The 144,179-nt window shown below is 37.9% G+C and overlaps 6 protein-coding genes across 13 annotated transcripts in view; 1 reads left to right on the top strand and 5 right to left on the bottom strand.

The window, feature by feature from the left end:
• KLRF2 (killer cell lectin like receptor F2) overlaps positions 1-21,970 on the top strand; it is a 22,832-nt gene extending 862 nt beyond the window's left edge. Inside the window, exons 2-6 of one of the 2 annotated variants that reach the window (XM_070790149.1) lie at positions 2,917-3,015; positions 4,896-4,943; positions 9,426-9,574; positions 10,423-10,538; positions 14,939-21,970. In XM_070790149.1, coding sequence (XP_070646250.1) covers positions 2,917-3,015; positions 4,896-4,943; positions 9,426-9,574; positions 10,423-10,538; positions 14,939-15,056 — 530 coding nt within the window. In that variant the 3' untranslated portion in view covers positions 15,057-21,970. The remainder of the gene's footprint in view (positions 1-2,916; positions 3,016-4,895; positions 4,944-9,425; positions 9,575-10,422; positions 10,539-14,938) is intronic. The other variant, XM_070790150.1, reaches the window with a different exon arrangement.
• LOC109558581 (C-type lectin domain family 2 member A) lies at positions 17,717-28,268 on the bottom strand. The gene is made up of 5 exons (XM_070788780.1): positions 28,130-28,268; positions 24,546-24,632; positions 22,293-22,468; positions 19,733-19,836; positions 17,717-17,831 (listed from the first exon to the last, which is right to left on the bottom strand). The coding sequence occupies exons 1-5, from the start codon at positions 28,266-28,268 to the stop codon at positions 17,717-17,719; spliced, it is 621 nt and encodes a 206-aa protein (XP_070644881.1).
• Positions 28,269-46,696: 18,428 nt separating this feature from the next.
• Positions 46,697-57,287, bottom strand: LOC109558826 (C-type lectin domain family 2 member F-like). 2 transcript variants are annotated; one of them, XM_019960143.2, is made up of 5 exons: positions 56,750-57,281; positions 56,161-56,253; positions 50,758-50,942; positions 49,891-49,997; positions 46,697-46,851 (listed from the first exon to the last, which is right to left on the bottom strand). In XM_019960143.2, the coding sequence occupies exons 1-5, from the start codon at positions 56,841-56,843 to the stop codon at positions 46,737-46,739; spliced, it is 594 nt and encodes a 197-aa protein (XP_019815702.2). In that variant the 5' UTR covers positions 56,844-57,281; the 3' UTR covers positions 46,697-46,736. The 2 variants fall into 2 exon arrangements, with proteins under 2 accessions (XP_019815702.2, XP_070646249.1); XM_070790148.1 differs by lacking the exon at positions 56,161-56,253 and having other exon boundaries at positions 56,750-57,287.
• Positions 57,288-63,710: 6,423 nt separating this feature from the next.
• LOC109559677 (C-type lectin domain family 12 member B-like) lies at positions 63,711-99,272 on the bottom strand. Of its 4 annotated transcripts, none has more exons than XM_070790147.1 (9): positions 99,145-99,272; positions 85,131-94,313; positions 83,297-83,552; positions 74,893-74,991; positions 73,380-73,490; positions 71,970-72,047; positions 70,297-70,472; positions 66,706-66,814; positions 63,712-65,321 (listed from the first exon to the last, which is right to left on the bottom strand). In XM_070790147.1, the coding sequence occupies exons 3-9, from the start codon at positions 83,301-83,303 to the stop codon at positions 65,305-65,307; spliced, it is 597 nt and encodes a 198-aa protein (XP_070646248.1). In that variant the 5' UTR covers positions 83,304-83,552; positions 85,131-94,313; positions 99,145-99,272; the 3' UTR covers positions 63,712-65,304. The 4 variants fall into 4 exon arrangements, with proteins under 4 accessions (XP_070646247.1, XP_070646248.1, XP_070646245.1 ...); XM_070790144.1 differs by having other exon boundaries at positions 83,297-83,398; XM_070790146.1 differs by lacking the exon at positions 83,297-83,552 and having other exon boundaries at positions 63,711-65,321.
• A 194-nt stretch (positions 99,273-99,466) lies between these two features.
• LOC109559676 (C-type lectin domain family 12 member A) lies at positions 99,467-111,993 on the bottom strand. Of its 2 annotated transcripts, none has more exons than XM_019961578.2 (6): positions 111,775-111,993; positions 106,737-106,835; positions 105,870-106,037; positions 104,307-104,464; positions 102,144-102,247; positions 99,467-99,748 (listed from the first exon to the last, which is right to left on the bottom strand). In XM_019961578.2, exons 1-6 carry the CDS (start codon positions 111,863-111,865, stop codon positions 99,574-99,576), a joined length of 795 nt encoding a protein of 264 aa, XP_019817137.2. In that variant the 5' UTR covers positions 111,866-111,993; the 3' UTR covers positions 99,467-99,573. The 2 variants fall into 2 exon arrangements, with proteins under 2 accessions (XP_019817137.2, XP_070646244.1); XM_070790143.1 differs by lacking the exon at positions 111,775-111,993 and adding an exon at positions 107,715-108,172.
• A 14,634-nt stretch (positions 111,994-126,627) lies between these two features.
• CLEC12B (C-type lectin domain family 12 member B) lies at positions 126,628-133,047 on the bottom strand. Of its 2 annotated transcripts, none has more exons than XM_070790142.1 (6): positions 132,830-133,047; positions 130,950-131,048; positions 129,072-129,290; positions 128,409-128,497; positions 127,891-128,006; positions 126,628-126,877 (listed from the first exon to the last, which is right to left on the bottom strand). In XM_070790142.1, the coding sequence occupies exons 1-6, from the start codon at positions 133,038-133,040 to the stop codon at positions 126,727-126,729; spliced, it is 885 nt and encodes a 294-aa protein (XP_070646243.1). In that variant the 5' UTR covers positions 133,041-133,047; the 3' UTR covers positions 126,628-126,726. The 2 variants fall into 2 exon arrangements, with proteins under 2 accessions (XP_070646243.1, XP_019815701.2); XM_019960142.2 differs by having other exon boundaries at positions 128,409-128,563; positions 132,830-133,042.
• Between the last annotated feature and the right edge of the window lie 11,132 nt (positions 133,048-144,179).

Here is a 144,179-nt window from a genome sequence, read left to right as displayed (position 1 = left end):
CCCTAAGCCCCACAAAGTGACTGACCTTTGACAATTTCTTTTTTATTTTAAATCTCAATTCTTTTATTTATAATAAAGCAAATATATATACTGATTTTTTTCTCTCTCTTCTTAATGTTTATTTAAATATCTACTTTCATTTTATGCTCCCTTATTTTTTATGGACATTTCTTCTTGTTATTTTATTTTATTTTTAGTTTATTTTTTAGGCTGTGCCATCTTCACTTTCACTTTTCACTTTCGTGCATTGGAGGAGGAAATGGCAACCCACTCCAGTATTCTTGCCTGGAGAATCCCAGGGACAGAGGACCCTGGTGGGCTACCGTGTGACGTCTATGGGGTCACATAGAGTCGGACACGAATGAGGCGACTTAGCAGCAGCAGCATGCAGCACGCAGGATTTTAGTTCCCCGACCAGGAATCAAACCTGTGCCCCCTGAATTGGGAGTGTGAAGTCTTAACCTCTGAACTGCCAGGGATGTCCCTATATTGTGATTTTTTTAATGTAGACATTACAGTAAATGAAACTAAATTATTGGCTATTTCTTCTTTAATGTATAAACCATCTTGTAATAGACAAGGGAGTAGAGACATATGAAATCTTAGTATAGATACATAGAATATAAGATAATATCCATTTAAATTATGAGTGAAAGATGAAAAGTACTGGCAACATATATTATGCTTATGCTGCTGCTGCGTCGCTTCAGTCATGTCCGACTCTGTGCGACCCCATGGACTGCAGCCTACCAGGCTCCTCCATCCATAGGATTTTCCAGGCAACAGTACTGGAGTGGGGTGCCATTGCCTTCTCCCATATTAAGTTTGTAATTCAGCAGAAATTACATATTAAACATGTTTGTGTTTGATAAATTGGATTCTAAGCTTGCTTATTATTGATGAGTGAAAAGAAAATCTGCCCAGTTATTTGACTCATACTGTAAAATAAAGTTACACTTATTGCATAAGTAAGTAAGTAAGCTAGTAAGTGTTAACTGCTCAGTTGTGACCGACTCTTTGCGACCCCATGGACTGTAGTCCACCAGGCAAGGAAAATTTCCCAACATAAAGCAGATATGAATAACACCACTAATAATCTTGCAGGAGTGATTATAATGGAATTCAAAGAGCAGTTTCTTAATATTGAACCATTTAGGCTAATGGCAAACAGTTAAGTGGGTATAGAATGGACCAGTACAATGCACTTCAGGTATCTGGCTTGATACATATAAGTTGTGGCTTATGTAAAAGAACATTGGCTTTTAATTTATACCTATAATAGTATTTGGCATTAAGCTTAAAATTTCCCTCTCTGGCAAGTATGGAATCTATTAACTGCAGATCTATGTGGTCATAAACTTGAGAAAATGTATTATGAGGATTTTTGGTGAAGTAGAGAAAGAAATGGCAACCCACTCCAGTGTTCTTGCCTGGAGAATCCCAGGGACGGGGGAGCCTGGTGGGCTGCCGTATGGGGTCGCACAGAGTCGGACACGACTGAAGTCAGACACGACTGAAGTGACTTAGCAGCAGCAGAGATCTTTGGTGCTTCCCTGGTAGTTCAGCTGGTAAAGAATCTGCCTGTAATGCAGGAGACCCCGGTTCAACTCCCAGGTCAGGAAGATCCCCTGGAGAAGGGAGAGGCTACCCACTTCAGTATTCTTGGGCTTCCCTGGTGGGTCAGCTGGTAAAGAATCCACCTGCAATGCAGGAGACCTGGTTTCAATCCCCGGGTTGGGAAGATCCCCTGGAGAAGGGAAAGACTATCCACCCACTCCTGTACTCTGGCCTGGAGAATTCCATGGACTGTATAGTCCATGGGGTTGCAAAGAGTCAGATACAACTTCACTTTCACTTTTTCAGAGGTTTTTCTACTTTTGTATGTAACCAAAAATAGATTAAAATTAAAAGAGGATCTTAACATAGTATCCCTATTTAAGATATTTGGAAGTTCCCTGTTTTCTCCTCTGTAAAGGGACCATTCCTGCCAAATCTGAGCCAGAGGAGTACTAGGGCATAAATTCTAGACAAGCTTCACTAATCAGAGATCTATGCTGTTTAGTCTGATGTTGATTTCTGTCCAAAATATCAAAGCCAGGAAAATACAGTATAGCATATGTAAAAGTGGAATAACATGGAAATATTTCCAGCACAGTGGCTGGTACATTAATAGAACTTCAATAAATGTTCTTTTATTTATTATAGTGAGTTATTAAAATAAATAATATACATGACAATAGCTGATATATATATATTATTCTACATATAGAATATAAATTATATATTTTGTTTTTTATACACTAATGCTTCATGTCTTTAATATATTACTTTTGCATCTCCTCTTATTTTATATTTTTAAATTTTTTTAATTTTTTAAACTTTTTATTTTGTATTGGGGTATAGCTTATTAATAATGCTGTGATAGTTTCAGGTGAACAGCAAAGGGACTCAGCCGTACATAAATCTGAATCCATTCTCTCTCAAACTCCTTAATATGTTACTGCACATTATATACATGATATATTATTCATATATATATATACATTATATTTATTCATGCAGAGATAATTTAATGTCATTGTAAGTCATCAAAAGTCACCAAACAATCAAAGCAAGACAATTTCAGCATAATCCAACACATTCAATAACCATAGCATCTCTTTGTTTTTGTATTGTAGTTTAAATTTTCAATTAATCATACTTTTTGTCATAATTTGGGTATAAATTAAAATTATAAACTAAAGATTAAATAAAAATAAATTAAAGTGAAAAGCTTATACATAAATTAATCATAGATTCTAATGCTGTATCTAAAATGAACAGATTTTCTCTGTAATAAAAACAAAACAGAAAAATGTATACAAAGTAAATAGTCACAGACTGCTAAAACTTTTTTTTTTAATTTCAATATTTCAGATTTCGCCCTGTATCTACAGTGTTACTGTCTCATGCTAGTACTTGGATGCATTGGCATCCTTATTTTCATGATGGCAGTAATTGGCTTGAACTTTTGGAGTGAGTATGGAATTATAATTTATATTTTCACTTTCAAAAATAATAGTTGATCTTTAATTCCTTTTACTATCAAGATAACCTCCACACTGTAGCTCAATATTGGTAAGCTGACCAGCTATATATTTCATATAACAAAATTATTTTTAAATTAAGAAAAATTAGGAAACACTCAAGTATAAAATTAACACTTACTCCATATCTCTTCTTATGAAGAACCTCCAGTAAAAGATTGGCACCATTTTATTAAAGAATTAGTACTGTATTTTTATTAAAAGTATGTGCTCATTGGCATCACCTTGAGAGACAGGACAGTGATTTAAAAGTATCTACACACTTTTTTTTTTCTGAAGTAGTAGTTAATGTGCATATTCTGTAGTTGTTCTTTTTGAAGTAACAAGACTAATTCATGGTTTCTATAACTTTTTCTTGAAACTGTAGTTCTTGAAAATATAGGGCTCAAGGAAACCGATAAAATTTAATACATTAATTAAAATATTAGTGGGGATAATATTCTTTACTATTTATATATATTTTTTTAATAAATTAGTGACAATTTTAATATTGATATTTCTTTTAGATGTGTGCTTATACTTTGACCAGTTTAAAAATACTTTCCATGCTTCTAGTTCAAAACAAAGTGTTGACCATAAATATTTACTTACACTCTTTCCCAAGATTTTATATTAGAATAGTAAAAAAAAAAAAAAGTAGAATAATGAATAGAAACACAAAAGGGTAAATGAAGAAAATTTTAAAGAAAATGAAAAGTGGATGGGTTAATATTATTTGATAAATCAAGGGAGGGAACCACAGTATGGGGAGGGAGGAGGGAGGAGGGTTCAGGATGGAGAACACATGTATACCTGTGGCGGATTCATTTCGATATTTGGCAAAACTAATACAATATTTTAAAGTTTAAAAATAAAATAAAATTAATTAAAAAAAAAAAAAAAGAAAACCGTTAATAGATGGCTTCAATCTAGATGAAGCGGTTCCTCACAGCGAAACCTGAAGAGGAGCCCAATTTCAGAGATAAGAGTGCAGAAGCAAAGTTATTAATGGGAAGACTTTACGGAATGCTCTTTAGACTGGTGTCTTGACAGCCTCTTACTCTGCTTATAGTGGCATTTCCCATCATATCATATCAAAAACAAATGAAAATGCTCCTAAAGCAATTAGATAGACAGACAGAATAGATTCATTTGTATTTCAGAACACCATAGACAAAGACACAATCCTAAATGTTTACATGAAGAATTCATTTCCTCTCAAAGGCAAATTGGCCTTGCATTTTCAAATGTACATAAAATTATACCACTGTAGCAATGTTCTAAAAATTATGAACAACTTGATTTTAATGTAAGTTTTTATGCATTCTTTTGGAACAAATAAGGGGGTGAGGCTAATTTTAGATAGAGTGAAACTAGCCTGGGAATGTAATCTAAAGACCTTTCAGATTATCAGCTGTTCTGTGTTCTGGAAAGCAATTAATTCACTCTGTGTTAAAAAAATCTATGGATAATGCAAATAAGAAGCTGAAGGAACTTAATAAGATTCTTGAGTGTATGCCTGCAACAAGATGAAATAATATCAATTAAAAAGTTCAGTGAAGAACATAATACACAAAAAAGTAAAAGAAATGAATTTTAAGAATGCACAGAATATTTGGAATTTTGATTAGTACTTAGAGCAGTAAAAGTAGATATGGTAAAAAGTAGTTAACTCTCAGGACAGAGAGGAATAGAGGCATAGCAGAAAAGAGAGATTTTGAATTTTTATTTGTATGTTTTTATTTTGTGCTAGCATACTTATTTTCATATACCTAGACTTCTATCCATTTTAAGTTTCTCTTTATATCTTCCCCTTTGCATTGAATGCAGATAGAGAAATGGATTTCCTTCAGAAAGCTAATATCACCAGCCTCGCAGGTAATCATCTGTCTGTAATGTGCTGTTCTGTTTGAATCAAAGATTTCAATCAACTGGTCACATGAATTTAGGAAAATTAAACATTAGTTTTGAAAACTTGCAAAGGAAGAATGTAGTAACTAACATCATAGAACTTTTAGTGTAGATTGAACCAATTATAACTGTTCAAATTATATGTGTGGACTTGATTAGGTAGTGCACAATACCCAGATATTTGATCAAACACTTGTTTAAATGTTGCTGTGAAAGTACTTTTTAGGTTATGTTAATATGTAAGTCAATAGATTTTGAGTAAAGCAAATCACCTTCCAGAATGTGGGTGGGCTTCACCCAATCAGTTGAGAGCCCTAAGAGACAAACACTGACGTTTTCAAGGGAAGAGGAAATTGAGACTCTAGAATACCTTCAGATTTGGGCTGCAACACCAACTTTTCCCTGGGTCTCCAACCTGCTAGCCTGAACATTTTAGACTTGCTAGCCTTAATGATCACATGAGCCAGGTCCTTAAAATCTCTCTCCTTTCATTCTGATTCTTTCTTTCTCTCTCTTTAAACATGCACACACAGACACAAAATTCTGTTAGTTCTATTTCTCTGAAGAACCCTAACATACCAATTAGCATTGGGCAGGATGGCATGATTCAGTGATTAGTAACGTGGGTTATGGAACCAAAGTAACTGGGTTGAAACTTCAGCTTTAATATTTATCTGCTGTATGACTTTGGGAAAGTGATAATGTCTGTGTGACTCACTTTCTCATCTGTAAATTGAGCATAATAATATCTACTTCATAAGGTTTTGTTTTATTATATTCTTGTATTTCTATTACGTTTCCCTGGTGGTTCAGTGGTAAGAAACCACCTGCCAATGCTGGAGACATGGGTTCAATCCCTGGGTGGGGAAGATCCCCTAGAGGAGGAAATGGCAACCCACTCCAGTATTCTTGGCTGGGAAATCCCATGGACAGAGGAGCCTGGTGGGCTACAGTCCAAGGGGTCACAAATGAATTGGACACAACTTAGCACTAAACAACAGATTTGTATTATGCAAAATATAACTAAAAGTGGAAAGGATTATATAATAAATCTCCATGTGCCTTTCATTTGGTATCAACACTTATTAATATGTAATGAAGATTATCTCATCTATATCTCCGCCTCCATCACACTCTCATACTAGGTTTTATTAAAGCAATTACCAGCTATCATGCCATTTAATATTTAAATATTTTAGTATGTGATTCTGACAGTTAAGGGTTTAACATAATCACAATGTCACTATAAGTCCTGTGTTTGTTTACAGTGTACAATGGGCTGATTTAATATACATATATTGCAAGATGATTTCTATCTCCATCACATCACATAGTTACCATTTCTTTCTTGACGTGAGTGTGGGTGTGTTTTCATTTCATATATGGTAATGCCTAGGAGTAGAATTATTGAGTTACATAGCAATTCTTTGCTTGAATATTTGGAGGAACTGCCACTGTTTTCCAAACAACTGCACGATTTGCTGTCTCCTTGGGCCCATTTTAGAATTCTACCACAATTCCTAAAACCAAGTTGACAATAACCTCCTAATATCATCTACTATTCCATCAGCATTAGATTTTTGTTTCCATTTTATTTGTTAGAATCAGAGCAAAGACCAGTTACATCAGCTAAAATGTCTCTTGAGTCTCTAAATCTGTGCATTTTCCTTACTTCCTTTTGTTTCCTTCTTAGACATTTATTTAATGTTAAAAAAATGGATTATGGTTGTGTCTAATTTCTCATGTTCTGGATTTTACTGTGTCTATCTCTATTGCTTCATTGAATGTATCTATTTTATAAAGTTGTTTTTAAAAATAAATATATGTTAAGTGCTTAGAAACCTGCTTGGCCCACAGTAATGACATTTTGTGTTAGTTATTATTATGCAAACCATCTGAGATAGGAATTGATACAAAGTGTTGCTCAATAAGTATTTTTCTCCATCCTCATCCTCATGATATTTCTCCTTATTGTAGAACGTGGTACTTGAAACTGAATTAACTCTTATAACTCTTCTGGACAATAAGTGTCCACATTTTGCATTTTTTTGTCGTTTTAACATATTACATTGATCATTTGGAGTACTTTCAGTGTGTTTTGCAGCTCTAGACCTGTACTTTACTGACTAGTCTATCAGAATCCATGTAATAGAATTAGTTTGTCCAAATGACTCCTTTTCACTAGTGAATAAATAGCATCTCTCCAATCATATATTGAGACGTGTATTTAAGGTCATTTTAGCACATGACTATGTACTTGTACAGGCTTCCCAGGTGGCCTCAGTGGTAAAGAACCCGCCTGCCAATGCAGGAGACATAAGAGACGTGAGTTCAATCCCTGGGTCAGGAAAGTCCCCTGGAGAAGGGAATGGCAACCCATTCCAGTATTCTTGCCTGGAGAATCCCATGGACAGAGGAACCAGGCAGGCTATATAGTCCATGGGGTCGCACAGACTCAGACACGACTGAAGTGACTTCACACACAGGCATGTATATACTTCTATAGCTGAGATTAGAATCCAATTACCCTGAGTCATCACATACTTTTTTTGTTGTTGTTGTTTTCGTTTTTGCTTTTTTTAAAATTTTTTTAAAATATAAATTTATTTATTTTAATTGGAGGTTAATTACTTTACAATATTGTATTGGTTTTGCCATACATCATATAATTTTGGAAGATTAAAATTATTCAGAATTGTCAACTCTTGCCCTAGTAGAAAGTAGTTAAAGATATATTTGATGTTTTATATATTGAAAATTAGTCCATGATAGTCTTCTTCAAGTCATGTCTGCTGATGTAACTTTGTTTTCCCATCATAGCTAGATATCTTTAATTCAATTTCCTAAAATGAATTTTTTAAAAATTTAGGCTTATAGATGACAGACTAAAATATTAGCCATGAAAAGTGTGACATGCTGTAACTTATGGATATTTAATTCAATCATTCAACAATCAACCTTCAGGCACTATAATTAAAGTGATGTATGATAGGAGATTCAATGATGAGTATGTCAGTTACCTGAAGAACCTTCCAATCAGATAAAAGTTATGGAGTCATTCACAGGTGACAATGACATGGACAATTCATCCCTAGTTAAGTGGCACCTGGGTGTTCTGATTCTTAGAGGTGGCAGAAATTATGACTGTTTGAAAACTTTGTTCCTGACGTGAAAAATGATCGCTGAGAGATAGCAGTGAGCAGTCCTAAAGAGCGATCTTATTCCCCTCCTCAAAAACTGAACCTAGGTAGCCTCGATGATAATCAGGAATCCTAGCCCCTAGTCCACCAGGGGTTACAAACTCCAAGAAAAGCAGCCCTGGCTCTTTCCCTCATTTGAAAGCAAGAATGTTTCAAGGAAGCAAAAACTGTAAACACATGCACAAAGTTTATTATTAGAAACAGTGTAAAAAGTGGGAAAGCACCCAGAGAAGCAGTTTGTTTATTTAAGACCCAATCAAGGCAGAGATACGCACCCATAGAGGAAGAGAGTGGGCGTCCTTGCTAATGAGGCAGAGCACAGTAAAGAGGCAATTTACATCACTGGTATAGGACAGTTCTTCTGGGTCTTTGTTTACCTTTGGCCAATTATCTCAGTTCTTTTCCCACACTTGACTAGTCCTGGACCCTCCCCAACGTGGGTGCACAAAAACATTTTGCTGAGATGGATCGCACAGCAGAGGCCTGTGGGTACACGTCCACACTTATTATGGGATGGTGCACCCTCCATTTTGACCCCCAAAGAGTCTTCCTGTATACATGCAGACAGGGGAGTTTTCCTTGACCTCAGAAGTGGTCATCTTATCTCTTTACTTTAGTAGTGCTCAGCTTCTGCCACTAGCTTTGTCCTTGGAGGGTCTGGGTGAGAAGGAAACTTCAATTTTAGTACACTTAACAAACAGCAGCTGTTTGGCTCAGGGACCTATCTCGTACCTCAGAAATGCAGTTGATCATTAAAAGATACACATAATTTAGAGGATGAAGAGGAAGGGAAGGCTATTCAAGACTACGGAAACAGTGTGATTGAAAAGCAATCAACACAATAAGGTAAGAAACTATGATGAAAGTAATCTCACAGGAAGGAAGTGCAGGTTATAAGGACAATCTCAAGGAAAAGAAATTAGAAACAGGGGAAAGAATCAAACAACAGGTTTTTAATTTTTGATTAGTTATAAACACTTAAAAATATTATATATTTGTCTCTCCTAATTATGAGGTCAGAATTCATAAGCTTTGCTCTCTGCAACCCATAGCCTCGAACAATGCCTCCCTTCCAGGAAATATACAGATTCTGAATTAATTTCATTCTCCTTCTGCTAATGAGGTACTTTTTAATTACAAAAAGTGAGTTGGCAAAAATCTATTTTCCACTCAATCCTGTTTGATACTATTCACACTTTCTCTAATGACTGTAGTTTAACTGATTTCTTTCCCCTGTATTTTCCTTCAGGAAATAATTATGTGTGCCCAAGTGACTGGCTACTAAATCAAGGAAAATGTTACAGGTTTTCAACTTTTTCTAAAACTTGGAATGAAAGTCAACGTGATTGTTTAAAGCTACAGGCACATTTACCTGTGATTCAAAATTCAAAAGAGCTGGTGAGGAGTCAAAAACAGTTTTTAAGTGTTCAAGGGTGAATCACTAGGTACAATTCTAAGTGTGGGTGGTTCATAGTTATTGCTTTTGAACATTCCTTAACCAGCATACCATTCATGAGGTTCTCAAGGCAAGAATACTAAAGTGGTTTGCCACTTCCTTCTCCAGGGAACCACATTTTGTCCGGCCCTAACTAGCAGGGACATGCCCTTCAGCTGCTCCACGTAGTTGGATGACATGCCTGGTGTCCTGGCTGTCCCACTGCTGGTCCTCTTTTGAGCCTTGTAAAACCTTCACTGGCCACTGGGTGTTGGTCAACAAGCAGCCTGGGGTCAGACAAAGGCCCTGCTGGAGTGACTGGGAAGGGTTGTGGGAGAGGCTGGAGCCAAATTTGGAGGACATGGAGGAGTAAAGGGCACCCTGGTCTCTGTGCTCCCTCTGGCCCCCCCGGGGGGCCTACAATTACTATTGTTTATTTTTTAAAACCCTATTATTCTGAAAGAAATGGTTATTTATCATTTCATTAATGCCTGGCTCAGTGCCTTACTGTATAAAAGGCATCAAAAAAATTTTTGAGAGCTTGTTTGGAGGTTCTAGCAGGGGAGTACATTTACTTGTATACTCTTGACAGCAGACAAGTCCTCCTCTATTGCGATGATCATCTTCTTTGATGGAACTCGCAACTTCTGGAGGGACACACACGGAGTGGCAAGGGAGGAAGGGACACCCATCTAGCCAGCCAGATCAGCTGAATCAACCCTGGTGATCAATGTGATGACAGATGTCACAACCCTATTGCCCTCACATCCCCATTTTTTTTGAACGAATGAATATACTATTTTTCCTATAGAAGTTCATACAGAAGAGTTTGAAATCTGGACAACCTAGTTGGCTTGGACTATGTATTACATCCCCAGGAAAACAATGGGTATGGATAAATGAACACCTTTTTGTGGAACAAGAAATGTAAGTACTTATTTGCGGGGCAGAGATGGTAGAGGTATTGATGTTTTATTTATAGAAAAGTATTTGTATTTAAGCTTCTTTGCTTTCTGGTCTTTTTCTTCTTTCTTTTATCATTTCTTTTGAAAAACATTTTCTTTCCTTTTTTTTTTTACTTTCTTTCTTTTTTCTTTCTTCCTTTACTCTCTTTTCTTTCCTTCCTCTCCTTCTCCTTTTAACATTTACTGAAGAGAATAGAGGGGGTCTCCAGGTGCTCAGTGGTAAAGAATCAGCTTGCCAATGCAGGAGACACAGGTTTGATCCCTGGGTTGGGAAGACTCCCTTGAGGAGGAGGTGGCAGTCTGCTCCAGTATTCTTGCTGGTAAAATCTGATGGACAGAGGAGCTTGGTGGGCTAGTCTGTGGGACTGCAAGGATTCAGAGATGACTGAGTGACTGAGCATGCAAAGGGAATAGAAGGTATTCATTATGGAACATGTAAATTATTAATTGCAAAAAATGATAGTTACTTTTAAATTGTTAAACTGATTTAAATCTCCTTTAAAATATTACCAAGCAAATATTTTCCATATACAAAATGCAAAGGTAAATTTTACTTATAAATGAAAAACACCTGAAATATATACAAACATCTCTTGAACTGATATCAGAAAGTGAGAATTTGCAATCTTGCCCTTAGAAAATTATTTCAATCTCATTGAATAATTTTTTTTGCATGTAGGAAAAAAATATATTTTTTGTATGTATGAAAAGAAAATGAAGCTTTTCTCACAATATTCTTGTGTGAACACTATAACGTAATACGTTACGTTATGTAAGAGGCTTTAGGATTCTTAGGTGTCACAGATGTTTGCATATTCTCTGTGCTTTGATTTTCTTAACATTCTAACATGCTAGAGCACCTGAGATTTGGCAAGTTTGGGACAAAGACCATGAAATGTCAGTTCATTTCAATCTGTTTATTTAGTCCTAGATATTGCCGAATTCAGACTTAAATTGAAGAAAGTAGGGAAAACCACTAGACCATTCAGGTATGACCTAAATCAAATCTCTTATGATTATACAGTGGAAGTGAGAAATAGATTTAAAGGCCTAGATCTGATAGATAGAGTGCCTGATGAGCTATGGAATGAGGTTCGTGACACTGTACAGGAGACAGGGATCAAGACCATCCCCATGGAAAAGAAATGCAAAAAAGCAAAATGGCTGTCTGGGGAGGCCTTACAAATAGCTGTGAAAAGAAGACAAGCAAAAAGCAAAGGAGAAAAGGAAAGATATAAACATCTGAATGCAGAGTTCCAAAGAATAGCAAGAAGAGATAAGAAAGCCTTCTTCAGCGATCAGTGCAAAGAAATAGAGGAAAACAACAGAATGGGAAAGACTAGAGGTCTATTCAAGAAAATCAGAGATACCAAAGGAACATTTCATGCAAAGATGGGCTCGATAAAGGACAGAAATGGACCTAGCAGAAGCAGAAGAAATTAAGAAGAGATGGCAAGAATACACAGAAGAACTGTACAAAAAAGATCTTCACGACCCAGATAATCACGATGGTGTGATCACTGACCTAGAGCCAGACATCCTGGAATGTGAAGTCAAGTGGGCCTTAGAAAGCATCGCTATGAACAAAGCTAGTGGAGGTGATAGAATTCCAGTTGAGCTATTCCAAATCCTGAAAGATGATGCTGTGAAAGTGCTTCACTCAAATATGCCAGCAAATTTGGAAAACTCAGCAGTGGCCACAGGACTGGAAAAGGTCCGTTTTCATTCCAATCCCAAAGAAAGGCAATGCCAAAGAATGCTCAAACTACTGCACAATTGTACTCATCTCACACACTAGTAAAGTAATGCTCAAAATTCTCCAAGCCAGGCTCCAGCAATATGTGAACCGTGAACTTCCTGATGTGCAAGCTGGTTTTTGAAAAGGCAGAGGAACCAGAGATCAAATTGCCAACATCCACTGGATCATGGAAAAAGCAAGAGAGTTCCAGAAAAACATCTATTTCTGCTTTATCGACTATGCCAAAGCCTTTGACTATGTGGATCACAATAAACTGTGGAAAATTCTGAAAGAGATGGAATACCAGACCACCTGACCTGCCTCTTGAGAAATCTGTATGCAGGGCAGCAAGCAACAGTTAGAACTGGACATGGAACAACAGACTGGTTCCAAATAGGAAAAGGAGTATGTCAAGGCTGTATATTGTCACCTTGATTATTTGCCTTATATGCAGAGTACATCATGAGAGACACTGGACTGGAAGAAACACAAGCTAGAATCAAGATTGCCAGGAGAAATATCAATAACCTCAGATATGCAGATGACACCACCCTTATGGCAGAAAGTGAAGAGGAACTCAAAAGCCTCTTGATGAAGGTGAAAGTGGAGAGTGAAAAAGTTGGCTTAAAGCTCAACATTCAGAAAACGAGGATCATGGCATCTGGTCCCATCACTTCATGGCAAATAGATGGGAAAACAGTGGAAACAGTGTCAGACTTTATTTTTTGGGGCTCCCAAATCACTGCAGATGGTGACTGCAGCCATGAAATTAAAAGACTCTTACCCCTCGGAAGGAAAGTTATGACCAACCTAGATAGCATATTCAAAAGCAGAGACATTACTTTGCCAACAAAGGTTCGTCTAGTCAAGGCTATGGTTTTTCCTGTGGTCATGTATGGATGTGAGAGTTGGACTGTGAAGAAGGCTGAGTGCCGAAGAATTGATGCTTTTGAACTGTGGTGTTGGAGAAGACTCTTGAGAGTCCCTTGGACTGCAAGGAGATCAGCCCAGGGATTTCTTTGGAAGGAATGATGCTAAAGCTAAAACTCCGGTACTTTGGCCACCTCATGCAGAGTTGACTCATTGGAAAAGACTCTGATGCTGGGAGGGATTGAGGGCAAGAGGAGAAGGGGACGATAGAGGATGAGATGGCTGGATGGCATCACTGACTCCATGGACGTGAGTCTGAGTGAACTCCGGGAGTTGGTGATGGACGGGAGGCCTGGCGTGCTGTGATTCATGGGTCGCAAATAGTCGGACACGACTGAGCCACTGATCTGATCTGATTGCTATTCGCCACTCATTCTTGTCTTTCACAAACATTAAACTAAAATATGAAGTAGTATTCATTCTTTGGACCTGCTTTGATTGCAAACTTGACAAAATTTAGTTAGAAATAACTAGGCTCTTTTTTTATTCTTTTATTTGGAAAGCAGAATATTGTTACGGCAGCATCTCTCTCTCTCTCTCTCTTTTAATCCTGTAGCCAAAAGAGAAATTTATTGTAGAAGGAGAGTAGATAACTGAGTAACATATTTCATTTTAAAAGCTTTCATTTAATTATTTAAGGAAAAATGGTATGCAGATGGGGCTTCTCAGATGTCTCAGTGGTAAAGAATCCACTTGCCAATGCAGGAGTTGCAGGAGATGCCAGATAAATCCCTGAGTCAGAAAGATCCTCTGGAGAAGGGAATAGCAACCCATTCTAGTATTCTTGCCTGGAGAATACCACTGACAGAGGAGCCTGGCAGGCTACAGTCCATGGGGTTGCAAAGAGTTGGACATGACTGAGTGACTAACAAACATGCAATCAATGACTAGAAAAAATAGTTAAGGAAATAGCTCTCTCAAAAATTATTCTATTCACACCTATTCCTAACCCTATCATACCACTGAAGAATTAGCAGTTATTTAAACAGTTTTAACTTGAAAATATCCCTAGTTTCCAACTTCAAAACTCCTGAAACTCCCACTGGTATGTAGAATATCTGTCACCACATAACCTTTATCAAAAACTTTCATTTTAGCATTTAGCTGTCTCGAAAGGACATTATTTATGATGCTATGTGAAAAATGAGTAGATGGAAAGTGACATGGAAATGGACTTTCAATCACAAGGCTATGACCAGGGAGAAAGAGAGGTAATGGTAGCTTGGGAGAGAAGTAAATGGATGTCAGGACTAATTTTGAGATGGGATGCCCAGGACTTGCTGATGCATGTAATTCGAGGGTTAAGAGGGCAGGAACAGTCAGGAATGCGCCTAGTCTTCAGACTTGCACTCCCATAGTATTGATACTCAAATAAGAGCCATCCCAGAAGGGAGAGGGTGTAGGATAAGCAAATCAAGAGTGCCTCACTGGCAACAAAGGAAGAGTCTATTCTAAAATCTTTTGTTGTTGTTGTTGTTATAACAATATAACAGATTTATTATAACAAATCTGTTGTTGTTCTAAATCTTTTGTTGTTGTCCCTGGCAACAAAAGAAGAGTCTTTTCTAAAATCTCTGCAACATTTTGACTGCTGGAAAAAAAAAATTACCTGCACAACTTGGCTGGGGGAAACTTTAAGAAGTATAACCATTATTTTAAGATAAATGCTCTAAAGTCTGCCTTGTGTCTTCTAGTTTCTCGGTGATTGGACCCATTGATAACATGAGCTGTGCTGTCATAACAAGAAATCAGGTGTATTCCGAAGACTGTGACTCCAAATTTAATGGCATTTGCCAGAGAGATGCTGTCTGAACAACAAAAGCAAACCTGTGCATTTAAATAATTGGAAGAGAAATATATGGATGTTAACAGTGCCTATCTTTTTTTGGAATACAAACTTATTTTTTAATACAAACAAAAAATTTTCATGTATTCTGTACAGATACAACACTCCAAAATTAGAAAATGGAATAACTTATTTTTAAACTAGAAAACATAATTCCCTATTTTTTTTTATAATGCTATTAGAGATTATTATAAATTACTTTTAAATGTGGTAATTGTATTGTGGTTATGTTGTACGGACAGATAGGAAAACATTCACGATATTATGTCTAGAATTTGCTTAATTTATAAATGATACAAGATTGTTGTTGTTGTTGTTCAGTCACCCAGTCGTGTCTGACTCTTCTTGACCCCGTGGACAGCAGCATGCCAGGCCTCCCTGTCCCTCACTATCTCCTGGAGTTTCCCCAAGTTCATGTCCATTGCATCAGTGATGCCATCCAGCCATCACATCCTCTGACACACTCTTCTCCTTTTGCCTTCAATCTTTCCTGGAATCAGGGTCTTTTTCAATGAGTCAGCTGTTCACATCAGGTAACCAAAGTATTGGAGCTTCAGCTTCAGCATTAGTTCTTCCAATGAGTATTCAGGGTTGATTTCCTTTAAGACTGACTGGTTACAAGATTGACAATGAGTTAATAACTTAAAACTGAATAATGAGTATATGCGACTTACCGTATTATTTTCTCTACTTTTAAATATGTTTGACAATTTCCTAACACAAAACAAAACATGTTTTGGTTGGGGAAGAATGTTGATTTCTGACTTCAGTCTTTGACATTCTTATTTATCCCTGTTGCTGCAGTGTCTAAAAAATATGAAATTTAATTTTCTAATCCTGCTTATTCTCTATTTCTTAGGTTCTAACTCTTCCTGTGCATTTGATGAAATAATAGACCAGTGCATAGATGTGGTTATACAACATTTTTTTTTCTTCATGGTGGGCTTTGTCCTTAATTATTTTCAGTTTTTATCAAAAAGAAATCAAACTTTCAACTGGTAATAAAGTACTCAGCCATTGTAATTATGAGTGGCTTTCTGAAGTAATATACAATCTTGTATTTAATGTGATTTTACAATTCATTTCCCTTTAATCAAATTTGGATTTAAACATTGTTATATTGAGAATTGTCTCACTCCCTTAGTTTTCTAACTGAAATTTTATACAAAGTACCTTATTTTTTCTTTCATTTATCCAAAATGCACTCATATTTCAAAGTAAATTCAACAGTTTGTGTGCCCTAAGTAGGTGAGGAGGTATGACATAACATCATCAGAAAGTTCTCTGTAGTTCATGCTGAGCCATCAGGAATTGATTCACCCTGATAGGTATGACTTAAAGGAAAACAAGGAGTGAATTACTTTAAACCATTAAGCAGTTAAAATTAATTTGTAATCATGAACCAACAGCAAAAATAAAACACATTATAAATCAAGCAAAATTTGAACTTAATCTGTGCCAAAATGTAATTTTGGCTAAATTTCATATTTTCAAGTTTTCTTGGTGACAAATGATGAATAGATACAATATGCCTGTGCTTGCTTACATGCTGATATTTTCCAAGTATTTGCATTCACATATAGTGCCAGGAACAACATTTATGGGTGGGACTCACAAGAATCTCCTTTTCATTTATCAGAAAGTTTCATCTGAAACTAATTTAGGAGTGAGCCTCCATTGGCGGATTCATTTTGATTTGGCAAAGGTAATACAATTATGTAAAGTTTAAAAAAAAAAAAAAGATATGGAAGAAAGAGTAGTCTGTGTGTTTCTGTATGTTTATCCTGTAACCTAGACTCTTTCTTTTTCTCCAGCTTCTCCATCCTAAGTGTCTATGTATTCTCCTACACTCTCCTTCCTTCTTGTACTGAGAGGTTACAGTTACCTAGGCAGGAAGTTAACTCAAACAAATGTAACAAAGAAGGGCTTAATATAATTTTCCCCACACCCTACAGAGTTTGAATTTTATGACACATCTAGGGTTGCATCCTATCATATTTCCTTGTTCTTACTTGGAAAAGGGAAATATTTTTCAATAATCTATTCTCTATTAACTTTTAATGTTATTTTTCTAGTTTATCTTCTGTAATCTAAGCTTTGTAATTTTAATATAGAACTCTGATAATGTATCTGTGTCATACTTATAGAGTTAGGGTCCTTCCTTTCCCTTATTTGTAAGATATTATTTAAGTACATGTTTGTTCATAGATGACTCTCTTGTAACATTTATTTAAACCAAAGTTGCTATGGTTAGTGGTTTGTAATATTTACACATATTAAGCACATATATTTCTCTAACTTTTAAGCAGTAGGTCTTGGCTGACCTATCAATATAAATCCCTTTAAATTTATCGTAACTACTAATGCAGTAAATGTCATCTAATTGTATACTGTAACTTTGGTCCTATTTCACAGAAGTTTCCTGACTTGTGCTCATGATGGGCAATTATGTGCCTTGAATTAATAAGATTCTATATATAATCATTCATTCATTCAATAACTTTAAGTTCCTTTAATTCTTGAAAAATTTTATTGTATGCCAGAAACTAACATTTGTAAACCAACTACACTTCGATTAAAAAAAAAAAAAAACTTACAAAATTCTTTATTGATTTCTCAATTTATTCTATGTTTTAGATATTGGTTTGCTGCAAATCCACTTGATATCAACAAATCCCCTGGAACTGTGGACTCCATCAGAACTCAAAAAAGCAAAGGGTCCATTCCCACTGATTTCAAACCTGAAAAGAAACAATAAAAATCAGTTTGGGACCATTTTCAGCTATAATCAAAAATATAATTAAGAATAGAGCAATTTGAAGCATTTTATACAAAACACTGAGCTTTACTCACCTATCACAATACCCTACTCCCCAAATATCTGTTTTTTTAAAGCAATGTAGGTATTTAATATTACTATTATTATTAGCATAATCTGTCAACTTATTTAGGGCAATAGGTAGAAAGACAGAGATACAAATAGACAAAGAGAAATAATAGATATAAATAAAAGCTTATATCTATCTCCATTTATCTAACTTTATCTAACTATATTTATTTCTTTCGAGAGAGAGAAAGTGTTTCTAAATCAAGTGATATATGGAATTTTTTAAAAGCAGTTCCCTAGCATATTACCTGGTATATTTTTAGCCAATGTTCAGTTTTGAAAGTAAACAAGATTTATATTCATTTGGCACTTTTGAAATATACTGATATGGAAACCAAGGAGACTAATTATAATAATTTTTATCAATTTGCATCACCAATTCAATGGACATGAACTTAGGCGAACTCCAGGAGATGGTGAAGGACGGAGAAGCCTGGCATGCTGCAGTCTATGGAGTCAAGAAGAGTCAGACATGACTTGGCAACTGAACAACAACAAAAGCAATATTATTTATTTATATAACTATTTCTTGAGGGAATGTTGTTTCCTGACTTTGTATCCATGTCTTCCTGCCTTAATATTATTAATTGATAGATAGAAAAATGGAAACCAATTTAGAACTATGGAAAGATGAAAGATTATACTCATTGCATAAAAAGAAAAAGATTGATTATCAACTAAGCAAATTGATAAAATTTATTTACAGTGAGTTGGCTGTTCATATCAGGTGGTCAAACTACTGGAGCTTCAGCTCCAGCATCAGGCTTTCCAATGAGTATTCATGGTTGATTTCTTTTAAGACTGACTGGTTTGATGTCCTTGTTGTCCAAGGGACTCCCAAGAGTTTTCTCCAGCACCACAATTTGAAAGCATCAATTCTTCTGTGCTCTGCCTTCTTTAAGGTCCAGTTCTCACATCCATACATGTCCACTGGAAAGATCATAGCCTTTACTACACAGGTCTTTGTCAGCAAAGTGATGTCTTCTCTTTTTAACATACTGTCCAAATTTGTCATAGTTTTCCTGCCAAGAGGCAATCTTCTTCTAATTTCATGGCTGCAGTCACCATCCACTGTGATTTTAGAGCCCGAGAAGAAGAAATCTGTCACTGCTCCCACCTTTTCCCCTTCTATTTTCCATGGAGTGATGGGACCAGATGCCATGATCTTAGTTTTTTCTAATACTGAGTTTTAAGCCAGCTTTTTCACTCTCCTCCTTCACCCTCAACAAGAGGTTCTTTAGTTCTTCTTTGCTTTCTGCCATTAAAGTGGTATCATCCACATATCTGAGGTTGCTGATATTCCTCCAAGAAATCTTGGAGAGTTAAAGACTTTTAACTTGGAAATATGGTTATTTCCATATGGTCTCTAACACTTTAAAGAAAAAAAAGAGAGATCTTACAAAAATTTTAAAAGTACAATACATGTGCTTTGACTTTGAATTTGCAGAAGAGTTGAATTTCAGTTAGCAATAGGAGGGTTTATTAGCAAGAGCTTGACAATAAAAATAAAATGAAACAAGGAACAAAAATAAAAATGGAAAATTTCACTGCATGCCATATAACAAAATTAGAAGGAAGGTGGGTTGGTCTAGGGTATGTTTCAATCTAAGAAGACACATGTCACAGGGTAGAAACTGAGAAAGACAATTACACATAGAAAACAGGGAGACTTATTTACAATAATGCAACTCAAATTGATTTAAAGTTTTTATACAGCACCAGAATAGAACCTTTCCTAGTAAATTTGAAACTCACCCAGCATTGAATGTAGTGCCATTTGTCCATTTCCAAGACTCTCCTAGTTTTCTGCTTAATCCAATCCAGTACATAGAAGTTCCTGCATGCTTCTTCAAAAATTTCTTTCACACAAATCAGAGAATTATCCATTACTCGATATTTTATAGCATATAGCTAACATACTTCTCACTGGAACATCCCATTTTATGATTTACATCCTAATTTGTGTGCCCTAATGCTTCCATAGCAACAAACAACACAGATGGTGATATTCAGGTTAGCTTTATGAGAATAATTTTCACTTTGCTCTTTTACTTCTTAAATATATCTAAGTAGTAGAGTGACTTCTAACAAGTCATCAAAGCTCTTTGAGCTACTATGTCTTGAATTACCATTAAGGATAAGTTCTCTCTCTCAAATGAGAAACTGATGAAAAAATCATATTTGACTTCCTTTCCTACAAGTTCTACTGCATAAAACACCAGTATGTTTCTCACAGAGTAAAGGACAGAGACTCTAAACTGACAGGATGTTATGTCTGGCTGACAAATTCAGGAGCTGAGTATTTCTATAAGAACAGGCATATCATGTTTCTTAAGGGTGGCAGAAGACTAACACATGTCTTATTCTGTGCACAGATCTTCTCTCCCAAATTATAGAGAGGTGAGGGTGTTTAAAGGAAAGTATAAGTACTGTTAAAATAGGAAAACTCAGAAACTACTTTGAATAGATACCAGTGGCTACTGCTGCTGAAGCTGAAGCTCCAATACTTTGGCCACTTGATGAAAAGACATAACTCATTGGAAAAGACTCTGATGCTGGGCAAGTTTGAAGGCAAAAGAAAAGGGGGCGCCAGAGGATGAGGTGGTGAGATAGCATCATCCACTCAGTGGACATGAATTCGAGCAAACTCTGGGAGATAGAGGAGGACAGAGGAGTCTGGTGTACTATAGTCCATGGAGTTGCAAAAAGTCAGACATGACTTAGTGACTGAATAACAACAGATACCAGAATAATAATGTCATTGCTGTATGATTTCACTTATATGTGGAATCTAAACAACAAAACAAATGATCAAACACAAGAAGACAGAAACAGAGTCTCAGATACAGAAAACAAATAGGTGGTTGTCAGTGCAGAGATGGGTGGGGAGAGAAAAGAAATAGTTGAAAGAGCTTTGAACTTCCAGTTGCAAAATAATGAGTCATGGGTATGAAATGTACAAAGTGGGGAATATAATCTATAAATGCTTGATAGCATCTGGGGATATATATCATATGGTGACATATCATAACTAGAATTATCCTGGTGGTCATTTTGAAAAGTATTGAAATATCAAATCACTATTGTGTGTAACAGGAACTAACATATGTTACAGGTCAATTAAACTTCAAAAACAAACAAATGAAAAAACTCATAGAAAAAGAGATGGGATTTGTGGTTACTAGAGGTGGGGTGGGAGGAGGGGGGAATGGATGAAGGTGGTCAAAAGGTAAAAACTTCCAGATACAAATAAGTGCCAGGAATGTCATGTACAACATGATACATATAATTAACATATTGTATGTTATGTATAGAATTTGTTGAGAGAGAGATGCTCAGAGTTCTCAACACAAGAAAAAAACTATTTTCTATTTCTTTAATTTTATATCTACAGGAGATGATGGATGTTCACTAAATTTATTGTGATAATCATTTCATGATGGGTGTATGTAAGTCAAATCATTATGCTGTATACCTTAAACTTATACAATTATATCTCAGTAAAACTAGAAGAGACAATGTAATTTCCATTGCACATTGTCTCCTATAATCAGAAATCTAATTTCTGGGAGAATATGATTTCTTCTAATAAAATATATTCCACAGTCTCTCCTACTGATTCCTTGCTACTGAACCACAAACCTATAGTTTTTCTTCATAAGTAAACAAACCGCTCCACCAAACATTTGCCTTTCAACATAGAGATCAAACATATGGATACCAAGGTGGGAAGAGGAGAGGAGGAATGAATTGGAAAATTGGGATTGACATATACACACTTTTGATAATATGCATATAATAGATAGCTTATGTGAACCTCAGAATCAGTGCTCTGTGGTGACCTAAATGGGAAGAAAATTTTTTTAAAAAGGGGATATATGTATACATATAGCCTATTCAATTTGCTGTACTGTAGAAACTAACACAACATTATAAAGCAATTATACTACAATAAAAGCTAATTAAAAATAAATAATTTGTATTTCCATCTCATGTGAATTGCTTTCTTTCACTTTGATGTTCCAAACCCTTACTCCTTTCTTCTTCTCTCAGATGACATATAAGCCTCAATTGCCTAACTTGTCCATGAGAGTCATTTCTTATAAAGCCCTCATATGTACATAATTAATTTGGTTTTCTCCTGTTAATCTGTCTCATGTCAGTTGAATTCTTAGATCAGCCAGAAGAACATAGAAGGGTAGGGGAATTTTTTCCCCTCTCTGACATAATCATGAAGTATTAGCTTTTATCATTTTTTTTTCCCTTTGTACAAAATTTAGCTTTGAAATAATTGAAAACTTTTCCCTTTTCTTACCATATCCTCTGGTGTATCAATCTGAGCAAGTTCTGATCCCTGTGAATTGCAAAATCTTTTACTGGCTGTCCAATTTCTGGTATCATCCGAAAAATAGAAGCACTTCCTTCTTACACCAATCCACTCCTCTGAACATTCCATAGCTTTGGCACTTTCTGAAGATATCAAACATAATACTGAAAAAAAAAAAAAAAAAAAAGAAATGAATAAAAACAATTACAAAGTGTTTGTACTCATTCTGGTGAATCAATTTTATTTTTCACTACCATGGTTTGAAACCTGAAAACTAGCTTCACTCATGGAATGATGGATGAATTCAATTCCTCTGTTGTCCATAACGAAGACCATTTAGTGGTTGAGAAGTCTAGACTTTATTTTATTTTCCTGGCTTCTATTTTGAGAAGTGGAACTGCAAATCTCTCATGGTCTATACTGACATCCTACCAAAAATTATGCTGCAGATTTAGCAACCAAGGAAGAGACATAAATATAATATAGTGTCAAGGACCAATGTAAGAAATAAAGGCTTATTTTTACCTCAAAGAAATGTAAAGGTTAAAGACAGGAGAGGACATATGAGCTAAGGAAGTGAAATTCATCATAAAGGACAATGAATCATTGAAATCTGAATTAATCAAATATTGGTTCTATGTAACCAATATTTAGTGCCAAAGAAGCTGGAATAATGATGACTTTATTTCTCTGTACGTTGTTTTGAGAATTTACTGTTTCTGGATTTTAGTGAGGTGCTGAGTAATTAGGTTAGATAAAGTCCTGGCCCTCCAAATGTTTAAAGCTAATTAACGGGTACAGTGTCAAGTAAACATTTAAATGTAGAGCCAACTCCTAACTCCTGACTTTTTCTCTTCTGTAATACTCAGAACTGGATCCAGACTACCACAAACAGGTAATAAAATACATCGTTTCAATTTTACCTTTTTAGTGAATAAATGAATGAAAATATGTCTTAGAGAAACTCTTCCCTCTAAATATTTAATTTACAGATGTTTAAATATAATTAGTATTGTGCTCTCAGAACTTTATAATGACAGAAGAGCCTATAAGCAGGAATAATATCAGAACTTTTGTGAATGACCAAAAGAAAGAAAGAAAACGAGACTCAAGAATGTTAACTGTTAATTTAATTTCAGAGCTAAATTCAGCAAAACTTGCAGATGGAAAATCAAATTCTGGAGACTATTAGGCTACAAGTCATAAATTAAAATCTACCTTTGGGTATTTTTCACAAAATAGACCCATGATATCCAGAAAAAAATGTAAACTTCTTCATCTTTGAAAATTTACTCCAACAGAGAAAATCTTGAAGTAAATCCCTAGTTCCATATTTTCCTTTTTTCTTTTAACATAATAGAAATAAGCAAATATTTTCATAGAGCAACTATTAGTAATATAACTCACTCTTGATCCAAAAGAAATTAAAGAAATAATGCAATTATGGGGACAGTGTTGTATGGTAGTTAAAATATCAGAAATTAGAGAACTGGAATTTAGCCAGCAGAAAAGAATCTCAATTCTGGTTGGCCCTGGAATTTATTATTTGTAAAAAGCGACTAACTCACTCTGATTGCTATTTCTTTGGGTGTGAATGGATTTCGTAACTATTTCATAGTCTTGTGTAGATTAAATATAAAAAATATAATAATAAATATAGTATATTTAACATTATTAAATTATTAATTAATAAATTAATAAATTATTATTTATTAGTTCACACAAAATACTCTCAATTAAACAGTAATTGCTGTTGCTGTCTGAGGGTTATCTGAGAATTTATGATTATTTTAGTCAAAGATCAAGAACTCTTACGAAGTCAAGAAGATGACTAAGTTCTCAGAGTATTTTTAAGAGAGGCAAGGAAGGTGGTATATGTGTGCTCAGTCGCCTCAGTCATGTCTGATTCTTTGTGACCCCAAAGAACCGTACATAGTCAGCTTTCTCTGTTCATGGGATTTTCCCAGCAAGAATACTGCAGTGGGCAGCCATGTCCTCCTCCAGAGGATCTTCCCGACCCAGGGACCAAACCTGCGTCTCCTGCATTGTAGGCATATTCTTCACAGTGGAACTACTGGAAAGCCCCAAGGAAGGTGGCAAAAGCTGCCAAGCTAGTAGGAACCTGAGGTTGTCTCTACAGTCCTTTTATTACTGCAGAGTTGAGAGATTTGGGACTAAGCATGAGGTATAAATGCATAGCCTGCTGCATAAAGAACCAAAGAAAATTCACAAGTCACCCACCTGTTACTACTACAAGGACAGCTATAAAAATCAGGGCAAGTATAAGAAATTTATTTTCCTTACACCAGTCTTTTTTCAACTTGCAAACTGTAAAATGAAAAAAAAAAAATTATTGTAAAATTTCCAGAGAAATTCTGACTGGGAACTGATTATTCATTTATTCCTCTGCCATAATAATCAATCAAGAAACTCTCACTAAAAGCATCTACATTTTAAATTAATAAAGGATATACTGGCCTTACAAAGTACTAATACAAGGAAGATAAGCCCCAGTGACTGCTGTAACTGCTCAGATTGGCAGTGGGGAGTGAGGAGAGTACTTAGATTTGATGGAAGGAAGAAAGAAAAACAAGGTTATCCCTAAGGTGGAAATAGTGTGAATGAAAGATTAGAGTCAAGAAAGCATCATAATCAACAAAAGGGCTATAATCAGACAAATGGCTACAAAGGAAATATGAATCAACCAAAACAAAGATAGGGAAGAAAAGAAAGTCATAAGTATGTATGACAGAAGAATTGAAATGTAAGATAAATTGTTTTTTTTTTTAATTTGGTAAGCAACAGAGGGCAGAAGTTTAATTTCTTTGAGCAAAAGCATGTTAAGCTAAAAACAGCAATTTGTACTGAGCAGAATAAATTACAAAGGAGAAGGAATTTAGCACTTGTGGAAATGTTAGGACATTAGGAACAAACAGTAATAATTCTATTAATGACTAAGATCGCCATGTCTGACACATTATTCAGTTCAGTCATTCAATCATGTCTGACTCTTTGTGACCCCATGGACTGCAACACATCAGGCTTCCTTGCCCATCACCAACTCCCAGAGCTTTCTCAAACTCATGTCCATTGAGTCGGTGACTCCATCCAACCATTTCATCCTCTGTCATACCATTAGCAGATATAAAAACAATCTGGGAAGATTGTGTACACACAGGCACACACACATTTAATACCAGAAAAAGAAAAATTTGAAGAAAAAAATAAAAAAGATGTCATACACTCTGTCTCTATTCAGAGTTGTATCACAGACTTAGTGGTTGAAAGTGAAGTTTTTAGGTTTTGTAGGGGAGGCAAAACTTTAACTATACACATCTTGGGTTTTCAGCTGGCTTTTTTTTTTTTTAAACAAAAAGACAGATTAATAAGAGAAAAACAATTTATTAATGACCATGGTGCACACCACTTGGGAAAAACCTAAATGAAGAATAATTAAAAGCAATAGCTTAGAACCCCAACTAATGGAGCATCTTCCACAAAGGACAATACATTTCTAGAAAAAATGAGAGGACAGAAAAAGCAGTTTTTGACTTTTATGGGTGGCCAACTGTGAGAAGGCAAATATTTAGGGAGAAATTAATAGAGTAATTGAGAGAATTTGTATCCTGTCTTTGGGCAGAAACAAAGGCAGGCACAATGAATTTTCCCTGCTGTTTATTGGTTTCTACATGCCTTCAACTCAAAGTCATTTTTATATCAAAAGGCAAATTTTGAGGTGACATGTTCCGGTTTCCTTCAGTTTCATTATCACAATAAAAAGGGTAAAGGATTCTAATGGAAGAGATGTATCTGCAATGATTTCAGACAGTATGATTACATAAAAAGAAACACCAACAGAATCAACTTTTATTTCCTTTAATTTTCTTGTATCACTGACAACAGCTAGAACTCCACTAGGTTGAAGGGTACAAGAGTGAGCACCTTTTCTTGTTCTTAATCCTAAATCTATAACATTTCATTACTGAACATCATAAAAATGCTGCATAAACTTAACATATAAAAGAGAGATGGGTGAAGATGTCGGAGTAGGAACACCCTGGGGTCACCTCAACTCACAGGCACATCAAAATCACAGCTACCTGCTGAACAACCATCAATGAAAAAGACTGAAACCTACCAGAAAATATCTTCTATAACTAAGGATATAAATAAAGAGCCATAAAGAGATGGGTAAGAGGGGTGAACTCACAGTTTAGTCAAGTCCCGTATGCCCCATGCGGGTGATTCACAAACTGGAGAGTAATTATATTGTAGAGGTTCTCCCACAGATGTGAGAGTTCCTTAGGCTCCTCAGATCCCTCAGCCTAGGGATTCCGCACCTGAAGGATGGGCACACAGGGCATTTGGCTCTGAAGTTCAGCGGGGTTTAATTTTAGGAGTCTCATAGGACTGGGGAAATAGAACCGTCACTCTTAAAGGGCACATGTTGGGGGCCGGCATGAGGCACTCCGCCCATGGCAAAGGTCATGAGGAAGGAGGCTCGACATACGCAAAGGCGGGATCGAGCCTCAGGAGTTCCCCTGGAAATTCTCGAGCATCTACCCCCATAACCAGAGCCTGCTTACTTTACTACTTTGTGCTCTACCCTACACCTCTGACTTTACGGGGGGCTGTCCCCCATCACCTCTTTCGGAGAAGGAGTTAACTTAGAGCTCCAGTTAATAATAATTCCTGGGCGTGGCAGGAGTGTTTCAACTTACAAACTCCTCTGAAGGTTCTCTAGCCTACCTGACAGGCTTGTCCGGCCACATGTGATTGCTCACAGCCTCCCAACCGTGAGAGGCACGAGATGCTTTAAATCTTCTAAAAACAGGTTCCTTAGAAAACCATTAGTATAAGTATAGTGGGCTGATTAGAAATTGTATTGGTGAAGGGTTTTTCATTTGTTGAGCCAATGTTTGTTGCTAAGACTCCACATCCCCTGCCCTTACACACATTAATGAATATATAGAAGAAATAAGTATTAATCTTTGATATAAATCACATTAGACCTTAGGCTAAGTAAATTCTTTCCTTAACCAAAACCCACTACACCCTCACCCTGTAGGAATGTAACTTTATTTGGGTGGCGTCTGTTTTAAGAATAATCACCCTTGGAGAAAAAAGTGTTCTGGTTGACTGACCACTGTCACAAGAAGAGGGTCAAAAATTGTCAGCAGGCCCCCCTGGCCAGAAGATGATGTAACACCTCTAAGACCTCTGTATACATTTGTATGAAGCACTTGACTTTAATAAAAGTCAGGACTGCTGTCCCCAGGTGACTTTTGTATAACATCTCAGTGTATAAAAACAGACTCTGGAAAATAAAGAATTGGGATCAGTTCCTCGAAATACTGGTCTCCCCATGTCTCTCTCTCTCTCTCAAACTCTGGCTGAGTCTCCATCTGGAGCGTGGAACCCGCCATGCTTACTAATTATGCCTGGGCTTCTAAGATCCGACCGGGGAGGCCTCAGTGTTTCCTCTCCTTCTCCTCTCCTTCGGGAGAATGGAAGGACGCCTGCAGCCTACGTAAGTGGTGCAAGCTTCTTGTCTTGAAGTTTTATTGGTCTCCCACGTAAATCAAGCTACTCAGCCTCTTTTCTCCACTGAATTTTCCTACTGAGCTATCCACATTCTATTACTCTTTACATCTCTAATTAATGTATAATTGAAGCTATTGTATCCTGATCCTTGCGGAAGCTGTCTCCCCTTCGAATACCCTGAATCAGCCAGGGCTAGACCCCGGCAGGCACACACAGAATCTCACACACTTCAGGACCCAGGGCAAAAGCAGAAATTTGATAGGAGCTTGAGCCAGACCCACCTGCTTCTCTTGGAGCATCTCCTGTAGAGGCTGGGAGGGCCTGCATCTCATCGTGGAGACATGGACACTGGTGGAAGCAAACGGCTTCCACACTGGGAGCTTCTTCTGGCAGGTAAATGCTGGTGTAGGACGAAGTCATCCTGGAATCTTCCCTCTAGCTCTTTGGCACCAAGACCTGACCTTGCTCAATAGAAAGTAGATGCCAGTAATGGCAGGCTTCAGGTCACACCCCTTGCTCGGTGGGGCCACCCAGCCCCACCCACAGAAGACAGGCCATAGGCTGCATAAAGTTCTTCCGAGCCCACAGTAGCCTATGGCCATGGTTGGCCCACAGGAGGGCCCCAGGACCCAGGCTCACCTACCAGTGATCTTGCTCTCCAAGGAGCCCACTCTGGACTCTGAGTCAGCCTTACCCACTAGGGAGCAAACACCAGAGGTGAGAAAATGATAGTCAGACAGCCTGTTCACAGCAGGCCAGACCATGCCCTGGGATCAGCTTAACCTCAGCCCTCACCACTAGCAGGCCAACACAAGCTTTAGGACACCCTAGGCCAGACCGTGTACCCAATCGTGACAGGAACCAGCACCCCCTCACCAGCAGCCTGACACCAGATCTGGGATCCCTGGGCCCTGCAATCAGACTCCAGGGCTGCTCTACCTGAAGGTAGTTCTTCACTAACCCCAGGACCTGGTTTCACCCACTAGAGGGCAGGCAACAACCTCAGGGTCTTCTGGATCTTGACACAAAAAAGGACACAAGGACTTCCCTGGTGGCCCAGTGGTTAAGAACCGCCTTGCATCAGCGTCACTTTTGCTGTCTTGTACACAGGGTTATTGTTATCATCTTTCTAAATTCCATATATATGCGTTAGTATACTGTATTGGTGTTTTTCCTTCTGGCTTACTTCACTCTGTATAATAGGCTCCAGTTTCATCCACCTCATTAGAACTGATTCAAATGGACTCTGTGGGAGAGGGAGAGGGTGGGAAGATTTGGGAGAATGGCATTGAAACATGTAAAATACCATGTATGAAACGAGATGCCAGTCCAGGTTCAATGCACGATACTGGATGCTTGGGGCTAGTGCACTGGGACGACCCAGAGGGATGGTATGGGGAGGGAGGAGGGAGGAGGGTTCAGGATGGGGAGCACATGTATACCTGTGATGGATTCATTTTGATATTTGGCAAAACTAATACAATTATGTAAAGTTTAAAAATAAAATAAAATTAAAATTACAAAAAAAAAGAAAAAAAAGAACCACCTTGCAATGCAGGGGACGTGGATTTGACTCCTGGTCAGGGAGCTAAGACCTCACATGCCATGGAGCAACTAAGCTCACACTTCACAACTAGACAATTCATGTACTACAAAGATCCCACAAAAGACAACAAGATTCTGCCTGCTGCAACTAAGACCTGATGCAAAATTAAGACAAATTAATTAATTTGAAAAAAGAAGAAGCAGATTCACAGATAGGAAACACACTATTGGTTACCAGTGGTGAAAGGGAACCTCTAATGATGTGAATGTAGACATATTAATAAAGCTTCTGATTCTCACTTTTTTGCATTTATTACTGTAATCTATTTGTACCTTTCTATCTGTCATGTACACACCCATCTATCCATCCATCTGTCCATTCACATGCACACCCAAAACACAGGTGTGTGTAAACATGTGTGTAGTTACCCTTTACCAAGAATTCCGTGTTAATCTGGCAATGAAATAAAATGTCTTCATAGATTCTGTCCTATTTATTCCTTATAACAATAGCTAGAACACAGGATTAATTATCTTCATATTATAAATGCAGAAACAAATGCTCAGAGAGATAATATTTAAGGTCATCTAAGGTCACTTTCAGAGAAGGCAATGGCACCCCACTCCAGTACTCTTGCCTGGAAAATCCCATGGATGGAAGAGCCTGGTAGGCTGCAGTCCATGGGGTCGCTAAGAGTCAGACACGACTGAGCGACTTCACTTTCACTTTTCACTTTCATGCATTGGAAAAGGAAATGGCAACCCACTCCAGTGTTCTTGCCTGGAGAATCCCAGGGACGGGGGAGCCTGGTGGGCTGCTGTCTCAGGGGTCGCACAGAGTTGGACACGACTGAAGTGACTTAGCAGCAGCAGCAGCAGCAAGGTCAGTTTAAAATTATAAAAAGCACTTATGTACACTCAATATTTTTTGTCCTTTTGCTCTCGAGCTCTTTTCCTGTCCCACTTCTTTTGTATTCTTCTCGTTTGAATTTAATTTCTGCTAGTTCATAGCTTAGAGAACATTCCATGAGGAAATGCTGGAAACTCTTTTGGAGATCTAAGGCTACTCTATGCATATGTGTAAGCATTTTATCCACTTTTAAATAAATCATGAGTGACATTATATCCATTCACTAAAGAAAGACACTTCTAGTTAAAATTTGTCAAAATTGAGATAGACAGCCTTGAAAGGCAGAAATATTCTCATCACTGAAGGTCTTCTAATACAGGCTGCTAGGAGTGCTGTAGTTGGGAATACCACATTAGACAAGAAGTTTTGTTAAGTGACTGCTGAAGTCTCTTTAACTTTTAAGATGATCAGATTTATTTATTAAGAGAGTTATCGAGTAGCCAGCATTGGAATTTTTATCAGTGGTTTCAATTGTTATCTGCAATTCATATCAAACGTTTAATTTTTCCCTTTACTGTCTTTATCTTGAAGTTTTATAGGTTGCCTATTCCAGTCCTTTGGCACACAATTCACTCATTTTGTCTAACATAAACCCTATGAATTGTTGTGCCTGGTGGGGTTTTGTTTTGTTCTGTTTTTGTGCCTTGCTGTTGTCACTTGTTTGTTCGTATTTCAGGCACTAACTACAACTTTGTTAGGTTCATTCGATCCTTATACTTCTTTAAAAGCACTTTTAGGTCTCATTATGCATCCTTAAGCCACCTTCAGACTTTCTCTACTTCTATTTCTTCTTTTTTTTTTTTTTAATTGGAATATAATTGGGGTACAACGTTACATTAGTTTCTGCTGTACAATATCATGAATCAGTCAAATATATACATATATCCTCTCCCTCTTGAGACTCCCTCCTACCCTCCTCTTTACTTCTATTTATATTTTCCATGATTTTAAGGTGGTAAGGAGGAAACAACAGAAGCTGCTAGATGCCTAATGATTCTTGACGTCAACCAGAGTTAAGATCAGTCATTTAAAAACAACTTCATTCACTTTAGCCAGACATTAGCTATTTCCACCCATTCTCGGGCTGTGCCAGTTGAATCGGGGGAAAAATATCTTGATTACAGGATGGGGCAAAACTGTAGTAAACAACCTCTTTCATTTCTGTAAAAGCACATTTAAAAAATCTTTTGTATTGGAATATAATACGCATGCCACAAAATTCAACTCCGAGTATCTTTATATACACACAAGCTTATGTATGCCCTCTCTTGCAGATATAAAACTCTGCATATTCTCCCAAACCTTCTGCTACTTTGCAGCAGTACTTTCACCCCTACCATACCTCACTTCCTTTAGCAGTTTTCCTCCCAAGTAAGAAAGTTAGCATTTTGAGGCTGTCTTGTATTTGATTTTTATTTCTCTTCCTTTTATTCTCATTCATTCTATGCAACTTAACTGTCATGTGTATCCAGTTGTCATGCCTGTCAATATATAGCTCCAGAATAATAATAGAAAAGGTGGTAAACTAATCCAGATCAATAGGAGGAAACCAAGATCCTTGTATACATCACTTATAAAAAAAACACTGGGCTTGACTAACAAGATAGAATGGAAACAACTGATGATCAAAATAGGCTCTTGCAATCCAAATAAACTTTCACTACTGGTTTAAATCAAATATAAATGTAGACAAACTTGTTAGTTCAGAAAAGAAATCAGAAAATTGACTCATCCACAGGCAAGGAACATCATGAAATGAGTGACAACTTTTTGTTCTCTAACAAGAAAAACATCTTGAGTGGAGCACATAGAAAGTAGTATTTATCTTGTATAGCACTTCATGCTATTTTTGAAGTGGTCTCTCACTTTTCATTTTTATAGAAAACCTATACACCAATCATTAATAATAATTATACACAGACATTGTCTGTATAGATTCAAACACATTTATTATTTGTGTAACTTTGAGCAAGTTACCTAAATGCTCTTTCTCAGTTGTCTGTTTTGTAAAATTGAGAGGAAAATTGTACTAATCTTGTAAAAATGATACAACGATCAGATGAGACACTATATGGACAAAGCTCAGAATGTCCATACCTGGCATTTATGTCAAACATATTTCTCTCTCTCTCCTATCTATCTGTACACATATATTCTGGTATATTTTGTGTTACTTTGGAATCTGCTTTTGAACCCCAGCATTTATGTGACCTAAAATAAAGCAATTCTTTGTGAATAATTTTATGTATGAAGCTATATTATGTTTAAAGAAAGTTACATCTTCATGTCCTTTGTTAGATCACTGATTCACTTTTGTTGGTGGTCAGCATTACTCTCTAGGTTTTAATGTATTGAAATACCTGCAATTATGACAACTAAAAATCTGTGCATACCTTTTATTTGCTTTGTAGAGCCAGTACTCTTTCATTTCTGTGGAATTGAGAAGCTTATATACAAGGATCAATGACCATCCCCTAAGTTTTACTCAATCTTGCTAGAGGCTTGGGTGACTTCACTGTGGTTTGTCCATGTCTGGTGAATTTTTGGAAGCAGCCACTTATGGAATTGGATCAATCTGATTCTAATTTTGGGTTTAAATTGCTATTTTTTTTGACTTCTGGAAAGTTACATGAACTCTTTTCATTGTGTTATTTCACTGCTCCTCTAGAAAAATATCAGATCAGATCAGACGCTCAGTCGTGTCCAACTCTTCGCAACCCCATGAATCGCAGGATGCCAGGCCTCCCTGTCCATCACCAATTCCGGGAGTTCACTCAGACTCATGTCCATCGAGTCGGTGATGCCATCCAGCCATCTCATCCTCTGTCGTTCCCTTCTCCTCCTACCCCCAATCCCTCCCAGCATCAGAGTCTTCTCCAATGAGTCAACTCTTCACATGAGGTGGCCAAAGTACTGGAGTTTCAGCTTCAGCATCATTCCTTCCAAAGAAATTCCAGGGCTGATCTCCTTTAGAATGGACTGGAGGATCTTCTTGCAGTCCAAGGGACTCTCAAGAGTCTTCTCCAACACCACAGTTCAAAAGCATCAATTCTTCGGCGCTCAGCTTTCTTCACAGTCCAACTCTCACATCCATACATAACTACTGGAAAAACCATAGCCTTGACTAGATGAACCTTTGTTGGCAAAGTAATGTCTCTGCCTTTGAATATGCTATCCAGGTTGGTCATAACTTTCCTTCCAAGGAGTAAGCATCTTTTAATTTCATGGCTGCAGTCACCATCTGCAGTGATTTTGGAGCCCAGAAAAATAAAGTCTAACACTGTTTCCACTGTTTCCCCATCTATTTCCCGTGAATTGATGGGACCGGATGCCATGATCTTCATTTTCAGAATGTTGAGCTTTAAGCCAACTTTTTCACTCTCCACTTTCACCTTCATGAAGAGGCTTTTTAGTTCCTCTTCACTTTCTGCCATAAGGGTGGTGTCATCTGCATATCTGAGGTTATTGATATTTCTCCTGGAAATCTTGATTCCAGCTTGTGTTTCTTCCAGTCCAGCATTTCTCATGATATACTCTGCGTAGAAGTTAATAAACAGGATGACAATATACAGCCTTGACATACTCCTTTTCCTATTTGGAACCAGTCTGTTGTTCCATGTCCAGTCTAACTGTTGCTTCCTGACCTGCATACGAATTTCTCAAGAGGCAGATCAGGTGGTCTGGTATTCCCATCTCTTTCAGAATTTTCCACAGTTTATTGTGATCCACACAGTCAAAGGCTTTGGCATAGTCAATAAAGCAGAAATAGATGTTTTTCTGGAACTCTCTTGCTTTTTCCATGATCCAGCGGATGTTGGCAATTTGGTCTCTGGTTCCTCTGCCTTTTTGAAAACCAGCTTGCACATCAGGAAGTTCATGGTTCACATATTGCTGAAGCCTTGCTTGGAGAATTTTAAGCATTACTTTACTAGCGTGTGAGATGAGTACAATTGTGCAGTAGTTTGAGCATTCTTTGGCATTGCCTTTCTTTGGGATTGGAATGAAAACTAACCTTTTCCAGTCCTGTGGCCACTGCTGAGTTTTCCAAATTTGCTGGCATATTGAGTGCAGCACTTTCACAGCATCATCTTTCAGGATTTGGAATAGCTCAACTGGAATTCTATCACCTCCACTAGCTTTGTTGATAGTCATGCTTTCTAAGGCCCACTTGACTTTACATTCCAGGATGTCTGGCTCTAGGTCAGTGATCACACCATCATGATTATCTGGGTCGTGAAGTTCTTTTTTGTACAGTTCTTGTGTGTATTCTTGTCACTTCTTAATATCTTCTGCTTCTGTTAGGTCCATAACATTTCTGTTCTTTATCGAGCCCATCTTTGTATGAAATGTTCCGTTGGTATCTCTAATTTTCTTGCAGAGATCTCTAGTTTTCCCCATTCTGTTGTTTTCCTCTATTTCTTTGCATTGATCGCTGAAGAAGGCTTTCTTATCTCTCCTTGCTATTCTTTGGAACTCTGCATTCACATGCTTATATCTTTCCTTTTCTCCTTTGCTTTTCGCTTCTCTTCTTTTCACAGCTATTTGTAAGGCCTCCCCAGACAGCCATTTTGCTTTTCTGCATTTCTTTTCCATAGAGATGGTCTTGATCCCTGTTCTCCTGTACAGTGTCATGAACCTCATTCCATAGCTCATCAGGCACTCTGTGTATCAGATCTAGTCCTTTAAATCTATTTCTCACTTCCACTGTATAATCATAAGGGATTTGATTTAGGTCATACCTGAATGGTTTAGTGGTTTTCTCCACTTTCTTCAGTTTCAGTCTGAATTTGGCAAAAAGGAGTTCACGGTCTGAGCCATAGTCAGCTCCTGGTCTTGTTTTTGCTGACTGTATCGAGCTTCTCCATCTTTGGCTGCAAAGAATATAATCAATCTGATTTTGGTGTTGACCATCTGCTGATGTCCATGTATAGAGTCTTCTGTTGTGTTGTTGGAAGAGGGTGTTTGTTATGACCAGTGCATTTTCTTGGCAAAGCACTATTAGTCTTTGCCCTGCTTCATTCCGTATTCCAAAGCCAAATTTGCGTTACTCCAGCTGTTTCTTGACTTCCTACTTTTGCATTCCAGTTCCCTATAATGAAAAGGACATCTTTTTTGGGTGTTAGGTCTAAAAGGTCTTGTAGGTCTTCATAGAACCATTCAACTTCAGCTTCTTCAGCATTACTTGTTGGGGCATAGACTTGGATTACTGTGATATTGAATGGTTTGCCTTGGAAACGAACAGAGATCATTCTGTCGTTTTTGAGATTGCATCCAAGTACTGCATTTCAGACTCTTCTGTTGACCATGATGGCTACTCCATTTCTTCTGAGGGATTCCTGCCCCCAGTAGTAGATATAATGGTCATGTGAGTTAAATTCACCCATTCCAGTCCATTTCAGTTTGCTGATTCCTAGAACATCGACGTTCACTCTTGCCATCTCCTGTTTGACCACATCCAACTTACCTTGATTCATGGACCTGAAATTCCAGGTTCCTATGCAATATTGCTCTTTATAGCATTGGACCTTTCTTCTATCGCCAGTCACATCCACTGCTGGGTATTGTTTTTGCTTTGACTCCATCCCTTCATTCTTTCTGGAGTTATTTCTCCACTGATCTTCAGTAGCATATTGGGCACCTACTGATCTGGGGAGTTCCTCCTCTTTCAGTATCCTATCATTTTGCCTTTTCATACTGTTCATGGGGTTCTCAAGACAACAAAAAACATGCCTTTCCCAATTTAAACACATGACTTCATCATTCTGTTACAAAAGTTGTTAAATAAAATGATATTTTAAAAAGTACACTGGCTGCGGAGTGGGCATATGAGTCTGCAGTGATGCTAAAAGATGATGCTGTGAAAGTGCTGCACTCAATATGTCAGCAAACTTGGAAAACTCAGCAATGGCCACAGGATTGGAAAAGGTCGGTTTTCATTCCAATACCAAAGAAAGGAAATGCCAAAGAATGCTCAAACTACCGCACAATTGCACTCATCTCACATGCCAGTAAAGTGATGCTTAAAATTCTCCAAGCCAGGCTTCAGCAATATGTAAACTGTGAACTTCCAGATGTCCAAGCTGATTTTAGAAAAGGTAGAGGAACCAGAGATCAAATTGCCAACATCCACCGGATCATCAAAAAAGCAAAAGTGGTCCAGAAAAACATCTATTTCTGCTTTATTGACTATGCCAAAGCCTTTGACTGTGTGGATCACAATAAACTGTGGAAAATTCTGAAAGAGATGGGAATACCAGACCACCTGATCTGCCTCTTGAGAAACCTATATACAGGTCAGGAAGCAACAGTTAGACTGGACATGGAACAACAGACTGGTTCCAAATAGGAAAAGGAGTTGTCAAGGCTGTATATTGTCACCCTGTTTATTTAACTTCTATGCAGAGTACATCATGAGAAATGCTGGACTGGAAGAAGCACAAGCTGGAATCAAGATTGCCGGGAGAAATATCAATAACTTCAGATATGCAAATGACACCACCCTTATGGCAGAAAGTGAAGAACTAAAGAGCCTCTTGATAAAAGTGAAAAAGAAGAATGAAAAAGTTGGCTTAAAGCTCTGACCCACCTCCCAGAATATTGGAAATAAAAGCAAAAATAAACAAATGGGACCTAATTAACCTTAAAAGCTTCTGCACATCAAAGGAAACTGTTAGCAAGGTGAAAAGACAGCCTTCAGAATGGGAGAAAATAATAGCAAATGAAGCAACTGACAAACAACTAATCTCAAAAATATACAAGCAACTCCTACAGCTCAACTCCAGAAAAATAAATGACCCAATCAAAAAATGGGCCAAAGAACTAAATAGACATTTCTCCAAAGAAGACATACAAATGGCTAACAGACACATGAAAAGATGCTCAGCATCACTCATTATCAGAGAAATGCAAATCAAAACCACTATGAGGTACCATTTCACACCAGTCAGAATGGCTGCAATCCAAAAGTCTACAAATAATAAATGCTGGAGAGGGTGTGGAGAAAAGGGAACCCTCTTACACTGTTGGTGGGAATGCAAACTAGTACAGCCACTATGGAGAACAGTGTGGAGAGTCCTTAAAAAACTGAAAATAGAACTGCCTTATGATCCCACAATCGCACTGCTGGGCACACACACTGAGGAAACCAGAAGGGAAAGAGACACGTGTACCCCAATGTTCATCGCAGCACTGTTTATAATAGCCAGGACATGGAAGCAACCTAGATGCCCATCAGCAGATGAATGGATAAGAAAGCAGTGGTACATATACACAATGGAGTATTACTCAGCCATTAAAAAGAATACATTTGAATCAGTTCTAATGAGGTGGATGAAACTGGAGCCTATTATACAGAGTGAAGTAAGCCAGAAGGAAAAACACCAATACAGTATACTAACGCATATATATGGAATTTAGAAAGATGCTAACAATAACCCTGTGTATGAGACAGCAAAAGAGACACTGATGTATAGAACAGTCTTATGGACTCTGTGGGAGAGGGAGAGGGTGGGAAGATTTGGGAGAATGGCATTGAAACATGTAAAATATCATGTATGAGACGAGATGCCAGTCCAGGTTCGATGCACGATACTGGATGCTTGGGGCTAGTGCACTGGGACGATCCAGAGGGATGGTATGGGGAGGGAGGAGGGAAGAGGGTTCAGGATGGGGAACACATGTATACCTGTGGTGGATTCATTTTGATATTTGGCAAAAGTAATACAATTATGTAAAGTTTAAAAATAAAATAAAATTAAAAAAAAATAAAAATTAAAAAAAAAAAAAAAAAAGCTCAACATTCAGAAAACCAAGATCATGGCATCCGGTCCCATCACTTCATGGGAAATAGATGGGGAAACAGTGGAAACAGTGGCTGACTTTATTTTTTGGGGCTCCAAAATCACTGCAGATGATGATTGCAGCCATGAAATTAAAAGATGCTTACTCCTTGGAAGGAAAGTTATGACCAACCTAGACAGCATATTAAACAACAGAGACATTACTTTGTCAACAAAGGTCCATCTAGGCAAGGCTATGGTTTTTACAGTGGTCATGTATGGATGTGAGAGTTGGACTATAATGAAAGCTGAGTGCCGAAGACTTGATTCTTTTGAACTGTGGTGTTGGAGAAGACTCCTGAGAGTCCCTTGGACCACAGGGAGATCAACCAGTCCATCCTAAAGGAGATCAGTCCTGGGTGTTCATTGGAGGGACTAATGCTGAAGCTGAAACTCCAGTACTTTGGCCACCTGATGCGAAGAGCTGACTCATTTGAAAAGACCTTGGTGCTGGGAAAGATTGAGGGGAGGAGAAGGGGACAACAGAGGATGAGATGGTTGGATGGCATCACTAACTCTATGGACATGGGTTTGGGTGGAATCCGGGAGTTGGTGATAGACAGGGAGGCCTGGCGTGCTGGGATTCATGGGGTCACAGAGAGTCAGACACGACTGAGCAACTGAACTGAATTCCCCTTATGTGTTCCCTCACAGTCTTATTTACATTTCTCTTAAACCCCCAACCCTTTAGGCAATAGGAACAGGTTTCCTGGAAGACAATTTTTTCATGAATGGGGGCGGAGGGTGGGGATTGGTTTCGAGATGATTCAAGAACATTACATGTATTGTGTACTTTTATTTCTATTGTTATTACATCAGCTCAACATCAGCTACATCAGCTCTTCACATCACCAGGCATTAGATCCTGGAGGTTGGGGACTTGTATTAAAGCACCCCACCTTTTGCCTTGCAATCACCATTGTTGTTTTTCTTAAACCTGACAGAGACAACAAAATACTCATATGTATCAATACTACTAGGGCCTGGTAACTTGTGAGAATGCTGTCATTATCTGGTCATACTTTAAAAATGCAGATTATTTGATGCACTTCAGTTTCTGGGGTAACATTAAACTAGTGACTCTACTTTTGCACCTGGGGAATATGGTCGTGGGATATCCAGAAACAAAGATGGTGAGGCTGTTTTCTACATTACAGATTCTCAGTAAGCATTGATTTCACACCTATATCCAAGCTTCTTTAGAGCTACGTTATTTTTCTTCAATAATTCACACACATAGTTTTCTTTAACCTCTATCTGCTAGAGAATTTAAATATATTTAGCCTATTTGGGGGTCTTCCTGTTGACCTTGAGGGTTTCTGCTTTGTACTTTATTATTAGTGAATAATCCCATGCCATTCTCTCTGGGTTGGCTTATGTTGGAATGGCAACTTCCAACCTTTCACAATACAAAATGCACCAACAGAAAGACTGCTGTTTACTTATAAGATATCTAAAAGGCTGATGATTTGTTTTGCCTTAAAAAAAGAATTTTCAAAATATTTGTTAATGTAATAAAGGGTGTTTAAAATAAATCTTCTCACTAAGAAATAAAAGGATGAAGTTATAGTACTGTTTGTGGCTTTCTGGTGGTTCCAAAAGCAACTATCAAAAATATGCTTATATTATTTTTTATAGATACTCTCTTTTAAATTTCTTACTGATAACTGAGGATTATCAATAAAAATCCTGAGGAAAATAGCAGCCCTACTTCTTCTTATTTGATTCTTATCTATACACACACAGACACACATAAACTTTTGTATGTGTGTGTATTCAGTGGTCACTTGTAAAATTTAAATAACACATTAATGTCTATTTTTGTTTGTTTGTTTTATTTTTTTATTTTTAATATAAATTTATTTATTTTAATTGGGGGTTAATTACTTTACAATATTGTATATTTTTTGTTCTCTGTGAGAAGTATATCTTGAGTTTCTGTTGAATCAAAAAAAAAAAAAATAGAAATCACACACTCATCATTCCTATGCTCCTTTTACATATTTTTCAGTTATGTGGTTCTGAAGTTATTTTTGTCCAGATAGAAGGATAGAGCATAGAAAATTCTGTTAGCTTGAATTATAAATATGCATATTTAAACATGACAAAATGTGGTCCACCGGAGAAGGGAATGGCAAACCACTTCAGTATTCTTGCCTTGAGAACCCCATAAACAGTATGAAAAGGCAAAATGATAGGATACTGAAAGAGGAGGAATGCCCCAGGTCAGTAGGTGCCCAATATGCTACTGGAGATCAGTGGAGAAAGAACTCCAGAAAGAATGAAGGGATGGAGCCAAAGCAAAAACAATACCCAGTTGTGGATGTGACTGGTGATAGAAGCAAGGTCTGATGCTGTAAAGAGCAATATTGCATAGGAACCTGTAATGTCAGGTCCATGAATTAAGGCAAATTGGAAGTGGTCAAATAGGAGATGGCAAGAGTGAACGTCGACATTCTAGCAATCAGCGAACTAAAATGGACTGGAATGGGTGAATTTAACTCAGATGACCATTATATCTACTACTGGGGGCAGGAATCCCTCAGAAGAAATGAAGTAGCCATCATGGTCAACAAAAGAGTCTGAAATGCAGTACTTGGATGCAATCTCAAAAACAACAGAATGATTTCTGTTTGTTTCCAAGGCAAACCATTCAATATCACAGTAATCCAAGTCTATGCCCCAACCAGTAACGCTGAAGAAGCTGAAGTTGAATGGTTCTTTGAAGACTTACAAGACCTTTTAGACCTAACACCCCAAAAAGATGTCCTTTTCATTATAGGGGACTGGAATGCAAAAGTAGGAAGTCAAGAAACGGCTCGAGTAACAGGCAAATTTGGCCTTGGAATACGGAATGAAGCAGGGCAAAGACTAATAGAGTTTTACCAAGAAAATGCACTGGTCATAACAAACACCCTCTTCCAACAACACAAGAGAAGACTCTACACATGGACATCAGCAGATGGTCAACACCGAAATCAGATTGATTATATTCTTTGCAGCCAAAGATGGAGAAGCTCTATACAGTCAACAAAAACAAGACCAGGAGCTGACTGTGGCTCAGATCATGAACTCCTTTTTGCCAAATACAGACTGAAATTGAAAGTAGGGAAAACCACTAGACCATTCAGGTATGACCTAAATCAAATCCCTTATGATTATACAGTGGAAGTGAGAAATAGATTTAAGGGACTAGATCTGATAGACAGAGTGCCTGGTGAATTATGGACAGAGGTTCGTGACATTGTACAGGAGACAGGGATCAAGACCATCCCATTGGAAAAGAAATGCAAAAAAGCCAAATGGCTGTCTGGGGAGGCCTTACAAATAGCTGTGAAAAGAAGAGAAGCAAAAAGCAAAGGAGAAAAGGAAAGATATAAGCATCTGAATGCAGAGTTCCAAAGAATAGCAAGGAGAGATAAGAAAGCCTTCCTCAGCGATCAATGCTAAGAAATAGAGAAAAACAACAGAATGGGAAAGACTAGAGATGTCTTCAAGAAAATTAGAGATACCAAGGGAACATTTCATGCAAAGATGGACTCGATAAAGGACAGAAATGGTATGCACCTAACAGAAGCAGAAGATATTAAGAAGAGGTGGCAAGAATACACTGAAGAACTGTACAAAAAAGATCTTCACGACCCAGATAATCACGATGGTGTGATCACTGACCTAGAGCCAGACAGCCTGGAATGTGAAGTCAAGTGGGCCTTAGAAAGCATCACTACGAACAAAGCTAGTGAAAGTGATAGAGTTGACAGTCCAGGTTCGATGCACGATGCTGGATGCTTGGGGCTGGTGCACTGGGATGGCCCAGAGGGATGGTATGGGGAGGGAGGAGGGAGGAGGGTTCGGGATGGGGAACACATGTATACCTGTGGCGGATTCATTTTGATATTTGGCAAAACTAATACAATTATGTAAAGTTTAAAAATAAAATAAAATTAGAAAAAAAAAAAGAATTCCAGTGGAGCTATTTCAAATCCTGAAAGATGATGCTGTGAAAGTGCTGCACTCAAAATGCCAGCAAATTTGGAAAACTCAGCAGTGGCCACAGGACTGGAAAAGGTCAGTTTTCATTCCAATCCCAAAGAAAGGCAATGCCAAAGAATGCTCAAACTACCGCATAATTGCACTCATCTCAAACGCTAGTAAAGTAATGCTCAAAATTCTCTAAGCAAGGCTTCAGCAATACGTGAACAGTGAACTGCCAGATGTTCAAGCTGGTTTTTGAAAAGGCAGAGGAACCAGAGATCAAATTGCCAACATCCACTGGACCATCGAAAAGCAAGAGAGTTCCAGAAAAACATAGATTTCTGCTTTATTGACTATGCCAAAGCCTTTGACTGTGTGGATCACAATAAACTGTGGAAAATTCTGAAAGAGATGGGAATACCAGATCACCTGACCTGCCTCCTCTTGAGAAATTTGTATACAGGTCAGGAAGCAACAGTGAGAACTGGACATGGAACAACAGACTGGTTCCAAATAGGAAAAGGAGTACGTCAAGGCTGAATATTGTCACCCTGCTTATTTAATTTATATGCACAGTACATCATGAGAAATGCTGGGCTCGAAGAAACACAAGCTGGAATCAAGATTTCCAGGAGAAATATCAATAACCTCAGATATGCAGATGACACCACCCTTATGGCAGAAAGTGAAGAGGAACTAAAAAGCCTCCTGATGAAGGTGAAACAACATTCACAAAACCAAGATCATGGCATCCAGTCCCATCACTTCATGGAAAATAGATGGGCAAACAGTGGAAACAGTGTCAGACTTTATTTTTTGGGGCTCCCAAATCACTGCAGATGGTGACTGCAGCCATGAAATTAAAAGATGCTTACTCCTTGGAAGAAAAGTTATGACCAACCTAGATAGCATATTCAAAAGCAGAGACATTACTTTGCCAACAAAGGTCTGGCTAGTCAAGGCTATGGTTTTTCCAGTGGTCAGGTATGGATGTGAGAGTTGGACTGTTAACTAATACAATTATGTAAAGTTTAAAAATAAAATAAAATTAGAAAAAAAAAAAAAAAGAAAGTTGGGCGCCGAAGAATTGATTCTTTTGAACTGTGGTGTTGGAGAAGACTCTTAAGAGTCCCTTGGACTGCAAGGAGATCCAACCAGTCCATTCTGAAGGAGATCAGCCCTGGGATTTCTTTGGAAGGAATGATGCTAAAGCTGAAACTCCAGTACTTTGGCCACCTCATGTGAAGATTTGACTCATTGGAGAAGACTCTGATGCTGGGAGGGATTGGGGGCAGGAGGAGAAGGGGACGACAGAGGATGAGACGGCTGGATGGCATCACTGACTTGATGGATCTGAGTCTGAGTGAACTCCAGGAGTTGGTGATGGACAGGGAGGCCTGGGGTGCTGCGATTCATGGGGTCACAGAGGGTCCATCATGACTGAGTGACTGAACTGAACTGAACTGAAGTTATTTTTGTCCAGATAGGAGGATAGAGCATAGAAAATTCTGTTAGCTTGAATTATAAATATGCATATTTAAACATAGGATATGTGAACCTCAGTTCGTTCTCTCCTCAGGCTCAGTAAATGCCAGAGGAAGATATGTATACTCAGATGTCATATATATGTATATACACATGGGGTTCCCTGGTGGTTTAGACAATAAATAATCTGCTTGCAGTGCAGGAGACTTGGGTTCAATCCCTGGATCAGGAAGGTCCCCTGAAGAAAGTAATGGCTACCCACTCCAGAATTCTTGCTTGGAAAATCCCACGGACAGAGGAGCCTGGCAGGCTATAGTCCATGGGGTTCAAAGAGTCGGACACAAATAGAAATTAACACACACACACATATATTTATGCACATATGTTCACATATGGGTGTTTATATTTTTATATAAATATTAACATATAATGTATATTATTCTACACCTTCTTTTTTAACAATAAATCTTAAAAGGTGTTCATATAACTCCTTTTTAAGAATTATATGAATACAAGATATTCTGTATGGGTAAAACAAATCTAGCTTGCTCCTTTAGATATTATGGTTGTTTCTCAGTCTCTGAAGTACAAATCCATTTACATTTATCTTTGCACACATCTTCAAGTATATCTAGAGGGCTAAATCTTATAAGTGGAGTCAAAAATTATGCATGTAAATTGTGATGGATCTGGCTAAATCGCTTTCCAAAGGGATTATACCAATTTATATTTCCACCAAAAATGTGACATCATCTAATAAAATTTAATAAAATCATTGTTTTTGTCTACTGTTGATTAATTTTCATGGGTATCTATGTTAATGTGTTGAACTGGACATTTCAGAGGTGGTTCATGTGTAGGTTACAAGTTGATTTCAGATTGCTTTGAGTTTCGTGGCTTATAAAAAACCCTGCAGGTGGATAATTTTTATTTTAAGGGTGTTTTGTTGGGGAACTTTCTTTTCTTGGGACAGTTCTTACTGATTTCAAAGGAGATAGTGACCAACAACCAGAAATATTTAGTCAGTGATCTACAATTTACAAAGCTCTTTTTATCTGTATTATTATACTTACATTACAAAATTATATTTATGCAACAGGCATTAGAAATGTTGATAACAAAATTAAGATTCAGAAAAATCAAGAGATTGGCCTGAGATCATTCAACAAACTAAATATAGATATGTTGGGGCTGGAACCCATATCTTCTGGTACCTCTTTTCTGTTTTCTTTGTTTGCCTTCTTGTATAATTCACCTTCTTTCTGCACTATTTTAACAAGAAAGAAACAAGGTATTTCTGAGGAAACCTGACAGAAGATTTCTGAGGAAAACTTGACAAAAAAAAGATGATATCTGAGGGAAATCTGACAGAAAAGATATTTCTGAGGAAACCATGAGAGAAAAAAGATTTCTAAGAGAAAACTTAAAGAAGGCTATATCAAAGGAAAACTAGACAGAAAAAAGGTAATTTTGAAGGAAATTCTGACAAAAGAAGATGATTTCTAAGAGAATGCTGAAAGAAATGCTACGTGAGAGGAAAACCTAAGAGAAAGAGGGCAATTATGAGAAAATTCTGTCAGAAATAAAGAGACTTACTAAGGGAAACATGGGCTTCCTTGGTAGCTCATATGATAAAGAAACTGCCCACAGTGCAGGTGACTGAATCCCTGGATCCAGAAGAGCCCTTGGAGAATGGAATGGCCACCACTCCAGTATTCTTGCCTGAAGAATTCCGTGGACAGAGGAGCCTGGCGGGCACAGTCAATGAGGTCGCAGAGTCAGACATAACTGAGTGACTAACATTTTCATTTCAAGGGAAACATAAAACAAAAGAGAAAATTTCTGAAAGAAATTTGAAAAAATGAAGGAGATTACTGAGGGGGTGCCAGAAGAAAGAAGGAGACATCTGAGGAAAGCCTGACAAAAAGAAGACAATTTTTAAGGGAAACTTGACAGAAAGAAAGAGATTACTGAGGGAATACTGACAGAGGAAGGAAATTTCAGAGAATATTCTGAAAGGACGAGGCTCTGATATAAAATTTGAAAGAAATGAAGAAGTGCTGTGATAAAATCTGACAGAAAGAGATTTCTGTGGGACACCTGATAGAAAGAAGGAGATGTCTAAGGGAATTTTCATATATGATGTAGACTAGTAAAGTAATTCTAACAAAAAGGTTTCTGAAGGATTTCTGATAGAAAGATTTCAGAATGTATCAAATGTTAAGAAGGATATATCTGAGGGAAACACGACCGAAAGAAAGAAATTTCTCAAGAATATCTGACAGAAAGAAGATGATTCCTGAAAGAATTTTGACAGAATGAACGAAATTATTCAGGCATTTCTCACAGCCAACCGCAGTTCCTTCTTGGGTCCATTCTCCAAACTCTTCTTTCTAGCACCTAGTCTCCCTTTGCACCAAAGACCTACGTCTCAAGCTGAGGTGCACTGTCTGGGACATGGAACTTGCACATAGGTCCTACTCCTCCTGCCCTCCACAGACCTGTTGCTTCATTCCACTCAGGTCCCCTGAAGATTCCTCCCTTCCCCAGCTAGTACCCCTAGCTATGAGTGGGCTTCTCTGAGTGAAGGAACCTCTCCTCTTTTTCAAATATTCCTTGGGGTCCTGGTCCCTTCCTGTTTCCTCTTTTTCTTCCTTTCTTTTGTCCAACCCAGTTGTGTGAGGACTTTTTCTTGTCTTTTTAGATGTCCAAATTCCTCTAATAGTGTTCAACAGTTGCTCTTTGAAAATTGCTCCATTTATAAATGTACTGATATATATACATATATTTGGCAGCATATGGGGTCTAGTTTCCTGACCAGGTATTGAACCTGGACCCCCTGAATTGGGAGTGCAAAGTCTTAGTCACGGGACTACCAGGGTAGTCCCTGTAGTTCTATTCTTAATGCATTTGTCGGCAGAGGCAAACTCCATGTTCTACTAATCCACCACCTTGACTCCTGTCTTCTTAGATAAATATTCAAATGAAGATAAAAATGATTGAATATTTCATCAGTGAGCTTTAAAAAAGAATATGTCTGATGGAAAAGAAAATGCAACTACATGAATTTATAAAGTATAAAAAGATAAGTTTTTATTTAATCACTTTATTTCCTGTATGGGAAAAATTATTTGTCTAAGGACAAAACCCTTTTCTGCTGCATGTGTACTTTCTTGCATCACTACAATTGTCACTACTTATGCCCTTCTGAAACATGCAGGCACACTCTCCACTTCCATCAATACTGAACCTAGAACAAAACAAAAAGATTCACTCTTTATTGACTGAACTTCATGAGAAACAATAAAGCACAACCTAAAATATGCAGTGCAAACTCTGGTGACTATGTTTCAACATGTGGGATGTGGGGGGAATAGAGGAAGCGAAGTAAGCTGCATTTCTTTTCTTATCCAATTTTTACCTCCAAACTTAACCTGTGATGGTGAGAAGAAAGGGTTCAGGGTAGTAAACACTATAACAAAGGTCCATCTAGTCAAGGCTATGGTTTTTCCAGTGGTCATGTATGGATGTGAGAGTTGGACAATAAAGAAAGCTGAGTGCTGAAGAATTGATGCTTTTGACTGTCGTGTTGGAGAAGACTCTCGAGAGTCCCTTGGACCGCAAGGAGATCCAATCAATCCATCCTAAAGGAGATCAGTCCTGGGTGTTCATTGGAAGGACTGATGTTGAAGTTGAAACTCCAATACTTTGGTCACCTGATGCAAAGAGCTGACTCGTTTGAAAAGACCCTGATTCTGTGAAAGATTGAGGGCAGGAGGAGAAGGGGACGACAGAGGATGAGATGGTTGGATGGCATCACCGACTCCATGGACATGGGTTTGGGTGGACTCCAGGAATTGGTGATGGACAGGGAGGCCTGGCCTGCTGCAGTTCATGGGGTTGCAAAGAGTTGGACACGACTGAGCAACTGAACTGAACTGAACTGAAACACGATAAATCATTTTATAAAGGATGGAATTCTTTCTTTTATACTTCAAAATCATGCATTTTCAGTCACTAAGTCATGGTCTCTTTGTGACTCCATGGACTGTAGGCCTGCCAGGCTACTCTGTCCATGGATTTTCCAGGCAGGAATACTGGGGTGGGCTGTCATTTCCTCCTCCAGGAGATCTTCCCTACCCAGGGATGGATCCCATGTCTAATGTGTTTCCTGCACTGGCAAGTGGACTCTTTACCACTGAGCTACCTGAGAAGCAATATACTTCAGAATAAAAATGATCAAATAAAATTTTTTGCCATTTAAAGATTATATAAAGGGAGACATTATAATTGACATTAAATTGACCACTCTTCACTTGTTAAAAAAAAAAAAATCAGACAGTCTTAAGGCTGAACTAGATGTTCACTCATCTACTCTTGCAACTATTGTCATTTGGGTATTTCTTGCTGGGTAGGTTATGACACACATAAATAATTATAAATAAAATATCTTGAAGGGATTTACTAAATTCCTATCTTGGGTCATATATAAAGAGAGGAATTTGAGAGTTCAAAATAAGGAAAAGAAAAATAGAATGGAGAGTTATGATGATTCCTGGTATATAATTTCTGTTAATTAAAATGCTTCCAGCCATAGGGAGTTACTTTGTGACACTGGTGTCACTTCCTAACTTCTAGTGTAACTTGAAATTTTTATCTGCCTGTTTCCAAAATGTATGCGATTTCTTTTCCTATGCATTCTTTGGTGTTGAGAGCTCAATAATTGTCATAGGCTGAATTATGTACCCCCCTCTTCAAATATATATGTTGAGGACCTCACTACTCATAGCTCAGAATGCAATTATCTTAGGAGATGAAGTGTTTTAAAATGTTGGTTAAGTTAAAAAGAAGTCTTTACAGGGGGCCCTATTCCAATATGGCTGATCTCCTCATAAGAAGAAAAAATCTGGGCACAGATCGGCAAATGCCAGAGGGAAGACCATGTGAAGACACAGAGGAGAAGATGGCCAAGGAGAGAGGCCTCAGAAGAAATCAATCCTGCCAAACCTTTATCTGAGACTTCCGGTCTCCATAACTATTGTTTAAGCCACCGAGTCTGTGGTATTTATTACAGTAGCCTGCCTTAGCAAACTATTGCACCAATTTTAACCAACTTAGTTGTACTTCTCTCATCTTTTTTTCGAAGTGGAGCTGTATATAATACACAATATCTTCTCTCAAGAAAATTCCATAATTGTTAAGTTTGGTAGTCAGAAAGTTTATGTTATACTTTGTCATGTATTTTTCAAAGTTGAAAACATAATGATTGGCTATATTATTGGGCTCAAATCATTGCATGTGTATTTTCACCCCAAATTGGATATAAACACAGTGATGACAGAAATTTCTCTAAATTTAGCAACTCCTGTTACTCTGCTACATCATACACATTCTATCATGTCTAGCACCAAATGCCACTGGACTGAGACAGCATCTATCTTTAGTAGGTGCTCAATAAATTGTAGCTAGTGCCTTCTCTCTATGGGGAAATCAGTATCTTTCCAATTTCTTTCTCCTCCATGAAGTTGGAGAAGATCTTAAATATTTCAAGAACAGAAGTGAAGTCTACAGGCACAATCAGTTCTTCAAGCTTAGGAACATAGAGAAAGTCTAGATTTTCAATGGTCAATGGAAGCAAACATTTTGCCTTTATCACTTAATTTTCTTCCATTTCAGGCCACCAGTGGGTGTAGTAAGTGTAGGTTTGAGTAAACTTTCTAAGACTCCCATGCCAATGAGAATTTGAAGCAATAGTAAACAAACAAACCAAAGGCAAAGCCCTGAGAATAAGGCAAGGTTCATACACGCTGGATTTTCATTTCGTCTAGAATAAAAGTAATCTTTGTGGCTCACGAGTAGTATAGTCCATCTGAATGTGTAGAAATAAATATTGGTATTTGACCTTCGCCCAAGATCATATATTTGTCTGAAGCTTCTCTTTGGCATTTAATTTGTTGAGGGGCCTTTTTGGGAGATGGTGTAGAGGAAATTATGGAGGTGGCTAATCATAGATTTCTGCTTCCCTGATGGCTCAGCAGTAAAGAATCTGTCTGTAATACAGGAAATTCAGGTTTGATCCCTGGGTTGGGAAGATCCCCTGGAGAAGGAAATGGTGACCCCCTCCAATATTCTTGCCTGGGAAATCCCATGGGCAGAGGAGCCTGGCAGGCTGCAGTCCATGGGATCACAAAAGAGTCAGGCACAACTAAACAAACAAGAACAATTATAGATTCAGAGTTCTTACCATCCTTAACACATTTATGAACAAATACAGGCTATTAATGCTTACCAGTTGCTGAATACATCTCCATTTGTCCATACCCAGAGTTTTCTTGTGCTGTCCATTTTCAGTCCAATCCAATAGTAAGACGGTCCCAGATAGGGCATCAAAGATTCCTTTCACAAAATACAGAGTGCTCTCCTAGTTTTCTCATTCTTATTACCTCCAATGCTAAGGTCATTTTGAGCCCACTACCCTCTTGCTAGAGTTATTGCAACAGCCTAATAACATATACTCTGCTTTTATATTTGTAATTCATGGGCACATTACATTTAAAAGAAAATGATTGTTTTAAAACTTAAGTCAAATCATGCCATATTCTTTATTTTTCATTTTCTGCAATATCTCCTAATTCTAGTTTAAAAAAGCCTACAAGAGCTAGATGGTCCCTATCCCTCACTCACAGTCTCATGTTAGGTACATTGACTGGCTGCCTCTTTTCTGTTCATTGAATTTTCCAGGCAAGTACCTACCTTAAGATTCATGTTCTCACTATTTCCTTTTCTGGGAAGTTTGTCCCCCAGATATTCTCTTGACCAACTAACTCCCCTATCTACATTACATTTTTGCTCAAGTGTTATCACTGAGTTGACTATCTTACTTGCAGTCTACCCACTGAAAACACTCATAAAATCCTCTCAACTTACAATTTTTTGCATAAAATTTAATTTACTAACTTGCAACATACTATATAATTTATATGTTTATTATGATTATTTTGTATTCCTTGTCTCTTCCTATGTGATTTAACCTCTATAAAGACAAAGATCTTTGACTGTCTCATTGACTGATCTATTACACCCTTGAGGTATACCTGTTACAGAGCAGCTACTCAATAAATTAAATGGAATATATATTGTGAAGGAGATATCTAACCACTTCATTCCTGGAGTTGAATATGGCCAGAGATCCAGAGTGAGCCATGCATTTTTTCTGGCCATCCATCCAAGTTTTTTCACGTTCAGATTGAAAGAAGCAACTATTATTGATTCGGTTCCAGCTTTGTGGACATATAATTGCATCCTCAGAGCATGTCTTGTTGAAGATCATTGGATTTTTAGCTAAAATTAACACAGTAATTGAGGGGGGAAAATGAAGAAAGTGTAAGAAAATGAAAAAGTTTAACCTTCACTGTAAAAGATTCTCATATATTTCAGACTGAGAAAATATATGTTATTTCCATGTTCAATTCAAATTATATAACTGACATAATTCAGGAAAATTAAAGATCAAGAACAGAGCATAAAACAAATCACCACTGAAGAATGCAGATCTATGCATACTTTAAAATGGTGATAATAAACAAACTTTCAGAAACAATCTTCTTTAGACATTTTTTCTTCCATTTTTTTTTTTCATACTACTGGTATTTTCTTTATTTACCTGTTTTTGCCCCTGTAATTTACTATGGTGGCTGGGACACATCTCAGGTCACCAATATTAATTTAAAAATGATTTTATTTTTTTAAATATAAATTTATTTAATTGGAGGTTAATTACTTTACAATATTGTATTGGTTTTGCCATACATCAACATGATTTTAAAATGTCAAGTTCAAATAAACATCTTGTTCAAAAATCAAGTATTTGGCTCAGAACTTGGGTCACCAGAAAGCCATGTTTTCTAATTCACTCACTAATTTGTTCATTCATTCAACAATTATCATTTGAGCTTCCACCATGTGCCAGATAAACTTTTGTAGCTTTAGAAGCACAACTCTATAAATAAGATACAAAAATCCTTCTGCTTAATGGGACTTACACATCTAGTAAGCTATACTGCTGCTACTACTGCTAAGTCGCTTCAGTCGTGTCCGACTCTGTGCGACCACAGAGATGGCAGCCCACCAGACTTCCCCGTCCCTGGGATTCTCCAGGCAAGAACACTGGAGTGGGTTGCCATTTCCTTCTCCAATGCATGAAAGTGAAAAGTGAAAGTGAAGTCACTCAGTCGTGTCCGACTCTAGCGACCTCATGGACTGCAGCCTACCAGGCTCCTCCATCCATGGGATTTTCCTGGCAAAAGTACTGGAGTGGGGTGCCATTGCCTTACTAGTTTGTCATAAAATGCATCAAAGTAAAGGGGATTGGGACTGTTGGTGGAAAGAGGTGCAATTTTAATGCAATAGTCCAGACAGTGTTCCACGAGATATTTATTATAGACTTGAAGGAGGTAGCTGGGTAGGGGCATATTCACATATAGGGGAAGAGCTTCCCAAACAAAAAGAAGACCTAGGACAAAAGACAAAGATAAATGTGTCTTCCTTCTTCACAAAATAGTAAGGATGCCAGAGGACTGGAGAAAAAATGAAATAGTAAGAGATGAGATCACAGAGATAGTTGAATGACCAGATCCAACAGAGCCTTATGGCAATTAGTAGGATTTTGGCATTGCTCCAACAGAATAAAAGACCTCTGCAGCATTTTGCACAGATCTGATTTGTCTCAAAAAATTGTTAAAAATATACTCTAGAACTGTACTGCTTGAAATGGTAGCCATAGCTAGGTGTGACTATTCAGCACCTGAAATATTGCTAGTCCAAATCCAGGTGTCTTGTAAGTATAAAATGCACACTGAATATCGAACACTTACTACAAAAAATAATATGAAGATCTCAATAATTGTTTACATAGCTACATGATGAAATGATAATACATTGACTACGTTTAAATTTAATGCAATTAAAACTGTTTCAATTTTTCTTTAATTTCAATGTGGCTGTTAAAATTTAAATGACATTTGTGACTCACACTACATTTTCACTGGGCATATTGCTTTAGAAGGTCAAGAGTGGAAGAGAGAAGAAGATTTAGAAGATGGAAGATGTGGACTGGGAATAATCAAGAGGGTAGAGATGATGAAAAGTACTCAGATTGTGGTCATATTTTGACAGGCCAGGCAGAATTTTCTGATTATATTTGGGGCTTGAGAGTGGGGAAAAGAGTCAAAAAAGGACTATAAAATTTTTGCCTTGAAAATGGAAAGATAAAGTTGGTATTTCCTGAGATGAGGGAAACCACAGATAGAAGGGGCTATAGAAGATAGAAGTTTATCTATCACATTTTCTTTTGTCATCTTGGACAATGCTAGGTTTGAGATGTTTGTTAGAGAGTCAAGTAGGTGGATTTAACAATTTGGAATTCAGTGAGAAGAACCAGACTGGAGATGTATATTTGGAAATCATCAATATTAATGTAAAAGTTTTAAGTCTGGTTCAGGTTACCGAGAGTACAAAGACAGATGAAGAGGGGACCTGCTCTAGGACTGAACCCGGGGCAAAGGTAAGAGGTCAGGGAGAAAAGAAGGAACAAATACAAGAAACCTGCAAATAAGCAACAGATTAGGTAGGAAGCAAGGCATGAGAAAATGCTGTTTCGGAAGTCAAATGAACAAATCATTTCCAAGGAGAGAGACAGTGCTGACTACTACACAGATCAAGTTTGATAAAGACTAGGAATTGACCTGGAAGTTACTAATGGACTTGTAAGGTAAATTTGGTAGAAAAAGAAATGGGAATATGAGCAAAGTAGATTTAACAGAAAACAGCAAAACAGACATTAGGAAAAGCTAGCAAAGATTTTTCAAGGAGGCTACTGTACAGAGGAGAAAACAAATTGGTAGATGAAGGAAGAGTAAAGTCTAGAGAGTTTTGTTTTGTTTTGTTTTGGCAGGGGGAGTAGGAGAGATATCACTGTATCATGTTGCCCATGAGGATGTTTCAGTTGAGCATGAAAAGGCTGATGACATAGAGAAGAGAGACAAGATTTACTAGAGTAATACTAATCAGGTAAGAGGCTATAGGATCTAGCATAGAACATGAACACTCCATCTATATAGTACCAAGAATCTGGATAGAGTTTATGGGTAGAGATAAGAGGTAATACAATAGGTGTGGTGATGAGAGTTATTTGGAAGTTTTCTACTAATTGTCATAAAAATGCCAAGCTGGATGAAGCACAAGTTAGAAGGAAGGTTGCCGGGAGAGATATCAATAACCTCAGATATGCAGATGACACCACCCTTACAGCAGAAAGTGAAGAGCAACTGAAGAGGCTCTTGATGAAAGTGAAAGAGGAGAGTGAAAAAGCTGGCTTAAAGCTCAACATTCAAAAAATGAAGATCATGGCATCTGGTCCCATCATTTCATGTCAAATAGATGCAGAAGCAATGGAAACAGTGACAGACTTTATTTTCTTGGGCTTCAAAATTACTGCAGATGGTGACTGCAGCAATGAAATTAAAAGACACTTGCTCCTTGAAAGAAAAGTTATGACCAACCTAGACAGCATATTAAAAAGCAGAGACATTACTTTGCCAGCAAAGTTCTGTCTAGTCAAAGCTACAGTTTTTCCAGTGGTCACATATGGATGTGAGAGTTGGGCCATAAAGAAGGCTGAGCACCGAAGAATTGATGCTTTTGAACTGTGGTGTTCGAGAAGACTCTTGAGAGTCCCTTGGATTGAAAGAAGATCCAACCGGTCAATCCTAAGGGAATCAGTCCTGAATATTCATTGGAAGGACTGATGCTGAAGCTGAAGCTCCAATATTTTGGCCACCAGATGTGAAGAACTGACTCCTTGAAAAAGACCCTGATGCTGGGGAAGAATGAAGGTGGGAGGAAAAGGGGATGACAGAGGATGAGACAGTTGGATGGCATCACTGACTTGATGGACACAAGTTTGAGTAAGCTCCAGGAGTTGGTGATGGACAGGGAGGCCTGGTATGCTGCAGTCCATGGGGTCATAAAGAGTCAGATGTGACTGAGCGACTGAACTGAACTAAACTGTAAGATTGGAAGCAAATATATAGACTTGATAATGAAGATGTGGAAAGACTCCCTAAAGGTTTGGATAGAAAGGATAAAGTATAAAATAATCATCTATGGAAGTGAGAGAATTAATGCACTCAGTTCAGTTCAGTAGCTCAGTCGTGTCCGACTCTTTGTGACCCCATGAATTGCAGCACGCCAGGTCTCCCTGTCCATCACCAACTCCCGGAGTTCACTCAAACTCATGTCCATCGAATTGGTGATGCCATCCAACCATCTCATCCTCTCTCGTCCCCTTCTACTCTTGCCCCCAATCCCTCCCAGCATCAGGGTCTTTTCCAATGACAACTTTTCACATGATGTGGCCAAAGTATTGGAGTTTCAGCTTCAGCATCAGTCCTTCCAGTGAACACCCAGGACTGATCTCCTTTAGGATGCACTAGGGGAATGTAGTATAATTGCTAGACCCCAACCCACTTCTTTTAAACTCTATCCTAATTGCACCTGGTATGATTCTCTGATGCTAATGTTTTTTTTCTCCTCAAAGGCAAGCTCATTGATAAATGCCTACTTGATCTCCTGATTCAGCACAAACACTCCTCCCATCACAAAGTCTCACTTGACTACTAGCAAAGTGAAGTGAAAATCACTCAATAGTGTCTGACTATTTGCAACCCCATGGACTATAGAGTCAATGTAACTCTCTAGGCCAGAATACTGGAGTGGGTAGCCATTCCCTTCTCCAGGGGATATTCCCAACCCAGGTATCGAACCCAGGTCTCCCACAATGCAGGCAAATTCTTTACCAGCTGGGCCACAAGGGAAGCCCAAGAACACTGGAGTGGGTAGTCTATCCCTTCTCCAGCAGATCTTCCTGACCCAGGAATTGAACCAGGGTCTCCTGCATTGCAGGCAGATTCTTTACCAACTGAGCTATCAGGGAAGCCCAACTACTCGAGGTAGACTTATAATCTCTTCTTCTGCTTCAAACTGAATGTACTTCTACTTAGTAGTTATTTTATCATGGCTCAGGCAGTAAAGAATCTACCTGCCAATGCAGGAGAACTAGGTTCGATCCCTGGGTCAGGAAGACACCCTGGAGAAGGAAATGGCAACCCACTCCAGTATTCTTACCTAGAAAATCTCACCTGGGAGGCTACAGTCCATGGGGTCGTAAGAGTCAGACACAACTGAGCAACTGACACTTTTTTCTTATCATGTTTACATGCTTTTTTCTTCAGTTAATAATGAATTCCTTCCAGGGCAGAAAAATCTACTTTTTTTTTGGTATCATCATATGCCTGAAGTTCAAGAGATATTTATTAAAGGAATGTTCACTCTAGAAGACAAAGCAGAGTAACTAATTTTGAAGAAAAACTAGATGGCTCTGGTAGGGAAAATATTTTCTGAGTCCAGTTGTTCAGTGAAGGGGAAGGAAAAGCTAGTTACTGGTATAACCAAATCAATATTAATACAATCAATATATTTTTAGCAGCAATTGTTTACTCACATTTTTGAGGAAATCCTAACACTGCCCAAAGAAGAAAGGCAATACCTCCACAAATCATACTTGACATGATTAGCATTTTCTTTGTTACTATACCTGTGGAGAACATGTTACTGTTTATCTTGTAAAGAAAAGCAAACAAGTAAAGAAACAAAAGGCCCAAATAATTTTTCCCCTCTATCTTCTCTACATGCTATAGTTCACAACCCAGTAATTAACACTTAGGAAAATGAGGAAAGGCACAGAGATCTAATTTGCAGCAGCAGCAGTCTCAAAAGTGCTTTGGCTCTACTTTTTGGTGCCATTTCTGAGAATTATGTTACTCAATCTTCTGTCTGGATTCCAGAACAGAAAAACAAGTTTCTCCTGGTGCTTTTTAATGAAATACTGCCCTTTCCAAGAGATGGGTGTTAATCCGGCGGAGAAGGGTAGATCCACAACTTCTCTGACGTCTTTGCTTTATAAAGAAGATTGTTTCTACTTAAGGGTCAGATTATGTATGATATAAACCAAAATTCTGAGGATGCAAGGTGGGATCAAGAAAGGATGCTCAGTTCCTGTATCTGAGGGCAACTTCTGTCTTCCCTCTTACCTGGCCTTTTGATCCTCTGCTCCACAACCTTCCTATTCTCAATCCTTTCACTCTCCATCTCAGACGCTCTTGGAGAAGGCTCTTTGACAGTCATAGAGGGTGGAATAATCCTGGGGATGAACTGATGATTATATCTGATCCTCACTGCAGAAAAGCAAGGTGCCAGTTTTCTTCGGGGAGCGGGCGGAAGCAAGATTCAACTGGAAACAGTGCAGAAATCTAGCATCCTCCACTCAATCTCAGAACCGAACTTCAGGCAGATGTCCCCTTGGCCGGCGCATATCATGTGTCCTTTTCTTTTAGGTTTTCATGAACCTGGGTAGTAACGGCCACCAGGAAATTACCAACCGGTACTCTAGCTGCAGGGGCGGTGGATCAGCAGCCTGGGATTGGTTGGAGCACAGTGGCAACTCTGAGAATTTCATATCTGATTGGCTCCTTCTCTCTCACCCGGTAACTACTCAAAGCAGAGCCCAGAAAAGCCACTGTGATCCAGTTTTGGCTTCTTTTTACAGTCTCCCGAAAAGCTCAAATCTGAGACAATTTTACATGGTGGGCTTACAGTCCATGGGGTCATAAAGAGTCGGACAGGACTGAGGCGACTGAGCACGCACGCACGCACTTACTTCAGAAGGAGTGTTTAAAAGTTTCAGATACAAAGAAGAAAAGGTTAAAGCATGAGGTTTGTAATGAATATTACAAATAGATACAATGACAGATATGTGGGTGGAGGGGTGGGGTCGGGGGGTCAGGAAACAGCTTCCTTTGGTTTAAAATAACATTTTCTGCCTATACAAATTTGTCTTCATTTTTCTAGCTGACCCTTTCCAATGCAATTATGTGCAGACTGACCAGATTTAGCAAATTAAAACCTAGAATTTCCACTTAAATTTGAATTTCAGGTCAACAATATATCAGTTCAGTTCAGTCGCTCAGTCGTGTCCAACTCTTTGCAACCCCATGAATTGCAGCAGGCCAGGCCTCCCTGTCCATCACCAACTCCTGGAGTTCACTGAGACTCACGTCCATCAAGTCAGTGATGCTATCCAGCCATTTCATCCTCTGTCGTCCCCTTCTCTTCCTGCCCCCAATCCCTCCCAGCATCAGACTCTTTTCCAATGAGTCAACTCTTCACATGAGGTGGCCAAAGTACTGGAGTTTCAGCTTTAGCATCATTCCTTCCAAAGAAATCCCAGGGTTGATCTCCTTCAGAATGGACTGGTTGGACCTCCTTGCAGTCCAAGGGACTCTCAAGAGTCTTCTCCAACACCACAATTCAAAAGCATCAATTCTTCAGCACTCAGCCTTCTTCACAGTCCAACTCTCACATCCATACATGACCACTGGAAAAACCATAGCCTTGACTAGACGAACCTTTGTTGGCAAAGTAATGTCTCTGCTTTTGAATATGCTATCTAGGTTGGTCATAACTTTCTTTCCAAGGAGTAAACGTTTTTTAATTTCATGGCTGCAGTCACCATCTGCAGTGATTTGGGAGCCCAGAAAAATAAAGTCTGACACTGTTTCCACTGTTTCCCCGTCTATTTCCCATGAAGTGATGGGACCAGATGCCATGATCTTCGTTTTCTGAATGTTGAGCTTTAAGCCAACTTTTCCACTCTCCTCTTTCACTCTTTCATCAAGAGGCTTTTTAGTTATCAACAATACATATTACAAATAAATAAAAATATTGCATAAGGCATACTTACTTGAAAAACATATTATTTTTAATCTAAATTTACAATTTAACTGAATAAGATATTCAGGTATCTTATTCAGTTAATTCAAAATACAAGATGTATTTTACCTGACAACTCTACTTAGATCACAACATTTTTTAAATCTTTTAAATTATTAGGTGTTCCAGGGGTTGGCTGGAGGTTTTTCCTCGATTCTCTGTTTACATTTCTCTGTGAACCTTAGGTTGTGATGCAGCCCAGGGACTGAGAACAGGAAAGGAGCAGGGAACAAAGAGAAGACAGATTGCTGTCCCTTTCAAGGTGGAAAGAAACTAGAGAAAGCGGAAGTAGAAAAAGAGGACATGAAGTGCTGAGAAGCAGATGTGGAGAACTTAGTGCAGGCAGTTTATTTTGAAAGTGAGAGCAACAGTGAAGGAACAAGAGAATTGAAACAGGAGACCTGTCAAGCAAGTCACCACTGTGGATATCTGGAGGTTCATTTAGCAGAGAAATTCTAGCAGCCATGGTTAACACCATCAGGCTGTTCCCTTCTCTGTCATTTTCAGCTGTAATGAGCTTCTCTTGAGCCTGAGAAGGAGAGCTTGATGTTTTGCCTTCAGTGGCAATAAGGCTCTTGTTCCCTAGGGGAGAAATTTCAGGCTTTGTGTCTTTTCAACAGTGACTGTTCTTCATCTCCTCAGACCTGAAACATAAGGGAAATTTGCTGATATGTTGTGACCTGCTTTCAGACTTACAGAATCCGGTGCAGTTTGTAAAGTACCTCCAGGTATCTGTGATTTACCTCTGTGTCCCCAGTTCTCAGGGTGTCTGTGCTCTCAAGCAAAACCACAGTCTGCCTTTAGCAACTTGTTAAACATTTTGGCTGAATTCTTGATAACAGCTTCTATGAATTGAGGCTTTTCCCCCGGTGAGCAAGATTGCATGCCCTATCTTTCTTTGAAGGTACCTGTCTTTTTCAGATTTCAGCTTAGCTGACTGCACTATAACCTCAGAGCTCTGATAGATTTAAGCAAAGTTATGAATTGGTAATGATGCAGCTCTATGTAGTTGTAAAAGCAGGAGTGATCAACTTCCCACCCTGCCCTCAGAGTGTCACTGTTTCTTCCCTTCCAGGGGCTTTGTTCCAGGGACCCAGCCTTGCAGCCCTTACAGGTTGACGTGTTTGCTCAGTGCAGTGGGATAAATTTCTGCCACTTGCCATCAAGCTTTCTGTCAAGACCTGAAGGAATTAACGGATACTGATGGCATAACTGACTCGATGGACGTGAGTCTGAGTGAACTCCGGGAGTTGGTGATGGACAGGGAGGCCTGGTGTGCTGCGATTCACGGGATCGAGTAGAGTTGGACATGACTGAGCGACTGAACTGAACTGAACTGATGCTTCAGGGTAGGTCCTGTAACTCTCCAAAGTAACTGGCTGCAGTGCTTAAGACAACCATTTGATTCATTGCATCACAGTTGAGGTGACAGGTTTTGACACATCCTGAAGTTACAGACATGAGGATGGGGTCTGGTGGTTTCTGTGGTTAAATGCTTAGGCAGCAGAATGTGGGAGAAGTAAGGCTTTCCCATGCAATAGTGCTGTGACCAAACCACGTAGAACCCAGCCCTTGAACACACTAGCAAGGAAGTGCTAAGTTCCTAGTCAGGCACATAAAACCCACTTGCAGCATCAGAATCTCCTTCCTGGAATCTGACATGCAGACCTGCCTGATCACTGTGCATAACTCCATATTGTGAAAAAGGAGAGGAGAGCTAAGCAACTGCCATGCTTTCTGTATGTGTGATACTGTTCCTTAATAAATGTTCTGTTGGGAATGCATTGTTTGACCATTAGCTTTTAAATATGTATGTGCTTGGTAGGTGTTGTGTAATCAAAGAAGGGAGATCTCCCTGTTCCTACCACAAAACTGTGGCTTGTATCACATAAAACCTCCTACCAAAAAATTATTATCCGAGTTGAACAGAATTTGTAAAACAACTGAAAAGGCAAACTCAAGGGACTTTTTATATTCTACATGCTTTACATGTAGAATATAAGGGACTTATATCCTACATGCCTGCTAGAAAACAAACAAATAAAAACTTCTCTTTCTAGAAAAATATCACTCATAATCTTTACTGTTTTTATATACATGTGCATGTGCTAAGTCGCTTCAGTTGTGTCTGACTCTTTGCTACCCTGTGGACTGTAACTCGCCAGGCTCCTCTGTCCATGGGATTCTGGAGTGGGTTGTTATGCCCTCCTCCAGGGGGTCTTCTCAACCCAGGGATCGAACCCAGGTCTCTTGCATACATGGTTGGCATTTAATGAAAAATTGTGAAGCATCCTAAAAAAAAAATAGACTAAATGACAAAACATTAATTGACAAGTCAAGTAATAAAAACTGACCTATAGATACTGATGATATCAGATAGGAAATTTAAAATAAAAATGATCAGTGTGTTCAAGTAGAGAGAAAAGTGTAAAGAATTTCCACAGCATAGAAATAATTCAGGGGTCAAATGAAAACTCCAGAACCTAAATGAGTTAGAAATGACATTAAAAATAATTTAATTAAGGATTCAGTTCAGTTCAGTTCAGTTGCTCAGGCATGTCTGACTCTTTGAGACCCCATGAATCGCAGCACGCCAGGCCTCCCTGTCCATCACCAGCTCCTAGAGTTTACCCAAACTCATGTCCATCGAGTCGGTGATGCCATCCAGCCATCTCATCCTCTATCATCCCCTTTTCCTCCTGCCCCCAATCCCTCCCAGCATCAGAGTCTTTTCCAATGAGTCAACTCTTCACATGAGGTGGCCAAAGTATTGGAGTTTCAGCTTCAGCATCAGTCCTTCCAATGAACGCCCAGGACTGATCTCCTTTAGGGGGGACTGGTTGGATCTCCTTGCAGTCCAAGGGACTCTCAAGAGTCCTGTCCAACACCACAGTTCAAAAGTTCTTTGACACTCAGCTTTCTTCATAGTCCAACTCTCACATCCATACATGACCACTGGAAAAATGAGGGCAAAAGGGAATTCAAGAGATAAAAGTGTTTAGCCACTGGCATAAAAATTCCATTTTTAATGATTGTACTTGTTTTTCTCTTTGGAACCTCTCTGTGGGTCTCTTTTTTGAAACTGAATATGTCACTATGACTGTTGTCTCTGTATTCTGGAATGAAGTTACCCTTCTCCAGAAAAGAGTCACAAGTTACTTCTCTCAGGATCCAGGACTTTATGAATTTTGACCCCTTAATCCCTGAATAAAGGTTGAAATTTCTTGAAAACACAGATGATCACAACCGGGGCTGCAAGATTTTCAAAGGGCTTGTTTCCTTTTGGTTCAATCTTACAGTGAAGGTAGAATTACTTGAGTCCCTATCTCATGGTATTTAGAAAAGCCAGAGGAACCAGAGATCATGGATTTAGAAAAGGGAGAGGAACCAGAGATCAAATTGCCAACATCTGTTGGATCATCGAAAAAGCAAGAGAATTCCAGAAAAGCATCTACTTCTGCTTTATTGATTATGCCAAAGTCTTTGACTGTGTAGATAACAACAAACTATGGACAATTCTTCAAGAGATGGGAATACCAGACCACCTTACCTGCCTCCTGGGAAATCTGTGTGCAGGTCAAGAAGAAACAATTAGAACTGGACAGGAAACAACAGACTGGTTCCAAATTGGGAAAGGAGTATGTCAAGGCTGTATATTGTCACCCTGCTTATTTAACTTATATGCAGAGTACATCATGAGAAATGCCAGGCTGGATGAAGCACAAGTTGGAATCAAAGATTGCTGGGAGAAATATCAATAACCTCAGACATGCAGATGAAACCACCCTTATGGCAGAAAGTGAAGAGCAACTTAAGAGGCTCTTGATGAAAGTGAAAGAGGAGAGTGAAAAAGCTGGCTTAAAGCTCAACATTCAAAAAATGAAGATCATGGCATCTGGTCCCATCACTTCATGGCAATTAGATGGGGAAACAATGCAAACAGTGACAAACTTCATTTTCTTGGGCTCCAAAATCACTTCAGATGGTTACTACAGCCCTGAAATTAAACACTTGCTCCTTGGAAGAAAAGCTATGACCAACCTAGATAGCATATTAAAAAGCAGAAACATTACTTTGCCAACAAAGGTCAGTCTAGTCAGAGCTATGGTTTTTCCAGTAGTCATGTATGGATGTGAAAGTTGGACCATTAAAGAAAGCCGAGCACTGAAGAATTGATGCTTTTGAACTGTGGTGTTGGAGAAGATGCTTGAGAGTCCCTTGGACTGCAAGGATATCAAACCAGTCAATTCTAAAGGAAATCAGTCCTGAATGTTCATTGGAAGAACTGATGCTGAAGCTGAAACTCCAATACTTTGGTCCCCGGATGAGAAGAGCTGACTCATTGGAAAAGACCTTGATGTTGGGAAATACTGCAGGCAGAAGGAGAAGGGATGACAGAGGATGAGACGGCTGGATGGCATCACCAACTAGAGATGGACATGAGTTTGAGCAAGCTCCAGGAGTTGGTGATGGACAGGAAAGCCTGATGCTGCAGCCCATGGGGTCACAAAGAGAGAGACATGACTGAGCAACTGAACTGAACTGAGCTCATAGTATGGAGATGACTTTGTTCTAACTTTCATTTCTCCAAGACCCAGTGTAGTGTTAGTCTCTCAGTCATGTCTGACTCTCTGCAACCCCATGGACTGTAGCCCACTAGGCTCCTCTGTTGATGGGATTCTCCAGGCAATAAAACTGGAGTGAGTTGCCATTTCCTCCTCCAGGGGATCTTCCCAACCCAGGAATTCAACCTGGGTCTCCCAGGTTGCAGGCAGACTCTTTACCGACTGAACCATCAAGGAAGACCTCCAGCACCCAGGATCTGTCTAAATAAAAGTTAAAATTTGCGTGAAAATGCAAACATCTTCTCAGAAAAAAAAAAAAAGGCATAATGATTAAATTAGTTCTCTGAGCTCCTGTTTTCTCCTGTTTTGGCCTGATTACTTCTTAGCTTTAATCAATGACTAAGGATATTTTCATCTAGGGCGTCTCTTGTACCTCAGTTGGTAAAGATTCTGCCTGTAATGCAGGAGATCCTGTTTTGATCCCTGGATTGGGACGATCCTCTTGAGAAGGAAATAGCAACCCACTCCAGTATTCTTGCCTGGGAATCCCATGGACAGAGGAGCCTGTCAGGCTATAGACCATGGGGTCACAAGAGTCGAACACAACTTAGTGACTAAACCACCACCACCAAGGATATGTTAACATAAAAGAGAGGATTAGTGGTAGATTACATATTCCTTAAGTATCAGCTCTGTTGTCTTGAGAATCCTTCACAGATTTCCTGTTGATAAATATATGTAATAATCTGGAGGAAAAGAATCATATTATCATAAAATGGAGCACACCTCAGATGTTTGTTTTAATTTATTGTTTGAACTTTGAAAGCTATCAGAAATTATTTTTACATGATTCTCACAAGTGCAAATTTCAGAGATTATGATTCACCTAAACATCAGCCTCCCACCTACAGGATTCAGTTTTCATTTACCAGAGTGTATTAACTCTGAGTAATCACATGAGGTACAAACTTTGCTCCTATGTAAACAACAGATACTCAATCTTGTCACTTAAAAAATTTTTTTTCTCCAGGGTTGGTCACTGAGAATCTCTTATTCAGTTCAGATATAGATAGTAATGTGTACCGTTCCTTTTTCTCCTTGTTTCCATGTTGTTGAGATACTGTCAGCAAAATAATATAGTTTTTAGAGCACTTCTACTCAGATAATGCTCTAGGTCATGCTAATTCTCTTAGGGGCTTGAGTGAACTTGTGAAAATTTTCTGTTTATCATTAAATGCAGCATCATTAATCCAGTCAAGGGGTCAAGGAATTATCTTGTCTTTTAAGACCTTTTATGTTTGATGGACATGTGGGCAGACTATTGATAATACAATCATAATGCAATCAAAAACTCTCTAGCTGAGTTTTAGAAATCTGACATAAAGCATCTAGCTGAAAATACTCAAATATCCTGTCAGAAGGAGTGAATAACATGTTTATAGCATGACAGGAACTTTTACCACATTGTACAAATAATAATCTAAATACAGTTATGAAAGAAATCACTCACTGTGGGAATATTGACTCTACCATCATTTTAGAGGGTCTCAATATGCAGTCAGAGGAACTTAGTGAAGAAAGTATATTAACAAAAGTAGTTGTGTGAAGAAAATGACACTGAAACTGTCTAAAGGAAGTGATGCCAGCAAAAAAAAAAAAAAAAAAAAAACACACACAAAAAAACAAAAAAAAAAACTTCACAATTAAAGAAACTGTTGAAAGTATTTCATGTCTTTGAGCACAGAAAGGATAAAACAATAAAAGCTTATCCCAACTTAGAAAGGAGTGTAACAATTCCTTCAGTATAGACATAATAAGGTGTATTGAAAGAAGTTGTAGCCCTGTTTATACTACTCTTTATAAACAAAATAAACCACTTTAATTCTCAAAGTTTCTAATATTTCAAATTAAATTTGGACCAGATAATATCAATTTTATTAAAAAAAAAACCTTTTGCTGTATAATTATAATCAACTGAAGATGAGTTTTTAATGTTTTTACAAAAAGTTTTAAAGGTCACAAACCAATCAAATTTACCACATTTGTTTCTGAGATTGTTTTTGCATAGTTTCAGCTTACACAGTCATTTCTATATCCTAAACTCTTGTAAGTGCTTGAATTTACATAAGGTTGAGAATTTGGTACATCTACTTTGTTTTCACAGGTACAATAACTACTAGACTCTTTAGATTTTCCAATTGTTAAATTTCCATTGAACACTGCATGCTTCACTGTTTTGGCACTTGAAATACTTATGGAGGTACCAAACCTGGAAGAAAAAGATAAATAAAAATGGGTCCTGTTCTTTATCTTGAAAAACAATTACCTCGTAAAGATAAACTCTTACTTCCAAAACTTGCTCATTTCGTGTTAAATCATTTTAGTTAAGAGAGAAGACAGTGCCAATAGCTCTGCTGATTCTTTCTACTATTGTTAGAACTCTCTAGTGCCCTCAACTTTCTTGGACTCAAAACTACCTCTGGTCTATCTATTACCACTTTTTATTTTTTATTATCATCTGCTGTTAGAATTTTTAAAATTATTTTTTATTGAAGTACAATTGTTCCACAGGGTTTCCTGTGGCACTTGTGATAAAGAACCCCCTTGACAATGTAGAAGACATAAGAGACGTAGGTTTGATTCCTGGGTTGGAAAGATCCCTGGAGAAGGGAATGGCAACCCACTCCAGTATTCTTGCCTGGAGAATCCCATGGACTAAGGAGTCTGGTGGGCTACAGTCCATAGGATCATAGAGTCAGATACAACTGAAGCGACTTAGCATAGCATAATTGCTTTACAATGATGTGTTAATTTCTACTGTATTTGGATATTGGCATTGATTATTCAATCCCTTATACTATGTATAAAATAGATAATTAATGAGAACCTACTATATAGCACTGGGAACTCTACTCAGTGCTTGGTGAAGAACTAAATGGGAAGAGAATCCAAAAAAAAAGAGGGAATATATGTGTCTGTTACCAATTTTACCCAAGAGGTCATTGAGTAACCTTGGCTTTCCCAGGACACTATTGATTTATGCCTGGTACAATTGGTATAATTACTTGGTATAATTATCAATAGTGCCTCATTTCACTCTCAAAATCATACGGTCAATAAATGAATCATATGACCAATAAATCATATAGTCATCTGGATTATAGTTCACTTAAAATATTGTTATAATCTTCCTTTAGTAAAGTATATAAGCTCATATTATTTACTTTAACAATGTAAAGTACTAGAAACAAAGCAGAATTTCTTGGCTCCAAGGAGATAATTTATTTTTTATTGCACTGGATAATGTCCTTAACCCTGATTTGACTTTGTCCTTATACCTTGTCTCCATTCCTTAATGTCCTAGGAAAGCATGAAGCAGTCATGTAAAATAAAGGCAGGGAAGTATAGCAACACTTCTGAATTTCTTCCCCCAGTGCTTTCAATTCCAAGGAATTTCTGTATAGAATAGATTTTTTTTTTTTTTCAAAAAAAGAATTGCCTAAGATAGAGAAAAGCTTCCAGGATATCTTTCTTGCCCTTCATACATCTTTGACCATGTAAGAGGGTGACTGTCAGAGAAACATCAACAAAATTAACACACAAGGTATTCCTTTATTATTGACAAAAAAAGAGGAAGAAACAGGTTAACTCACAAGTCAAAATGGAGATATCTGAAACATTCCTTTCTGTTTGATTTGTGTTGTTGGAAACAGAATTCAGAAGCGTCTGGAAGATATATAATGGACGACATCTAAGGAACAGCTATAAATAAAGGAAACATCAGTTAGTTTGAATGGCTTGGAGCTAATTCAAGTGCAACAAAAACAAGTTCATGTCATCAAAATTCCATTCAACGTTCATGTTACTGCTCCCTTGTTCATTGTCCCCTTACCCTCAGTGGGATTTGAAGACCTTCTCTATTCTTCTCAAGTGTTCTATTTAACACCATTACTACACTCTTAACAGTTAGCAGGTGATAGGTGAAAACAAGTCATCAGGTAACCCATCATGTAGACATCTGCAGAGGTTCTAATTTTCTGTGTTCACCATGGAATAGGATCACATTCATTCAACCTTTCCCATGAGACCTCCCAATTCTTTTCCAATTTACCTGTCTTTATGTACTCTTTTTTCTCTCTCTCTCTTTTTTAAGTTATGAAAGTATGATAACACATCCACATGAGACTTGGAAAACATAGAACAAAGTTATATATAGTTCCACTGCATGTGTGCATGTACGTGCACTCGATTGTGTTAGACCCTTTACAAGCTCATGGACTGCAACTTGCCAGGCTCCTCTGTCCGTGGGATTTCCCAGACAAGAATACTGGAGTGGGTTATCATTTCCTCCTTCAGGGAATCTTCCCCACCCAAGGAGAGAACCCATGTCTCTTGCACCTGCTGCATTGGCAGGCAGATTCTTTACCAATTGAGCTACCAGGGAAGCCCTTAGTTCCACTATATATTACAATTACTACTTTAAAAAAATGTACATTACCATATGTAAAATAGATAACCAGTGTAACTTTGATGCATGAAGCAGGGCACCCAAAGCCAGTGCTCTGGGCCAACCCAGAGGGATAGGGTGGGGAGGGAGGAGGGAGCGGGATTCAGGATAGGGGAGACACATGTATACCTGTGGATGATTCACACTGATGTATGGCAAAAAAATCAAAATACTGTTAAGTAATTATTCTCCAATTAAATTAATTAAAAAAAGAAGCCTGAAAATTTTTAGAAATTAAAAAAATACAATTATTTTTTAAGTAGACAAATTAAGATTTTCAGTTGGAGTTTCAATATCAAACTCTCAAAAATTAATAGAAAGAATATACAGAAAAGTATAAGGATATAGTAGACCTGAAAAGTACCATGAACCAATTCAACATAATTAAGATTTATACAATTTTCACTCAACAGTAGTCTATCCTACTCTTTTAATTTTTCCCTCCTCACTGGGCCCTATGCTGAGATGAGTCATAGTATCTTTAAAACTTTTCCTGGCATCATGAATCTTCTCTTGAGATATAAAAGGTATTTTATCTTGCATTAACTTCCAAGATTCTTAAGAGGAAATCTGGAGTTTAAGGTTTGTTTTCATGCTTCTTCTTCATTCAGATTTCAAGTGGTCTCTAACTATCCTCTTTGAGGTCTGACACATACTACAACATGGATGAGCCTTGAGGACATTATGGTGAGTGAAATGAACAGTCACAGAAAAACAAATATTATATGATTCAATTAAATGTAAAGTTAAATGTAAAATTCATTTATTGACTATTACCCTAGTCAAATTCACAGAAATAAAGAGTGGAATCAGGCTTGCCAGGAGGCAGAGGAAACAGAAATTGAGGAGTTGTTTAGTGAGTATGGTGTTTCAGTTTTGCAACATGAAAAGAGTTGCAGAGATTGATGGCACAGCGTTGGGAATGTACTGTACACTTAAAATTGGCTAAGCCAGGAGATTTAATGTTATTTATTGTTCTTTAGTTGCTAAGTTGTGTCCAATTCTGTGTGGCTCCATGGACTGCAGCCCTCCAGGCTCCTCTGTCCATGGGAAGTCCCAGGCAAGAATATTGGAGTGGGTTACCATTTCTTCTCCAAATGTTATGCATATTTTACCACAATTTAAAACAGTTTTTTTAATTGGATGAGAGGAGTGTAACCAAGGTAGTGAAGGTCTCTGGAAGCCCCAAACTTTGAAACTTCCTTCTTTAAGGAAAAACCAGCTCAGAAGAATGATCTCTGAAAAGAAGTAAGTAGCAGTCAGATAAGGTAATTTCCGAAAAGACCTCACAACCACTCAGTAAGGAAGCCATTAATGGCACACATCTGTTCTTCTTTTCTTCCAGTTTGAAAGCTATGTTTTTCATTTTTTATAAATGCAACATCATAATTGCAGTTAGATAATCATTTGCATAATTTTTTATTTATTATTTCAATCCACCTTAGTTTAAAAGCTTTATTATGTGTATCACTCATATTACCAGCATTCAGTCCACATTGCAGACCTTAGTAAACACTTAAGAAGTACTTGTGTGAAATGTTATCAATATTTCACCCAAATTACTTATTACATGAAAAATACCCTTGTCAGAGTCATCTGTAAATTGTCAACCAATTATTTTTAGACACACTTCAGTCTTTGGAGATAAGCAGACTAGGTTTTGAGCTTACTTTCTGCTTCTTATTGCTCATGTGACCTTAAGAAATTTATTTATCCTCTATGAATTTCAGTTTTTGAATCTTAAATTTAGGAATAATGTATAGAGCCTGTTTGGAAGTTAAGTAAAACATCAGCTAGAAGGCATGATGCCATGGGAACTAACAAAGAAAGAGTTTCAAGAATAATGCAGTTAACAGTGAAAAACCTCAAAAAGTTTAAATAATGCATTAAGAGTAGTGACAAAAACTATTTACTATATGCCTATATTAAGCCACATACTGGAAACCTGAGTTGGGTTAATCAGGTTCAAAAGATACAAAATAATCCAGGTAGTAAAACCAGAAAGGGCAAAGGTCACTGAGACATTTAACCACATTCAGGTTAATGCTGAGGACAAAATCTTTTGGATTGGAGCTTGCTGTGTGTTATAAGAAAATGAACAGGTATATTGTTCTGGATAGTAGGGGTTGGGGCATTCTACAGTTGGTAATTTGGTATTTTTGCTACAGTCAAATATTAAGAAAAACAACAACAGCAAAATAAGCATGAGCATAACTTGATCTGATTTTCCTGTATTTTAACTTAAGTAAGATCAAGTAGAGTTGTAATATGTGAGGATAAGATAGATAATTAAGTGGCTTATAGTCCAGAGGATGACTTTTTATCAGTGGACAATTCTAAGGGGGAAGAGAATCCTGTAACTTAATCTGCAGGAGTGATTATTTAAAATATACCTCACAATTGGAAATACATAATTGCCCTCTCCTTCCTGACTCTATAAAAAACAAAAAAACAGAAATCACGGGGAACAAGAAATAACAAAGAAATAGACTTCCATAGCTTACCATATGAACCAGCAACTCTAATCACTGTAGATCCTTGCTTTCTGAAACTGTGATATAGGAATTTTTCAATGATATAGAAATTTTCCACTCAGATGGAGAGAGCAAAAGTGAAGGGCATGAAAGCCATTTATCAGGAATGGCCAAGAATTAATGTTCTTACCCAAATTCTCTGTGCCTGTACTTTAAAAATACCAAGAAATAGCTGCAGACATACCACAAATCATACCACAAACCTTGGTTCTATTCCTGTTTTCCCCATCATCCATATTCATCAGGGAGGAGTGATTCTTCTCACAGTCGCTGTCGCACGTATTACAAATTATTTTGGTAGAAAAGTTATAGAAGTTACTTCCATACTGTATCCATATCTCTGAACATAAGTGAAGCGCTGGGTCTGAATAAGGACAGTCTATAAAGATATGATACATACACACACATGCATGACAGGTATGCACAGATATAGTATCAATTAGCATATACATCAGAATTTCTAAATATTTGCATTATACATTCAAATGATTAACAGGAGTTATATTTTGAAAGAGATGATTGCTTAAAATATGAGAGAAGGAAAAGAACACAGCCTGAGATGAAATAGATTTGGATCTGGAGCAATCTGAAGATTGAAGAAAAATCATGGCTATAAAGGGAAAAAATAATGAAGGGAATATTCAAAGCACTCAGAGAAAACTTCAGAATGTTTTGTTTGCTGCAAAAAAAAAAAAAAAAAAAAAAAGCAAGACCTTAGTCTGTATCTGTTCTGATATTTACCACCTCAGTGTTTTCAGTGATATTTCTATAAGACTCTTCTCTAAATGATTCAAATAGATTTCAGGTTGAAATCCAACTTCTTCCCATTATTTATAGGAACCCTCATGGCACTCCAGTGTTATCTCTTAATCCACTTAGTTTCCTGTCATACATTTATCTTGAAAATCTTAAATTTTTCTTGAGAATGTCTTGCTATCTCATTACTTTTATGGAAACACTCATCTAATCCCTGCATTAAATATTGTACCCCATTCAGTGTGAACTGTTTCCTCCAACTATATGGTTTATTGCACTATGTATTCATGTTTATGAACACTTATTACACTGAATTATAATTTTTCTGTTTACTTGTCTGCTTCTCCTGTCACACTCAAGATGAGAAATTGTTGTAACTGTTATACCAAAAAAAAATTATATTCTCTAGGTTTCCCAGGTGCTTGACATATGGTGCACAGTGCATCTTTTTGATAAAAGAAGATAAGAAGTTAAGAGAGGGAGGAAGAAAATCAGTGACATTTATACAATTTTCAGGGGAGGAAAGGATATTGTTAATCTCTAAAAATATTGAACGAGCTATCTGGCAAGGCCTTGGTTTCTACTATCATTGTTGACACCATACTTTATATCCAACTTAATCTGAACAGGAAAGTTGCCTGTTCATCACTCCTCCCTGGTCTTCCACCCTTAAAATATATGTATAAATATAGCTGATTCACTTTGTTGTACAGCAGAAACTAAAACATTGTAAAACTACAACAAAAATTTTAAGAAATAAAGTAGAGGGCCAAAAGAAAAAAGTACTCAGAGTTCTCACTTCTAGAGAGATCTAATGGAAAAACTATCTTCTTTATTTTTTAAAATAACAATAGAGGCAATCCACACTAGCCATCACTTCCTTTCTTGAGTATCAACAGAGAGGCAAAAATCCTAGGGTATATAGGAGCACCAGCACATGAAAGGAGAAGGCAATGGAACCCCCCTCCAGTACTTTTGCCTGGAGAATCCCATGGATGAGAAGCCTGGTAGGCTGCAGTCCATGGGGTCGCTAGAGTCAGACACGACTGAGTGCCTTCGCTTTCACTTTTCACTTTCATGCATTGGAGAAGGAAATGGCAACCCACTCCAGTGTTCTTACCTGGAGAAACCCAGGGACTGGGGAGGCTGGTGGGCTGCCGTCTATGGGGTCGCACAGAGTCGGACACGACTGAAGCGACTTAGAAGCAGTACATGAAAGAGAATTCTCATGATTAAAGAAAACGAAAAGAAAAAACAGCCTTCCTCCTCAAAATGATTTCAAAAAAACAGACTGATATTTTAAAATGTATCTCTAATCAATTTACAAAGATGTCTCCAAAAGAGTATATACATAAGGTAAGAATAGGATGCTACAAAAACAAACAAACAAACAAACAAACTTAAGAATCATTCAAAAATATGATAGCCAAAAAATAATCAATAGATTAAAAAGTAAAATTTAAGAAATCTTCCAGAATCTAGTGTTAAAATAAACAGAAAATATAAAGGAAAGATGAAAACTTGTAAATCTGAACATCCAAAAGAGAGAAGTCATGGAAAAAACAGAGGAAATGAAATGAAGTAAAAAATAAACTATAAGGAATAGCACATATACTCCCTAAATTTGAAAGCCCTAAACTTTCAGATTGAGAAGACTGCAGCACGCCAGGCTCCCTTATCCTTCACTATCTCCTGGAGTTTGTTCAAATTCTTGTCCACTGAGTTGGTGATTTTATCTAACCAGCTCATCCTCTGCAGCCCTTTCCTCCTTTTGCTTCCAATCTTTCCCAGCAAAAGAATCTTTTCCAATGAGTCAGCTCTTCGCATCAGGTGGACAAAGTATTGGAGCGTCAGCATTAGTTCTTCCAAAACACTCATACACAAGAAAAACCCAAAATGTCAGGACCCCAGCAGCTAAAGTGGGGTCATTTTTATAAAATAAAAATTATATTGGGGACAGACTTATTAACAACATTGTTTCCCAGAGACAATGAAGTAACTCCCTTAATTTTCTCTAAGAAGTGAATTTTTAGCCATGAAATTTATAGCTAGCCAAGTTAAAGACTTATTTCAGACATATGAGAATACAGAATATTTATCTTCCATATACCCAGCTAAACACCATCACAGCGAAACTCCATTAAAATGTTTAAATGTCAGTACTAAAGAAGGAAGAAAGAAGGGCTTTAAGAAAACCTAGTCTAAGGAGACAGAAGGCAATTCATTTGAAAAAAAATAATTAAACATAGAAAGAAACTAAGTACAGATAGATGAAAATGCTTATTTAACAGAAGAATCTATACATGTTTACCATATTTTTATGGTTTTTCTTTAATTTTGTAAATATTTCAGGACTTTGAACACAATGAAAAAAAGAGAGAAAACTGGAGAACACTATGTTACTGATAACTCTGAAACAGAAAGATCTTTCACTTTTATTTTCCTTCCGCTTTAACTCTTCACAGTACTTGGAAGTAAAGTTATTCAACACTTTAGTGTGTATTCTAACATATTAAAATGATGTGCTCACCTGAGACAGTTGTAGGCATATCTGTGGGTAATGTGGTTGTTTCCATATGATCTGTTACATTCAGTTGTACATCATAAACTGTCTTGCTGTTAAAAATGAGCTTGTAGTAATCTGTAATTCATATAAGGAGATTAATAACTTTCACATAGAATCTTCCAATAAATTATACTAATAACACAGCAGTTATTTAAAAATTTAATAAAAAGCATGTTTTAAAATGATAGCTACATAAGAGTAGAATATCAACTTTACATACTTTTAAGATTAACATTTATTTGAAATAATAATGTTTGATGTTACTCAACAGAATACTAGTTCTTATATAAGGAAATGCCCAAATAAGTTTAAAAATACAAAACGAAAAATGTCTATGTGATGCACAGATTTCAAAATAAAAGACTGTAATTCAATAGTTAGTTTTTAAAAATGCAAACCACACTTTTGAGACCAGGAGTCACCAGAATACATTGGTGAGGCTTCGTGTCGTAACTTTTGAGTTTCTTGGACAGAAATAACCATATTTTATGGATATAGAATTAGTAAATACTAGCCTCAGAATTAAAAAAATAAGAATTTCAGAAAAGAGAAATCATGTACCTAAGAATATCAGAAGATTCAAAAAACATAATATATCCATTTTGTGGATTATTAAACAAAACCCATCTTTTCTACAAGACTGATATTAGTTTACTTGCCAGCCCTTAATCCTAACAGAATCTTTAAGTTTTATGAGAATTAAATGAGAAACAATCACGAAGAATGGACACAAAGAAACAGTTATTGCCGTGCTGCTGCTACTGCTAAGTCGCTTCAGTTGTGTCCGACTCTGTGCGACCCCAGAGACGGCAGCCCACCAGGCTCCCCCGTCCCTGGGATTCTCCAGGCAAGAACACTGGAGTGGGTTGCCATTTCTTTCTCCAATGCATGAAAGTGAAAAAATACAGTGAAGTCGCTCAGTCGTGTCCGACTCTTAGCGACCCCATGGACTGCAGCCCACCAGGCCTCTCTGTCCATGGGATTTTCCAGGCAAGAGTACTGGAGTGGGTTGCCATTGCCTTCTCCAATTATTGCCGTAATCATCCTCTATTTCCTTAGAATGCCTTTGTACCCACTCTTGTAGGAGGGAATGGAAAGGGAATAAGTGTTTCCCAATGGCATCCAGGCTTGAGAAGAGATACTTCAAAAATGTCATGAAAATGAAGAATTTATTTCTAATAAATGGACTCCTCATGAAAACTCTCAGGGTTTAAATTAGTATATTTCTGTTGCATTAATTTTATAACTTTTAGAAACATAGGCTTTACATTACTCTCTTCAGCATTGGTTGTACTGAAGGAATCTGATATTAAGGTAGCCTAAAAAGAATGACTAGTGTTACATGGGCATACAAAAATGAAACCTGTTTTCCTCTGTTTATCTGGAAGTTTTATACGGATATGTCTTGGGATTTGGATTCATTTGCAATATGCCTAAGAAAAGTAAGGGACAGCCTCAGAAAAGAGTGAACACTTACGCATTAAGCCCAGGGCTCCCAGTCCAGCCAGCACCACCAGGTTCAATGACAGTGAAACAAAAGCAATAGGGTACCACACCTTTGATGGAGCGCTGTGTCCTGTGAGGAGAATGACAAGAAGTCAAGCATTTTATGTTACTTCCTCTTTCCTTAATTCCCTCCAACTCCTGCTCTTCTATACATAGTGGTATCAGACTTCTAAAGTTTAATTTAAAAAATTGCTTGCAAAGTCAATGAGACCTCATTTATATTCGGCCAACATAAACACACCTGTACATTCACATCTGACACTAAAAACACAGAATTTTATATAAATGTGATCATATGACATATTCTGGATATTTTATGAACACTCTCACTTATATTTTAGCAGTAGTTTTTCCTCACTAACTTCTTAGTCTTTTTCTCATTGATCTACCTTCCTAGCCCCAGGTGATTAATGTTAACCACCTGCTGGGTGTTCTTCCTTATGTTTTCCAGGCTAGATTTTTGTTTCCTTTTATTTTTAATTTTTTGAATTTTTAATTGGAATAAAGTTGCTTTACAATGTTGTGGTGGTTTCTGCTTTACAGCAACATGAATCAGTTATGAGTACACACATATCCTCTCCCTCTTAAACTTCCCTTCCAGCCCCAAGCATCCTGTATCCTGCAATATTGTGAAGTAATTAGCCTCTAATTAAAATAAATAAATTTAAATTAAAAAAAAAACTTCCCTTTCAGCCCCCCCTCCCCCATCTAGTTCATCACAGAGCTCTGGGCTGAGTCCAGGATAGTTTTGAAATATGCTATTTAATATAATTGCTAATCCTTTCTCTGATGATTAATTTTTTTTTCAAGTGATGTATTTAATGTTAGTAGAAAAATCGACTCTCCAACCCAAACTTGTATAATGCTTTCATTCCCTCACTGCTTCTCTCCCTAACTCTAGGTTATATGGTGAGAGTTTATTATAAATGATTCTAGACTATGATAAACTTTCTCTTACAATATATCTGTTTTACTGAAAGATTGTTTAGCACTTTTATTATTGCAATTTTCATAGTCATGCCATTATCAGCTATTGCTTTTTTGCACACCTCTAAATGTCCCCTTAAACTCTAATTAATTAATCATGGGACTGAAAATTTTCTTGAGTATTTCTCAAATGGAGTATATGATGATTTTTTAATTTTGCTAAAATGGATAAATTGTATCTTTTCTGATTTTAGGATAAATGAATTCTAGCCAAAGATGGAGAAACTCTATACAGTCAGCAAAAACAAGACCAGGAGCTGACTGTGGCTCAGATCATGAACTTCTTATTGCCAAATTCAGACTTAAATTGAAGAAAGTGGGGAGAACCACTAGACCATTCAGGTATGACCTAAATCAAATCCCTTATGATTATATAGTGGAAGTGAGAAATAGATTTAAAGGGCTAGATCTGATAGACAGAGTGCCTGATGAATTATGGACAGAGGTTCGTGACATTGTACAGGAGACAGGGATCAAGACCATCCTCATGGAAAAGAAATGCAAAAAAGCAAAACGGCTGTTTGAGGAGGCCTTACAAATAGCTGTGAAAAGAAGACAGGCAAAAAGCAAAGGAGAAAAGGAAGGATATAAGCATGTGAATGCAGAGTTCCAAAGAATAGCAAGGAGAGATAAGAAAGCCTTCCTCAGCGATCAATGCAAAGAAATAGAGGAAAACAAGAGAACGGGGAAGACTAGAGATCTCTTCAAGAAAATTAGAGATACCAAGGGAACATTTCATGCAAAGATGGTCTCGATAAAGGACAGAAATGGTATGGACCTAACAGGAGCAGAAGGTATTAAGAAGAGGTGGCAAGAATACACAGAAGAACTGTACAAAACAGATCTTCACAACCCAGATAATCATGATGGTGTGATCACTGACCTAGAGCCAAATATCCTGGAATGTGAAGTCAAGTGGGCCTTAGAAAGCATCACTATGAACAAAGCTAGTGAAAGTGATGGAATTCCAGGTGAGCTATTTCAAATCCTGAAAGATGATGCTGTAAAAGTGCTGCACTCAATATGTCAGCAAATTTGGAAAACTCAGCAGTGGCCAAGGACTGGAAAATGTCAGTTTTCATTCCAATCCCAAAGAAAGGCAATGCCAAAGAATGCTCAAACTACTGCACAATTGCACTCATCTCACATGCTAGTAAAGTAACACTCAAAATTCTCGAAGCCAGGCTTCAGCAATACGTGAACCGTGAACTGCCAGATGTTCAAGCTGGTTTTAGAAAGGGCAGAGGAACCAGAGATCAAATCGCCAGCATCCGCTGGATCATCAAAAAAGCAAGAGAGTTCCAGGAAAACATCTATTTCTGCTTTATTGACTATGTCAAAGCCTTTGAATGTGTGGACCACAATAAACTGTGGAAAATTCTGAAAGAGAAGGGAATACCAGACCACCTGACCTGCCTCTTGAGAAACCTGTATACAGGTCAGGAAGCAACAGTTAGAACTGGACATGGAACAACAGACTGGTTCCAAATAAGAAAAGGAGTACATCAAGACTGTATATTGTCACCCTGATTGTTTAACTTATAGTCAGAGTACATCATGAGAAATGCTGGACTGGAAGAAGCACAAGCTGGAATCAAGATTGCCAGGAGAAATATCAATAACCTCAGATATGCAGATGATACACCCTTGTGACAGAAAGTGAAGAGGACCTAAAAAGCCTCTTGATGAAAGTTAAAGAGGAGAATGAAAAATTGGCTTAAAGCTCAACATTCAGAAAACTAAGATCATGGCATCTGGTCCCATCATTTCATGGCAAATAGATAGGGAAACAGTGTCAGACTTTATTTTTCTTGGCTCCAAAATCACTGCAGATGGTGATTGCAGTCGTGAAATTAAGACACTTACTCCTTGGAAGGAAAGTTATGACCAACCTAGGTAGCATATTGAAAAGCAGAGACATTACTTTGCCAACAAAGATTCGTCTAGTCAAGGCTATGGTTTTTCCTGTGGTAATGTATGGATGTGAGAGTTGGACTCTGAAGAAGGCTGAGCACCGAAGAATTGATGCTTTTGAACTGTGGTGTTGGAGAAGACTCTTGAGAGTCCCTTGGACTGCAAGGAGATCCAGCCAGTCCCTCCTAAAGGAGATGAGTCCTGGGTGTTCATTGAAAGGAATGATGCTAAAGCTGAAACTCCAATACTTTGACCACGTCATGTGAAGAGTTGACTCACTGGAAAAGAGTCCGATGCTGGGAGGGATTGGGGGCAGGAGGAGAAGGGGATGACAGAGGATGAGATGGCTGGATGGCATCACTGACTTGATGGACATGAGTTTAAGTGAACTCCAGGAGTTGGTGATGGACAGGGAGGCCAGGGGTGCTGCAATTCATGGGGTTGCAAAGAGTCAGACACAACTGAGCAACTGAACTGAATTGAACTGAACTGAATTGAAGATATTTTCTTTCCATATCTACTCAATACTAAATGGTAACTAGTTACTTTAATTACTTCCTTGTTTATATCTATTCTTTTTATTGTTTATGGAATCTTATTATTTATATTTTAGATTACTTGGTTTTATTATCCAAGTCCATCATGATTTTCATGTCTCTTTATTTTATTTTTTGTATGACATTCTAGGACCTGCAACTGGGCCTTAATGATCATTCATTCTTTGTATGAAAGTCATGTTTTTTCAAATTGAAAACTTTTAGTGCCATAATTTAATATCATAAATTAGTTTGATTATCTTTCTCTTGTAGGGATTCTGTTTTACTTGGAGCTGTTTGTTGGGCTTTTTCTTTTCCTCTGGTTCTGTGTTTCCTATGGTTCTGGGTTCCATAAAATTAGTAACTTTTATTTGTTTTCCCTTGGCTTTACTGACTTTTAAGATTTGATACCAAGCTTTTGAGTACTTTGTGTGTGTGAAGTCACTCAGTTGTGTCCAACTCTTTGTGACCCCATGGACTGTAGCCTACGAGGCTCCCCCATCCATGGGATTTTCCAGGCAAGAGTACTGAAGTGGTTTGCCATGTCCTTCTCCAGAGGATCTTCCCCACCCAGGGATCAAACCTGGGTCTCCCATATTTTAGGCAGATGCTTTACCGTCTGAGCCACCAGGAAGTCACTTTGAGTACTTTGAGTGGCATCATATCTATGTGTGATGGAATGCACAGGTGTTTCTTTTACTAAGTGCCAGTGGAATGTCAGAAAACAAGGTCTTCATTTTATACCCCATAAAAGAAGAAACCTGGTCCATTGTCTTCTGAGATGCAAAGTCTGAGGCTTTCCATGATTTAGGATTATAGAAGACCTTTCCTGCATTCTTATTTAGTTTCCACACTAACCCTCAGAGGCCAAAAAGATAAGCAAGTCCTCCCAGGACCACATAAGAAAGTTGGCACCATCTTTTTTCTACAGAGTCTAATAAATCTCAAGAGACTGAATCCTTCCTAGGCACCAGAGAGACCTGAATCTAAGCCTTTTATTTGTGAATCTTCAGGCTCTTAATGAGGTCAGTGGTACACAAATCTTTTCTTGATTGGCACCATAAGAGTTTGGAGTACATACCATCAATCCACTGCCTGGTTGCTAGCCCCAACAGTAGCTCCTTACATGGGCTTAGGTATTTGCCAGTAGGAAATGGGAAAAAAAGGCAGAATGAAAGTACATTTGAGCTGATTGAAATGCTAATTAAAACCAGTCTGAAATGAACAGTTATAGATGCATCATCCCTTTACCTTGATTTTTCTCTTAAAACTCCAATAAAATATAGAAAGTAGTTAAAGAAGGCATATAGATTCATAATAACAAAGAAAGGAAACCACAGAAATGGCCTTTGGGAAGGTAGGTAACAGATACAAAAGCTATTACTAACTTTGTAGGCACTTAGAAACTGAAGCAAAGTCAGTAGTGAGGAAACAAAAGTGAGCTGACTCTTGCGTAAGAACCCCAAAGGCTCCTGGTATTTTATCTTTCCAAGTGGAGGTATGGGTGAGTCTGAAAACTGAAAAAAATGCCCGAAAGTTGATATAAGATATGCATATTCCCTCCTATGTATTTTTCTCTCCACTTTGTAAAATGGTTACCCTCTCTTACCCATTATAACAGAAGAATGCCCAGGGAGGAGTACTGGAAGATTCATTCAACTCCAGAATAGTCAACTGGCTCAAGAAGGGGGAAAAAATTTCAAATATCAAAAATTGGGTTTCTCAGTGAATTGCTCCAGTTCATGAATGCTACTTCAGTTCATCACTTCATGGCAAATAAATGGGGAAACAATGGAATCAGTGACAGACTTTATTTCTTGGGCTCCAAAATTACCACAGATGGGGACTATAGCCATGAAATTAAAAGATGCTTGCTCCTTCGAAGAAAAGCTACGACCACCTAGACAGCATATTAAAAAGCAGAGACATTGCTTTGCCGACAAAGACCCAACTAGTCAAAGGTATGGTTTTTCTAGTTGTCATGTATGGATATGAGAGTTGGACTATAAAGAAAGCTGAGCACCTAAGATTTGACGCCCTTGAACTGTGGTGTTGCGGAAGACTCTTGCTGACAGGAGATCCAACCAGTCAATCCTAAGGAAATCAGTCCTGAATATTCACTGGAAGAACTGATGTTGAAACTCCAATACTTTGGCCACCTGATGTGAAGAGCTGACTCACTGGAAAAGACCCTGATGCTGGGAAAAATTGAAGGCAGGAGGAGAAGGGAATGACAGAGGATGAGATGGTTGGATGGTATCACTGACTCAATGGGCATGAGTTTGAGCAAGCTCCAGGAGTTGGTGATGTACAGGGAAGTATGGCATGCTGAAGTCCATGGGGTCACAAAGAGTCACACATGACTGAGCAACTGAACTGAATTGACTGATGAATGCTACCATTTAGCAAGCCCATCTCACCTACACAAGCTCTCATTAAATCAGTTTAGTACCACACACTTAACTGAGTAGAGACAACCAAGGATCATTTGATATTTGAGGAAAGCAGCCAATATGAGGCTGAAGAAACAGAAAACACAGACAATAAGAATTTAGGGAAAGCATAAATAATGCAATGAGAACAGTTCAAAAACTCTGTAAATAAACAGACTCTCTTATATGACTGTGTTAGTCATTCAGTCACGTCCGACTCTGCATTCCCATGGACTCGCCAGGCTCCTCTGTCCATGGAATTCTCCAGGCAAAAATACAGGAGTGGGTTGCCACTTCCTTCTCCAGGGGATCTTCCTGACCTAGGGATCAAATCCAAGTCTCCTTCATTTCACACAGATTCTTTACCATTTGAGTCACCAGGGAAGACCTTATAAGGCATGGAGGTATATAAATGTAGAAAACAATTTTGTCAGTTTCTTATACAGTAAACATAAGCCATCCAAACCAGGCTTCTACTCTTTATTATCCTTCAAAAATTTCTAAAAATAGGTCTCTACAAAGACTTGTATATCTATCAGCTTTATTCATACTAGCTCCAAACTGGAAGCAACTGAAATGTTCATCTACAGATGAGTGAGTTTACATGGTATGGTGTAGTCACACTCTGGAATATTGTTCAGCCATGGAAAGAAATTCACTGCCAATGCATAGAACACAGATGAATCTCAAAACATTGTGTTTACTGAATGAAGCCAGTCATAGAAGAAGTCACAGTCAATCATTGCATATTATTTGAAACTATTTATATAAAAACTCTTCCCTGGTGGCTCAGATGGTAAAGAATTTGCCTGCAATGTGGGAGACCAGGTTCAATCCCCAGGGTTGGGAAGATCCCCTGGAGAAAGAAATAGCAATCCACTCCAGTATTCCTGCCTGGAGAATTCCATGGATAGAGGAGCCTGGCAGGCTAGAGTTTGTGGAGTCGCAAAGAGTCAGACACAACTGAGCAACTACACTGCTACTACTACATAAAACCTCTAGACTTAACAGAATAGTCTAGAATGACAAAAAGTAAAAGCTGGGGCTAAAACTAAGATAGGTGGTGAGGATAAGATGGAGGCACACAAGTTGTCTTCTTGTGGTGACAGAAATACTGTAAATCTTAATTTTAGTTGGTTGTATGGGTATATATTTTTTAAGTCCAGTCAACCATATGCTTAAGTGAGCATATTATTTTGTATTTAAATTATAACGTTGACTTGAAAGTACAATTTTTAAAACCATCAGAGAATTAAGATACAATTTTTCATCCACATATAAGAATAGAATGCCATAGAAACAGCCTTTAGAAAACAATAGCAGAAGTTCATTGAAAATAAAATAATATCAGAAACATTTTTAATGGAAAAAGATAATTTAAGAAAATTATCCATGAAATATAATAAAGGATAAAATGATGAAAAATGGGAGGAAAAAAGTCAATGAGGTTTAATATTATAAAAGTTGGAAAGATTCAGAAAAGTACACGAATACTCTCTGGGGATGGATGGAGAAAGTAATTAAAAAGAGCTGATTCTCCATAATTAAAGGTCATGAGTTTATCATCTTTGGTTTGTCTTCCTTATTTTCTCAAAAAATTTCTGTCTTTTATTTTATTTTTTGTTGAAGTATAGTTGATTTACAATGCTGTGTCAGTTTCTGGTTATACATAAATATGTATATATACATATATGTGTGTGTGTGTGTATATATATATATATATATATATATACATGTGTATATATGCATGTATATAGATATTAAGATACTTTTCCATTATAAGTTATTACAAGATATTGAGTAGAATTCCCTGTGCTATACAGTGGTTCTTGTTGGTTATCTATTTTATATATAGTAGTGTACATATGTCAATCTTAAGTTCCAAATTTATTCTTTCCTCCGTTTCCCCTTTGGTAGCCATAAGTTTGTTTTCCATGGCTGTGAGTCTGTTTCTGTTTTGTAACTAAGTTCCTTTTGTACCATTTTTCAGATTCCATATATAGGTGATATCACATGGTATATGTCTTTGTCTGACTTACTTCACTTAGTATTATAATCTCTAGGTCCATCCATTTTGCTGCAAATGGCAATATTTTATTCTTTTTATGACTTAGTAGTATTTCATTATATATATATATACCATATTTTCTTTATTTATCTTTCAGTAGACATTTAGGTTGCTAATATGTCTTGACTATTGTAAATATTGCTATGAACATTGGGGTTACACATATCTTTTCGAATTATGGTTTTCTCCAGATATACGTCCAGGAGTGGGATTGCTGGATCATATGGTAGCCCTATTTTTAGTTTCTAAGGAGCTGCCATACCATTTTCCATAGTGGCTGCATCAATTTACATTTCCACCCACAGTTAGTAGAGTTCCCTTTCTTCCACAACCTCTACAGAAAATATCTTTTATTTTCAAAGGAAATCTTTATTTTTTCTGCTGCAACATCTCCCACTAGGTCCTTCTTACTTTTCTCCCAGCTCCAGTAGGTCTCACCTTTCATAGCTCTGCTCTCAGTCACCTCAGCTGTGCCCCTGATGCTCCCTGCTCCAGTTTCAGCTTCACCACCCAGCTCCAAGTCAGGAGTTTCATGGCTATCTTTTTCAGGAAAGATAAACAGTGGCAATGTTTTTAGAAAATCATTCTTTTCTCTATAATCTTTTTTGCCTTCTAATTATCCAGGTAGTCCTGTGTTTGTGGCTTGATTCTGATTCTGATGATAGATTTTTCCAATAGACAAACATGAAGTAACCTTTTATAAAAATAAAATTGAAACAGTTTCAGTTCAGTTCAGTCACTCAGTTGTGTCCGACTCTTTGTGACCCCATGGATTGCAGCATGCCAGGCTTCCCTGTCAACCACCAACTCCTAGAGCATACTCAAACTCGTGTCCATCGAGTCAGTCATGCCATCCAAGCATCTCATCCTCTGTTTACTTAGATATATAGAAAAGGATAAAATTGTTACATAAGGAAATACACATTAGAAAATATGTAGCAGAACATAAGGGCTTCCTAGGTGGCACTAATAGTAAAATACCCACCTGCCAATGCAGGAGACATAAAAGAAGTGGGTTCGATCCCTGGGTTGGGAAGATCCCTTGAAGGAGGGCATGTCAACCCTCTCCAGTTATCTTGCCTGGAAAATCCCACGAACAGAGGATCCTGGCACGCTACAGTCCATAGGGTCTCAAAGAGTCAGACACGACTGAAGCAACTTAGCACAGCACTGCAGAACATAAATTGCATCTCCAATTTTATAGATACCACCATAGTGGTCTATGGTGTTTGTTGTATGATGAAGATGTAGTATTTTTCCCAAATACATGCAGTTCTTTCATCAGATGTTATAGAGACAGAGAAAATGACTCTTTGGAGGGAAACAAGTCCCTAACACATGATTCACTAACCTGATGCCTCTAATCAGAGATTTTCACACAAAGGGCTTTTACTTCATTATTTAAATATAAAATATCTCATAGCAATAAAGAAATTTCAGTGAATATGACTATCATGTTTTGAAAAAATATCTTCCTACTGCTTCATTGTTATTAACTGTCTGGGAATTAAATTGCTGGATAAAGAAGACTGCAATTCTATTATGCTGAGATAAGGAACCTTCAGTCTTATTCTTTCTCAGAAAGAAATAAATGTTTAATGCATAATCACTGACTGGGTGTTCCATGATCCTATGAAACTCATAGCGATATACTTATTTCTTATCTTATAGCAATTAAATAAAAATATTGGATAGCTATGCTCACACTATTGCTGTCTTTTTCTTCCTCTAATAGCCTGTATGTAAAATCATCCTAAAATGTCTAAAAAATGTAAGAAATGTTATTTTGGTGGCAACAGCAATCTGAATTTTCAGAGGTTTAGACCACAGTCTTTTTTCACATACTATGATGAACTTTGTTGTTGTCGTTGTTTATTCATTAAACCAAGTCTGACTCTTATGCGACCCCATGGACTATAGCCCAGCAGGCTCTTCTGTCCTTGGGATTTCCCAGGGAATAACAGTGGAGTGGGTTGCCATTTCCTTCTCCAGGGGATTTTTCCAATGCAGAGATCAAACCTATGTCTCCTAAGTCTCCTGCATTGGCAGACTGATTCTCTACCATTGAGCCATCAGGAAGCCGCAGTGATGATGTTTCAAACTAAATAAGATAGACATAACTAGGCTCTGGCATAGTGACTGATCTATGGACTAGTTCTCCAGAATTTAAATCTCAGAATGGACTAACAGCCTTGAATTGAAGACAGGAGAACCCACCAGTATAGCTGATAACCCCTTCTCTGGTCTTTTTGATCCTCAAGGAAACTCTTACCTGTTCTCTTGAGACTGTGGCTTTCCTGGGGTTTCTTTGTCTTAGGATTTGAAAATTTGAGAGTTGCATAGGTCACTTCTTCAGACATTATTGAACAAAGCACAGTTCAGTCAACCGATGTGCTGTGCTATCACCTTGAACTCACAGAAGCCACTCTTAGATGGCCTGTGCATGCAGGGACTGAACTGACTGATCTATCTTTGTAAAGACCAAACAAAAGAAGTATCAGAAAACAGAACTGTTCCCCTGAGAATTTCATAACTGCACTATTCTCACCTCTGTACATCCCTCTTATCTCACTTTTTCTAACTTCCTCCACTAAAACACCAAATTGAAGAAATGACTAAGAGAAAAATGTGGGTTTTAAATATAAACAATCTTTCATTTTTCAACTAGAGGGGAAAACATCTGTATCTCCAGACTCAACACTACCCTATGGAAATACAAATAAACATGTATTTATTTCTGCATGTATAATCAGTTCTTAGAAAGCATGTGCCTGTGAGAACTCTGTTAGAATTGCATGGAGTGCATAACCCATTGCTGACTCCCTGAAAACCACAGGTGAGTTAATTCTAATCAAAAATTTTCATTCCATTTTTACGTGATTTTTTGTGGATTGCAGATTCCTGAGAATTTAAAAGCAAAATATTAATGGATCAAAACAAAAATCAAGAAGAAAAGGATTACAATGAACTACACTAAATATTGTACCCCACCCTCCTTTTTATTTACTGTCAAGAAAGATTGGAGCATTGTGCAATGAACAGAAGATACCTACCACAGAATTTAAAAGAAGAAAGAAAAAAAGAACTGTAAGGAGTAAATTTAGAAAAGTGTTCTGAAAATTGACTCAAGGAAAAAGGAAATTGCTTTAACCTATAGAGTTTGAAACTTTTTTAAAAACAGGAGTTGGGGTGGAGACAGGGATGGGGAGGGAATATGTAGGTAGCATGAGCTTTAGTGTTTTATTTAATATTAAGTAAATTGGGAAGTCTCTAGGTCTCATTTTTCTCATTTATTAGAAACTCAACATTCAGAAAACTAAGATCATGGCATCTGGTCTCATCATTTCATGGCAAATAGATGGGGAAACAGTGGAAACAGTGGCTGACTTTATTTTTCTGGGCTCTAAAATCACTGCAGATGATGATTGCAGCCATGAAAGTAAAAGACACTTGTTCCTTGGAAGAAAAGTTATGACCAACTTAGACAGCATATTCAAAAGCAGAGATATTACTTTGCCAACAAAGGTCTGTCTAGTCAAGGCTATGGTTTTTCCAGTGGTCATGTATGGATGTGAGAGTTGGACTATGAAGAAAGCTGAGCACTGCAGAATTGACGCTTTTGAACTGTGGTATTGGAGAAGACTCTTGAGAGTCCCTTGGACTGCAAGGAGATCCAACCAGTCCATCCTAAAGGAGATCAGTCCTGGGTGTTCATTGGAAGGACTGATGTTGAAGCTGAAACTCCAATACTTTGGCCACCTGATGTGAAGAGCTGACTCATTTGAAAAGACCCTGATCCTGGAAAATATTGAGGGCAGGAGGAGAAGGGGACGACAGAGGATGAGATGGTTGAATGGCATCACTGACTCAATGGACATGGGTTTGGGTGAACTCTGGAGTTGGTGATGGACAGGGAGGTCTGGCATGCTGTGGTTCATGGGGTCGCAAAGAGTTGGACACGACTTAGTGACTGAACTGAATTGAACAGATGAACCTAAAGTTTTTAACTGTTTTTCTAAATGCATATGATGTTCTTATTCTACCTCTCCTTCCAAGAGTGAATATAATGCTTCTCTGAGATCTTAAAACATACATTTGCTTTGAGCCAGTAGTCTCATTGTTTAGATGATGCAGAGATTAGACAATGATCTATGCACTTGCATGCTCATCATTTTGTCAGTTTATACATGTGAGAAATGATTAATGAGTTAAATATTGAACAAAGGAAAAGTTGACATTCTTGACCATTTAGATAATGAGATCAGAAGCCAAGTTGATGTTTTGTACCTCTCTTAACAGAAAACATGTTTAAGGAGTATGATGTCTGGGGTAGATAAAAACACTATAAAGGTAGAAGTTAAGGAATATTTCATGTGTTGTTGAGAAAGACAATATTTGCACATGTACATATATATGTAAGTGTATATATGAAAACCATGTTCTGATATGTAAACCTTGACATAAAAGGAAATCCCTAAAACTCTTACCCTGAAGCCCAGAATTTTCACTGGCTTGAATTCATTCTGGAGCAATAGGTGTTTTCACCATCCTCCTAAATGTACATTCTCAAGTATAGTCAAAGCTGTGGTTTTTTCAGTAGTCATGTATGGATGTGACAGTTGGACCATAAAAAGGCTGAGTGCTGAAGAATTAATGCTTTCAAACTGTGATGTTGGAGAAGGCTCTTGAGAGTCCCTTGGACAGCAAGGACATAAAACCAGTCAATCCTAAAGGAAATCAACCCTGAATATTCACTGGAAGGACTGATGCTGAAGCTGAAACTCCAATACTTTGGCCACCTGATCCAAAGACCCAACTCATTGGAAAAGATCCTGATGCTGGGAAAGATTGAGGGCAAGTGAAAAAGGGGGTGAAAGAGGATGAGATGGTTGGATGGCATCATTGATTCAATGGACATGAGTTTGAGCAAACTCCAGGAGATAGTGAAAGATAGAGAAGCCTGGTGTGCTGCAATCCATGGGGTCTCAAAGAGTCAGATACGACTGAGAAACTGAATAAGAACAAAGCCTACTACCTGAGAAAAACTCATTCACTATTTTAATTGACTGAAAACTTGAATAGTAGTTGATTTCCTAAATTTTCAAAGGATCAAATCTGTTCTACCAGATAAAGATATTCATCCTACTCTAATCATATCATAATAAACTTTCTCTACATAAATACAAATGCAATGTATTTAATTTTATAAGTGGGTTCTGCCGATTCCCAGGTCACTCGGCAGTAAAAAAATCCGCCTGCCAAGTAGGAGACGTGAATTTGATCCCTGGATTGGGAAGACCTCCTGGAGGAGAAAATGCCAACCCACTTCAGTAAGCTTGCCTGGGAATTCCCATGGACAGAGCAGCTACTGTCCATAGGGTTACAAAGAGTCAGGCACAACTTAGAGACTAAACAAGATCTGCCTATGTAACTTTGAAAAATGTAATAAATAGTTTTCCCTGGGCATTCAGAAACATTTGTTTATTCATCCATTTATTCTTTCCTTTATTCAACAGACTGAGTACCCACTGTATGGTAAGCAATATTCCAGACCATCTGATAGAAGCATTTATTTTCATAAGGTAGTTTACATTCTATGCTTCATGTATTTACTTGTAAATATATAGCTTATATTGATATTTTTTACAGTATCAATGGATAAGCAATATAATATAAGGTAGTGAAAAATACTAGAATAGAAATAAAGTAGGGTAGAAGAAAGTGTGACAGAGAAAGGAGAGGAGGCTTATCCCAAATAGAAGATGTATGGAAGACTTCTCTATGGGGTTGTCATTTAAAACAACCAGAGAATAGCAATGACAAAAATATTATCCTATGAAAACATGCTAATTTAATACTGTAATACCTACTAACTTTTTCAGTTTCTGAAATCTAAAAGTCAGAAGTTACTTACTCTTCAATTTCAAAGGTTTCAGTTCCTTTTAAATTTCCCCTTTCTTTTCAATTTCTTCATAATATGTTCCTCATTTTCAACTTCTGACTCCCTTGACAAATTTGACAATGAGAAGTATGTCAAATATTTGGTTTTCATCTCTCCTGAATAAGAATAACTTCATGTTCTCAGTTTCTGATCCACTGATCCAGTCCCAGAAATTTGATGCACATTGACTTCTGGGTGTGTTTCACGACCAAAGATTCTTTATCCTGATAGCCTGAATCAGATCTCCTTCATCACCAGATATACCCACAATGACTGATTCACAAACACAGTACTATCTGAAAAATAACAAGTCAGCAAAAGAAAGCAGTGACTAAAACCTGACAAATGGAATCTGGCTAACAGCGCACAATCCTCCCAGGGGCAGTAACATGTTTCAGACTGATAATTGCAACAGTTTTTACAAAATGCTAGTACAAAATGAGCTCAGAGAACTAGGAACCCTGAGAAGGAGGACAGTGAGAGAACAGGACACACCACAGAATATGCAATAAAGACAATCCAAAAATATGGAGATTATGATATTTTAAAAAATAAGGAAAGAAGAATGGGAACTAGACAATCAAGAGCAAAAGCAAATACAGGAATACCTTTTTCAAATGTGGGGCAAACACACATTTAGCATGACTGAACAATTAGTGAGACATAGTAATAGTATTCAATCTGAAATTTATGCTAAGAATGTTGTCTTTTGAATTGCTTAGTGGATAAATTTTTTATCACATTATTATTGCATAATGATTAATTTCAGTGAAGTGACTGCAAATCTTTCCCTGCATCTCAGTGAACTCCGGGAGTTGGTGATGGACAGGGAGGCCTGGCGTGCTGCGATTCATGGGGTCGCAAAGAGTCAGACATAACTGAGCGACTGAACTGAACTGAACTGAATGTGATAAATAAATGCATTTTAAAAATTCACTCTTAAAATCAACCAGTGGTAAAATCATGAAATAATTATGGCTATGGTGCATAGGCATGCTATTCATAATATTGAAATATTAGCAGGATAAAAGGAAAGGATCAAATTACAGAGATTAAGAGACAGGGGGAGGGAAGACAGAAGAAATAGGAGGAAGTGAACTATAAGGAACTACTGTATAACGTAGAGAACTCTGCTCAATGTTATTGGCAGCCTGGATGGGAGAGAAGTTTGGAGGCAAATGGATACATGTATATGTATGGCTGAGTCCCTTTGTGGACCACTTGAAACCATCACAACATTGTTATTTGGCTACACTCTAGTACAAAATTAAATGTTGTATTTTTTTTTTAAGAGATACATGGCTGTGACAATAAGAAATAAAGGTTTGTATGAGGGGGTTTCCCTGGTGGCTCAGCTGGTAAAGAATCTGCCTGCAAGGCAGGAGACCCAGGTTCAATCCCTGGGTGGGGAAGATCTCCTAGAGAAGGAAATGGCTACCCACTTTAGTATTCTTGCCTGCAGAATTCCACGGACAGAGGAGCTTGGTGGGCTACAATCCATGGGGTCACAAATAGTCGGACACAACTGAGTGACTTTCACTCACATGAGGGGGTCAGGGAAAAGAATTGAGAGAGTGAATTCTTGAAAAAAAAGAATTCATTTATCAAAACAAAAGCTAGTAGACAACTTCTAAAGTTATAAATCTATATAGCATAAGACAAATATTAAAGATACAATCACCATAAAAAATATAGACAAATTATTAAACAATTGCCATTGAGGAGCAAAATAGTCTTTTGAGGGGAGATGTTTTTATTGGCTAATCAGCTGTTCTGGTCTATTTTGTTTTAAACATATTCCTTTGAAAAAATGAAAATAATAGCAATTGTGTATATTCACATCTATTGAGCAAGTTTGTCTCCATTTCATAATTTGCCTTCATTCTGACCTTGTCCCAGTAGATTTCATTGCTGTAGATTCTGCCCTCAACTTAAAATCCACTGATTAGCATATTAAACTTTCTGCAGTAATATATAGATAGAAATGAATTTTATATTTGTTTTATTCCTATATATATCAATTTAATCTCTAAGAATTAAACTTTGCAATTAAAATAATTAGTAGATATTTATAAAAACAATATAAATGTATTCATTTCAGTTCAGTTGCTCAGCTATGTCCAACTCTTTGCAACCCCATGGACTGCAGCATGCCAGGCCTCCCTGTCCATCACTAACTCCCGGAGTTTTACTCAAACTCATGTCCACTGAGTCGGTGATGCCATCCAACAATCTCATCCTCTGTTGTCCCCTTCTCCTCCTGCCCTCAATCTTTCCCATCATCAGGGTCTTTTCAGATGAGTCAATTCTTCACATCAGGTGGCCAGAGTATTGAAATTTCAGCTTCAACATCAGTCCTTCTAATGTATACTCAGGACTGATTTCCTTTAGGATGGACTGGTTGGATCTCCTTGCAGTCCAAGGGACTCTCAAGAGTCTTCTCCAACACCACAGTTCAAAAGCATCAATTCTTCAGCACTCAGCTTTCTTTATAGTCCAACTCTCACATCCATACATGACTACTGGAAAAACCATAGCTTTGACATGACAGACCATTGTTGGCAATGTCTCTGCTTTTGAATATGCTGTCTAAGTTGGTCATAACTTTTCTTCCAAGGAACAAGTGTCTTTTAATTTCATGGCTGCAATCACCATCTTCAGTGATTTTGGAGCCCCCCAAAAATAAAGTCTGCCACTGTTTCCACTGTTTCCTCATCTATTTGCCATGAAGTGATGGGACCAGATGCCATGATCTTAGTTATCTGATTGTTGAGTTTTAAGCCAACTTTTTCACTTTCCTCTTTCACTTCATCAATAAGCTCTTTAGTTCTTCTTCCCTTTCTGCTATAAGGGTGGTGTCATCTGCATAAACTGAGGTTGATATTTCTCCTGGCAATATTGATTCCAGCTTGTGCTTCCTCCACCCCAGGGTTTCTCATGATGTACTCTGTATATAAGTTAAATAAGCAGGATGACAATATACAGCCTTGACATACTTCTTTCCCGATTTGGAAATCGGAATAAATGTATTACTCATTTCAATAACATTTGAACACAAACATAATATTGTTTAGAAATGTTTTCTTTAAAGACACTAGTACATTCTATAATTTGTTCAGGTATGTTTACATAATACTGAGACAATTTTAAGCAGTTTATATTATTATTTGTAGATATATAAACTAAGAAAATTCTTGTTCATAAAACTAAAAAGATGAAATAAAAAGATTCATTCTAACAATGCCATTCAACTATTTGGATTTCTTCTGCATTACCTTCTAAGGTTACATAATTATTTAATGGCAAATATCACTTAATTACCCAATACGTTGATTAAATCTCCCAATTTTGGTGAAAGAATTAAAAACCATGAGAATTGCAAAAATAGTTTGCTTCCTACTTTTGTTTATAAAATAACATATCAGATACTAGATTCATTTGTAATTGTATCAGAAGCTAACTTAGAAAAGTACCCTATAATATATGACTTACTCTGTGGGAACATTGTGTTAAAAATTAACTTCTTAAAAACCATTATAATTGTAGTATAGTTAGCCCTCAGTATCCTCACCTTCAACATCCAAAAATTCAACCAAATAATATAAAATACATTCAGAAAAAAAAAAAAAAATCCAGGAAGTTCCAAAAAGGAACACAAATTTGCTGCATTAGCAACTGTTTACCTAACATTTACTTTGTACCAAGGATTATATGTAATCTAGAGATGAATTGGGCTTCCCTTATAGCTCATTTGGTAAAGAATCTGCCTGCAATGCAGGAGACCTGGGTTCAATTGATGGGTAGGGAAGATCCCTGGAGAAGAAAATGGCAACCCCCTTCAGTATTCCTGCCTGGAGAATCCCATGGACAGAGGAGCCTGGCAGGCTACAGTCCATGGGGTCGCAAGAGCTGGACATGACTTACCGACGAGAGAGAGAGAGAGAGAGAGAGAGAGAGAGAGAGAGAGAGAGAGAGCCATTTTCTCAAGTTTTGGGGGAAAGTACTGCTGCTGGTGCTGCTGCTAAGTCACTTCAGTCGTGTCCGACTCTGTGTGAACCCATAGACGGCAGCCCACCAGGCTCCCCCATCCCTGGGATTCTCCAGGAAAGAACACTGGAGTGGGGTGCCATTTCCTTCTCCAATGCATGAAAGTGAAAAGTGAAAGTGAAGTTGCTCAGTCGTATCCGACTCTTAGCGACCCCATGGACTGCAGCCTACCAGGCTCCTCAATCCATTGGATTTTCCAGGCAAGAGTACTGGAGTGGGGTGCCATTGCCTTCTCCGGGGAAAGTACTATATACTATATAAAGTTAAAAATTTATCTCTATGACAACTCTAACATATTTTTTCACTTAGAGACTACTTCTTTAACCCAATATACACATAATATATTTAAATATCAAAACCCTATTAATTTCACTGTACTCCATGAATGTGTTTTTAAAACAAAATGTTTTTATTGTATTAAGTATGTCTGTGTCAATAAAGGATAGGCACATGGTGCAATGAATTTATAAAAATATTTTTCATAATCCTGTTGGCAAAATCAGTAACCATTATCAAATCATCCAATCTGACTTACTCAGTGTCAAAAAATACCTTATTCTTAGTCATGTTAACAGCTAATACACATTTTTAAGATGCATTAAAACCACTAAAAATATATTATGAGCTACATTTATTACATCAAAACACTTAAATCACATTTAAAATAATGTAGACCTAATAAAATTAATTTATACACTTTTGTGTTATAAAGGCAAGGTAATCAATCAATATGCTATTCTCATTGCTTCTTATTTTAATCATGCAAGGCATAATGTCGATAAGATTCCAAGATATAAATGAAGTAAAGTGAAAGTCACTCAATCGTGTCCGACTCTTTGTGACCCCACGGACTATACAGTCCATAGAATTCTCCAGGCCAGAATATTGGAGTGGGTAGCCTTTCCCTTCTCCAGGGGATCTTCCCAACCCCAGGTCTCCCGCGTTGCAGGCAGATTCTTTACCAACTGAGCTCTCAGGGAAGCCCAAATATAAATGAGGTACAGTATAAAACAAAAGGCACTGCATTTTATCAAATAGTTGTGTGCATGTTTATATATATATATATATGTGTATACACATGCACGAATCAAGTTCATGGTCAAATTTTCCAACATATATAACCAAATAGCCAAAAAAATGTATATATTGTCCTATTGTAATCTACTCTATTAAACAACCAGCATATAATATCTCTATTAATGGAAGTTAAAAATTATTAAATACTTTATAAAATAAAATGAGGCTTGGCTATAATTGGAAAAGATAGATTATGATAGAATTTGACTCATATTTTACACAGACAAGTTATTTTTAAAAATCAAATGAAAGTTTAACCTTGAGTTTTATTAATTGACTTTAAAAATTGGCAAATGTGGAAAAAGCTTCAGTCGACAGAAAGAGAATCATTTATTACTTACCTATTAAGTTTTGGATATTCAGAGGTGATTTTCCAACTTACAACATATCCTTGAGAAAGGAATTCAGAGTAGTTAAAACATCTTGTTAACATTGATGTAGTAAAACTAAACATTTTAATGCTTAATTTTAGCTCTACTCTCTTGGAACTTTTCGTTGAGGAAATAGTATAATTAAACACAATTTGGCATTATTCCTAACTCACCATCACGTGTCTCATTTCAGAATAGCCCACAAGTGTCAAGAGATTTCATAAATAAACAAAACGTCACTTTGCCATTTGGGCAAAAGCAAAAGTCATTCCTTGGTTACTTTCCATGTAGCAATATGTACTTTATCTTGGGGGGAAAATATGGGGCAAACAATTGCAAAAAATTGCAAAAAAAAAAATTGGCAAACAATTCCCACCAAAACACAGTATCTCAAAACTTGGGACATTCTTTCCCAAGTGAAAATGTATTAATTCACAACATGGGTATAGGATAAATTAATAAATTATTCCCCATGAATAGACCCTTTCTCTTCGACTGTCTCAAAGTACTACAGAAGTATTGTAGAAATAGAATTTGAAAGTGTCTCAGAGAACAGAATCTCCTTACATATAGTTGATTTTTACATTGGCCAGATCATTGGCTTTCTGATCCAACTTATCCCCTGCATCCTGTTCTCATTCTAGTATTTGACATATGAGAACTATTTCAACAAAATAGTTTGTTAAAGAGGCAATTCAATCAATTGCCATGCTTCATTTGAAATGAAGCACATTAATTTGACAGTATATAGTATACCTGAGCACATCTATCAACTAATTTGGCCTGATTGACATTCTACAGCACCGATGATGAATAGGCAAATGTATTGAAACATAATGAAAAACATATTGAAAAAGACAAGTTGGAAAACTTAATCTCTACCTGACTTAAAAAAACTAGCATATGTAAGACAGTGTGATGTTTTTGTCAAATAAATAATTCAGTGAAAAATACTGAAGTCCAAAATAGATTGTTATGTATGTGGTCGACTGATTATTTTCACTAAGATACGAAGGTGATTCAGTGAAGACAGCATGTTAATTTCTAAAGCTGGCTATCACTATGGGAAAAAAATGAATTTTTATCCATGCTTTGCACCATAGAAAATAGCTAACAAAAAACAAAACAAAAAAAAAAAACAGCCCCACAACAAAATCTCACAATAGGCCACAGACTTAAAGGTAAAATCTGAAATGATGAAACTTCAAAAACAACATAAAGGAGAAATCTTTACAATTTGGGGGCAAAAAATATTTTCTAGCTACAACAACAAAGTGAATTGAAAGTGTGGTTGTTCAGTCATGTCTGACTCTTTGTGAGTCCATGAACTGTAGCCCACCCGGCTCCTCTGTCCTTGGAATTCTCTAGGCAAGAATACTGGAGTGGATTGCCATTCCCTTCTCCAGGGGATCTTCCCAACCCAGGGGTCAAACACAGGTCTCCTGCAATGCAGGCAGATTCTTTACCATCTGAGCCACCAGGGAAGCCCATAACAGCAAAAACATGATCCAAAAATAACAAAATAAATAAAAAGCTAGACAATGAAAATGAAGAACTTCCACAAATCAAACACTAGGAAAAAAATATTTGCCATTCACGTAATTGATATAACATGTCTGATATTCAGACTATATCTCTCAACAGGAACTCAACACTAAAAATAAAGTATTACAAAATAGGCCAAAGATTGACACTGACACTATCAGAGAAGTTATACAAATGTCAAATAAGCACAAGAAAAGATAGCCAGCAAGGGACACCCCTACATAACTATTAGAATGTAAAAAAAAAAAAAAAAGAAAAGAAAGAAACAGAAAGACGTATATCAGTCTTGCTGAAGACACCAAAGAAACAAAACTCTTTTTCCCCCAATTTTATTAGGATATAATTGACACATGGCATTGTGGAAGCTTAAGGTATACAGTATAATGATTTGACTCACATATATTATGAAATGATTAGTGCAGTAAATTTAGTTATCCATCATATCATATAGATACGAAAAAAGGAAAACAATTGCTTGTGAGGAGAACTCTTGGAATTTGCTCCATTAACAACTTTCAATTGTACCACATAGCAGTATTAACTATAGTCATTGTGTTGTACATTAGATCCTCAGGACAATAACTATATGGTATAACTGGAAGTTTTTACTTTCTGACCACCTCATTCTATATCCTCTCTTCTTGGACTCTTGATCTGGGCTTGTGGATGTATACCTATCCTGGTATCAAGTCAAAACTATTTTTATTATTGTGGCTTTAGAGTAAGTCTTGTTATTGAAGACTGTAATTTCTGCAAATATTCTTCTTTTTTAATATTATGTTGGCTATTCTAAATCTTATGCATTTCTGTATTAATCTTACTATTAGCACATCACTTTTTAAAAATCCCTCTGAAAAATTCAGGGATTGTATTGAATCTAGAGGCAAATTTAGGAAAGTTGACATCCCCCAAATATGAACTTTTCTAATCCAAGTATGTAGTTATCTCTCCACTTATTGAGGTTTTCTTTAATTTTGTCAGCAACCCCTACAGTCTTGATTTCCAGGGAAGCAGATTCTGAAGTCAAGATTAGTATGATGGAGGTTTATCAGGGACATCCTTGGTGTGTCCACTTGTGGAAAAAAACAGAAGAAAGCAGAATTGGAGAGAGGGAAGTTGGAGCTCTGAGGCTGGAATAGAGCTTCTGAGTTTTCCCCGATTAGGCCAAGGCATCAAGGCCTTCACATCTCCACATCGCAGAAACGAGCTGTTCTGGGAAGGGAATATAACCTTGACTGAGTTCATTCCCTTCAACAGAGGCAAGGGCTCACACTTGATAGCTGGATGCTGATAGCTCTCCCAGCAGCTAGGAGAATAAGCCCTTCAGTCCTGAAGAGAAATCTGTACATCATGTCATAGGGTCCAGTACAATTTAACTTTCTTCAGCCTAGATGTATTTCTTCATGGAAATGAACCAAGTTGAGGTTAAAGGTATGTCTCTTCTCTTGGAATAAATTGTAAGTGGAAGGTGTGTGGCATTAATTCTAGCTCCCGACCCTGCAGCTGAGCTCAGAGTCACAACTGACACTCATTGTCTCTCTCTCTCCTATTTTTAAAGAAAAATTTTCAACTATTTATTTTATATTGGAGTATAGCTGATTAACAATGTTATGATAGTTTCAGGTGAACAGCAAAGGGACTTGGCTACTCTTCTCACTCTCCACACATCTGCTGATCTTAGTCACCTTCGCCTACCAGGGGTTTGAACCCATCATACCATTCTCAAGCTGAGACTGCAGAATTTGCCTTTATACCATCAAAATAGAGGATGGATTATAAATATGTCCTCAAATGGCATAACTGGATGCCAAATGTCTTTCTTTCTGTTCCCCTATGGTGTAAAAACAGCCCCGTCTTCTGTTGGACAGAGTAAATAGCTCATCCCGATTCATCTAAAGAGATGTTGTGCTCCTTGGTGGAAGCTTTTGTTCTTTACAGACAAGATTTTCTTAAACCCAGAGTTACTCTGACAGAAGGCATGCATCTCCCAAGTTAGTTACTGGAAATGATGGTAAGAAGGGTCACTCCTGCCTCTCCCTTTGGTTTCCAGACCCATGTATTCTATCTGTTGAAGACACAGTACCATATAAAGGTTATTGGTTTAAAGGATACATTACAACTTGGAAGATGGCATCATGTTGTAGTATTAACTCTTGAGATGGATCTCCAACTGTGCTTTCAATGGACCTTTAGCCTTCCATTGCTCTGTCTGACTTGAAGCTGTGTGTTGATTCTGTTTTTATGTAACTAGTGGATCCCATGGTCAATCCTCCATTCCCTTATCTGAATGCTAGAGAGCATCAGACATGATGTTATGTAAGGTCCTATTCCAGTTTGTGGATATTGGTTCTGGATGAACCCTATGGACAGGACAAGAATTCCATACCCAAATATGGATCTATTCCTGTCAAAGCTCTTTCCATTGTGAAATGGGTATATATTAGCTAATTTGGCAGCAAACAGCTTATAGTTTTCTTTAAGGCATGACAGTGGAGTCCTGGCCCTTGCTATGCTGTTATTACCAGTTGCTGGATTTACAGATCTTTAGAAGGAAGTGTAACTTTAGGTGAGGTATTAGGATCACACTGCATATAATATTTACATATAGAGATTTTCCACATTTTAATCTTTATTATTACTATGTTTTTGGATGCTATTATTAATGGTATTGCTTTTGTAAATTTTATTTTGCACTACTTATTGCTAATATATAGAATTATGATGATGTGCATGAATTGGGAATATACTATATATAATTTATCACTGAGCTTGCTAAATTAATAGTTTATAAATTATATTGGTCTATGTAAATAATTAAATGATCTACAAATAAAATCTTATTTCTGTCTCTTTTTTAATATTTTTAATCTCTTTCTTGCTTTATTTCACTTTCAGGCCCTCCAATAGACAGTAGAAGTTGTTGAATAAAATAACCGATAATTTCTATATTCTTCCAGGATTCAGAAGAAAAACTTTCACTCTTTTACTAGAAATATGTTAAGCTTAGGGGTTTCTGTTGCTGCTTTTGTTAGTTTTTTTTTTTGTTTTTTTTTTTTCTTTAATGTTAACATTCTTTATCAGATTAGAGATATCTTCTGCTTCTAGTTTTTTAAGAGATTTGGTGTTGAACTTTATCTAACATTTTTTCTATATCTATTGAAATGGCACTGTATTCTCTCTTTTATTTTTTTTCCTCAAAAGTAAGTAAATCAACCTGTATTGTCCTAATTGGTTGTGATAGTATTATCTTCTTTGTATATTCCAAGATTTCATTTTCATTGATTTTCTGTAAAGTTTATATTTACCTTATTTCTGGAGAAGCAAGAAAAATTAGTTTCTGTTTTCTGTGTGTGCTCAGTGGTGTCTGACTTTTTGTGACCCCATGGACTGCAGCCCATCAGGCTCCTCTGTCCAGTGGAATTATCCAGGCAAGAATACTGGCGTGGGTTGCCATTTCCTCCATCGGTTTTCTGTATTCTCACCCAAAATACTGTATTTATATTCAGCAGTATCTGGATTAAGTGAATGAAACATAAAATATAACTATGACGTTAGGCTCCATTCACTCAGCAAATGAAGAAAAAGAAGAAAGTTTGAAAATGTAAATTGTTAGGAGGGAGGCAGAAATGTAGTCGTACTGTATCTTTATTCTATAGATGTGGTCAATAAGATGTATGGTCCCCAAAGTGTCCTTTAAGTGCAAGATAATACTTGGAACAAAATAATTGCACTAACTATTTTCTTCCATCCAATATTTCACTCATTAGTATACTCTCAGTCTTCACTGGTTGGGCAAGCTTCTCACATATAATATTTTTAGTTTCAGTGCACTTAATATAATAAAAGTTTGCATAATATACATATCCACAATACATCTGATCATTTATGACACTTGTATTTCTTGTAAACCTGAAAGAGAAAATAAAGAATTACACTTGGCAAGTCAAACATTTGAAACACAGTCCCAGAAAAAAAAATCACTTTTCCAACATATCACTTCTCCTATGGTCTGTGTTGTCTAAAATGAATTTTAATTATTATTTAGAATGGCAAGTGTCCAAGTTACTTATTTTTATGGACAAATGTGCAATGCCACACACTGCCTGATTCCTCTCAGGCTTTCCTAGTTTCTCACAGCTGGAGTATTTGTTGTCCTTTTCTTCCAGACCTAGCACCTCCCTTCCACAGCAACTAGTATGAATAAAGTAATGCAATTCCATTAGATTCTTCAGGAAAACTGGACAAGTAATAAATTTTGAGGCTGTCCTCCTCAAATATTTTTCATAATCACCAAAATCAGAAATTAACCTCATCTGTGATACCTTAAGCTCAGCATCATCTCCAAGTGACATTTCCCTCAGCCATTTTCCAGAAATTTTATGATGAAGCCCTGAATGACTGCCAGGTCCTAACACAAGATGACTGTTGAGAGACTAGAGATCAAAGACAAACTTGTAAACTGAATACATTATCTTCGGGAAAAAAATGTAGCATCACCACTTGGATTAATAACTAACGATTATTAATAAATAAGTTCCTCAAATAACTTTAATTTTCTATTTGAAGTAGCATAACACAGATTATATTAATCCTAGCTCATTTCCAGGAACAAATCCCAAAATAACATCAAAGATTAAAAAAAATTACATATATTATATGTACATGATACATATAAAAGTGTATTATATACATATACTAGGATATATTTCTATTTCTATATTATTTCTTGTGATTTGAAATAGCCACTGCATTTTCCATCCCATTATAGTTTACTTTCCCATTAGCAATAATTACAAATAAACACAAGGAAACTCTAGCTTTTGAAACAAGATTACATCTATACTGTCCCTTTATGCTCACACTACCTTTACTTCTAGAATTTCACTCCAAATGAGACCTTTAGAATATACATCTTTCTCTCCTTTGTGCAAATCGTATCCCCTGTTCAGAGGAGGGCATGGCAACCCAGTCCAGTATTCTTGCCTGAAGAATTCCCATGGATGGAGGAGCCTGGCGGGCTATAGTCCATGGGATCACAAAGAGTTGGACAGGACTGAGCAACTAAGCATATCCCCTGTTCTGTGCTATTATTGCAGACTGACAAAGATGGAGCTGCAGTATCTTTATGACCCATATTCCTACCATACTATTTCTATCTGATGGAAAAAAACAAGCAGGACACAACAAAACAATAATCAAAACACAACCAAAGATTCTATTTGCTGCCTTGCCCAACGTCATGTATATGGAGGAATCTTGGGGTTTAGATTCAGAGTGTCAGCACCCCAGCACATATGTATGGAGCTCACTCCAGCTTCATGTGTCCTCAACAAACAAATCTGTGCAAAATTGTGAGATTGTAAGGGTATCCAGTGGGCTTCCCCAATGGCTCAGTGATAAAGAATCCACCTGCCATGCAGGTGACCTGGGTTCAATGCCTGAGTTGGGAAAATCCCCTGGAGTAGTGCATGGGAACCCACTCCAGTATCCTTGCCTGGGAAATCCAGGAGCCTGGCAGACTACAGTCCATGGGGTCACAAAGAGTCAGACACAACTTAGCAACTAAACAACATCTAGCAGTTTGAGGCTGTTGTTTCTTTCTTTAGTTGAATCCTGCCTGCTTCCTAAATTTAAGGAATTATAAAACACAAATGAATTTTGGCATTCTTTTTATATACGCCTTGACCCCACCCCATTATAAGCAGAACAAATACAACATATGAGTCCATTTATACTGGCATATTTATAACCAATTTCTTACTATGTTGTGCAACAAAATATTTTTTTATATCATGCCCATGTTCAGTTTATTCTCTTTACCAGAAGTGCTCTTCTAGTCAATCTCTAAATTTTTTATTCAAAAATGTCCACTTCAAATTTCAGTTATAACATAAATTTCAAAGATAAAATCTATTTTTTGTTATTCTGAGTATTATTACTGAAGCATTTACACATTTTATTCTTTTCATCTGTTGAATTAATTTGTCTGTGCATCCTCTTTCACTTGTTTTAGAATCCTAGCATTGCACAATTTTAAGTACATATTCAAGCCCAGTGAATTGTGTTGGCTTCTATAGTTTTCTTAGATAAAAGCATTATTCACAGAAATCCTTCCTTATTTGGCTTGTAGTTGTCAAGATAATGGGAAGCCCTTTGCAATAATTTTCTCATTATTAAACACATCATAGAAGTCTGATGGAAAGGGTTCTTTGAGGATACAATTTCAGTAGAAGCTACAGTGCCCCTGAGAAAATTCACCTTTACTGAAACCAGCTATTAAAATTCAACAAGAATAAAGACTTACCAGTTGAGGGGGAAAATTGTATCCAAGTTTCCGTATTTTGTGTTATCTTTCCTGGGAGATAATCTCAACCAATAGTTATTTAACTTCAGAGATTTCATAAATTCCTATAGGAAACAAAGGTGGCTTTTAAAATCATTGTCTCCCTTTTCTGTAAATTACCTCACAGTGTAATTTCTTACAAATTACTATGTCAAGGTGACATCTTTGACCCTTTTCTACTATTTTCTATGCCATCAAAAAAAAAACTGAGACAGAGTGCCCCTTACTGAGAGATGTCTTTCAACATTTATATCTCAGTTATTATCTGGGGGTGAAGAGATGGTTCATCGTCAAAAAACCCAAGTTAAGAGAAACGTGAGTATGAGAAAAATGGAATAAGGTCAGAGGAGAATGGTTATAGACTAGAATTCAAATCCAGTTCAGAGATATGTAGCCAAAGTAATAGTTTGTTTTTTTTTTTTCTTTTCTTTTCTTATATGCCAGTCATTTGGTAAGCAAATAACTACGAATGGATCATTTGAAAATAATAAGACTAGGCAGAAACTAGATTGATTTGCTGCCTTTTATAAAGAAGAAAAAGAATTCTGACAGTAAGGAAGCTGAGACTTTTGAAAAAAATATATTTTTGTTTTAAAATAAATATGGGATTACTATCTGAAAAACCACAAATGCCAATGAATAAGTAAACTCTAGAGAGTTGTTGTTGTTGTTATTGTTTAGTTGCTAAGTAATGCCCTACACTTTTGCGACTCCACAGAGTATAGCCCACAAGGTTCCTCTGTCCATGGAGTTCTCCAGGCAAGAATGAATACAGGAGTGGATTGCCATTTCCTACTCTGGGGGATCTTTTCCACCCAGGGGTCAAACCCACATCTGCATTGGCAGGTGGAGTCTTTACTGCTGAGCCACCAGGGAAGTCCAAAATGTGTGTGTGTGTGTGTGTGTGTGTTAGTCGCTCAGTTGTGTCCAGCTCTTTGAGACCCCATGAACTATAGCCCACCAGGCTCCTCTTTCCATGGGATTCTTTATATTCTCCAAAATATAGAGATATAATTTAAATATTAGAAAAAAATAAGATAAATAAATAACTAAATCTTTCAGAGAATTCCCTTTTCCTGGGACCCAGGAACTCAGTGCAATATATCTGCTTGGCACTTGCCTTTGCCATCTCTCTTTTATTTACTTATTTGGCCCTGATGTGCCACACAACTTGTGGAATCTTAGTTCCCCAACCAAGGATTGAACCTGGGACCATAGCAGTGAAGGAGCCAAGTCTTTAAACTACTGGACCTCCAGGGGATTCCCGTTTGCCACCTAATCTTAATTCTTTTGTTCAGTTGCTCAGTCACATCTGACTCTTTGTGATCCCATGGACTGCAGCACACCAGGCCTTCCTGTCCTTTGCTATCTCCCAGAGTTTGTTTAAACTCATGTCCATCAAGTAGGTGATGCCATCCAACCATCTCATCCTGTCTTTCCCTTCTTCTCCTGCCTTCAATCTTTCCCAGCATCAGGGTCTTTTCTAATGAGTTGGCTCTTTGCATCAGGTGGCCAAAGTATTGGAGCTTCCACCTCAGCATCAATCCTTCCAATGAATATTCAGGGTTGGTTTCCTTGAGGTTTGACTTGTTGGATCACCTTGCAGTCCAAGTGACTCTCAAGTCTTCAACACCACAGTTCGAAAGCATCATTATTCTAGTATATGTAGCCTTTTCCTCTTAGTTAAAAAAATGCAAATGCAAAAGGGTGGAAACGGTGAACCTCCTTCTGTGTGATTTTACAGAATTGGTAAAACTCAGAAATAATTACAAATCTTCTGTTTTTAGATAAATGCTCAAACCTATGTCCTGAGAATTGATTCTAAAGTTCTAGTTTGGAAATATTCACAGACCTAAAAATTCTGGGGACTCCACATCTACCATCTGCCCATCAGCCTCTGAGAATCCACTGATGCTAAGGTGCTAAGCTAAAGTTTCACATGGCCTGTCTTGACTCGGTATCGTGATATGAGTATACTAAGTTCCGTTCACCTCATACCCCAACTAAAATAAGCCAGATTCATGTCTGGACTAATACAAATCTTCCCCAACATGTCTTCCCCCTCTATTCTATGTTGGGGAAAGTGACTTCTTCCCTTACAGGCAGAGATCCATGTGATCTTACCAACACACTTTTGCTTTTAATCGTCAACAGGCTGGCATTGTAGCCAGAACAAATCTCATCACTCTTTTGCCACGTTTCCTGACGTTGGTAGGCATGTAGAAGGTAGCATTTGTCATCATGCCACATCCACTCCTCTGGACAAGGTTTACATTTGTGCTCTGGAAGAAGAGCATACTTTCGTTTGGTTGTGTAGATATCTTCATAATTCTTATTATTCCCATTGTCCTCTCGGTTTAAAAAAATAAAGCATATTTACTTGTCTTTCTTCTTCTAACACCAAAAGTGAAGAAAATAAATCTTGTATTCCAGGCTCCCATATACAACCACAATGTGTCCGAAACATAATTTGAACACATTTGAAATTAAACACTTGGATTTCAGTCTATTTTCCAGTCTCAGGAGCCCTGATTAGCAACTAATTAATCTTCTTATTTCACTTTGTCATTTTGTGTATTTCTACATGGCAATAAAGGCCAATCACAAGACATACTGCATTTTCCAACTAGAGCATTTCCAGCTCTTTGACTTGTTGAATATTCGGGAGACTTCTTAAGATGACAATATGTTTTAGTTATAATAACTATAGAAACTGTTAGAGATATTAAAAGACTAATGCCTCCCAATTCCAAAGGTAAGACTAAACTTGAATTTTTTTTTCTATTAACTCTTATCAAACATTGAGTGACATTTAGGAACAAGGTCATCTATAAAAAGGTGATATATCTTCTATTGCTCTTCTTTTTAAAAAACATAAAGAGGTGATCTGATTTCCCTGGTGGTCCAATGTTTAAGAATCCAACTTCAAATGCTGGAGACATGGGTTCAATTCCTGATCCTGGAAGATTCCATATGCCATGGAGCAGCTAAACCCGTGCACCAACTACTGAAGCCCAGGCTCCACAATAAGAAGCCACTGCAGTGAGAAGCCTATGCACCACAACTAGAGTCTAGCCCCTGTTTGTCACAACTAGAGAAAGACTGCACACAGCAGCAAAGACTCAGTGTAGCCAAAAATCATATAGTGCTCAGATGTGCCTTATGCATGTTCAGCTGTGTCTGACTTTTTGCAACCCCATGGACTGTAGCCTGCCAGGCTCTTCTGTCCATGGGATTTTCCCCACAAGAATGCTGGAGTGGGTTGCCATTTTCTCTTCAGGGGATCTTCGCTACCCAGGGATGGAATTCACACTTCCTGCATTGCAGGTGGATTCTTTGCCACTGAACCCCACAGGAAAATAAATTAAAGAGATGATCTATCCTTTCCTCTCTATATTCTATTGACTTCAGTGCCCAAAATAGTAGTGGTACATGTCAGATTATAGAAACTGCAGACCATCTTATTTAGTAAGTATCATCTCCTGATAATTTGGGAATTATAGTTATTTTTCTGTTTTTCTTCTAACTGCACAGAAACATCAGTGGGTCTTCAATCACCCACATTTAATTCTTTCTTCCAAATAATAGTTTCCTGGGAAAGGCTGCTAGCTTTTGGTGAAGTGATCAAGTGACTCCAAGGTTTAGTTCATTGTCTAATAAATAATTCAGAAAGAAATAATGGATTACCTTTGTTTTTTGTATATAGCTCACGACATAATTTGGTGGCTATTTCTTCAAGTTTGATAGAAAGGTTCCTGATTTTCTGGGAACTATTTGTATTCTGCATGAGTTGTAGAGACATATTTCTTTGAAGTTCTTCTTTGAAATTTTGTAGCTTATTCAATTTTTCCATGCCTGTCTTCAAAGTTTTTAAATCCGATATGTGAATGTCACATTTAAAAAAAAGAGAAATGATAAAAAAAAAAAAAAAAAAAACTGCAGTCGCTCAGTACAACCATCATCTCCTTTCTGCTGAATTAAGAATATTAAATGTTTAGGGAAGCAGTTATTTCACAGAAGTAAGGGAAAGAGACTGAATACATATGATCCTATTTAGAGGACAAGAATAGAGGCGCAGATATAGAGAACAGACTTGTGGGCACACCTGGGGAAGGAAAGGGTGGGATGAATTGAGAGAGTAGCATTGAAACATATACATTCCCATGTGTAAAATAAACAGGTATTTACATATAAGTGCTATATATAACATGGGGAACTCAACCGATGCTCTGTGCTAACCTAGAGGGGAGGGATGAGGCATTGGAAGGGAGGTTCAAGACGGAGGGGATACATGCATACATATAGCTGATTCACCCTGTTGTATAGCAGAAACCAACATAATATTGTAAAACAAGTATCCTCCAATTAAAAATAAAATTTTACATTTAAAAAATTTTTAATTGTAAAATTTTAGAAAGAGAGTAAGTACTGTGTTATAACTGCCTAGTTTTAAGTCCCTTTGTGGACATATCACCTATTCCAAGGCTTCGATTTAAAGAGCAAAACTCACTTCTAAGTGTTTTCCCTGGCAGTAAAAACATAGGGAATACATACATATGGCTCCAAAGACGCCCAGGCCAATCAGCAGCAGAAGGCACAGAAGAGTCAGAGCCAAGGCTCCTTGACGCCATACGTGGGAAGGAACAGGTGGGTCTGTGGGAAGCAAAATTAGTAAAGACACTTAGAACGGTGTACATTTTAATTCGATTCATGTGTTCATTTATGTTGTCTTTATTTCTTTCCTCATAGGTCTGTGGTAAAGGAATGTGTTTTGCTAGAAACTCAAAGGCATTTAAAAATAACTTTTTAAAGACCAAGTAAGTCAAGAAGAAGTCAAAAAACATTTTGTTAATTGTTTTGCATGCAAACTGGTTTTCAAAGCAGAAGCTTGGGATTGATAGGCTGATTCGAGAAACAAAAGCAAAAAGGGGGATGAAAAACCAGTGAGAAGGTACTGACCTAAAGGGGAAAGAAAGGGCTTCCCAGGTGGCCAAATGGTAAAAACTCTGCCTGCCGAGCAGGAGATGCGTGAGGAGTCATGATTCAATCCCTGGGTTGAGACAATCCCCTGGAGAAGGAAATGGCAGCCCACTCCAGTATACTTGCCTGGGAAATACCATGGTCAGAGGAGCCTGGTGGCTACAGTCCACGGGGTCAAAAAAGAGTCAGACATGACTGAGTGACTAAACAACAACAAAGGGGAAAGGAAATCCAAAAAAGGACCATATGTATATGTATTTCTGATTCACTTTGCTTTACACCTGAAACTAACAGTGGAAGCAATTTCACTCCAATAAAAATAAATAGTAAATCTATGAAAAAGAGAAAGAAAAAGAAGTGAGAAGACCAATTAATCTGAAAAAGATATATCTTGTCTGTACAAAACTGGGGAAACTGAGCAGCAAGCGGCTAACAGCAAGGTCAATTTAAGCATTCCTTCCTTGAGTTGACAAATGTGGGGTATCAGAGAAAATAATTTCCTTTGTCTATGTTTTCCCCAGAAAATACTGAGAGTTTGGCTGTGGAACATACATGAGAAAGTGTCCCTGTAATGTCCTGGGTGTTCTCCCATCAGCCAGTTCTTAGGTCAGACTGAATAGTTTCCTCAGAATTTTTTCATGCTTTGAGCAGCAAACTTTGATTGAATATTTCTTTTTTGTTGAACTGTGAACATTTGTTGAAAAGATCATTTCCCTATTAAAAAAAACTCAAGAAATTATAAACTTTATATTATAAATTAATTGCTATTAAATTACTATGTGATTTCAATAATCATTACTTGTATAAATGGATACTAGATATTTCTTGAAAATATAATTCAGAGATAACATAACCTTACTATACTTACTATACTGTACCTATGTCCTTCATATCACAGTTGGTGATACCATGATACTGTGAAATAGAGAGAGAATTGAAAATGAAATGTGAAACAATGTTTTTAGACCTTGGACAATAGTTAACAGTGAAAGGATTACATAGTCAAGATCATTTCTAAGGTCAGAAACATGACTTCAAGTGCTATTATTTTTACATGCTTTTTCTAATTTATTTATATATTCAGTTAATCAATAGTTATTGAATATATCTGTACACTGGACAGTAGTCTGGATACTAACAATACAAAAGTGAGCAAGACATACCAGCCCCTGCTTTCACAGGAGACAAATTTTAATTATGAGAGAGCTGAGAGATATCTCTAACTGTTAAATGGTATGCATAGGTTTGAAACTGAGCTATATTATAAAGAGCATTTAGTTCAGAACTTATGGCCACTGGGAATGAAAAATCAGTGCAAAGAAATTGCAGATAGCAAGGACACCTAATTCAAAGACTCTAATTTGGAGAAAAGTTTTACCTGTTTGAAAAAAAACAGAAAAGATTCAGAGTGGCTAAAGAATTGTGGCCAAGGTGAGAAATGATGTTCAGTTCAGTTCAGTTGCCCAGTCGTGTCCGACTCTTTGTGACCCCATGAATCGCAGCATGCCAGGCCTCCCTGTCCATCACCAACTCCCGGAGTTCACTCAAACTCATGTCCATTGAGTCGGTGATGCTATCCAGCCATCTCATCCTCTGTCGTCCCCTTCTCCTCCTACCCCCAATCCCTCCCAGCATCAGAGTCTTTTCCAATGAGTCAACTCTTCGCATGAGATGGCCAAAGTACTGGAGTTTCAGCTGTAGCATCATTCCTTCCAAAGAACACCCAGGACTGATCTCCTTTAGATTGGACTGGTTGGATCTCCTTGCAGTCCAAGGGACTCTCAAGAGTCTTCTCCAACACCACAGTTCAAAAGCATCAGTTCTTCAGCACTCAGCTTTCTTCACAGTCCAACTCTCACATCCATACATGACCATTGGAAAAACCATAGCCTTGACTAGACGGACCTTTGTTGGCAAAGTAATGTCTCTGCTTTTGAATATACTGTCTAGGTTGGTCATAACTTTCCTTCCAAGGAGTAAGCATCTTTTAATTTCATGGCTGCAGTCACCATCTGCAGTGATTTTGGAGCCCCCCAAAATAAAGCCTGACACTGTTTCCAAGAGAAATGATATTAGAAGTGGTCAAAGGAGAAGTCAGGAGACAGATTAGAGCAGAGATGTGACTGTCACAATGGGTCAGGGATGAGGTCATCCATGACTGAAACAAGGATAATCCGCATGGAACACTGAGAGCAGAAACCTAGTAGAGTTAGATGAGAAGAGAGAGAGGGATAACTAGGAGTCTGTGACCAAAGACAATGGGTTCAACAAGTTGAGTTGTGGAAGGAGATGAAGAAATGGAGGGAAAATGGAGAGACTTAAGTGGTCAAGTGAGGATTATTTTTTGTTAAAATAGGGGTAGTATATGGCAACCCACTCCAGTACTCTTGTCTGGACAATCCCATGGACAGAGGAGCCAGGTGGGCTACAGTTCAGGGGTTGCAAAGAGTTGGAGACAGCTTAGTGACTAAACCACCATGGCCACCAAAAAGTATGTCGCTGTACCAGAAAGGGGTAATGAACTAAAGGAAGGAGAGAGAATAATAAAGCAAGAGAGAAAGTTGAAAATTGTTGAAGAAATGTGTTTGAGAAGGATACTTGGATTGAAATTTAGAACCAAATGAAAAGATTTGGTTTTTGATGAGTGAAACAGGATATTGTAAATATCATCTAGAAGTGAAACAGAGAGTATGAGTCAAAATAAAGCAGAATAGAAATTTTTGTAGTAGAAAGAAAAGGGATAGAATGAAATAGAAGCAAAGCTTGTCAAATGAAATGGACATCCCCAGTGGGTTAGCGATAAAGAATCTGCTTGCAATGCAGGAGACACAGGAGATATGGGTTCAACTCCTGGGTCAGGAAGATTCCCTGGAGAAGGAAATGGCAACCCACTCCACTCTTCTTACCTGGGAAAATCCCATGAACAGAGGAGCCTGGTGGGTTACAGCCCATAGAGTTGCACAGAGGCTACAAAGTTGGACAATACTGAACACACATATAAATATATTGGCAAATGAGAGTAAGCTGGGTTTGAGAGTTTGTGCGTTTTTATGTGGCAATGTTCAGCTGCTCAGATGGGGCACAAAGTGGGTAGATATTTAAGAACTGGAATTTTTCAAGGAAAAAGCACAGGGAGGGAGCATATGAGACTAAGGGATAGATGTTAAATAATACAAAGTTTATATTATACAGTATAAACTTTAAGCTGAATAATGAGAAAATTAGACAAAATTGAGAAAGCCAACAAGACATGGATTCAAGATTTTTTTGGAGTCAAAGAATTTCTGAAGTGGAAATTTAGAATAAGGACAATTATTAGGACAGAAAATGAGATAGAATGTGATGAGATATGTTAAGAGCAATTATGGTATATTAAGTTCATGATATGTTCCATTCCTCTCAAACCATATAAAAGGAGAAATACCAACAAGGAAGTTGGCAGAAAGTATTGTAAAATCCTTAACTTCCTGTCCTTAAAAAAAAAAAGTTTGTATTAGAGGAAAAGGCCACAGAATTAAGGTGTTATCCCTTCTCAGGATTTACAATGCTAATGATAAATGGACCCAAGATTCAACAATGAAAATGCTGTTCACAATAAAGTTAGAACTTCAAAGAATGCTACATTTTGGGGAGAGGGAGAACACTTAAAGACTATATGAGAATTTTTCTATTGGTTCTGTCTCCTAATTTCACTGCTTCTACCAACTTTTCATGTTATCCATATCTATTGTTTAATTTATGCACACTGATTTTAAGTTTGCATATTCTGGGACAGATTTCATCCAAAAGACAAAAAGCTAGGAGGTAGAAGCTACATACAATTGGAGAAATACATAATTGTGAATAAGATGGAAATTACAGTATAGGAAGTAAACACAAGTAGTCCATTTATCTCATAAATAAATTAGGATTAAAAAATATCAAACTTCCTGGCACAGGATGGATTTGAATGTGTCTCTTCTGATATTTCTTTATCTCTTTTCTTCCTTTAATACTTGATGTATCCTTTCATTTAATTTAACCCCTTCTATTATTTTACTAAATTGGGAAAAGATCTCCAAAAGAAGTAGAAACAATTTTAGAGATTAATATAGGCTCAGTTTGGTAAAAAAAAAAAAATTCAAATGAAATCCTCTAAAGTTCCTCTCTGTCTCTCTCTCTGTCTCTCTGGTATCTTGTGCCCCAAACACACACACATACACACTAGCATTTATTTAGAAAAAGAAGGTACAAAGCCTTGACTTTCTTGGACAGCACATGTTCATTGTTCCATAGTTTCCTTTCATGGGGGAAAAATGTTTCACAATCCAGTCATATGAAAATATTATCCTATCATAATTATCTTGATTATGATATGAAAAAAAAAAAAAAAAACCAGAAAATTTGTAAAAGATTAAGTGTCCAGTACCTTGATCATTGCCTTAAAAAAACTTTACAGTCATTTTGTATGGACATTTTTGGTAGTTTGGATAAAATTAAGATGCTTAATTAAAAATTCAAATAGAGAAATCATTGCCAATTCACTAACATCCAAGCGGAACCCACTCTTAACGCTTCTGCCACTTTGTACACCCTGACCACCTTACAACACATCTATAGCTCAAAATCTTACCTTCTTTCTCAAATTTGTCAAACTTCTGGATATTTTCTGTCTGACTGGAGTCCTGGAATTTTAGATCTGCATAAGTAACTTCTTCAGACATTGATGTTATGCAAAGAAAGCCCAACAAACTGGGAAAAAGGAGAGGACAAAGTAATAGAGTTGGATAATAAACAGCTGTGATTTCGATCTCTGTTTATAAGCCAAAGTTTAAACATATCTTTAAACTTCTGTTTTTTAAATCCACAGTACCAGTCACTCACAGCTCCGGAAATGAGCTGCTATACGTGACCTCAGAGAAGAACAGAGAGCATTTTTCTTCCTCTTGTCTCTTCCCTTTCTCATTTCTCTGAATCTACGGACCACAGAAAGTGTTTTTTAAAATTGTGTTTGGGTATTATTAGTATTGTGCAAAGGGGCACAAATTAACATGGTGCAAATATAACATGGAGTTTCTTGGAGAAAATCTCTCAAGGAAAAAAAATAACAGAAAGGACACGGCCCTCAAACTCTCACTAGTGTACAGCAGTGACTTGGCATAGATATTCTGTATGTGTCTTGGCAGAGGTCTTGATAGAGAGATTTGCTTAGCTGGGAGATCACACATGCACAGAGAGAGGGAGAGCAAAGCCCCACCCGAGGACTTCCCTGGTAGTCCAGTGGTTAAGAATCCACCTTCCAACACAGGGGACATGGGTTCAATACCTGGTTGGAGAACTAAAATCCCACATTCGTTTGGTTGCCAAAGTCATGTCTGACTCTTTTGCAACCCCACAAACTGTAGCCTGCCAAGCTCCTCTGTCCATGGGAATTTTCCAGGCAGGAATATTGAAGTGGATTGCCATTTCTTCCTCCAGGGGCTCTAACCTGCGTCTCCTGTATTGCAGGTGGATTCTTTACCATTGAGCCACCCATTCCACATGCTGCAGAACAGTTAAGCCCATGCACCACAACTACTGAACCTGCATGCTCTGGAGCCATGCACCACAACTAGAGAGAAGCCCACATGCCATAACTAGATAGTCCGTGCACTGCCAGGAAAGATCCTGCATGATATAATGAAGATCCCATGTCAGGTGACTGAGAGCCCATACAAATAGATAAATAATTTTTTTTTAAAAGGAAAGCCTCACCTCTACACCCTGATACACAGGTACAGGATAGCCTAAAAGGGCCAAGGAACACCTAGTTTCTCTAAAAACAAAAAATATACTAAGGGATCTAGAAGAAATCCATACCAGGGAGTATGCATATTGATGGCTAGGGTCAGTATACCGAAAGTCCCAGAAATAGCTTTGCAGGTCAGGAGATTAGCACACATTGGATCCTTGCCAAAAGGTCAATGAGACATCTGGTCCATGCAAAAAGTTTCTTGACATTTTCCTCCTATCCGAAATGTCCATGACCATATTTGTGCTGTGCTGTGCTTAGTCATGTCCAACTCTTTGTGACCCCATGTGTAGTGCACCAGGCTCCTTTGTCCTTGGGGAGTCTCCAGACAAGAACACTGGAGTGGGTTTCCATGCCCTCCTCCAGGGGATCTTCCTAACCCAGGGATCAAACCCAGGTCTCCCATATTGTGGGTGGATCCTTTACCAGGAAAGCCCATGAATACTGGAGTGGGTAGACTATCTCTTCTCCAGAGGAACTTCTGGACCCAGGAATGGAACTGAGGTCTCTTGCACTGCAAATGGATTCTTTACCAGCTGAGCTACTCAAAAAGCCCATGAACATATTTTGTTCATGCCAAATGGTTTTCAGATCAGATCAGATCAAATCAGTCACTCAGTCATGTCCGACTCTTTGCGACCCCATGAATCGCAGCACGCCAGGCCTCCCTGTCCAACACCAACTCCCAGAGTTCACTGAGACTCATGTCCATCAAGTCAGTGATGCCATCCAGCCATCTCATCCTCTGTCGTCCCCTTCTCTTCCTGCCCCCAATCCCTCCAGCATGAGAGTCTTTTCCAATGAGTCAACTCTTCGCATGAGGTGGCCAAAGTACTGGAGTTTCAGCTCCAGCATCATTCCTTCCAAAGAAATCCCAGGGCTGATCTCCTTCAGAATGGACTGGCCGGACCTCCTTGCAGTCCAAGGGACTCTCAAGGGTCTTCTCCAACACCACAGTTGAAAAGCATCAATTCTTCGGTACTCAGCCTTCTTCACAGTCCAACTCTCACATCCATACATGACCACAGGAAAAACCATAGCCTTGACTAGACGAACCTTTGTTGGCAAAGTAATGTCTCTGCTTTTGAATATGCTATCTAGGTTGGTCATAACTTTCCTTCCAAGGAGTAAGCGTCTTTTAATTTCATGGCTGCAGTCACCATCTGCAGTGATTTTGGAGCCCGGAAAAATAAAGTCTGACACTGTTTCCACTGTTTCCCTATCTATTTCCCATGAAGTGAGGGGACTGGATGCCATGATCTTCGTTTTCTGAATGTTGAGCTTTAAGCCAACATTTTCACTCTCCACTTTCACTTTCATCAAGAGGCTTTTGAGTTCCTCTTCACTTTCTGCCATAAGGGTGGTGTCATCTGCATATCTGAGGTTATTGATATTTCTGAAATTGAAGAAAGTAGGGAAAACCACTAGACTATTGATATTTCTGAAATTGAAGAAAGTAGGGAAAACCACTAGACCATTCAGGTATGACCTAAATCAAATCCCTTATGATTATACAGTGGAAGTGAGAAATAGATTTAAGGGCCTAGATCTGATAGATAGAGTGCCTGATGAACTATGGAATGAGGTTCGTGACATTGTACAGGAGACAGGGATCAAGACCATCCCCATGGAAAAGAAATGCAAAAAAGCCAAATGGCTGTCTGGGGAGGCCTTACAAATAGCTGTGAAAAGAAGAGAAGTGAAAAGCAAAGGAGAAAAGGAAAGATATAAACATCTGAATGCAGAGTTCCAAAGAATAGCAAGAAGAGATAAGAAAGCCTTCCTCAGGGATCAATGCAAACAAATAGAGGAAAACAACAGAATGGGAAAGACTAGAGACCTCTTCAAGAAAATCAGGGATACCAAAGGAATATTTCATGCAAAGATGGGCTCGATAAAGGACAGAAATGGTATGGACCTAACAGAAGCAGAAGATATTAAGAAGAGATGGCAAGAATAAACACAAGAACTGGACAAAAAAGATCTTCACGACCCAGATAATCGCAATGGTGTGATCACTGACCTAGAGCCAGACATCCTGGAATGTGAAGTCAAATGGGCCTTAGAAAGCATCACTACAAACAAAGCTAGTGGAGGTGATAGAATTCCAGTTGAGCTATTCCAAATCCTGAAAGATGATGCTGTGAAAGTGCTGCACTCAATATGCCAGCAAATTTGGAAAACTCAGCAGTGGCCACAGGACTGGAAAAGGTCAGTTTTCATTCCAATCCCAAAGGCTATGCCAAAGAATGCTCAAACTACCACACAATTGCACTCATCTCACATGCTAGTAAAGTAATGCTCAAAATTCTCTAAGCCAGGCTTCAGCAATACGTGAACCGTGAACTTCTAGATGTTCAAGCTGGTTTTAGAAAAGGCAGAGGAACCAGAGATCAAATTGCCAACATTCTCTGGATCATCAAAAAAGCGAGAGAGTTCCAGAAAAACATCGATTTCTGCTTTATTGACTATGCCAAAGCCTTTGACTGTGTGGATCACAATAAACTGTGGAAAATTCTGAAAGAGATGGGAATACCAGACCACCTGACCTGCCTCTTGAGAAACCTATATGCAGGTCAGGAAGCAACAGTTAGAACTGGACATGGAACAACAGACTGGTTCCAAATAGGAAAAGGAGTACGTCAAGGCTGTATATTGTCACCCTGTTTATTTAACTTATAGTCAGAGTACATCATGAGAAACACTGGACTGAAAGAAATGGTTTTAGACAAGACCAAATATGACCAGGTATCAAAGACCTTTCAGTATGACCAAGTATCAAAGACCTTTCAGTATGGGTCTTATGGATGTTTTGGACAGGACCAAATGCCTGGTAAGGGGGAATTCTGCCAGCCAATCTATTCCAATTGTACATTCTGGAAATGGAAATAACCACAGAATAGATTTTGGGGAAACACTGGGCCCACAGTGAGATGGACCTAAACTGAAACTCCACTGATCACCTAACCTCCCTAAGCTCCTACTCTGTCTGGTGGGTCACAATGATGTTATGGGTCTCCTGGAATTAGTATAGGTTCAGAGCCAGAGACTAGTATTTTCTGAAAGGTCTGATTATTTCCTTTTCTGAAATGCATGATTATGCTAGTAAAAGGGGAATTTGTGCTTATGTCCTCACCATTTTAGGATCTGTCAGAAGCTCTGGTTTCCTGAGTGCAAACTCAGGCAACACGGTGAGAATCTCATTAAATTTTAAGCTATGTCTGCTCCTCTGGATTTCTTATGCCAGGAGCCCAGCAGGAAAGAAAATGAGTCACAGTCCTAACAGGACTCATTAATCCTGGTTATCAGGAGAATGTAGGGCTGTTGCCTAAGGCTGGAAGTGAAGCATGTATTTGACTCCAAGCTGATCCACTAGATATCTCTTGATAGTCCCCTGTTAAGTTTTGACAGAAAATAGGTAAGTTCAGTAGAAATGGGGTATTATATACAGGGGCTTAAACCCCTTAGTGATGAGTACCTTGGTCACCCTACCAGGTGAAATGTCTGGTCTAGTTCAAGGTGTTGTCAAGGGTCATGGAACTAGAATTGTAGTGGGATAGGAAGGTGATGAATATTAGTTGCCGTTTCAGGACAGGCTGCAACGATTGGGAGTGTAGTTTGTCCCACTAATTTTTTGTGAGTTTCATCAAGAAAAGAGACTGGATAGGACACTGGAGGGGCTGGTAAAGGAAAGTCACATACTAATCAAGCAAATCAAGCAGTGAGTACAGCAAGTACTCTGGTTTGCTACCAAGATTCTCCCATCAGGACTGATGTACTTCCCAAGCTACTGAGAAGGTTAGCAACTGAATTCTATGCTGAGTCTTTTTCTGGGAATTGCTGTCTGCCAAAGTGAGTCACCCTTCTCAGGGACAGCCTACATCAAATGAATGGACAAGGTAACAGGTGTGGGGTATAAAGATTCAGCCTTCTGGCTTCCAGAGATGCAAATTTGAAGGACCAGCTTAGCTCCAGAGTTCCTTATAGGATTGCTACTGCTGCTAAGTCGCTTCAGTCATTGTCTGACTCTGTGCAACCCCATAGACGGAAACCCACCAGGCTCCCCCGTCCCTGGGATTCTTCAGGCAAGAACACTGAAGTTGGTTGCCATTTCCTTCTCCAATGCATGAAAGTGAAAAGTGAAAGTGAAGTCGCTCATTCATGTCCAACTCTTCGCGACCCCATGGACTGCAGCCTACCAGGCTCCTCCGTCCATGGGATTTTCCAGGCAAGAGTACTGGAGTAGGGTGCCATTGCCTTCTCCTCCCTATAGGATTCAATTCAGTTCAGTTCAGTCGCTCAGTCGTGTCCGACTCTTTGAGACCCCACGGATCGCAGCACACCAGGCCTCCCTGTCCAACACCAACTCCCGGAGTTCACTCAGACTCACGTCCATCGAGTCAGTGATGCCATCCAGCCATCTCATCCTCTGTCGTCCCCTTTTCCTCCTGCCCCCAATCCCTCCCAGCATCAGAGTCTTTTCCAATGAGTCAACTCTTTGCATGAGGTGGCCAAAGTACTGGAGTTTCAGCTTTAGCATCATTCCTTCCAAAGAAATCCCAGGGCTGATCTCCTTCAGAATGGATTGGCTGGACCTCCTTGAGTCCAAGGGACTCTCAAGTCTTCTCCAACACCACAGTTCAAAAGCATCAATTCTTCGGCGCTCAGCCTTCTTCACAGTCCAACTCTCACATCCATACACGACCACAGGAAAAACCACAGCCCTGACTAGCCAGACCTTTGTTGGCAAAGTAATGTCTCTGCTTTTTAATATGCTGTCTAGGTGGGTCATAACTTTCCTTCCAAGGAGTAAATGTCTTTTAATCTCATGGCTGCAGTCACCATCTGCAGTGATTTTGGAGCCCAAAAAAATAAAGTCTGACACTGTTTCCACTGTTTCCCTATCTATTTGCCATGAAGTGATGGGACCAGATGCCATGATCTTCGTTTTCTGAATGTTGAGCTTTAAGCCAACATTTTCACTCTCCTCTTTCACCTTCATCAGCTGAGGCCTAATCCTCAACTGTGTTGTATGGATGAACTTTTACCTTTATCCAGTGTTGCTTGTCTTACCCTCTAAGTGCTTATTCTCAAGAACATATAGCATTAAATTTTCTACATAGAAATCTCAGAATTTTAGAGACTATTTGCTGAGGAATCCTACATATTAAAAAAAAAAAAAAAGCTAAAGTGATTATTTTCTGGATTCATTTTATATTTTTAAAGGAATAAAAACATGTTGTCATATATGACTCTAGTTGCTTCTTTTTTTACTTAACTCCTACTGTATTCACTTACTTATTCATTATCCAGCCAGTCAATCAATGAGCATGCTCTAATCACAGAAATGGTAGTTGTTGTTGTTCAGTCGCTCAGTCATGTCCAACTCTTTGCAACCCCATGGACTATAGCATACCAAGCTCCTCTGTCCTTCACTGTTTCCCAGAGTTTGCACAAATTCATGTTCACTGAGTCAGTGATGCTATCTAACCATCTTATCCTCTGCTGTCCACTTCTCCTTTTGCCTTTATCTTTTAAGATTACACAATAAATTACATATTTGTGGTTTTTAGTCTGACACGTAAGGAGTCTAGACATGATCATGCCCATTCACACATCAAGTTTAAGAAAAAAAAAAAACTAAAAGTAAGCAACCCTTCTTATATCCATCAGAGAACCGCGGTCACAGGGCAAATCACCATACCATAAAATTGAAGAGACGGATAAGTAGAATCATAGCTTCCTGGAGCAGAGGCCCAAGAGTAGAAAAATACATAAGAGTTGCTACCAGAGCAGGAAAACCTAGACTGTAATTGACAAAATTATGGGAAAAAATGTTAAAGAAAAGTTCTGTAAAGATAATGACAGCTCATCCAAACAAGATCAATGAATAGACTGCTGCTACTGCTGCTGCTAAGTCGCTTCAATCGTGTCCGACTCTGTGCGACCCCGTAGACGGCATCTCACCAGGCTGCCCTGTCCCTGGGATTCTCCAGGTAAGAATGGGGAAGGAAATAATCACTCAACTCCAAGAAACCCAGACAGTCCCAAACAGGATAAACCCAATGCGAAACACCCCAAGACATATATTAATCAAATTAACAAAGATCAAACACAAAGAACAAATATTAAAAGCAGCAAGGGAAAAACAACAAATAACACATAAGGGAATTCCCATAAGGATAACAGCTGATCTTTCAATAGAAACTCTCCAAGCCAGGAGAGAATGGCAAGACATACTTAAAGTGATGAAAGAAAATAACCTACAGCCCAGATTATTGTACCCAGCAAGGATCTCACTCAAATATGAAGGAGAAATCAAAAGCTTTACAGACAAGCAAAAGCTGAGAGAATTCAGCACCACCAAACCAGCTTTCCAACAAATACTAAAGGATATTCTCTAGACAGGAAACACAAAAACGGTGTATAAATTTGAACCCAAAACAATAAAGTAAATGGCAACAGGATCATAGTTATTAATAATTACCTTAAATGTAAATGGGTTGAATGCCCCAACCAAAAGACAAAGACTGGCTGAATGGATCCAAAAACAAGACCCCTACATATGTTGTCTACAAGAGACCCACCTCAAAACAGGGGACACATACAGACTGAAAGTGAAGGGCTGGAAAAAGATTTTCCATGCAAATAGGGACCAAAAGAAAGCAGGAGTAGCAATACTCATATCAGATAAAATAGACTTTAAAACAAAGGCTGTGAAAAGAGACAAAGAAGGTCACTACATAATGATCAAAGGATCAATCCAAGAAGAAGATATAACAATTATAAATATATATGCACCCAACATAGGAGCACCGCAATGTGTAAGACAAATCCTAACAAGTATGAAAGGAGAAATTAACAATAACACAATAATAGTGGGAGACTTTAATACCCACTCACACCTATGGATAGATCAACTAAACAGAAAATTAACAAGGAAACACAAACTTTAAACAATATAATAGACCAGTTAGACCTAATTGATATCTAATAGGACATTTCATCCCAAAACAATGAATTTCACCTTTTTCTCAAGCGCATACGGAACCTTCTCCAGGATAGATCACATCCTGGGCCATAAATCTAGCCTTGGTAAATTCAGAAAAATTGAAATCATTCCAAGCATCTTTTCTGAGCACAATGCAGTAAGATTAGATCTCAATTACAGGAGAAAAACTATTAAAAATTCCAACATATGGAGGCTGAAAAACACGCTGCTAAATAACCAACAAATCACAGAAGAAATCAAAAAAGAAATCAAATTTGCATAGAAATGAAAGAAAATGAAAACACAACAACCCAAAACCTGTGGGACACTGTAAAAGCAGTCCTAAGGGGAAAGTTCATAGCAATACAGGCATACCTCAAGAAACAAGAAATAAGTCAAATAAATAATCTAACTGTACACCTAAAGCAACTAGAAAAGGAAGAAATGAAGAACCCCAGGGTTAGTAGAAGGAAAGAAATCTTAAAAATTAGGGCAGAAATAAATGCAAAAGAAACAAAAGAGACCATAGCAAAAATCAACAAAGCCAAAAGCTGGTTCTTTGAAAGGATAAATAAAATTGACAAACCATTAGCCAGACTCATCAAGAAACAAAGGGAGAAACATCAAATCAATAAAATTAGAAATGAAAATGGAGAGATCACAACAGACAACACAGAAATACGAAGGATCATAAGAGACTACTATCAGCAATTATATGGCAATAAAATGGACAATGTGGAAGAAATGGACAAGTTCTTAGAAAAGTACAACTTTCCAAAACTGGACCAGGAAGAAATAGAAAATCTTAACAGACCAATCACAAGCACGGAAATTGAAACTGTAATAAAAAATCTTCCAGCAAACAAAAGCCCAGGTCCAAACGGCTTAACAGCTGAATTCTACCAAAAATTTAGAGAAGAACTAACACCTAATCTACTCAAACTGTTCCAGAAAATTGCAGAGGAAGGTAAACTTCCAAACTCATTCTATGAGGCCACCCTCACCCTAATCCCAAAACCTGACAAAGACGCCACAAAAAAAGAAAACTACAGGCCAATATCACTGATGAACATAGATGCAAAAATCCTTAACAAAATTCTAGCAATCAGAATCCAACAACACATTAAAAAGATCATACACCATGACCAAGTGGGCTTTATCCCAGGGATGCAAGGATTCTTCAATATCCACAAATCAATCAATGTAATACACCACATTAACAAATTGAAAAATAAAAACCATATGATTATCTCAATAAATGCAGAGAAAGCCTTTGACAAAATTCAACATCCATTTATGATAAAACTCTCCAGAAAGCAGGAATAGAAGGAATATACCTCAACATAATAAAAGCTATATATGACAAACCCACAGCAAACATTATCCTCAATGGTGAAAAAGTGGAAGCATTTCTCCTAAAGTCAGGAACAAGACAAGGGTGCCCACTTTCACCACTACTATTCAACATAGTTTTGGAAGTTTTGGCTACAGCAGTCAGAGCAGAAAAAGAAATAAAAGGAATCCAAATTGGAAAAGAAGAAGTAAAACTCTCACTGTTGGCGGATGACATGATCCTCTACATAGAAAACCCTAAAGACTCCACCAGAAAATTACTAGAACTAATCAATGAATATAGTAAAGTTGCAGTATATAAAATCAACACACAGAAATCCCTTGCATTCCTATACACTAATAATGAGAAAATAGAAAGATAAATTAAGGAAACAATTCCATTCACCATTGCAACAAAAAGAATAAAATACTTAGGAATATATCTACCTAAAGAAACTAAAGACCTATATAGAGAAAACTATAAAACACTGGTGAAAGAAATCAAAGAGGACACTAATAGATGGAGAAATATACCATGTCAGTGAAAATGAGTATACTACCCAAAGCAGATTATAGATTCAATGCAATCCCTATCAAGCTACCAACAGTATTCTTCACAGAGCTACAACAAATAATTTCATAATTTGTATGGAAATACAAAAAACCTCGAATAGCCAAAGCTATCTTGAGAAAGAAGAATGGAACTGGAGGAATCAACCTGCCTGACTTCAGGCTCTACTACAAAGCCACAGTCATCAAGACAGTATAGTACTGGCACAAAGACAGAAATATAGATCAATGGAACAAAATAGAAAGCCCAGAGATAAATCCACACAGGTATGGACACCTTATCTTTGACAAAGGAGGCAAGAATATACAATGGATTAAAGACAATCTCTTTAACAAGTGGTGATGGGAAAACTGGTCAATCACTTGTAAAACAATGAAACTAGAGCACTTTCTAACACCATACACAAAAATAAACTCAAAATGGATTAAAGATCTAAACATAAGACCAGAAACTATAAAACTCCTAGAGAAAAACATAGGCAAAACACTCACCGACATACATCACAGTAGGATCCTCTATGACCCACCTCCCAGAATATTGGAAATAAAAGCAAAAATAAATAAATGAGACCTAATTAAACTTAAAAGCTTCTGCACAACAAAGGAAACTATTAGCAAGGTGAAAAGACAGCCTTCAGAATGGGAGAAAATAATAGCAAATGAAGCAACTGACAAACAACTAATCTCAAAAATATACAAGCAACTCCTACACCTCAATTCCAGAAAAATAAATGACCCAGTCAAAAAGTGGGCCAAAGAACTAAATAGACATTTCTCCAAAGAACACATACAGATGGCTAACAAACACATGAAAAGATGCTCAACATCACTCATTATCAGAGAAATGCAAATCAAAACCACTATGAGGTACCATTTCAGGCCAGTCAGAATGGCTGCAATCCAAAAGTCTACAAGCAATAAATGCTGGAGAGGGTGTGGAGAAAAGGGAACCCTCTTACACTGTTGGTGGGAATGCATACTAGTACAGTATGGAGAACAGTGTGGAGATTCCTTAAAAAACTGGAAATAGAACTGCTTATGATCCAGCAATCCCACTGCTGGGCATACACACTGAGGAAACCAGAATTGAAAGAGACACGTGTACCCCAATGTTCATCGCAGCACTGTTTATAATAGCCAGGACATGGAAGCAACCTAGATGCCCATCAGCAGATGAATGGATAAGAAAGCAGTGGTACATATACACAATGGAGTATTACTCAGCCATTAAAAAGAATACATTTGAATCAGTTCTAATGAGATGGATGAAACTGGAACCTATTATACAGAGTGAAGTAAGCCAGAAAGAAAAACACCAATACAGTATACTAACGCATATATATGGAATTTAGAAAGATGGAAACAATAACCCTGTGTACGAGACAGCAAAAGAGACACCAATGTATAGATCAGTCTTACGGACTCTGTGGGAGAGGGAGAGGGTGGGGAGATTTGGGAAAATAGCATTGAAACATGTATAATATCATGTATGAAACGAGTCGCCAGTCCAGGTTCGATGCACGGTACTGGATGCTTGGGGCTGGTGCACAGGGACGACCCAGAGGGAGGGGAGGGGAGGGAGGAGGGTGGAGGGTTCAGGATGGGGAACGCGGGTATACCTGTGGTGGATTCATTTCGATATTTGGCAAAACTAATACAATATTGTAAAGTTTAAAAATAAAATTATAAAAAAAAAAAGAAAGCAGTGGTACATATACACAATGGAGTATTACTCAGCCATTAAAAAGAATACATTTGAATCAGTTCTAATGAGGTGGATGAAACTGGAGCCTATTATACAGAGTGAAGTAAGCCAGAAAGAAAAACACCAATACAGTATAGTAACGCATATATATGGAATTTAGAAAGATGGTAACAATAACCCTGTATACGAGACAGCAAAAGAGACACTGATGTATAGAACAGTCTTTTGGACTCTGTGGGAGAGGGAGAGGGTGGGATGATTTGGGAGAATGGCATTGAAACATGTGTAATATCATATATGAAACGAGTCGCCAGTCCAGGTTCGATGCACAATACTAGATGCTTGGGGCTGGTGCACTGGGAAGACCCAGAGGGATGGTATGGGGAGGGAGGAGGGAGGAGGGTTCAGGATGGGGAACACATGTATACCTGTGGCAGATTCATTTTGATATATGGCAAAACCAATACAATATTGTAAAGTTAAATAAAATTAAATTAAAAAAAAGTTCCAAACCCTTGGCCAAAACCACTAAGGCCTACCATGATCTATCCCCTCTCACCTTCTTCCTGAGGCTCAACTGTTTATGCTGGTGGCAACCCTGTACCCACACTGCAGACTCACAGATCTGTGCCTTTGCGAGTCACATCACCTGGGACGATGATGCTCTCCCCACCCTTGCCCACCTGGAAGAGTCCTGTTCACTTTTCAAATGCATACTAGGCAGCATTTCCTCCTCCTCTACTGTCCTCTTCCCACCTCCTTTCTCCTGCTCATTCGACAGTACTTCTTTTAACTACTCTCTTTCCACCCAAAGCCCTTTCTTTATCACTCCCTGATTTTTTTACTTTTCTCATTTTTAAGGTTTAATTATAGACAGTAAATTGCGCCCCTTCTAGTCTATAGTCTGTGAATTTTGACAAATTCTGTGTCTGTTTTTGTAACTATAACCAGTTCCTTAACCAAAGAAATCAAGCCCTCCACCCACTCCCAGCCCAGGCAGCCACAGATTTGTTTTCTGTTCTGTAATTATGCCTTTTCCCATGTAAATGGAATTATTCAGTATGTAGCCACTTAGCAGAATGCATTTTAGACACATTCAGATTGTTTCTTGTGTCAATATCAGATCCTTTAAAATTGCTGAATAGTATTCCTTTGTGTGAATGTACCACAGCCTGCTTATCCATTCCCAGTTGAAAGATATTCTGGTTGTTTCTTGTTTTGGATGATTATGAATAAAGCAACTACGTACCTTTTCATATTAAAAAAAAAAAAAAAAAAAAAGAACACTGGAGTGGGTTGCCATTTCCTTCTCCAATGCATGAAAGTGAAAAGTGAAAGTGAAGTCGCTCAGTCATGTCCGACTCTTAGCGACCCCATGGACTGCAGCCTACCAGGCTCCTCTGTCCATGAGATTTTCCAGGCAAGAGTACTGGAGTGGGGCGCCATTGCCTTCTCCAGTGAATAGACTAAGTTATGTCAAACATTTTCCAAAAAACAATTTCTACATGGGATACTTCCTTCACTGAGTTGTTGTTATTTAGTTGCTGAGTTGTGTCTGACTCTTCTGCAACCCCATGGACTGTAGCCCATCAGGCTCCTCTGTCTATGGATTTTCGCAGGCAAAAATACTGAAGCGGATTACCATTGCCATCTCCAGGGGATCTTGCAGACCCAGGGATCAAACCCGTATCTCCTGTGTTGGCAGACAGGTTCTTTACCGCTAGTGCCACCCAGGAGGCCCTAGGGTTATTGTGAGAAACAAATAAATCAATAAATGTAAAGTTCTAAGGGGACTCTCCACATAAATCTGGTGTGAAGACAGGTTTGGAAATCATGTAATTATTCAATGAGGAAAGAGTTATCCAAAATAAATACAAAATTGGGCTCTCCCAAGGCAGTGTGTGTGTGTGTGTGTGTGTGCGTGTAATAGCTCCCAGGAGTTCTAACCAGGGCAGGAGAAAAAGATATAGTAGACAGAGAGAGAGAGACTGGTTGAGATTCTTGAGACACACTGTGTCTCATATGCCAAGCTATCATAAAAAGCAATGAGGGATAAACTATTCTGACACAAGAAGCTAATATATCCTCAAGAAAACCTCTGGATTTACTCCTACGCTGTAGAGGCTGCCAGGGATAACATGATGATAGCAGGCCAGCAGGGAGAGGACTATGAGCAATAGAATCTGATCAAATTTCAGAGTCACTCCAAGGTCAGAAACAAAAATAGTAATTTTTAGTGAATATGAAAGAGAGTCCACGAAATAAAAATTAAAAGACACAAGATTTCAAGGAAAAGAACTGTAACCTCTTTTTGCAAACAAACTAGCCAACAAAGATATCAAAATTATTAATAGCAGATATTTCTCTGGAGAGGAACAATAGAAGAAACTAGCTTTCCCATGAGAATAAAGAAAAAGCCAGTGTATGGAGGTCAAGTGCAGAGTTTTTGACCTTCAATGAATAATTTTATCTTTCTGGGAATGACAGTGACAGTAGGCTACTTTTAAAAAGAAATGATAAAGTTGCTTTTTAAATCTGTGTATATGAGACTTCCATTTCAGTCTTATATGAGAATTAGTAAACCTGTTTACTTGAACTATGAGGCAAGACTACTGGAGTGGATTGCCATTTCCTTCTCCAGGGAATCTTTCCGACCCAGGGATCGAACCTCTGTCTCCTGCATTGGCAGCTGGATTCTTTACCACTGAGCCACCTAGGAAGCCCATCCCTTCTCCAGGATCCCCCAGATTTCTACATGAATCAGCAACTGTCACAACAGGGTTTCCTGGACCTTGTTCCACTGCTGTGGCCTGTCTCAGTTCTGGCTGTTAAATATTTACACATCGCCCCTGTTCACTTGGGCATATTTAACAACAAAGCAAGAAAAGTCTGTTATTTGAAAGAAAGGAAATTGAGTGAAATGAGTCTGAGATTGAAGATGGTCATAGAACAGCCGTTCCTGTAGGTTTCCAGTGACCTTGAGATGAAATAACAAGAACATCAGATCAGAAGGCATCAGACAATGACATGTAATGTGTTCTGTGTAGCAAGTTTATTTGCCTGTTGCCTGATGGTTTAAATATACAGACAGTCACTATTTAATCTGTTTTTTTTTTTTTTTTCCCTTTAATAGTAAAGCTCTTTCCTTCCTCATATCACCTTAATCATAAGTCCCTTACATCTTGGAGGAAGCATATTAATCCAAGTCTTCAATCTTCACTAATGCAGCTGTCTTCTCGCAAATCCAAGAAATTTCAGCACTGCAGCGGGATATATAAATATTCCCATTTTGAAAATAGGCACATCCCTTGGATTCATTGATCTGAGCATATTCATAAGCACTAAATCTGAAAAAGAATCAATTTTAAATTAATTACAAATATCACCTTTGAATCGACCACAATTCATTGTTTTCAGCTTCCCTGACAATGAAACTCATGCGTGTGAATGTTGAAGGACTTCTGTGGCCAGCAACCATAAAAATCCCTAAAGCTTGCATATTTGAGTTTTTAAAAATTTCCAATTACTCATGATCTCAGATAGAATTATTTAAGAAGTAAGCTTAAATCAGGAGTTGAGAATTTCTATTTTCTCCATAACATGATAGAAACTACCCCATGCAGATTATACATTAAAAGAACTAGAATTCCTTTACTCTGGAACTTTCTGAAGAAAAACAGAAAAATACAATCACATTCTGTATAAAAATACGTTACATTTTACTATGTACAAATATCATTTTGTATATATTTATACATACGTGGGGAGTGAAAAGAGAATAAAACAGGGGTTAGAGGAAATGAATGACAACATAGATGTAGTTCTGATATTGGTTCCTAGTTCTTCTGCTAAAGAATTGATGATAACTCTTAAGTAATGACATCAGAAAATGATGATCATGTCTAAATCTTCCATGTGCCCTGGACTGCTTTTATTCAAATGATCTGTACTACACTATAATATTCTTTTCTCACTTCAAGGCTTAGCTCACTAAATCTTACTTGCGATGTGTACACTTTTGTTTACTCTATGATAATTTTTTAATCTATAAAATGGGAATATAACAGTGCTTTTATCATAGGGATAATAATAGTTTGAACATCATAAGTATTACTTGTGTTTGTTAAATAGAGAAATAAGCTTAAACTAATAGATGGAATTCAGTGTCCTGCCATGAATTTATCTCACACATGAAATGAAGTCCTCCTCATTTCCATCTCTATTAATGAAGCTCTCTTCTTGTTGGAGGTTGTACTTTTTTGTATCTAGATGTATAATTCTTATAATTCACATTTATTTTCTTTACATTCCATTTTTAATATCTTTTGCTTGTTTCTTTCCCCAATAATTAGAGACTTACAAGGATGGAGAGGGTCTAGAGCTATCCTCCCAAAGCCAACTTCTGCCAGATGGGTCCCAAGATAGTCCCAACCAGAAGAAAGGAAACTTGGGTAATGGTTGTGACCTCAGAAAATCCTGAAAGAGAAAACAGGAAAAAGTTCTGTGAGGGGCACATTCCTGTTTGCTGAAGTAAGAGAGATGGGACCATTCATCGAATTCATGTGAAAAGTGAAAGTGAAAGTTGCTCAGTCATGTCCCTCTTTGAGACCCTCAGTTGTGTCCGACTCTTTTGTGACCTGGAATTCTCCAGGCCAGATACTGGAGTGGGTTGCCATTCCATTCTCCAGGGAATCTTCCCAACCCAGGAATCAACTGGGGGTCTCCTGCATTGCAGGCATATTCCTTACCAGCTGAGCTACCAGGGAAGCCCAATTCTTACTCAAAATGCACTGAATTCCTACCATGTGATTCAGAAATTCTATTTACTTTCAAATACATGAATAATTTCTCTAACCAGGGAAGGAGATTCAACCTGACCTTTTCTTCTAGGCTGTCTATCTTCACCAGCGTGGAGTTCTTGTCCATGCAGTTTTTTCTACTGTTAGGCCAGGTTTTTTCCTCATTTACTGCAAAATAATAGCAGCTGGTTTGGTACCATTTCCAGGTCTTAGGACAAGGATTGCATTTGTGGTCTGAAAAAGAAATTACACCCAGTAGCATAAACTCAACAACTTTGGAGAGACCAGGACCTGGAAAATAAATCATTCAAATTGACAATAGGGCTTCAAAACCAGCAACCCTAAAAACAAACCGCTTTAGGAGCCCCTGGAAATAAAGTCATCCAATATTATGTGTTGGGACAATGGTAACTGAAATACTCTTTTCAGGGCTCAGTCTTCTGGCCCCAGAAATACCAGTTATATTTTTTAATTCCTTATAACAACAAGATCACCTAAAAATAGTTCATAAAATGAGGAGCTGAAATATCCAGATTAATATCATCCCAAGATGTTTCCCAAATTCACCTCCATGTTTAAAAAAAAAAGAGAAAAACTTTTTATCTTCCCTGGTCTTCTGTAAATTTATGGCAGCATCATTAGAAGTCATTGGTAACACCCTCTCGTATTCTGATGTGCTGCACATCATCAATCTAAACCAGAGCAACAGATTTGATCTGACTGGTCAGCAAATCCTGATTACCTGAAGTATGAATGATTAGCTCTTGGCAGAGTTTGATGGCCATTTGTCCCTGCCTCTTCAATAGACTGGAGATTTGTGATTTGAGAAATTCCTCCTCCACAGGAAAGTTCCTGTACTTGCTCAGCTGCTGGGATAAGTTGTCCTGCTGTTGGTGGATGATTTTCTGGAGTTGAGTCAGTTTGTCTGAATCTGAGTTAATTTCGCTGGACATCTGCAAAACTCCAAGACAGAAGACAAACTCATATATATCCTTCCATTCTTTATGACAGCTGTAGATAATTCTCTTAACACAGAAACATTGCTTAGGTTTAATATTTATTAGTAGTCTCTAATCAGGTATCACGGAAAAAACACAACTGATGCCTTTTTATTTCAACTCTCTCCGACATACATCACAGCAGGATCCTCTATGACCCACCTCCCAGAATATTGGAAATAAAAGCAAAAATAAACAAATGGGACCTAATTAACCTTAAAAGCTTCTGCACTGCACATCAAAGGAAACTATTAGCAAGGTGAAAAGACAGCCTTCAGAATGGGAGAAAATAATAGCAAATGAAGCAACCGACAAACAACTAATCTCAGAAATATACAAGCAACTCCTACAGCTCAACTCCAGAAAAATAAACGACCCAATCAAAAAATGGGCCAAAGAACTAAATAGACATTTCTCCAAAGAAGACATACAGATGGCTAACAAACACATGAAAAGATGCTCAACATCACTCATTATCAGAGAAATGCAAATCAAAACCACTATGAGGTACCATTTCACACCAGTCAGAATGGCTGCGATCCAAAAGTCTACAAGCAATAAATGCTGGAGAGGGTGTGGAGAAAAGGGAACCCTCTTACACCGTTGGTGGGAATGCAAACTAGTACAGCCACTATGGAGAACAGTGTGGAGATTTCTTAAAAAACTGGAAATAGAACTGCCTTATGATCCAGCAACCCCACTGTTGGGCATACACACTGAGGAAACCAGAAGGGAAAGAGACACATGTACCCCAATGTTCATCGCAGCACTGTTTATAATAGCCAGGACATGGAAGCAACCTAGATGTCCATCAGCAGATGAATGGATAAGAAAGCTGTGGTACGTATACACAATGGAGTATTACTCAGCCATTAAAAAGAATACATTTGAATCAGTTCTAATGAGGTGGATGAAACTGGAGCCTATTATACAGAGTGAAGTAAGCCAGAAGGAAAAACATAAATACAGTATACTAATGCATATATATGGAATTTAGAAAGATGGTAACAATAACCCGGTGTACGAGACAGCAAAAGAGACACTGATGTATAGAACAGTCTTATGGACTCTGTGGGAGAGGGAGAGGGTGGGAAGATTTGGGAGAATGGCAATGAAACATGTAAAATATCATGTAGGAAACGAGTTGCCAGTCCAGGTTCGATGCACGATGCTGGATGCTTGGGGCTGGTGTACTGGGACGTCCCAGAGGGATGGTATGGGGAGGGAGGAGGGAGGAGGGTTCAGGATGGGGAACACATGTATACCTGTGGCGGATTCATTTTGATATTTGGCAAAACTAATACAATTATGTAAAGTTTAAAAATAAAATAAAATTAGAAAAAAAAAAAAGAAAAAAGAATAGAAAAATAAAAATTGTCTTCATAGTCTAGTTTGTCAAGAGAAAACCATGTATTCAGGGCAAAATCCTCATAACAATGAAGTACATAATTTTCAGGTTTATCTTGGAGGCATAGAGAATGAGAGATAGCTGAGGTGGCAGAAAGTATTAAAGGGTTTATGATGCTAGCACCCATCATATTAATATAATCCAATCTAAATTTATATAGTTTACAGCTATATTTCCTAACCCCTTGCCCTGAGTTTGATGCAAGCACACTTACACATAATTCCTAAGGTCACCAGCCCAATCAGCAGCATCACACAAAGAGTTAGCAGACCCAGGGCAGCCTGACGCCATATAGAGGATGGAGCTGGATACCCTGAAAAAAGCCAACACAAAGATTAGCAAACAGAACTGCCTTGTGGTTGTTACACATTGAGTTGTTTACTTCTCCTACTTAACAACCATCCAGATATTAAAATTTCTCTCTTGCTTCTTCAAATCCTCTATCTCCAAAATATCTAAAATGATACAAAACAAGGGCCCTGCCACAGTTCTCCATTTTTTTTTTCTCCACCATCCTCCGTTGCTTTAAGAGTCTCCTAATTTTCAGGCTTTTGTTTTACATCACCACACATATTTCTTCTTCAAGATGACTGAATTCATGAATGAGATATTGTGGAAAATCCTCTGATGATCTCGACAATGGAAGAAACCCTTAGAACTGCAAACCTCCACAAGGCAGGTGTTTTGTGAATTCTGCCTATATCTACTATGTGTACTATTTTTCACCTAGTAGATAATGAATTGATACTGAACGAGAGAATGAGTGAATATACAAGATAACCTACCAACAGCAGAACAGACCACAAAGCCAGAGGATAACTCTTCAAAATGTAATATCTTACCTATATATATGTATGTATACATATATGTATATGTATGTATATATATTATATATATATAGTTTTTATACTTACCTCACCTTCCTATTCCTTAATTCTGGATCCAGGGGCATCTAGCTTAGTGTCTCAGATAGATGAAGGCAATCTCCAGGTGCCCTGACATATGCACCATATTCACCACTCCCTTTTTCTCAAGTATTAGATTTTTTTAACAACAAAACATAAATGCATAACCACTTTTATTAGACACATGAAAAATCTATCCTATCATCTTTTTGTATCTCATCCCCAAAACCGCACATACACATATATACACATACATGCTTAAAATGAAAACAAAGCTAAAAAGCAGGAGAATGTTGTAGATGACTCAGGACAACAAACTGTCCTAAACCATCAGCAGATTCCTGAATGTAAAGGATGTAGTCTGATTCATTAAATTGGATTCCTGATCACAGAAACAGCTATTTCTTTCCATTTGGTACGAGAGAATGAGCAGAGGATAAGAACTGAGTCTCAACTCTACCACGTAACAATTGCATGAATTTGGTTAAGTCATTTAATGTTTTTCAGCTCAGTTTTGTCACTAATACTTCAGAGAAAGTACTACTATTGTTCCATGTCTTTCATAATTTTAGTTTGATGAAAGCATGATATCGTGTATATAAAATACTATACACATATCAACATTGATTCAGCATGACTAATTATACTGGGAATTTCAACTTCCCTTTGAAAATTTGTAAGTACTTATAAGACAGAAGCAAGCTCTTGTCTATTTTTACCTCACTCATCCTCCAGTTTATCTTTTCAGATAAAGTTCAGATAACTCTACAAAAAAAAAAAAAAAAAAAAATCCCTCTGACTTCTCTAGTTTAGAAGTTTCCAAACTGGATTGTAAAAGGATATTTCCCTTGGCATCTCTCACGAGGTATAAACATCAAGGACTACATTTATAAAAAGAAATCTCAGTCCCCAAACTCAATCTCTGGCATCTTCAGCTGAAATAATTCACTATAACACAGAGCTTGGTGACACACAGCAATATTTCCCAATTTTAAAAAGTCCTGGAAGCCACATATTTCCTCCTCAATGTAAAGCACACCACTCTACCAAAAATTTCTCCAACTTTGCCTCCATTTTGAAAATTCCAAAGCAGACTTCTCAAACAGCATCAATGTCAAAGCCAGCACCTCAGGGTATCTAACATGTGTCCATCCCCCAAGATCACATCTTGCCATCTCTGAACCCTTACCTCTTTTTCTTAGGTTGTTTCTATCCTGATTATTTCCTGCTGCAACAGAATCCTGAAATGTGAGTGTCGCATAGGTCACGTCTTCAGACATTGTAGAAGAAAGCTCTGCTCTTTGGGTAATTAATGTTTCAATATCATCAGACCCGGGAACACAATGTTCTTTGCAAGGCTGGGAGTTCTTATGTCCACACCCAACTGACACAAGACACATCCCACCATCCCCCCATCAGGACGGAATGAAGACCAGTTTTTCTGCAGAAAAAGTGAGACAAAGCAACTGTTGCCTTTAGCAATCAAAATACTATAGATCTCAACTCACTGCTCCTTCAGCATTGTTTCTTGCTGAAACAAAGAAGGGATACTTGGAAGTGGAGCAGGGATGATGGCTTTGTGGGGAAGTTCCCATGATTCTCAGCACAGAGCCTGGGGACTGAATGTTTCCATTTCAGGCTTCTCTGAGTGTCTTAATAATGACACAGGTTGTCCTCTTCACTTGTGTCTAAGGTCAGCTAATCCTGTGAATCTGATTTACTTGCTCTTTAAAAAAATATATTTTGGAAGTGCTTTGTGCATGTGAGATCTTAGTTCCCTGACCAGGAATTGAATCCATGTCCCCCTGCAGTAGAACTGCAGAGTCTTGACCACTAAACCATCAGTGAAGTCCTGGATCTTGGTTTACCCTCACTCATATGGGATATCAAGGAGACACACATAAGACAGCAAGAGCTCTGTAATTACACATACCAAGACAGGAAGAGCTGTACAGTTGAAAACCACTCATATATGGCTGCTGATTAAAGAAAAAAAAATGTTGGTGAGAGACAGACCGACAGCTGGTGTTGGCAATAGGCTCAGAGGAAAAATGAACAGCTATTGAAATGGGACATTATATGGGAGTTTCCTTCCTACATGACTATGTTCTTAACAGAATAATGCTCCTTTATATAATAGCTAACACTTAGAACAAGATTTTTAAAATGATTGCTTGATGCTTAGGAGAGTGAAAAAAGCAGGCAGGTTAGGGACAGAATGAGGCTGGCCCATGGGAAAATGCTTTTGTTTCTGTTTTTAATGTGTTTGCTTGCTTGGATTTTAGCCCAACGGCAGCCCACAGTCATTGTTGAGGGACAGGTGAAATTCCTATAGAAAACGTGGTCTTCTAGGTACAAAAAATCAGAAGATAGAGTTTGGGGAAACCACAGGGATGGGTAGTGCTGGATATTCATAAGGAACACTGATAATGGGGAAATGGTCAGTGTGTTTTTATGCCTCTCGAGGGTTTCTCTTTCAGCTACAATTTACTTAACATTTCATTAAAAAAAAATTGATGAAATAACCAACCTATATCTTTTCTTAGGCCTAAAAATGCTCTGAAAAAGTGTTTCCAATAAAACTGAAATAAACCAACTGCACAAAAACTGAAGTTAATCCACAGCTGGGACTATAGGTTTCAGCAATACCCCAATGAGCAATAAAGAGCTGACAATTTATATAGAAAGCATTCTGGCTGTTTTTTGGGGGTGAATATGAGAAAAAATAGCACACCACATGTGTGATTTGTCATTTAGTAGCAACAATCATCAGATTTAACAGTTCTTAGAGGACTGTGTATTTCCAATCCCATCAAACTTTTTAAAACATTCTCATTTATACAAGAAAGTAAATTGTTGTTAAGAACCTGTGGTAGGCAGAAGAAAAGCCCCCAAAAGATGTCTGCATTCTAGTCCTCAGAACCTTTAAATAGGGTAGTTTACATGGCAAAAGGGACATTTCAAATGTGATTAAGATAACGAATTTTTGAGAGAGGAAATTATCCTGTATTATCTGGGTGGTCCTAAATTTTAACTATTTATTTTGTATTGGGGAATAGCCGATTGGGCTTCCCTGGTGGCTCAGACAGTCTGCCTGCAATGCAAGAGACCCATGTTCAATTCCTGGGTTAGGAAGATGCCCTGGAGAAGGGAATGGCAACCCACTCCAGTCCAGCCTGCAGAATTCCGAACCCCCCACCCGCCCAGTGGCTCAGCAGTAAATAATCTGTCTGCAATGCAGGAGCCTCAGGAAACATGGGTTCAATCCATATATCTGTAAGATCCCTTGGAGGAGGGCATGGCAATCCACTCCAGTGTTCTTACCTGGAGAATCCCATGGACAGAGAAGTCTGGTGGGCCACAGTCCATAGGGTCACAAAGACTCGGATATGACTGAAGCAACTTAGCATGCATGCATAGCCAAATAACAATGCTGTGACAGTTTCAGGTGGACATTGAAGGGACTCAACCATACATATATATACACTATCCATTCTCCCCTAAACTCTCCTCCCATCCAGTCTGCCATATAACATTGGGCAGAGTTCCATGTGCTACACAGTAGGTCCCTGTTGGTTATCCATTTTGAATATAGTAGTGTATACAGGCAACTATAAGTTCATTCTCTGTGAATTTCTTTCTGTTTAGTAAGTAAGTTTACTTGTATCATTTCTTTTCAGACTCTGCATATAAGGATGCCACATGATATTTCTCCTTCTCTGCCTGACTTACTTCGCTCAGTATAACAATGTCTAGGTCCAACTACGTTGCTGAAAATAGCATTATTTCATTCTGAGAGAAAGGATTATGCTGTAAAAGTACTGTACTCAGTATGTCAGAAAATTTGGAAAACTTAGCAGTAACCACAGGACTGGAAAAGGTCAGTTTTCATTCCAGTCCCAAGGAAAGGCAATGCCAAAGAATGCTCAAACTACCACACAATTGCACTCATTTCACACGCTAGTAAAGTAATGCTCAAAATTCTCCAAGGCAGGCTTCAGCAATATGTGAACCATGAACTTCCAGATGTTCAAGCTGGTTTTAGAAAAGGCAGAGGAACCAGAGATCAAATTGCCAACATTCTCTGGATCATCAAAAAAACGAGAGAGTTCCAGAAAAACATTGATTTCTGCTTTATTGACTATGCCAAAACCTTTGACTGTGTGGATCACAATAAACTGTGGAAAATTCTTCAAGAGATGGGAATACCAGACCACCTGATCTGCCTCCTGAGAAACCTGTATACAGGTCAGGAAGCAACAGTTAGAACTGGACGCAGAACAGCATACTGGTTCCAAATAGGAAAAGGAGTATGTCAAGGCTGTATATTGTCACCCTGCTTATTTAACTCATATGCAGAGTACATCATGAGAAACGCTGGGCTGGAAGAAGCACAAGCTGGAATCAAGATTGCCAGGAGAAACATCAATAACTTCAGATATGCAGATGACACCACGCTTATGGCAGAAAATGAAGAAGAACTAAAGAACCTCTTGATGAAAGTGAAAGAGGAGAGTGAAAAAGTTGGCTTAAAACTCAACATTCAGAAAACTAAGATCATGGCAAGATGGGGAAACAGTGGAAACAGTGGCTGACTTTATTTTTCTGGTCTCCAAAATCACTGCAGATGGTGAGTGCAGCCATGAAATTAAAAGATGCTTAGTCCTTGGAAGGAAAGTTATGACCCACCTAGACAGCATATTAAAAAGCAGAGACATTACTTTGCCAACAAAACTTCGTCTAGTCAAGGCTATTGTTTTTCCAGTAATCATGTATGGATGTGAGAGTTGGACTATAAAGAAAACTGAGCACCAAAGAATTGATGCTTTTGAACTGTAGTGTTGGAGAAGACTCTTGAGAGTCCCTTGGACTGCACAGAGATCCAACCAGTCTATCCTAAAGGAAATCAGTCCTGAATATTCATTGGAAGGACTGATGTTGAAGCTGAAACTCCAATAGTTTGGCCACCTGATGCAAAGAGCTGAGTCATTTGAAAAGACCCTGATGCTGGGAAAGATTGAGGGCAGGAGGAGAAGGGGACGACAGAGGATGAGATGGTTGGATGGCATCACTGACTCAATGGACATGGGTTTGGGTAAACTCTGGGAATTGGTGATGAACAGGGAGGCCTGGCTTGCTGCGGTTCATGGGGTCACAAAGAGTCGGACACGACTGAGCAACTGAACTGAACTGAAAATTCCATTATATAAATGTACCACATCTTCTTTAACCATTCCTCTGCTGATAGACATTTAGGTTGCTTCCATGTCTTGACTACTGTAAACAGTGCTGCAATGAACATTGGAGTGCATGGATCCTTTCAGATCATGTTTTTTTTTGTTTTTTTTTTTTTTTCTGGATACATGCTCAGGAGTAGCATTGCAGAGTTATATGATAGCTCTGTTTTAGTTTTTTAAGGAACCTCCATACTGTTCTCCATACTGGCTGCATCAGTTTGCATTCTGAGTGCTCCCAATTTAATCCTAGGAAAGTGGGGAACCATTCCTAGATGTGATCAGAGAGACGTGAGACCCAAAGAAGGGTCAGAGAGATATAACGTTTCTGGGTGAATACACAGAAAAGGGGCCAGGTGCCAAGGAATACAAAGAAGCTTAGAAGCTAAAGGATAAAAACTCGAGGAAATGGATTCTTCCCACAGAACATTCAGAAGGAGCGCAGTTCAGCCTTGACTTTACCGAGATCGGGGTTGGCATTCTAACCTACAGAACTGTGAGACGATAAACTTGTATTGTTTAAGCTGTTGTTTCTGTGTAATTTGGTAAAGCAACAAACACAAAACTCTACAGATATTTGGAGACTATACATGAGGAAGGAAACAAAGAAATCATTTCTAAAGGCTTCCTTTGGGGTATTAGGTAACTGTACTCAGGAAGAGAATGTGGGTTAGGTTTTTGTTTTCACATGACTGGGGAAGTGGTTTGAAAGGTCTCAAGGTTCACCTCTGTGTGAAGATTAGCTTAGTCACATGTCTCCAGAATGAACGGCAACCACTTTAGGGGCATGAATTAATATCCAACAAGCTGCAGAAATGCAACAAATTATTATTCAGTAACACTTTGGCATGATCTCTAAATACATAAGTGTACATATATTTCTTGTTTATTTTTTTTCAAACTTATGCAGTGCTCAGTCCAAAGCAAGCTAACAAACTAAAAGACATGAAAGTGAAAGAAAGTGAAGTCGCTCAGTCGTGTCCGACCGTAGCCTACCAGGCTTCTCCGTCCATGGGATTCTCCAGGCAAGAATACTGGAGTGGGTTACCATTTCCTTCTCCAGGGGATCGTCCCGACCCAGGGATCGAACCATAGTCTCCCTCATTGGAGGCAGACACTCTAACCTCTGAGCCACCAGGGAAACGTGGGGCAGCTCTAAATCGCACTGTCAAGAATGTGGAAATGAATAATAAATCTACATTCATGTTCTGTTCTAGGTAAATTAGGTGAAGGCACAGACCATTAGTATGAGCAAAAGTTAAATCAAACAAGTAATTACAAAAATGAGAACTTGAGCATTGCCTGATAGTCCCATGGTTAAAACTTGGAACTTTCATTGCCGTGGACCTGGGTTCCATCTTTGGTTGGGGAACTGAAATCCTGGGAAATAAAATTCTGCAAGCTGCATTGCCATAAATAAATAAATAATAATAAATAAATATTAGCTGACCAATTAAAAAAAGGGAGAACTCAAGGTTGTTTTTCTTTGTTTTGGAATTTCATTAAATTTTGCAAAGATGGAGTTCTTGTTTTCATTTCCCCAATTCTTTCATTTGCCTTAAAGTTCCCTTAAAAACTAATTAATTTTTTACTATCTTACATGAAACAATACTTTGGTAAAACAAATATGAAGAATCTCACCTGGTTCTGAATTATTTCTATAATGAAGATTGATCCTATATACACTCTACTATTATGGTCCTTAAATGCTATATCATCTATTATTCATTGATTTTAGAAATTACTGCCTATACTTTTCTCCCTTAAAAATTTCCAGCATCTCTGCCTTCCCTGGTGGCTCAGTGGTAAAGAATACACCTGCCAACGAAGGAGACATGGGTTAGATCCCTAGTTTAAGAAGATCCCACATGTCTTAAACCCATGGGCCACAACTATTGAGCCTGCGCTCTAGAGCCCAGGAGCCAAAACCACTGAGCCCATGTCCTGCAACTCCTGAAACCCTCGTGCCCTAGAACCTGCGTTCCGCAAGAAAAGAAGCCGCTGCATTGAGAAACCTGTGCACTGCAACTAGAAAGTTGCCCCTACTCACCACGACTAAAGAAAAGCCCATGCAGCAACAAAGAACCAGCACAGAGCAAAATAAGTAAATAAAATCAATATGAGTAAAAAAATAATTCCTGCCTCTCAATAGCACTTTGTGCCAGATTATACTAGCAAATAACACTGCTTGTTGCAATCATCTACAATTTCTAGGACATTTCTCCTCATTTCTTCACCATTTTTCGACTGTCTTAAATCTCCTTGTTCACCTCTATTCCTGTCGTGATCATCAGTAATTTCAGTGCTCTTGTAGGTGAAATTCCAATACCCTGTGTGCTCAGATACTGGATTTACCTCCAATAACCTTGACCACACCCACAAATTAGTCACTCATTATGGTGATCATATATTAAAGCTATGCTTTTCTTTACTGTAGTTACTAGCCACATATGACAGTTTAAACTTCTATGAATTAAAATTAAAAACTCAATTCCTCAGTCATTCTAGTCGTATTTCAAATAGAATTTTCAGGCTGAACACATAAAAAAAATGAACAGCCCTTTTCTAGCTGTTTTACTGTACTTCTCCATTTCGGTAAATGAAAACTTCACACTTAACAGTTTCTCAGCCAAAAACTTAAAATCATCTTTGACTTCCCCTGCTGCTTTCAGATGAATTAAACCCGTGAGAAAATACATTCATTGCAGAAAATAAGGGAACATAGGCATTAAACATAGGAGTATTGTTCACTTGGGATATATTAAAAGAAATAATGAGTTTACATGACAGAAAATTGTGTTCTTGTTTCATTCTTCCATGATCATTCCATTCCCATATATTATTCTTATTTCAGAGTATGCTTTTAAAGAGGGACCTATATTGGATAGTGCCTAGAGAATGAGAAGAATAGGAATGAATTCAAAATTATTTAGAAAAAGGAATGGACAAAAGTGAAAATTAAACTGGAGGTTATCAGATCTAAAGAAAAGATAAAAGCAACGGTAACAAAGAATGACCACTGGGTGGAGCCAAAGGATGAATATAGGAAAGAATTTTTTTTTAATGTATATTTATCCAAACAAGGTAATAAAATATTTTGCTTAAACTAAAGGGCTATGAAGACAGACTGATTGATTCAAATCCAGAACATTTGATAAGCATTTACAAAAGTCCAGTGACTTTTGGCAAGTCCCTTATTCTCTGTGCTTCTTTTTCTTATTTGTAAAATTGGAGTAAAATCTACCACAAGGGTAATTAATTAAAGCAAATAGGAGTAATAACAAATGGTATCACTATTATACCAGAATTAACCTTAAATTATTCTGGATGCTCTTAAAAGTGGAACCTTTTGCACAACAAAGAAAACCAGTGACAAAACAAAAAGACAAGCTACTAAGTGGGAGAAAATACTTGAGAAATATTGGTGATGGATAAGGGGTTAATAGCCGAAGTATATAAAGAGCTCATACAACTCAATATTTAAAAAGAGACAACTTGATTAAAAAATTGACAGAATAGACCTGAATAGACATTTTTCCAAAGAAGATACACTGATGGCCAACAAGCACATGAAAAATGCTCAACATCTCTAGTCATCAGGGGAAATAACAAATCAAACCCACAGTGAGATATCACCTCACACCTTTCAGAATGGTTATCAACAAAGAGACCACAAATAGGAAATTTTGGTGAGGATGTGGAGAGAAGTGAGTCCTCCTACACGGTGGTGGGAATGTAAATTGGTGAAGCCACTTCAAAAAACAGTACAGAGGTTTCTCAGAAAACTAAAAAAATAGAACTACCATATGATCCAGCAATTCCACTCGGGTATATATCGAAGAAAACAAAAACACTAATTTGAAAAGACATAGAACTCCAATGTTCACAGCAGTAGTATTTACAATAGCCAATATACAGAAGCAACCTAAGAGTCAATCAACAGATGAATAAAGATGTGGTGCGAGCGTGTGTTAAGTCGCTTCAGTTGTGTCCAAATCTTTGCAACCCCATCAGTAGCCCACCAGGCTTCTCTGTCCATGTGATTCTCCAGGCAAGAATACTGGAGTGGCTGCTGTTTCCCTCTCCAGAGGATCTTCCCAACTCAGGGATTGAGCCCGAACCTGTCAAAGCTCCAGCAATGCAGGTGGATTCTTTACCACTAAGCCACCAGGGAAGCCCAAAGATGTGGTGTGTGTATATATACACATATATGTGTATGTGTGTGTGTGTATATATACATATATATACATTCCAATTTAGGTACGTATGTGGCATATATATATATACCATATTATATATACATGTATATATACACACAAAATGAAATACTACAGCCAAAAAAAAAGAACAAAATTCTGCCATTTTCAACACTGTGGATGGACTTAGAAAGTTTTATGCTTAGTGAAATAAGTCAGACAGAGAGACACCAATATCAAAAGATATCGCTTGTATATGCAATCTAAAAGTTAAAATGAATGTGTATGATGAAATAGAAACACATCTGCAAATAAAGAGAACAAACTAACGGTTACCAGTAGGGAAGGGGCAGGGAGGAGAGGCACATTAGAGGTATGGGACTAAGAGATACAAACTGCTATGTATAAGATAGATGAATCACAAGGGTATATTGTACAGCATAGGAAAATATAGACATCAATTTGTAATAACTTTATTACAAGTATAATCTAGAAAAACATTGAATCTCCATTTTCTACACCTTAAAAAATAATACTGTAGATCAACTGAACTTCAGTTTAAAAAATGGAAAAAAGTTGCCCAATTCTCCAGCCCCCTTCTGCTGCTGCTGCGGCTGCTGCTAAGTCGCTTCAGTCGTGTCCGACTCTATGCGACCTCATAGACGGCAGCCTATCAGACTCCCCCGTCCCCTAGTCAAGTTCAAATGAGCACAACCAGGGTTTGCCAGAAGCCTCACCAGTAAGGCTCTATTATAAGACTTTTTTCATAGTCCTCATGATATCTGAAATAGTCTAGCTCTTTCCTTTCTTTGCTTCTTTGCTATCTGCATTCACCACCCTCCCCTAGAACATAACCTGAATAAGAGCACAACTTTCGTATGTTTCTTTCACCATTTGATCCCCCAGAAAATAGAACAGTGCTTAAGACATACACACAGTGATCAGTGGATACACATTCAACTGACTGGTTAACTTTCCATGAAATGTAAGTTTTGCAGTGATTTTAATAAGATGTCTTGTATCCCAGTATACCATGACATGAATTCTCATGCAAATAAGCTTAATCAGTTCACATCCCTCAATCACAGAACACAGCATACTCCTTCAGACTTAACTAGCTTTATTTCAGGTGTGTGCCCCCTTGGATAAACTTTCCCCTTTCCTTCTCTTTTCTTATGCAATCTGTGCCTTTTCTTCAAATCTTGTCTATTCCATTTGATAAGATGTGGAGGAGGGCATGCCAACCCACTCCAGTATTCTTGCCTGGTGAAACCACAGACAGAGGAGCCGGATGGGCTACAGTCCATGGGGTCACAAAGAGTTGGACATGACTGAAGTGACTTAGCATGCACATTCCATTATCTAACCTTTTTACTTACAGGGATTTTGCACACACGTGCATGATGAACATCTCAGTCAGCGTTGTGAAGGTGATCTAATACATTTTCCCCCTTTCATTTTCTCTCTTGTGTGTTACCAAAAGCTCTGTTACAGTTATCATCTGATAATTATGCATTACTTAACTTATTCACTTCAGTTCCGTTCAGTCTCTCAGTCGTGTCCAACTCTTTGCGACCCCATGAATCACAGCATGCCAGGCCTCCCTGTCCATCACCAACTCCTGGAGTTCACTCAGACTCATGTCCATCGAGTCGGTGATGCCATCCAGCCATCTCATCCTCTGTCGCCCCCTTCTCCTCCTGCCCCCAATCCCTCCCAGCATCAAAGTCTTTTCCAATGAGTCAACTCTTCACATCAGGTGGCCAAAGTACTGGAGTTTCAGCTTTACCCTCATTCCTTCCAAAGAACACCCAGGGCTGATCTCCTTTAGAATGGACTGGTTGGCTCTCCTTGCAGTCCAAGGGACTCTCAAGAGTCTTCTCCAACACCACAGTTCAAAAGCATCAATTCTTCGGTGCTCAGCCTTCTTCACAGTCCAACTCTCACATCCATACATGACCACAGGAAAAACCATAGCCTTGACTAGACGCACCTTTGTTGGCAAAGTAATGTCTCTGCTTTTGAATATGCTATCTAGGTTGGTCATAACTTTCCTTCCAAGGAGTAAGCGTCTTTTAATTTCATGGCTGCAGTCACCATCTGCAGTGATTTTGGAGTCCAAAAAAGTGAAGCCTGACACTTTTTCCACTGTTTCCCTATCTATTTTCCCATGAAGTGATGGGACCAGATGCCATGATCTTCGTTTTCTGAATGTTGAGCTTTAAGCCAACTTTTTCACTCTCCACTTTCACTTTCATCAAGAGGCTTTTTAGTACCTCTTCACTTTCTGCCATAAGGGATAATGCTTATTCCACTTTTCTGACTCCCTCTTCTCCTTCTGGCTTCTCTTTCTTTCTTTTTTACACGTCCTCTATCCATCATTACCAAAACAAACCAGAAGCAATATTGTAACAAATTCAATAAAGGCTTTTTAAAAAGAGGTAATTTATGTAACAGTCCATCTCTAAAATATTAAACAAAGGTTTTTATTCCAAATGAAAACTCATCAGGCTATTTGGAATAAAAACTTCAGCTGTGCTTTCCTAAGCCAAGAGAAGAAGGAACATTACTCAAGTAGAAAAGAATTTTAAAAAGATATGAAAAAGTTATGGAACATATATACACTACTATCATAAAATAGGTAAACAAGAGCCTACTGAAAAAATATGCAAGTAGAAATAAAATGTCAGTGGCAGGCTTTGTGGGGTGACTGAGAAACATCTGCAAACTTCTGGATTTTGGAGAAGGGAAAAGAAAAGCATTTATCTACCACTTTTTCCTGCAGTTCTCTCCTTAATTTTTGCTGAGTAATTCAGCTTGCATTTATGGGGTATGTAGAGAGAGGAAGTAGAATTAAGACTAATGTTATCAGGCCTCCTTTGACCCTGAGAGTCTGTACTCACCCAGCATACTTCTAACACCACAAAACCACACTTGATAGATACAAATAAAGGCAAATATATTCTCATGGAACATAGATCCAAGCAAGAGACACTCAGCCTGTGGTTAAAGTTATCATTACTGGCAATTTAAAGTGAAAGTGTGATAGTCTCTCAGTCGTGTCCGACTCTTTGAGACCCCATGGTCTGTCAGTGGGATTCTCTAGGCA

Source organism: Bos indicus, chromosome 5 (assembly GCF_029378745.1).
Source record: "Bos indicus isolate NIAB-ARS_2022 breed Sahiwal x Tharparkar chromosome 5, NIAB-ARS_B.indTharparkar_mat_pri_1.0, whole genome shotgun sequence".
Classification (NCBI taxonomy): Eukaryota; Metazoa; Chordata; class Mammalia; order Artiodactyla; family Bovidae; genus Bos; species Bos indicus.
Note: the sequence above shows the minus strand (reverse complement) of the source record. Positions and strands in the feature narration are given on the sequence as shown.

Bases quoted from the DNA above. Each gene is read 5' to 3' on its own strand.
- LOC109559677 (XM_070790144.1), bottom strand. From the start codon at position 85,218: ATGTCTGAAGAAGTGACCTATGCAACTCTCAAATTTTCAAATCCTAAG. The intron at 83,399-85,130 runs GTAAGAGTTTCC...TTCCTGAAAAAG, and splicing joins CCACAGTCTCAAGAGAACAG to ATAGCCATGAAACTCCTGAC. The intron at 72,048-73,379 runs GTGAGCACATCA...ACTGCTTCTAAG, and splicing joins TATGCCTACAACTGTCTCAG to TCGCTTCAGTCGTGTCCGAC.
- LOC109558826 (XM_019960143.2), bottom strand. From the start codon at position 56,843: ATGACTGTCAAAGAGCCTTCTCCAAGAGCGTCTGAGATGGAGAGTGAA. The intron at 56,254-56,749 runs GTAAGAGGGAAG...TGTTCTCCACAG, and splicing joins GCAGAGGATCAAAAGGCCAG to GTATAGTAACAAAGAAAATG. The intron at 50,943-56,160 runs GTGAGTAAACAA...TGTTAATTTTAG, and splicing joins GTTAGGATTTCCTCAAAAAT to CTAAAAATCCAATGATCTTC.
- CLEC12B (XM_019960142.2), bottom strand. From the start codon at position 133,040: ATGTGTCTTGTGTCAGTTGGGTGTGGACATAAGAACTCCCAGCCTTGC. The intron at 131,049-132,829 runs GTAAGGGTTCAG...GGCTTTTTTCAG, and splicing joins AAACAACCTAAGAAAAAGAG to GGTATCCAGCTCCATCCTCT. The intron at 126,878-127,890 runs GTAAGTCTCTAA...ATTCTTTTTCAG, and splicing joins TCTAGACCCTCTCCATCCTT to ATTTAGTGCTTATGAATATG.
- LOC109558581 (XM_070788780.1), bottom strand. From the start codon at position 28,268: ATGACTTCGTCCTACACCAGCATTTACCTGCCAGAAGAAGCTCCCAGT. The intron at 24,633-28,129 runs GTGGGTCTGGCT...TTCATTTTACAG, and splicing joins AGATGCTCCAAGAGAAGCAG to TTTGCAAGTTGAAAAAAGAC. The intron at 19,837-22,292 runs GTAAGAAAAGGG...TTTGTGTGAAAG, and splicing joins TTGATACACCAGAGGATATG to AAATTTTTGAAGAAGCATGC.
- LOC109559676 (XM_019961578.2), bottom strand. From the start codon at position 111,865: ATGTCTGAAGAAGTTACTTATGCAGATCTAAAATTCCAGGACTCCAGT. The intron at 106,836-111,774 runs GTAAGATTTTGA...TGCTTCCCACAG, and splicing joins TGACAAATTTGAGAAAGAAG to ACCCACCTGTTCCTTCCCAC. The intron at 106,038-106,736 runs GTATGTATTCCC...CTTTGAAGACAG, and splicing joins GGGCGTCTTTGGAGCCATAT to GCATGGAAAAATTGAATAAG.